Source organism: Schistocerca cancellata, chromosome 10 (assembly GCF_023864275.1).
Source record: "Schistocerca cancellata isolate TAMUIC-IGC-003103 chromosome 10, iqSchCanc2.1, whole genome shotgun sequence".
NCBI classification, from domain to species: Eukaryota; Metazoa; Arthropoda; class Insecta; order Orthoptera; family Acrididae; genus Schistocerca; species Schistocerca cancellata.
Genome location: NC_064635.1, coordinates 218,748,603 through 218,881,993, shown reverse-complemented (window position 1 = coordinate 218,881,993; position 133,391 = coordinate 218,748,603). Strand labels below are relative to the sequence as shown.

The 133,391-nt window shown below is 40.2% G+C and overlaps 1 protein-coding gene across 1 annotated transcript; it reads right to left on the bottom strand.

Moving 5' to 3' along the window:
- Positions 1–19,498: 19,498 nt before the first annotated feature.
- Positions 19,499–122,578, bottom strand: LOC126106827 (tryptase-like). The gene is made up of 4 exons (XM_049913223.1): positions 122,558–122,578; positions 64,756–64,854; positions 41,235–41,371; positions 19,499–19,934 (listed from the first exon to the last, which is right to left on the bottom strand). Exons 3-4 carry the CDS (start codon positions 41,301–41,303, stop codon positions 19,767–19,769), a joined length of 237 nt encoding a protein of 78 aa, XP_049769180.1. The 5' UTR covers positions 41,304–41,371; positions 64,756–64,854; positions 122,558–122,578; the 3' UTR covers positions 19,499–19,766.
- Positions 122,579–133,391: the final 10,813 nt, after the last annotated feature.

Sequence of the window (133,391 nt, the reverse complement as noted above, 5' to 3'; positions counted from 1 at the left end):
CTGTTTTTTAACATTTTAGATGTGCATCATGGTTTCACTGTCGTTTATACTGATGGCTCCAAACAGGAGACTTTCCTTGGCTGTTCTGTGGTGTTCCCTGATTGTGTTACCCGGATTCGCCTCCCTGCTGAATATACCGTTTTCGCAGCGGAGCTCCACGCGATCCTGAAGGCACTGGAGCAGATGCATCGTGTTCGGGGCGATCGATTTCTTCTCTGCTGCGATTCTCTTAGTGCCTTACAGTCACTGCAGAACCTGTACCCGACTGAAGAGATGGTCCAGCTGATACATGACCAACTGTACTTGCTCCAACGGCGGGGTAAAGAGGTATCCTTCTGCTGGGTGCCTGGTCATGTCGGCATATGGGGCAATGAACAGGCTGATCGGGCTGCCAAGGAGGCCTGCAGAGAGCAGGATGTGGTCCAGTGTCCTATCCCTTGCAGTCAGTCATCGCTGCACTCCACAGGAAGTGCATGGAGTTGTGGGAGGACGAATGGCTGGCGGTGACGGCCAATAAACTGCGGTCGGTAAAGTCGACCACTCGGCCGTGGCGTTCCTCCTGCCGGCTGCTCAGGCGGGAAGAGGTGGCGCTCACACGTCTTCGGATCGGGCACTGTCCTCTGACACATAGCTATTTATTACGGCGGGAGGATCCTCCGTTTTGTGATGCTTGTGGTGTGCACATCTCTGTCCGGCACATTTTAACAGACTGCATTTTATACCGTGATGCAAGGGCAGAAGCACAAGTTGATGGGGATCTGCCCTATGTTTTAGCTAACGATGAGGGGTGTGTGTCTAGGGTTTTTAAGTTTTGTGATGTGTCTGGACTCTGGCCTAAACTTTTAGGCTGGAGGTGTTAGTGTATTGCAGAGTGGCTGACTCCTCCCTTTTTTCCTTGCGGTCAGCCAGCCACTTCCATCTGCTACATTGTTTTAGCACCCTCTACCTTTTTCTTCCTGTGTTGTCCATGTTTTACTGTTGACGCCCTGCTTCATCCCACGCTTCGGTGTGGGTGAGCACATGTTTTTCAATGATTGTTCCCCGTGTTTTCTGTTCCGTTATATGTAAATGTTCTGAGTTTTTTTCTTGACACCCGTCACACTATGATACTGAACGGGCGCTGAAGACCTTGCTGTCGTGCGCCCACACAACCCTTCTACTACTACTACTAAGCTCGTGGTCGTGCGGTAGCGTTCTCGCTTCCCACGCCCGGGTTCCCGGGTTCGATTCCCGGCGGGGTCAGGGATTTTCTCTGCCTCGTGATGGCTGGGTGTTGTGTGATGTCCTTAGGTTAGTTAGGTTTACGTAGTTCTAAGTTCTAGGGGACTGATGACCATAGATGTTAAGTCCCATAGTGCTCAGAGCCATTTGAGCCATTTGATGATTAGAAAAGCAATAGAAACTGCCAAGAGACCCGCCAACGTAAACAGTGAAGACGTGTATCGACCTCTGACGTCTTGGCTGGCAGCAATAATAGCGTTACGGTAGGACAGCTCACGTGAAGCGAAGCAACACACACAAGCGCGGGGGAGACCGCAGCGGCAGCAGTTGCATAGAATACTGGCGCGCCTCAGCCGGCGCTAGAAGGCAGGAAAACGACGACACGTCACAACTGCCGCCTGGCTTTCCATTCGCCGATTTACACCAGTCACAAGCGGTAGTGCAAACACCAATCAAAACGTCAGGTTTCCACCAATGAAAAGAAATCAGTACACCGTATATATATGGTAACGCAGAGGACGGAATTAATGAAAACAGCAATAAAGAACTTCTAACATCCCGACGTCTGCAGGTATATAAGAAACAAAATTTTCTCATTCAGCAGTAAACAAAAACACACTGAAGAAGGTCACTTGCAATAGTGACCGAAACGTCGGTAGTTTTACATATTGACAATGCAGTCACAAACCCAGAAAGATTTTATTGACAGTAAAGCAATGTTTCTCTCTGAAACACTCGCAGTCTCTCGCACTTTTTCGGCCGCAACACACCATCAACAACTGTGCGTTCAGCAAGCTAGTTTACTGACAGAAAGACGTCGCGAGCAAAGAGGTTGATAGCAATGATGTAGGTTCAGCTAGAATAAAACGTCAGAGAGGTTGTGTGGTAAGACATACCAGTCCAAAAACAAACGTGTTCAAATGAAAAGGTAAGAAACGTCGTAATAACGAAACCGGTTGAAATTTGCTCACCTGGTTTGGGATAATATAGTGAGACATCTAGGGATGTGAATGTAGTGCCGTCACCTCCCCTCTAAAAATTTCAAAGCTGTGCCCTCAGCAGGCAAGGTGACGCTAACCCTCCGATGCCCAATCCTCATCGAATTCCTCGAGTCCGGAAAAACCATTAACAGTGGCGTGTACTGTGAGACATTCGGTTGCCTACGCAAGTCCATCGAGAGCCAACGGCCTGGGCTGTTCACGGCGGGAATGACTCTGCTCCAAGATAACGCGCGTCCGCAGGTCTCCAAAGTGCGATGGCCAGGTTGAAGTGACGCTAGCTAGAGCAGCCTGAGACTTCCAAGCCTTTGGTACGTGAAAACAAACATCTCAGAGCGAAGTGCCTCAACCCGGACGACGTTCTGAAGTGCACAGTGCAGGACTGGCTCCTACTACAGCCACAGGAATACTGGGAACACCAAATCCTTCGGCTCTTGTAACAGTGAGCAAGTACCGCTTATTAATTAATAACTTTAGGAACAATAATTACGACGGATGTTTGCTGTCGCCGCACAAGAGGGGCAACAATAGTGAGTTCGCTCTGGAGCGTGTGTTTCGGCTAATTTAAGGACACCAAGCACATTCCAGACAGTCAGGCCAATGATTTTTCAGCCGGCCGGTGTGGCCGTGCGGTTAAAGGGGCTTCAGTCTGGAACCGCGTGGCCGCTATGGTGGCAGGTTCGAATCCTGCCTCGGGCATGGATGTGTGTGATGTCCTTAGGTTAGTTAGGTTTAATTAGTTCTAAGTTCTAGGCGACTGATAACCTCAGAAGTTGAGTCGCATAGTGCTCAAAGCCATTTGATTTGAACCAATGATTTTTCGTATACACAAAAAAATCTGTAACATAAAATGTTCGATTATTAGATGGTATTTTCTTCTAGCCTTGAAGTTCTTCACTTCCTCACTCTTTTCTGTTTTCCGTCTTACTAAAGAAACAGGGATTACACATAGCTTACAGAACAAGAAACACATTCCAGTCACATTTACAGACAACAGTCAAACCAGATAAATACCAAGGAGCACGTATATACACCAACTACAGTGCCAAGAATGTAAATCAGTATATCTAGGGATGACAAGCAGAAACTTCAAATTAGTTATAAAGAACATATAAGAAGCTGGAAATATGAAAATAGTGATACTACCTTCGCTGAACACCTGATAAAACATGCACATGAACTATCCAACATGGAATCTGACACGACAGTTATCAGAGTGAATAATCAAAACAAAAAGCTCCTTACATTGCAAGAAAACTTTCATATACAAAGAGCCATTGCAGTGGAAAAGAAGGTACTCAACGACTAAATCCATCTAAGCAATAACTCTGTGATCATGCTAGCCACAAAAAAAATAACAAACCGAACCCCCCCTTCCCCCCCCCCCCCCCCCCGCCCACACACGCACACACATATTTATTTAAATGTATTGAAAAAAAGAAACTCTCCCTCTCAGGAAAGAATTACGCAATTACACACAGGAAATACACACACACATACACACAACAAATGAAAAATATCAAACCATACTACAAACAAAAGACAGACAAAAACACAACAGTTGGCAACACTACACACGAAATACAGACGTGTCGATCACGAAATGGGAAGTGCAAGTGATATATGCGATGTGAGAAATGTGAAAGAACGTCAGAAATCGACCAGTTGGAGTATGGAAACTAACGAATACATCTCTAGGACCACACACAAGAGTTAACAGCGCTAGAAATCGTAAATAATATGGAACGATAAGTTCACATGACGAACTGTGCTACTAAAGTTGATTTTAGCCTAAAAAACAAGAGAAAGGCACGACAAAATGTAACATAGCATATTATATGTACCACATAATATGTCTATCGTATGTATAAAAGGAATCATGTATGACAGGCTACTGATCATGCTTCCCAAATAAATGAAGCGAAACGCGTATGGCAATAAACAGTGCCTTCAATTAGTTGCACAGGCGGTACCTACCTCCACGTCTTTACCTCCTCTTTTTTGAAGACGGCGTTACGGCTTGCGCCGCTGAAATTTCTTTCTTCTCCGAAGTATTACAGGTACTGGTGGCACAGGTAGATAGATCACCTAAGAAGATAAAGACCTAAGAAGCGACTTCGGCTTATCACTATATGAATTAATGTATTTCACATTATTAGCGAACTAAGGAGAGATTTTCGTCCTCTCTCTACCACGGACGCGAAAAAGACAGACAGTACAAGATCTATGAAATATTCGACAAGAGATTTTATAAAACGTAAGGAAATTAATGGTCTCCATTTTTTCCCGCTGTGTCCACAGGCTTGATTGCTATGGGCATACCGCATTTTAATCTTTGCCGTAAACTACTAAGGTGAATTAAAGAATAAAAAGTAACAGAGAAAAGTAAAACTTACACTCGTCTACGTAAACCAGCATAGGCCGCAATACAAAGTTGTGCTCAGACCTCTGGTGATAACTTTCAATAAAGATTTCAGTTGTACCGACAGTGTTGTCTCGTACCTTTTCTGTTGAACACCCCTCATACATTAAGCGCGATTTATCAGAGGAACCATTCAGAATAGGCCACTTGACGATATGAAGCTTTTAGTTTCAAATGTACATTCCTGTCACATCCCTGAATACTGACCATACCATACGGGACGCGCTGTATGGTCCGTGTGTGTGATGTCCTTAGGTTAGTTAGGTTTAAGTAGTTCTAAGTTCTAGGCGACTGATGACCTCAGAAGTTAAGTCGCATAGTGCTGAGAGCCATTTGAACCATTTTGAACCACACAATGAAATAACAGCTGAAACGCCCTGTCACTACCCTATTACACTCACAAGGGAATGGTCCATCCTATCATGTTGAAGCCTACTCCACACAAAGAACGAATACACCAATAGAAGCTACTAAGACGTGCTGGCAGTTTTTTTTCTTTTATGTTTAAAATTATCGATATCATGTGCCACTGGCACTATGCGGCTAGAAGCGTGCATCTCTACCGACTGCATTACAGGGTTGGCGTATGGCATTGACTGGCTGCACATGGCGTAAACATACGACATGTCGCAATCCGATCGTAATTTGTCGCCACAGCAGTGGCCACATGACCCGCACTGGCGCCAGGGCATTCCGGCCAGGGCACGTACTGCTGCTGTCTTGCCACTGGGGACAGTCTGGGGAGCTGTCGCATCATCTGTGTGTTCCTGTTTCGTTCATTAATACTTCAGTAAGAAGCGCAGCAGAGGTCCTGGGATGGTGGTTCGGCCAATGGCCTGGCTACAGTGGTAACACCAGTTCGCGTCAGGTCACCGAAAATAAGGGCTGTCGGGCTTGGCCCGCAGTTGGACGGGTAATCATCCGATCTGCCGAGCGGGGTGCACTTAGCCCTCGTGAGGCCAATGGAGGAGCTACTTGACGGAGAAGTAATGGCTTCGGTATCGTAAACTAGCTGTGGCCGGGAGACCGCTGTGCTGACAACGTGCCCCTCCATATCTGCACCCGATGAAGCCTGTGGGTTGAAGATGACATGGCGGTCGGTCGGTAAAGTTGGGCCTTTATTGCCTGCTCGGGTGGAGCTTAGTTTTGGGATGGTGATTCATTGCGTCATGACCTCGACCTGCCCTTAACTGCTACCCAATGTAATGTGGGACATATAACAGTAATGTCCCCACCACTCTGTACACGAATAGAACAGGAAACACAATCGCTAATACTGGTGCAGTGTACCCTCTACCATGTAGAATACTAGCTGTTCGCTATCTTTTTAGCACCTATTTTGTAAGAAATGCTTTGAGGCGCAGTAACTAAATACACAAGTAAAAGATATAAACGCACACACACACACACACACACACACATACACACCACACATATGTATGCGTGTGAGCCAGGAAAGACTTAATTAGGAAAACATACTGTACAAGAAGAAAATTTTTATATCTTCTTATAAAGTAAACATTTTCATTATGTTAAATTAGATGTCAGAACAAGATGGAAACTCAAAATCGAATTGGCAGTGTGAAAAAGAACTAAATTGGATTTCTGACTATGTCACTGGCGAGAAAATGAATGTCTGGATTAATTTTAGACTCAAGTTATTATCTTCATTCAATCCATCCACAGAACATAATTTTTTTAAAGAAAGTAATGTTGAAAAGGTTCGTTCACATAAACAGTTTTTTGAAAAGCTCGTCAAGTGTCTCAGTGAACAGTAATTCAACAATATTACCACGGGGATGAGCGAAGTGTCGCAGTGACCATCGCCCTCGCCTCGCAGTCCAGAGGTCCAGGTTGAGTTCCCGGGCCGGCTATCAGTTTTCTGCAGTCGCCTGCCGGCCGGCGTGGCCGAGCGGTTCTAGGCGCTACAGTATGGAGCCGCGCTACTGCTACGGTCGCAGGTTCGAATCCTGCCTCGGGCATGGATGTGTGTGATGTCCTTAGGTTTAAGTAGTTCTAAGTTCTAGGGGACTGATGACCACAGATGTTAAGTCCCATAGTGCTCAGAACCACTTGAACCATTTTTTGCAGTCGTCACCTAGGTCACTCCGGGGATACGCCAGGACGGTTCTGTGAAAGAGTCACGACCTCTCACTTTCCCTCCAGTGGTAATGAATCCGATCAAAGCCCGATCATAATCTAAGCCGCGGATGGGGCGTGAAGCACCAACTGTCACTCCTTCCTTCTTGCGTCTGGATATTAAACGGGCAAAACTCAAGAGAGTCGTTCTTGTGATCAACTGTGTCCGAGAAACTACCAACACGAGAAATTACGATCGGATTGTGACATGTTGTGTGTTTATGCTGTGTGCAGTCAGCCAGCGCTGCGCGCCGACCCTGTAACGCAGTCAGTAGGGATGTACACTTCCAGCCGCCTGGTGACACACGGTGTCGGTAAGATGTTGGCCTTTGCGCCGTACGAGGGGGTGTGTCGACCTCCCCCCCCTCCTCCCCCCCTGCCCTCTGCGTACTCACAACCACTACTAAGGTGTCGCTCGCTCCCAGCAGAGTTAATGCCACACGGCTGAGTACCACAGACATATTTAATGTCCCCTTAGAGTCGCGTGGTGTACAACAATGGAGGGTCAGACAGTTGTAAGTTTTCTCGAAATGACAGTCAATTTCAGTCGCCAACAGACCTCAAATTAAAAGGAAGTTTGTTGGTCAGATTCGATGGAAAGGATAACGAAAGTAAACTATTATGAAGGAATGGAACATATTCTCAATGACACTGGCTAGAGTGTGGATGGGACTGGACGCCCCGCCCCCCCTCCCCCTTCTATCTTGGTTGTGGTCACTGTAGCGTAGTCCCAGACTGGGTGAGATTCTAAGGTGATAATTTGGATGTGAGTTGGCGAAGGCAACGAGTGTCAATGTCAGGTAAAGTTTACGATAGCAGACTCGCCTGTAGCGTAGCCTAAGGTTAATGTTTTCGTTAGTGCCAAATTAATGCACTATATCATATTTAACGCATCGTTTGTGGTAAAAACTAAAACTGCAATGTAAATTGAGAAAACCTGTATTTGATTGTGGACAAGTGTCCAGCAAGTATTTTGATGGGTATTATTTGCAAATATCTTACGTAACTACGAAATATAGAAGGTTGTTATCTTTTAGCACGACACCATCGACTTTTAGTTTTGTAGGAAAGTATCTTCATAATATGTATTGGTGAATCTGATGAACGAGAACGACACCTATTAGGAACGGGTAATGTCCCAGCACATCGTGTACTGCTGCTGATGGAGTATGTGTACAACTATATTTTAAATACGGATAGAGTAGCATGGAGAGCTGCATCAAACCAGTCTCAGGACTGAAGACCACAACAAGAACAACATTATGTAAGTGAATGTATTATATGTGTGGAATATGTGTGAGAAAGCTGCGGACAAAAAGGTGATGTTACAATCTGTTACCTACATATGGTAAAAGATATCGCCTTAGTCCAGAATGAGATTTTCACTCTGCAGCGGAGTGTGCACTGATATGAAACTTTCTTAATAGGAAAGAATATGTGAAATGTCTGGAGTAGAATCTACTATTATAGATAAATATTTGGCCTGTTTCATTTCACTTACGATAATTCTTATTATTCGTTCAGAAAGAAGCCCCATTATTTAATCACAAATTGCTCTATATCTGTTTAACAAACATCGACTCACAGACAGTAACACACTGTTTTATGTTTATCCCGAAACTATAGGGAAGAAAGGTTCAAATGAAGCAGTTTCTTTCCTGCATCATTATGTTACTTCGTTTCTGGATCCTGAGATTAAAAATTTGTAAATCTTTCGTGACTCATGTGGTGGTCAAAAAACAACATCCTTTTCAGGGTCGTCCATTATCTTGTCCATCATGCAAAGCGATTTGAATCAATTCGTGTAATGTTCCCGGAAGAGGACATTCATAACTGGAAAGTGACAAAGAGATGGACCTCATCAGCCGTAAAACAAAAGCTGAGCTCCCAAAGGACTGGACAGACATAAACATTTGAACTTTCGTGGAAGTACTGATTTTTTCCTTTCTTATTCAGCTGTTGTGTGTGTTATATGGAATTCAGTATCAGTTATTGTTACAGCATTCATCCCTCAGATACTGGACGAGCTTGAACAATAAACTAAAGTTCAACAACATATAATCAATGTATGTTGTATTCTAATATGGTGCTACTTTCGGTGTATTGAGTAAGACGTCTGGCAGTTACAAATCCTTTTTCATGTTTGCAGGTGAAGGTATCTGTACATCGATGTGTCACCACATGAGGACATCTTAAACAGCAAATACTCAATCCAGGGTCAGTAGGTTGGGCTGGTGTGATGGAACCAACACATAAACAGACTCCTCAAAAATTTTGAAAGATGAAGCTGATTCACGGCTCACTGCTGTACGCTTGCAGGACGATGGGGAATAATATGTCTATACATTTACATGTTTTATTTGTGTGTGTATTTGCTTGTGACTCCAGTAGTGATTATGATGACGATGATGATGATGATGATGATGATGATGATGCACCAAACTCACAACTGACCTGCACCTCTGATATGCATGTCTAGGTAAGGATGTGCCTGATGATCTCAAGGTAATGATATCAGGATGGCATAATACATACATTGATGTTGCTTTAGGTAAGATCAAAACAATTCAGTATTTAGACATATATTATAAATATGTATTTGTATGGAGTGTAGCCATGTATGGAAGTGAAACATGGACGGTAAATAGTTTGGACAAGAAGAGAATAGAAGCTTTCGAAATGTGGTGCTACAGAAGAATGCTGAAGATTAGATGGGTAGATCACATAACTAATGAGGAAGTATTGAATAGGATTGGGGAGAAGAGAAGTTTGTGGCACAACTTGACCAGAAGAAGGGATCGGATGGTAGGACATGTTCTGAGGCATCAAGGCATCACCAATTTAGTATTGGAGGGCAGCGTGGAGGGTAAAAATCGTAGAGGGAGACCAAGACATGAATACACTAAGCAGATTCAGAAGGATGTAGGTTGCAGTAAGTACTGGGAGATGAAGAAGCTTGCACAGGATAGAGTAGCATGGAGAGCTGCATCAAACCAGTCTCAGGACTGAAGACCACCACAACATATAAATATCCAGTATTAAAAATATCCAGTAGTGACGTATCTCGTTATTTTTTTCTACAGAGAAGCATTTAAACCATCGACAGGAGGACGTAGGATGCAATCACCACGATGTGCTCTGACATCACTGTTAACACCTGCCTGACCGCCACTACCCGGTCTGGTCCAGCTTGTCCCCCACAGCCTGCAGAGTCCACTGCACCGTCGCCACAACATCTGTCATCATGACAGCACTTGGAGCCTATCCGCTGGCGTCCTGGTCCATTCCTTGCCGTACAGACTTCAACCCACACTGCCGATAGTTGTGGTAATATTCCGGCTAGCTGCAAACCTCTGTCACACTCTACTAATAATGCAGGAACACACCAGGTTAGTAGCTTGCCATCTTTTAATTACTCAGTCATCACAGTTGCATTTGAATACTAGATATCATTTGCCCATATAGATAGTTGTACTGCTGGGTACAGAGATACTATACATATTCTAAACTCTCGTCTTTCATTCAAGAAAGTGAGTTTTCCAAAATGGCTGGCAATCTAAAATGTCCCACCATTAAGTGTGGCACACTGTCATGCTGTGAACTGATGCACACAACAAAACAACTTTTCCAATATGCAGGAAAGAGGGTCCATTAAGGCACTAAGCTGAGTACTTCACATTGACGTCCAGTCTCTTGTTTTTGATCCATTAAATGAAGCGTCCAGCTATATGCAGCTTCCGTAAGACATTGCTAAAAAGAAGCACCTTACTAATGTCGAAAATCTTGATGAGATTTGTTTTGCATGGTCAATTCTGGTAAGTGAGAGAAATTATTGAGTTATTCATGTACATAATAATGTTTGTGTGTGTTGTATAACTTTGATGGGACTGGTTTCTCCATTTAAGTTCAGGATATACCGAAAGTTGAGAGACAGAATACCAGTGTAATAATTCATGTCACAAAGTAATTTCTTGGACCTCTTCATTCATCTAATTTTGGGAGCTTGCATAAGGTCGGATGTGAATTTGCTTTTGTCCTCAGAGGGAGAAAATCGACATTACACTGTAGGTTGCCCTTCAAAGAAACTGGGACATGTTGATATGTCCATAGAGGAAAACAAATTCTCCAAATTTATGAACACTCACTATCAAAAGGGGTTTCCCTTCGTTATGTATGCTAACTTTGAGTGACTCCTTGCTCCTGTCACGTCCAGCTTCTGGTGCCTTGTGATAGTAAACAAGTTCTTTGTGGGGATGGGATAGATATTCTCCTGTACTCCGACTATTTATCAATGTTAATGTATTTGTTCCTAAATAGTGTGTGTGTGTGTGTGTGTATGTGTGTGTGTGCGTGTGTGTGAGGGAGAGTGAGAGAGAGAGAGAGAGAGTGAGAGAGAGAGAGAAAGAGAGAGAGAGAGAGAGAGAGAGAGGGGGGGGGAGTTTACTGCTTAAAATGTGTGCTGTAATGAAATGTACACTAGTGTGTCTGAGTTTATAGAACAACATGTGTGTGCCATAATGCAATGCATCTGTACATTTCTACATTAGTCTTTCATCTGCTGCCAGCTGCCAGAGTCTTTAGTTTTTAGTGTAATCTAATTGTTATGTTAATTCAGTCTATTTTGGAGAGGGGGTATATCAAACAATATTTCAAATTTCTCCATTGCATCAAATGACACTGGGATTGTAAATGTTTTCGACTCTGTGTCAAATGACATTGCAATAACTGAATTATAATTATTTCTGTTATGCCAATGTCTGCTTTCATCGACAACATACTGCAGGAGGACTATCTTTCTACACAAAAAGCATTCATTATTATTACTGAAGCAAAGTAATTGTGTATATGAATCTCTGTTTTATTATTAATGAAGCAAGCAAAGAAAATACTGCATAAAATGAACTGAATAAATAATTATTATTTACAAGGGCCCAAATCACAATTTTGTCAATGTGATGTAGTATATGAAGTGTGTGACAGTCTTTCATTGTTTTTAGAAAAAAAGGGTAGTGTTATTTAGAAGCTGCCGTTTACAGATGAGTGTAACAGTATTCATAGACTGATCTCTTGGGGTTTTAGATATTGATACCCACTTGTAGATTTCTGGGAACAGGCAATGCATGCCCACTACTGTTTCGTAAGCATAGAAGCTATGTCTAAGTTTATTTCACTTGTGCTTGAAGGAGAACATAGGCTATTTATCTGGATGTAGTTGTGTGCTGAATAAAAATATATCCCCATATATGCTGATGTTAGCTGAAAACAAAGTAAAATTAGTACAAACTCATTAATAACACAGTGAATTTGTTGTAAATTCGTTTATTTGTCATTCAACTTAAAAGCATTTCCAGATTTACTGAAGCAAACGTAACACTATTTTGTCCATTTCCACACTTTTTCTTGAACTGCTGGACAGCTGGGCAATATCATCCATCCACATAGCCTTTTTGGAGCATATGGATAGACGTGTTAATGAGTTTGTAGGTTTGAAACAATGTCACCACATACTAATAAGTTATGTCATGATCATGACAATGAATTCCAAGGAAAAAGTGTGTTACCCTTACTCCTGTCTTATGTGTTATGACATACTTCACATTTCACATCCCTCAGAGGTTTCAGTGATGCTATATTTGCTGAGAACGTCATTATTACTCATCCACAATTTTTGTAAAAGCAGTGAAGGCAATATCCTTAACTACAAACTGCCTGCATTCATTGAAAAAGACTTGAGCATCTACAATGATGTGCCATCGTTAACTGCTTTGAATGCTGCACAGCATATGTTTACCTATACTGCTTGCACAATTCTTGTGAGTGGTGAATAGTTAGTCACCCAGTCATGCAGAAGTTTCTGCTGGGGAACAAATTTAACTGTATTGTTCTGTTTTGAACAATGTATAACGATAAATGGTGCCAGCTCCTTAACTGTCCCCAGAGTGAACAGATATCCTTCTCCTTTAATGTCCTCATAGTAGGAAGGGCGAAACCTTACATACATATCACATGTTAGATTGTAGATATAAATTGTGACAGGGATAATATACTGAATCCAGGTTGACTTTAGCATTAGTTAAATTACAGCTGTCAAATATGTTTGAATCGTTTACTGTGTTGCCATTTCTATTGGTTTGAAATGCTAGTATAATGAATCTTGATATTCCTAATTGAATTAACATTTTAATAGCCTATGTGTGCTTGGATTCTATCGGCAAAATAGGGTAGTCAAAGTGCTCCCATCAACGGAAAGTTAATGGCAAATGAATACCAGGATTCAAAACCTTTAAAAATTCAAATGTTCCTGATCTATTACACTGATATGGGACATCTTCCATCTTATTTTACCTACGATAATCTCATCCAAATTACTACATCCTAATTGAATATACGAGTTATAATCCATTGCATTTTTTACCAAGACAAATTCCATCTTCAAACTCATAATTACATGCTTCATGCCCTTGAAGTATCTCATCAACTTGTTTGAGACGTATACATGCATTTAACTGACCACTATTTTGCTGCTCTACCCTTCAGTTCATCTTTGAAACTTCCTGCATTTTCACAACCATTCAAATCTAACCTTTTAAGAGTTAATGCTTAAGCATTAAAGTTACAATCACATTACGTGTGTGGCCAATATTGACCCTCTTCTGTTCATATCTTATTCCCTGAAACACGAATGTTAAACCATCACATGTAACATTCTATCAAACTGTAGCATTATCACCACTTTTCCGAAATTCCCCACTGAAATATAGGGAACTATTACTATTTTATCTGGCACATAAAAATTATCAGAATTATGCTAAACCTGAATGCTTGAGAAACCTAGTATTGGTCCTATTGAGCAATTGTGGATGAAGTGTATTGCCTTTTCCATTTTCCTTATTTCTGAGCTAAGCGAATTCGGCTGTTTGCTTGTAGCACAGGCCCTTTTTCAGACCATTTAAAAATCTGATTTTAGTATCAATATCAAATGTGCCAGGTTTTATTTCCCTAGCTTCACCATCCTTAAGATGTAGCTTATGGTTTGCCTTTGTGATATTGGGAAAACTGTTCTATGTCTCCAATCCAATCAGTATGATACTGCAGTGCCCTCTGCTTAAATCAATTGGTGGAAAAAAATTTGCACATTATACTGAAAGAATGTACAGTATCCCACCCGCCGGAGGTTCGAGTCCTCCCTCGGGCATGGGTGTGTTTGTTGTTCTTAGCATAAGTTAGTTTGAGTAGTGTGTAAGTCTAGGAACTTTTGAATTTTTGTACGATATCACATTTAAATCTCAGCTAATGAATGGATGGGTAATGCTGACCATTATAGATCATGCTGCTTTACAAATTTCAGGCGAGCTTGATACACAGGAGAGCATACAATTGTGTATCACTATTTTGGTAGCTTCGAAAAATATAGAACACAAGGTTGCTGGTAAGGTAGCAGCGTAATTCTTCTGGCGGATGCAGGTCATCTTGTCATCAAACAAATCAAAATAGTAGACACTATTCATGGGTTTTCTAACATATCCCACCCTGTGAGTTCTAGGTCCCCCTGCTACATCTAAAGTCACAATCCTCAATCCATTAGTTTTTCATATAGTCTTAGACAATGTGTCCCGTATAAACACTTTACGAAAACTTGGAACATCGAATATTTGGGCAGATTTAAGCAGATTAGTATATGAAAGTGGTCAGCTGGGTAATGTAGCCAGGAGCTTTTGTTATTACAAACAGCCAAAACCCTTTTCTAAGTTGTTTTAAATACAATTCTTTCCCAACAGCGGAAGATCCCATCATCCAATTATGCTCTTTCACCTCATCAAGCTGTGCCTGGATACTTTTAGCATTTTTCAGTGCTCAGGCGATGACTGCCACATCTCTAACTAATGAGCCAGTTGCTGAAAGACATGCCAGTGTTAGAAAAGGAATAATTTCAGATATGGCCTTATGTATCGGTAGAACCTTAGGCATTTTAATTCATTCTTCTCTTTCTTCCTCTTCTTCTTCTTCTCCTTCCTCCTTTGCACTTCAATGCGCTTTTTGTTGCTTACACCACTGAATAGAAACAATTTTTTGAAATTTACTTCCAAACCCTATTTATGCTTGGTGCTCATCGTTTAGTAAGCTACAAATGCTGTAATGCGTAAATATGTCTCTTCTCGCATGTATTGTCTTTGCTTTATCAGCCAATATTTGATCCGCTGCCTGAAATTCTGCCAAACACTGATTTGTAGGACCTGCAGTGTCATACTTCTTCCACGCCTCATCCGACAGGTTAATTCTCTCATTACCATTTGCTAACTGTTTTTGAAGTATCGTTCCAGGTCCATAGTATTTATATGTTGGGATATGTAATTCGATCGGTAGTTTATCTGTAATACTGTAAAAAAGGGCAGCTATTTTTGTATTATCACGTAATAGAGGAGAGAGTGTGGCAGATATGATACTCGAGCTGGGATGGAACTCATTAAAGCAAAGACGTTTCTCGTCGCGGCGAGACCTGGTTACGAAATTTCAGTCGCCAACTATCTCTTCCGAATGCGAAAATATTTTGTTGAGCCCAACCTACATAGGTAGGATGATCATCAAAATAAAATAAGAGAAATCAGAGCTCGAACACAAAGGTTTAGGTGTTCGTTTTTCCCGCACGCTGTTCGGGAGTGGAATGGTAGAGAGATAGTATGGTTGTGGTTCGATGAATCCTCTGACAAGCACTAAAATGTGAATTGCAGAGTAGTCATGTAGATGTAGATGTAGATGTACCGCCACCTCTGATGCACTTCCTACCACTAATGTTACGCTACAGCACGGTTTGATGTTTGCATCCCCTATTGGACAGGGTGTTTCTGTAAGAGAGTACAAAAACGTAACTGAACATAGAGAATGCTCCACTGAACAATTTTAGATAGGGAACCTGCAGTAGGATAAGTCAGGTTAAGGCGATATGGAAGTAAAGTTGTCTACCGCTTTGACTAGCATTACTGGTTGCCAGCTTATTTGTAACTCACATGTGTACAAGTTTACACATACTGTGCTGTTTCTTTGCATGGTTCTTTATTTCCTGGAAGAAAACTAAGAGAACGAGCCTGATCACTAACAAGTATTTCCTGGTCCCTTGATTGGAAGGGGAGGTCCTTTTCTTTGGCCTACGAGTTGATTATTTCCTATTTCTAAAATCACGTGTGTATGAGACATCAGTGAATACAGAGATGGAATTAGTTGTCAGAATTGTAGCTGCCTGTGATGTGATTCGAAACACACCAAGGATATATCTCAATGTTCGCCAGAATCTGGTTCGCCGATGTTATGCTTGCATTGAGGTTGATGGCCGTCAGTTTCAGCACGTTTTAAGAGATGCAGTGCAAATGGTTCGTTCATTGTGTCAGTGATGGTATTTGCAGTTGACTGTAACTAATGTAAATAAAATAGTACACAGCACCAATATTGTATTCCTATTATCTCCTTTAGTTGGCTTCTCTGACCCAAGGTTCCCTACCTCAAATTGATCAGTGGAGCATCCACTATATCCTGTTAAGTTTTTGCTCGCTCTTGCGGAAACACACTACATAGCATATCACAGGCATCTACTCAACTATCGTCTATTGATGGGAAACCAACCTATTTAACTAAAGACCTACTCCTGGATGTGTTATGAAACTCTCTACAAGAAACACATATGGTTCAGAGCTTTTCTCCACTTCTTCTGTGCCAAAAAGCCAGCACTTTCTTCGCCGTTGCCATCTTTTAAGACATACATTCTTGCGTTTGTTTTCTGTAGTTTGAAAATAGTAAATATCTCTGTTGGCCAGATCGATATATGTCATTTCTTTTACTCTGAAGTGCACACCAAATTATCTACATTAAATGTCTGACACTACGGAACTGCCATTTTATTAGGATTGTGTACAGTATTTACGATGTCTAGCCATTTGTATGATATTCAGAGATTAAACTGCTTGAAAATTTGGTTTTTTATCATCCTATTCAAACATTCCAAGGTATCAGATTTCAAGTGGGAGGACGCAGTGTATTAGTGTATTCTGAACCGCTATATTACCACTTTCAAATGCCAATAGTAAATTTCACTTCCATGGCCAGTTTGAAGGTTTTCAGGCAACCGCCTTAGTTGGTCAAAAAATGTGCAACGTGCATCCTCCTTTATGTTTTCACAGGTAATACCCAGGAAAAATTGGAATATATATGAATAACCATTAAGATGTACTTGAATCCTCTTTCACTCTTAAATGCTGCCACAAGTCATCAAGCCCATGTACGGTAACTTGCCTATAAGAGAACATTTTGTGTGCTGGTTTATGTAGTTCTCGAACTACTCTCTACATAACTGTTCAATGATTTGTCTTTCCCTAAATTATGAAATGACTGATATGATTTCATTCATAAGAGCTTTATTCTCAGCGGTGGCTAATGCTGTGAGCAGTCATACCTGCCCTATTATTTCAATGGGAGCGTCATAATATATGTACTCCCGAGACTGATGTTCTTCTTTTTGTGCTGAATGTCAGTACCTTTACCACGTAACACATGTTTCATAATGTTTGGGTGTTTCCTACTGTTATGACTTTTTGTTCGTCTATATGTTTGTCATATATAGTATTTCACTACAAATTTTTAGGTATTTGGGTACATGGTTGCCAGGTTTTGAAGGTTTTAAGAATATTAGATACATTAGAGCAAGCGTTCTTTCAAATTCCTTACCCTCAACACGTAGAGCATGCTTGGCTAAACTTATAGGCTGTGGACCATACGTATATGGTTCTTCCCTACTAACCAAATATGTAGACTGCCCCCAAGACAGCTAAAGCAATCAGCAATAATATGTTATATTTCTTCTTCTTCTTTACCCTCATCTGACTTACGAAGTGTGTGTGAAAGTAATTATAGATACAGCTGGATTAAACTTTTCTCTAAGAGACTGAACTCATTCTGAGAGTCTCACCTTAGAAATCGTAGTTTCTGTCGAACCCCTTTCTGTACATCAATGACTTTACCTTTCGTCAACATTCTGTTGCATACTCAATTGATTTCGATGTAATACGCAACTTGTATGGTGTCTGTAGACTCATTTTCCCCATATTTCTAAAATTCGTTCATTGTCATCAATCTTTATATTTAATATAACGATTAACTTCAGTAGGGTTCTAACGTCTACTTGTCCCCTTAATATCTTCACGTTAGTTTTTTTTCATATCTTGTAATGTTTATTCGGTTAACATGGTCCTTCCAGTTTGCACATTAATTATCTTCAACATGTTCTTGTTGTGAGCTAATTAACCATCACAGACTTAATCTCAACAATTTTAGTCGATCTTCTGCTGATGCTTTTTTTCCAGTTTCCTCGCTATGATACGATACATTGATTAAATCTGTGCATCTACACATGGACAAATGTTCTGTGTATTCATACCCCTCCTCTCAGACTGAACATGTGACATATGTGTGAATATAATCACAATGTACTGTATACTGATATACTCAACTCCTCCATTCTATATGTAGGAAAACTACTGAAAGTTTCGGTTTTATTGTCTGTCATTCATTTACCTGTTTCATTTGTTATCTTTATAAATTAATTGTACATCACAGAATTTCCTACATGTACTTGATAAATTTGTTTTGAATTCATATTGTCTTGTTTGAACGCAGCAATAAGGTTTACATTATCCCTTACCAACTGCTTAGGAACCATAGAATATAAAAGATGTCAGCTCCCATACTTTAGTATTTGAACCAGGTTTTCCACTGCAACATCATCAAATATAAGCACTGTGTTTGCTTTCACTCTTTCTGGCTGTAGGATATTGCCTCATTTGCTGAATGTTGTGTATGTTACACCATCTATACAAGGCAAATCTACTGTAATAGCTGGTGTTTAGGCTACAATAGCGTTATCGAAAATATGTACACATGTTCGAAGTAGATAATATCTGGATGTGTTAGCAATTAATGATAACATTCATCTTACCACAGTTAGGTGGATCTACAATTATCACTCATATATTATCAGGGAGTAGTGTTCCATTCATCCTCTTCTTCCAGTCTTCGGTGGCACTGCAGGACGAGTCAGTTACTGTGAGGTCCTGAGTAGCTGTGAAACAAGACTTTAACCCTAAGTATAACATTATATAAAGTAAGTGTCACTGTCGGTCGCTAAACGCTCAGTCTTCAATGTCTCTCCTCTGCTGACAGACCTAAGTGTCCTGATGTAAGCTAAATAACCTATATAGTCCTCTGAGTCCTAACTTACATTTTGTGAATGCAGGATTTATACTGGTTATCAATGCAGTGTTCTGTGGCAAAATAACACTAAAACAGGAAATTTAAGAAACAAAATGTAATTCACTGAATTTTTAGGACATGTCCAAACTGTTTAGTATTGTTGTTCGAAGATAACTGAAGTCTTTGAAAAATCAATGTCCAGTGCCAAAAAACTGGGAAAACAGTTCCCTTGGAATTTTTAATACAGGTCATTGCCGAATGTAGACCCAGTGATACATCGAAAAATATACCACTAGGGTGTTGTCATACAACAAATAATAATTATTCGATAGATTTGAGTGCATTAACATATTAAAACACTCTCTAAACACGTTGTAGATATAAATTAGTAAAAAGAAACGTACTTATATATTTATTTTATTACTTGAAACCATGTTGACTCACAGATAAACAGTTTTCTTCAATCACATATTGTCACTTGCTGAAACATTCAGAGAGAAAAACAACTGATTTATATAAAGCACATGGTGTATGCTACAATCGAGGACAGCGAGTTTCAGTCTACTCCATGAGATGAAAAAGGGAAAAATGAATGTAGCATTTATGCTACGTTAGCATTCAGTTGGACATTGGTCTGAGAACGTATTTTTTGGCCATTATTAAGTGTTCTGTTCTGACATTTTTCATTGTAATTAAAATACATATGGAATGCGATCTAGTGACGAAACTGTGCCACAGTCAATACCACCGTCTCAGGTGACACTGATTTGAGCAGTTCTTGTGATCCAGTCGAGGAAGTATGTTACCCTGGAGTAGCCACCAGGTACAGGTACTTCACACTTCTCATAGTAAAAACTGGCAATGCCGATCTGCTTGTAGCCATCTTTGGACTTGAGGACAAGTGGTCCGCCATGGTCGCCCTATAATGTAGGCAATTATTAGCTTACAAATATCTAGTAGACTTCTGCTGCTAATATTAAAAATTTAAGAACGATATTACACCTTGAACTATATAAAGGATGCACCAGGGGAATGGAGGCCTCTCCAAAATCTGTTTGCTTACAAGTAAGCTGATGAACGGCACAAACATGCCCGTATTAGGAACAGACTGGATAATTACGTGACAGGCTTATAACTGGTCCCCAACAAACAACTTCCCTTCCTAGGAAAAGCTGTATTGCTGGAATCCAAGTATTCTGATAGGAAAAGTGAACTAGAAGTGTTATGAATGACATACAGCTTCGAATTAGTGATCACCTTCCCTACAAGTATAGCTCAAAACAGTAGCACTCTAATAGATAATGTATTTGTATAGCAACAGGATGTAAAACTAACACATACTTTACCTTTTATAAATGGATTTTCGGACCATGATGCACAACTAATTAACTTACAAAACATAGTAGGGTGTACAGTTCAGAAAAAATTAAGTAAAAGTGTAAGATTGGTCAACATGCTACCTATTGAACACTTCAGAGAAAGCTTAAGAAAGATTAATTGGGGAGATGAACATATTGAGCGAAATGCTAATGATAAATACAACGTACTTCTTGATAAATTTATATACCTTTTTGGCCACTGTTGCCCCCAAAAATTACTAAATGTAATACCAAACAGGTTTCAAAGAAAACTTGGATTACTGCCGGTATTAAAGTGCCTTCAGGAAGAAAAACAAAATTGTATGAGAGCAAGAGTTAGTAAAGGCCCAGAAGTAATTTTACACTATAAAAATTACTGTAACATACTGCGAAAAGTTATCAGAAAATAAAAAATTGTGTATCCTAGAGATGAAATCAGCAACTGGGGCAAAAAAATCAAATCAGTGTGGATTGTTGTTAGAAGAGAGACAGGAAAAGCAACCACAGGGGTAGGTAGTATTACTATTAAAGAGAATGAGACCATCTTACCGAACAGTACACGAGTAGCTAATGTATTTAACAACCATTTCTTAAGTGCAGGTATAAAAATGGGTGAGAATAGTTCAAAAGAAAAAGCCAAGAGGTACATGGAAGATTCAGTTTTGGGAAATCCTTGTCAGATCAATTTTCATCTAACAATCTCTTTAGAAATAAGGAAAATCATTAAATCTTTGAATAGTAAATGTTCTGTTGAAGTAGATGACATCTCTAACGAGATATTAAAACAATGTGGAGCAGTTGCAGCTGATGTTCTGAGTCATATCTGTAATGCATCACTAACTCAAAGTATTTTCCGACTGGTTAAAACATGCCACTGTCAAGCATTTTTACAAAAAGCAGACACCATAGATGTCAATAATTACCGACCAGTATCCTTACTTTCATCATTTTCAAAAATCGTCGAAAAAGTAATGTACTCAAGAGTGGTTAGCCATCTCAACTGTAATGGGACACTTAGTAAATCACAGTCTGGATTTCAAAAATGCTGTTCTACCAAAAAAGCAATATACAGGTTCACTGCGAACATAATAGACCCTTTAAATAGTGAAATGTCACCAGTAGGAATTTTCCGTGACTTATACAAAATATTTGAGTATTGGAACAATGACATTATGTTACAGAAATGACAATTCTATGGAATAGACAGAACAGCATATGAATGGTCTAATCCACATCTACAGAAAAGGAAGCAAAAGGTTTCGTTATATGGTTTAAGTGATTTAAGGAAGTTTCCTACTTCATCGAACTGGGGTGAAACGACATTAGGTATTCCACAGGGCTTGATTATGCGTCTTTTTCTTTTCTTGATATATGCGAATGACCTTCCATCTTATCTGAACAAGAAGCTAAACTGACACTGTTTGCTGATGATACAGGCATCATTATTAATCCAGTGAAAGAAACTCCATTAGAAAATGATAGAAATAATGTCTTTAGAATGTTATTGATTGGTTACCTGCGAATGAGCTTGTTCTGAACTTTGAAAAAAAAAACAAAAAAAACACAGTACTTCAATAAATATAACACAGGAACAGAAGTCAGTAGCCAGTGTAGGACATACTAAGTTTTTGGGTGTGCATATAGCTGAGAATCTTAATAGGAAAATTCATATTTTGGATCTCCTAAAGTGACTAGATTTGGCAACTTTTGCAATCAGAATAATTGCTGATTTTGAGGATACCAGCAAGCTAACATACTTTGCATACTTTCACTTCCTGATGTCATACGAAATTATATTTTGAGGTAACTCAACACTTAGGCAAAAAGTATTCACTTCTGTAAAGGAAGTGGTTAGAATAATGTGTAGGAGTCATAGTCGCACATCTTGTAGGCATCTGTTTAAAAGGTTAGGAATTCTTACGACAGCCTCACATTACATTTACTCAACAATGAAATCTGTCCTCAAAAACATGGACCAGTTTAAAAACAACAGTGACATTCATGATTATAATACCAGAAGAAATAAAGAGTTACGCTATCCTCTACTTAACCTATCTTTGCCACAGAAAGTGGTAAGATATGCTCCTGTAAAACTTTTCGATAAATTACCGGATGAAATAAAATACCTGACAGACAACAATAATAGTTTCAAAAATAAATTGAGATCATATCTCCTTGACAACTCCTTCTATACTATAGATGAATACTTCAATAGTAGTAAATAAATTATTATATTCGATTATTCCCTTTTAAGAGAGAGATTGAACTTGAGTAGTCATGATTTCTTCTTCTTTCTTTGTTCTTTCCCAATTCTCTTCATACATTCAGTGTGTTCTCTCATACATTCTTCCGACCATCTTTTTCCCATTCTGTTCTCCATGTGTACTTGTTTAAGTGTGTGTTTCTTCATGATGTTTCTAAACTGTTCTATATTGTTTATGTTGCCTCTTGTGATTCACAGCTCTTTTATGTCTTCTTTGGTTTCGGTGATCCAGTCTTTCTTGTTTTTGCTCTTGATTACTATCTCAAAGATTTGCCTTGTAAGCCCAGTTTTATTCATCCTGCTGATATGTCCATAAAATTCCATCCTTCTCTTTCTAATGGTGCCTGTTATTGTTTCTATGTCTTTGTAAATCTCTCTAGTTGGCCTCTTCATCCAACTTACTTCCCAAAACACTGGTCCATATATTTTCCTCATAATTTTTCTTTTTCTTCTTTTCAATCTCTGTGATCGTCTAACGACCACGAACCACTGTAGTTTCTGCAGCCATAGTGCTTCTGGTAGGATTACCGTGTTGTAATACCCTAGTTTCGCATTGACAGAAACAGATTTATTATTATAGTTACTCCAAATGAGCTTATATGCTTTTTGTTATCCGGAGATTCTATCTTTATTGGCTATTGAGTTCAGTCCCGATAGTTGGATGATCTCTCCCAGATATCTGAAGTGGGCAACTTGTGCCACTTTCCGGTATTGGGTAGTAATGGGGAGATTATCTACAGCTTTGTTTTGCATGTACTGTGTTTTCTCGTAGGAGATTTGTAGCCCAGCTTTCTGTGAGATTTCGTGTAGTTTTTCCAATGCAAGTTTGGCTTCCTGTCTGTTGTTCGTTAGAACGGCAAGATCGTCCACGAAAGCCAGACATTTCACTCTCATTCTCTGCGCTTTTTTAATCCCAAGCTGAATTCGTTTTATTTTATTTTCCCACGTCCTCACAATGTTTTCCAGAACCATGTTACATAGAAGGGGAGACAGTCCATCTACTTTGTGAACACCAGTACGGATATGAAATGCTTCTGTTTCTCCCATGAATTTAACTTTGGAGGTTGAATCTGTTAATGACTGTTGAAGACCTTGATTTCTTGTGAATCCTGAACTCCTCTAAAGTGTGAAATAATGTTTGTCTATCTATTGAATCGTAAGTCTTTTTAAAATCGGCAAACGTTACCCCAGTATTTCTACATCTTCTCATTTGCAAAATTGTTTTTAAGTTCCATATCTGTTAGATGCAAGATCGACCTTTGTGAAACCCTGCCTGATACTCCTCTATTAATTGGTCCAATATGTTTGTCAAGAAAAATTATGTGAAGCTGCTATTCCAGCATGTTGCAGAAGTCTCTTCAATGACCTCGGCATTATTAAACTTAAGTTGCCGTATGTATACCTAGGATTTTTAGCAGGAACGTATGTATAATAAACAACGGAAATGACAACAGTGACGGACCTATTACGCTGCCATTGATTTCCTCCCGACAACATAAGTATCTTATACGTTTGTCGTTATCTGCTCTGAAGTCCAGTCTCGGGTTTGGGCCGATCCTCAGTAAGCTCGCACTATATTCTTCATTCGAAAATGCCGAAACTGCTTCGAATGCCATAGGAAATCCCGGAAACAAGTGCAGTTCTGCGCTAAAAGCGTCTGAACAAAAATGGACGCAATTATATAGTCAATATGAATTACATTCTATCGATGCTTAATGTCCTGCAAAAGTGTACAATGGAAAATAACCAGTATTGTCCACCAGAGTAAAATTGCACTGGTACGAAAGTCACAATGTCGAGCCTTTAAAAATATAAACTTACCGCCACTATTATAAAAGCAAATTTATATTTCTGCTAGTAAATAAATATCTTTTTAAATTAAAATCTTGTCATTCTCAGGCCATTTTGTTTGTTTCAGATTGAAACTGTCTGTTCACGTTTATCTTTGTCGAAAATTTTGTGGGATTTCTGTACTTTAGCTTATTCCTGTTCTTTTTTCCCACGTAGGGGTTTGTTTTTGTTCCACCCATTGATGCAACATGCGAAGGCTTCTTGCACGCGCCTGTGAGAACTGTTATCTGCCACAATTTATTTTTACTACAGATGTGACGAGCTGAAGATTACTTGTAGCTCTTCGCATTTTCTTCCGAGTTTCTCGCAATGTGTCCGGCGTGTTCCTCGGGGTGTCCGCCAGTTAATACTTTCCCACACATCTGTTGTACTCTCCAGCCAGTCAAACAAGCCTGTGATCATTCGCACTGCCCTTCATGACATGCTTTTGGTGATTCGTGTTGTTCAGACCCTCCATCGAAGAATCTATTGTTTTCTCTGGGGGCTTCCTACCATCAAATTCTCAATGCAGTCAAATGCGGTTGTCAGCCATAGTTGCTGTACACGCTTCTGTCCTGAGCAGAAAGAAACAATTTCTTCGTTTTAATCTAGTTTACTGAACATATAAATCTATATACTTATTTTTGTTGCACTTTTTACATTGGTAATGGTTGGTGCTACAACTGCCACATGGTCATTGACACCAGTTTCACTGTGGACATCCTCAGACAGGTCAGGTATATTTGTCCCCATTAGATCCACTATACAGTATTTCCATCATCACTGGAATTCGGAACTATATGTTGTTGGTAGTCGTCAGAGGAAGCATTTAGTAATGTGTCGCACGATGTCTTGTCACACCTACCACTAACAAAACTGTAATTATTCCAACTGGTTGTTGGATGATGAAAGTCTCATCCAACGATCGCATTACGATTGAGGAACTTACATACTAGTGATCTAATGGTTCCCTCTCAAGTTTTCGCTAACATTACGAAGTGAGCTTCGTTATTGATAAAAAAAAAGCCAATTATACATTTATGGCCAAGCCTGTTGTTGAGTCTTGCCCAAACAATCTTGCATACAGCTGCAAATTTCTTCCTCAATGGATCTGAGTTTCTTGTCTACTACACAGAACACACAACAATTTCTATGACCAAATTAATTGTTTTATTATCCTTATATTTAATAAAATTGTTGTCATTAATTATAAAAATTTGTGGAAAGTGTTTAATATTGCAAAGCTCTTTAGTTCGAAAAATCTAATTGTGAATGCAGCGTAGCGACTGGTAACTTGTTCACTTTTCATAGAACAAACCCGAATTATGTAATTAAATTGTGAGAGACAGAGTAGGCAGACAGAGGAAGCATAGACCTCAGGGGAAGTTGGCAAGGCGTGGTGGGCATGCAGGGTGCCAACATCTAGGAGTCAGGCGGTGGTGCGTGACTGGAGCAGATGTGTGTGGGGCTCCCAGTGCACCAAAGTTCTTGCGACCAAAGTTGTGGAGAGGATCAGTATTCAAACTGAACAGATCCGCAGTGGGTGGAATCATGTTGCCATTATAACATGCTTAAGCAAGTCTGTATTTGCACTGTTAATGGTGTCACATGTTGGAGATACAAATGATAAAAAAAAATTGCATTCTGTAATGTCATATGCGAACATATTTTGGGGTAACTCGTCAAACCAAGGAAAAGTTCTTAGAGATCAAAAGTATGTAAATAAGACTCATTTGTAGTGTTAATTCCGGAACATCATGTAGAAAGCTGTTCAACGAACTTGGTATTCTAATCATTGCTTCTTGGTATTTTTACTTCTTAAAGAATTTGCTGCAAAAAATATGTCTCTATATCAGCCAATAGCTCAATATGTAGTATCAATACTAGGAACGAGAACAATCTACATAAGGACCTAATATCACTTACCTTGGTTCAAAATTGATCCAATATTCATGAATATGCATTTTCAATAAATTGCCAGCACCATTAAAACATGGATTCAGCACAGTTTAAGCAGAGTTTGAAAGACGTTTTCTGTAGGCAACTCCTTCTACCCAACAGATGAATGTCTTCACAGGGACTGTGAGACCAGCTTAAGTAAAATTGTTAAATTTCTCTTATGATAGCACTTGGCCCAACTGTAAAGATTAGGTATTTTGTGTACGATAAATTTATTAAAACTTCTTAACTTTGTTACCTTATGACAGTGTACTAATTCTGTAAATATTAGCAGTCCCAGTTTACTGTAATTATTCATATATTTCGACAAAATGATATGATCGTGTGGGTATTGATGGCCAGGTGCCCCATCCTGGGAGGTTTGGACACTGGATGGCAAGTGTTATTTGAGGTGACGCTACATTGGGCGACTTGCGTGTCACTGATGATGAAATGATGATGAGGACAACACAGAAGTCAGTGCACGAGCGGAGAAAGTCTCCAACTCAGCCAGGAATCGAATCCAGGCCCTCTGCATAGTAGGCAAACATGTTGCCACTCAGCTAAGCAGGCGGGCACATGTTTTGACAATCTCCTGACAAATGATAACAGGAGTGAGTTTTATACTCAAATTTTCTATGCTTTTTATGTTATGATTTCTGACATGTTCCACACCCACGAGAATCATCTCATTTTTGGGTCTATAGAACGAAAACTGAATCTAATCTACTCTAACCTAATCGGAATTACTGCCAATGACGCTAACCGCTATGACACGTTGCATGCAGCACTGTTCATGGCATTTCTCCTTCTCCTGGAGAAACAGCGCTGTGCTGTTTCCGAAGTTCTCTTTGGAGCCGACTATAGCACCCTGGATCTATATCTTGTCAGTGAACCTCGGCAAAGCAAAGCTGGGGCTCCTGACTTTCCAGTCATGTCACATCTTCTTCATGTTGACGAAGACTGAAGGTAGTGCGTCTGGCCATCCCGATTTAGGTCTTCCGTGCTTTCTCTAAATCACTCCAGGCAAATGCCGGGATGGTTCCTTTCAAAGGGCACAGCCGACTTCCTTCCCCGTCCTTCCCTAATCTGATGAGACCGATGACCTCGCTGTTTGGTCTCTTCCTCCAAACAACCCAACCAACCCAACTGAAGGTAGTTCCTCAGACAAATCTTCACAGTCGTCAATGGGGTCTTCAGTTTCCTTGAATGAGAAGCTTCCAGAGTTGATCTACTCCTCAGGACTCTAGTAGGTCGCTATATGAAGTTCATGGATGACATCTCTGCTGATTGGTCTTCTTGATGAGTGGATGATGATCCTCGACTATGTATGTGGCATCTGAGAACCGACAAAGGATACGATACAACCCAATGAAGATCTGCTTTAGTACCTTTTCCTAGATTCCAAATTCCCACACTGCTGCAAATGTCCACATCAAGTCTCCCAGGCTCTATCACACAGGATGGCGTTAGGCATTATAGTGCTCTCGATCTTTCCCCTGTCTAAGGTCTGTATGTGAGCCCCGCTATCTTGATTCTTTCGTCCTGATGATGTGTTTCATGCAGTTATACTGAGCATTGTCGAGATGAAACAGGCACTGTGTACCCGTTTTCATTCCTGCCTCACGACTGCGGAACAGAATGAATGTCGTGAAGATCGTTTTAACGAATGTTACAAGGGTCAATTTATATAGTGCTCTTTAATTGATGTCAGTTTACAAGGTCAGCCAAGGTGTCATTAAAGTGTTCCGTGAGGACATTTGTCTGTGCCTGGATAGCAGTCGTCATCCTGTGGCTGATGTCGCAACATGGAATTACTTCACATTCTAACCTCAACAAGAAAACATTTCTGTGACCAGAGATCATCACTCTTGGAGCTTTGTACTTCAAAATGATGTATACTACAAGGACAATTGAAACTCCCGAAGCTTTCACAAGTGGAACTACTTTGGTGACAGCATAAAATGTGAGGTACTCAGCCAAAATCTTTGCCCTTTGATTAGTATATGTCAGCTTAGGGTACCTTCCGTAGCTGTCGAATCCATTTCGCTGCAACGGTGCTGCTGCTGGCAGAATTGGCGCCATATGTCCTGGAAGCAGTTTTGGCGTGTGCTTGCGTTGCTGGCATTCCTTACAGTGGCTCACATAATGTCTAGCAGAGCGATAGAGATCTGCCCAGAGGTAACTGAGACTAAGGCAGTCTAGTGTCATTAAGAATTCTAGGCGATCAGATTTTGGGGGTCATGCAAAAACAGGAGAAAGGCTCACCATACATGAATTGGGATGATCATCAACCATTTCTGCCCCATCAGATTGAAGACCTCTAACGCAATGTTCCATTTATTAATTGTAAACCTCCTTTTGTCGGTACCTCCTCCTTCAGTATGGCTATGGTCTTCTGCAAAACTGAGTCTTCGGTGTGTTGAGGAGCCATGTGATTTAATGCATGACGGTCCACACTCTTAAGTTCTGTCAAAGGATTCCCTGAAAGGCAGTCAGCATATTAGTGGTTGAGTTCGTTTTTTTGTGTACCACTGTGACCATGCGCTCCTGAAGCTTCACTGCATGCTCAGAATATTTTAATGACTCAGCTAACTGAAAGGCACACTTTCTCAGTTGCAGGTAGTTCATCTGGGATGTGGAGAGTATTGTGGAAGAACGTTCCTGAATACTAGAACTGAACCAGCGAAAGGTTCCGTCTCAGCATTCTCATTATACAATGCTTGTACTGGATAAGACGTTAGAGAAACCTTAAGGGCAAGGAAACATGCTTCTGGCATGTCGTTAGAGGAAGATTTTAAGTCACCCTCAAATATCCTGCGCAAATTAGGTGCCTTGGTACACAAAACAGAAGTTCTTTATGAGTCGCGAGTCGTATGAGCACATTTTGAGAGGATTTCCCCATTATGAATATGCCGACGATCGTTACAGCTAATATCTTCACTGGATCATGGAGGACTCCATCGGTATGAACTAAGTGCCCAAAGTTTCCTGTGTGGTCAAGATGCACCTTTTCGGAATCAGAAATCAGTCTGAAGAGATTTCATAACCGTTGTCAGGTGACTTACATTTTATTCAGATGTCTTCCAAAATCAACAGAGTCATCCAGACAGCAATAACGCTTCGTTCATTAATTGTAATTAATTAGGTTACCCGTCGTACGTCGAAGGTCCGGTCACGTTCCTCAACCTCATTTTGCTAGTAGCCTGTTTGCAAGTCATTACTAGAGATACACTTTGCCACTTTTAAGCACTCAAGGATGCTATAAGTATGCCGCAATGTGTAGACATGTTTTTCAAAATTTTGTCGAGTCGATGCAGGAACGCCATATTCTGCACTTCTTCACAATTGGCCCAGGAGCGGACCATGAACTCTCTGAAGTTTGAATGACCATGCAGCATCTTCAACCCGAATTATCCGTCTTTCAGCTGGCGACTTCCTAGACCCATAGAAGCCCAAGATAATTGGTGGACAATGTCCAGTGTTGATACGGTGCTTTACTGTTGACCAGTTAGTCTGCTCTTTCTTCACCTCAGATACGAAAGCATCCAATTATTGTCGCAGAAGGGCTAACACTCACCGCCCTTGATCCGCAGTCGGCCAGATGCAGTCAGCATTTCGCTAATAGCTTCCTCCATTGCAGTTTCTGTAGTGGTAGCAGGGTACAATTTGTCGTTGTTGGTACTGAGCTGCCAATCCTGGACTGGTTGGGCTCTTTCTGTGCACATACCTTCAGGGATGCGTTGTGGCTGCTCGTCGTAAGTAGTGACCAAAAGATCTTGTCAGCCTGTAATGCTTATGGTCGTCGCTAATATGGAGATTTCGTTTATGAGCCTGTGTAGCTTCTTTCAGTCGAAAAAAAAAAACATTCATAGTTAAACCATCATCTAGACTGACGAATTATACTCGTACGTTGATGGTGACTAGATAACAATGTTTCAACGACAAACAACCATCCAGAGAAATGTCCGTTAGGTGTTGTTAGTGGAACAGCTACGTCAGTCTGCGGCTATGTTGTTCCAGTCTAATTGTGATATCTTCGAGAAGTCCCTTACGGGAGTAACGTTATGACTGCATTCCGCTAAAACAACGGATTTGGAGGGCTGTATTGCGTCGTTGACAGTCACTCTCGCAGTACACGGTCCTGTTGGCTAGACCATTTCCCATTTGTGGCTGTGAGCAACAATCGCCTTCGTATCGCAAAACATAGTCTTCTTGAACTGAGGTGCGGAATACATTCGACATTACAGAGATAGGTGCCCCTGAATGGACCAGCAATTGGATAGTTTGACATTGACGATGATATCGATGACATTTCCTGACATCCTGATACCTGTCATCCATGCCATTTGACCTTCAAGTACTGTATAATGGCGGCCGACTAAAATATTGCTGAGAAATTAAAAAAGTAGTCCAGTTGAGCTAGTGTGTTTCCTGTGGAAGTTGGGCAGTTTGTCTAAGTATAAACTGGCGGGAAATGCACAATGCCGAATTGTCATGCTGGTTGACTAGGAATACTGGGACAGGCTCTAGGATGTCACAATCCAGTACTGACCCATTGGGTTACTTGTAACAGCGTAGAATTCTGGTGCAGTCGCACAGATCCAGAATACTGACACTGGCTCTATGACGTCCATCTCAGACCTATAGTGCTACTTATAACAGTGTGGAATTATGGTTAGACTTGAGATGCTGGGACAGGCTGTATGACGTCAGAGACAAAGGACGTTTGTGCAGGTCCAGGCCTGTTTTAAACGTACGTGACATGTTTTTTCCCTCAAGCTACTATTCACTCATAGGTCACTATACATGCTTCTCCTAACACTTAGTTTGGATCTCTCCACTTGCGTCTTACCACCCTGTGGTAACTGACTGGCGCTGGGCTGTAGTATCAACCTAGTGGAGGGTGACACCCACAGCGGGCAGCTACCCTTCCTGCACAGACATGTTGTGTGATTCACCTGTTCGATACATGTAATTCCTGTTATACACTATTGTGACGCATCATTTTACGTGGTACAGGGCATATATCAGATTGGTATATATGGGATTAGCCATCTACCACAGGAGGAGTTGTCGTCTTGGATTTTGAAGTGTTTGTAAGAGGTCTTAAACGTATAAAACGTATTTTGCTTAGTCTAACAAGAAAACGCAAAGGGTGCAGTTTGCAGAAGGACAAAGTGAGAGAGTTTAAACGTTAATCGCTTGGGATTTTGGCTGTCGTGTTGCACATACTGGTCCATAAAGCAGGCATCCAGTGATCGTAGTTGCTTCCAAAGACGTACGGAACCTGTCCAAAATTGTGTCACCTGTACTGGGTGAATGCCATAGAAGTATATTTCGATTAAATTTCATGGCAAAGAGTTTTCGTAGATCCTATAAATAAAAACAAAGACATTAATTAGAGCAATGGAGGTAGCTAGTACTAAAGTTCAGGGATATGTAATGGCTGCTATTCCTAAAGCATTAGGTTTATTGTCATCTGAACCGTATGTGATTTTTAAGGCTATAAATGTGATAAGTCACTCTGGTGTATCAACAACTGAACTTCAAAGTCTCTTTGACATTGAAATTGTATGAACTACTAAAGCACTGATAACTTCAACGTTGAGCGGGCGTAAACTCCTTCTTCCTTCCAACTACTAAAGCTCTCTCTTCAACATCTGAACGTTAAGCCTTTTGACAGAATAAAACATACTACAAGAAAAATATTGTTTATTACTATATGTATTTTGGTTACAACCTCTGTAAGTTGTAAATATATATTTGGTGCTTCGTAAACTGTGGAAAATAAATCACCATCGTTAAAAGAAAACAACATTGTTATTCTTCTTTTTCTACAGCAACCCTATTCATCATTCTGCAATATTTTCCAAATAACGTTTTTTATATGCTTTACATGCAGCATGTATTTCCCTCAATCAAGTTGGGTCAGTAATGAACTTAAAAATGCCATCTGTAAACTCTGCTTGTATGGAATTTCTATTTGTAGGAGTATTACTAGCAGATTTAGGTATAGCAAACATATACACACCTGAATACACATCTAAATCCTCCTCTTCACCGTGAATTCATGGTTCAATAGATACTTGGTAGTAGCATCAAAGAGTGGTTTAACATTCCTTCACCATAGACTATTTCATGACAATCTGCAGTGCATTGTACGGACCACACAGTTTGGATGCTTTAAAGACACACACTGTATCGAGATCTTAATGTGATTGCATCACCCCGAAACATGTCGATGATGGATACACCATTGCCGCCAAAGATACTGATGTCTCAAGTGAATGGAGTGTACTCGATTTTCGTGCCATCCTCAATGTATTCGCCCTTACTGCACAGTTGGTCCCACTCTATTTAATTAAACTGCACCTTTGTAACCTGATAGACATTCTCTGTTTCCACTACAACTTCGAAATCTGTGGCAGGAGCTAAACCAACATTAACACAATTCATTCCATTGACAAACAAATGATAAGCGATGTAGAATAACAGCACTCTGTAATGACTTAGGTATGACGTGTGATGTAGTCGTTGAGTGTAATGGAGTATGCATAAAATTCCTGTCCTGCTCTGATCAATCATGTGCTTCATCAGAGAGCCAGTGATGGGTGTAGTGGAAACTAATAGTCTGTAAACGGTTCTCCATGGTGACTTAATTTCTAATCCATGTTGGAGTCTACATCAGGGAGCTTGTCTTCAAACAAATTTGATTTCTGCTTCTGCTGGTGCTCAGATGTACTTGATTTTCACTGCAACGTGTTCAGAGCTGCAACAAGATGTGTGTCTATTCCTCCTGAAATGTATCAAGTACCACATCATTCATGTGATGGAGCTGTTGAACTGAAGGAGAAATAAAAGAAAACAGTGGAAAACAAATACGTGCACATACATGTATAACGAATAATAAAACAATGGAAATTGTGGGTAGGAAGATCAATAATGTAGGAAAAGACAGATTGCTACTAACTGTAAAGAAGACACATTAAGTTGCAGACAGGCACAATTAGAAGACACTTACATGAAGGTTTTGGCCACAGTCTTCATCGGCAAAAGGGAAATACACACCATCCACATACACAAGCAAGCACACCTCATGCGCCAACTCCAGCATCTCGGGCTGCAGCGTGACTGGCGTTTGGTGTGGTATTCGAGTAGTAGTGTTTGAAAAAAGATTAAGGTGAAAATCTCTCGTGTTAGGGCAAGTGCTCTGTAGTCTGACAGTCTCCCATTATTTCAAACTTGTGTAAGTGAATTTCCTCACCATTTGAACTAATGGTACAATAGTTAGTGTGGAGGGGTAAATCGTAAAAAATGTAATGACAGAAGGGGTGTGGAAGGTTGTTGGAGAATAGCACAAGTTTACTTGGGGTGGAGGAGTGAGCTGCCATGGCACAGAGGGTCCTTTACCTCCCCACTGTTGGTTTAAGTTATGATGTGGTGAGATCCAAAAATAGTGTTAGGATAAGCAGTACACAGTGATCTTGGACTTCTGAAGAGCCAGTATGCTTGAATTCCATACTATTTTAAATAGCTCGATAGGACTGAGCTAGATTGTGATTTATAGAGCCAGTGCCAGTATTTCAAGTCTTGGATTATGCCGTCATACAGCTGCACCAATATGTCCCCAGGCTCCATTTTCGATCACCATCTTGTATTATGACGTCGTAGAGCCTGTCCAACTATTCCTAGTCTTGGATTCCAACGTCACAGAGCCAGTATTCCAGGTCAGCCATCGTGCATCGTCATCTTTGATTATGATGTCATGGATCAAGTGGAAACATCTGATGTGATTATACTTCCCGTAAAACTGTAGAGTAACGATACTTTAGCGAGGTTCTTACGTGGGATATGAATCGTTCACTGCATGGTGTTCTCGTTGTTGATGTATATTTTCCCTGTACTTAGGTGGTTGTTACAAACTGTAATTCAGTAACACCATAAGCGCTTGAGAATTAAACATTGTACTGAATTCTGATCCTGCCTTACTCTACCCTACAACAAACACATCTACACACACGTCGGTAATTACATGTCCTGTAAAGGAAGACTGTAGTATGAACAATTTTAGAGTGCATAAGAAACAGATATCGAAGGAAATCATAGACAGCCTATTCATGTATAATCTAGACAAAAGCGTGCCGGTATAACGCAAAATTCATTTCTTTCGTAACATTTTCATCGGTTTAAAGAGATATTTGCGTGATTTGGCTTGGATGTGTGCTGGGTGAGCGAAGAATGTGCTGTTCTGTGTTCTTGCTTCCCCCGTCGATGATGTTGGTCAATTCTGCAATCGTGGTAAATGCGAGGTAGCGTTATTTGTGTGCAGCTGTGAGTAGCGACGATTTAATATGTAGTCATTCTCAATACCGTCTCGCAAAAAGAACTACTGCACACAAGCCTCTAAAATTGTTCTTATCTCTTCCTAGCTGATATGAGGTGGGTCGCTGTTTAACGTGAGTCTTCAATGGACATTTGCTGTTTTCAGCCTAAAATTATTTCGAAATGTTACTCATTGATTTCACCATCACATTCACGTGAAAATTCTGTGTTGTCAAAATACCTACAGCGAGAATCGTAGAGGTGAGGCCTGAACCGACGCCCCGACCTAGAGACCGCACTGGCAACGTCTGGTGTAGTCGTCTAAGGAGGGGTAAGCACAGGTGCGTCATATCATACGACCGCGATGTATTTGTAGAGGCAAGTAACTCTCTCTCTCTTGCCCTGCTAGCACGACAAAGCCGTTACACGGGCTGTGCTCGTAGACGGCGCGGGATATGTCTGGCCACAGAGACTTCTCCGTTGATGCCACAGCACGGCGCCAGCCAGGGAAGGAGTCAGGCGGCTGGAGACTCTCACACTCCCGGTGTTCGAGAGTACAGTCTGGACTCTACCTTACGGGGTGGCGGCACGGAGCTGTTTACGGCTCTGTTATGTAGGTTATGTTACTGTCGTCCACTCCATGCACAAATTTCTGGTGAATTTTGAAAGCCTAATGCCTCAACCTCTTATTTACTTCGTACTCAAAGTCACTGACCTGTATCGCCCACCTTGTCAGCCAACTGGATAGGAGCTACAAACACAGTAACCGTTTAAAACCAGCATGGTCCGTCACCATATTGATCTTCTTTCCAGAAACAGGTAACAAAGATTGTACTTTACTCCATACAGCAGTCTAAGCATCTCTCTCTCAGTCATAGTATAATTTCTCTCAGCTGTAGTAAGTTGTCTTGATGCACAAGGGATAGGGTGTTTCTCTGCATAAGCCTCCGGGCTCAAACTGCACCCGAGGGCATGATTTGATGGATCACGTAATGATATAAACTCCTTATGGAAATCAGGGAACACCAACACTGGATTCAGCGTTAGTACCTCCATTAATTCGTCGAACGACCTTGACAGTCTTAAGATGACACAAACCTGATATCTTTCTTGAATAAGCGCATAAGCAGCTGTGTCACATCCACAAATCCTCTCATGAACTTTCTACAAAAATGTGTGAGACTCAAGAAGGATTGTAACTCCCTGCTCGTTTCTGGTCTGGAAAATGTAGCAGCACCTGTATCAAATTCGGATCAGTCCTCACACCAGCCTTACTAATTACGTCTTCCAAATAATCTACTTCTTGCAACGGAAAGTGACACTTCTTCCTACAGAATGTTAGGCATGTAGCTCGTCAACATTTCTGCCAGGCTTTCTCTGTGTTCCTGGATACCCACTGCAAAAACAAATGCGTGGTCCAGATTACATGGCACTGACAACGCTTTAATACTTTCAACTCGTATAACAAACACTGTAATGTCGCTTGTGCATTCTTGAAACCAAACCGATAATTTCTCCAAGGAAATACAGATAATTTCCCCAAGGTGCTGAAGATGAAGTCTTCGTTCCATCCTCTGGAGCCACTTCCAACTGATGATACCCACTCTTCAGTGCCACTGATGAGAAGTGCCAACACTGCCAAAGATTATCAATAGTCTCTGTGATGTTTCGAGTTGGGTAGGCACCTGTCGTAGTCTTAATAGTTAAATGGCGACAATCGCAACGGAATCGACATTGCCTCAAACCACCCACAGACTTCTTTGGTACAGTTGCAATTCCCACCTCTCCCAGGGACTACTTTTCTGTTCTAGTATGCAATCAGCCAACTTTTGATTAACAAACTGTTCTAAAATCAGCTGCAGAGTCTGTCCTATTCCAATGGCCTCCGGCACACCAGTGCTTCGTTCCCAGTCTTGCAGCATCCTGCCCCCCCCCCCCCCGCCCCCTCCTCATATTCTACGCGTCCTGCGCAGCAGTCTTCTTCCCCGCCACCAATGTTCTCTTCAACAACGTAACGTCCTCAGCACAAAAATTACCCACATTGATGGATATTACCCTACCTCCGTCCTTCTTCTGTGTGCTTATGATGCTTCACTTTGCTGAACAAGACGCTGCATCTAATATGTCACTATCTCCCAGTGGGTTTCACTACACACAACGCACCAGTTGGTAACTCAGGCTCCACATTCATCCACAGCGACTTCCCGGTCCCAGTCAGCAACCAATCATGTGAATTAATGCCTAATGTCGATGTTCACAGTTCAACTGGGTTATCTTGTACAACAGACGCCCGTTGCGATATATCGAAACACGAGAATTTCCTAGCCATAATGTTTTCCCACTAAGCTCCACCACATGTCATCGAAGGTCAACTATGGCATGACGCTGATACAGAAACTCGTACCCTAGGATCATGCTATAGCCATCGCTTACATCAAAGTATATGTATATATAAACTTTCAGCCAATGGGCGTTTAGGTCGCTGTTGCCAGGCGGATCCGACGTGTCACGTTTGCGGACATTGTGACGGAAGTTTGTCTCGGAACACTGTCTCAGATTGTAAGATCCTACTCCAGAATAGTCGGATCTACTCCCTACTAAGGTTGCACAACATTGCCTCCTATGATATTATCATCAGTGCTCCTTGCTGACGCATAATTGTCAGATGTACATGTAGGCTAGCTAGGGAAACATTCCACGTGGGAAAAATATATCTAAAAACCAAGATGATGTGACTTACCTAACGAAAGCTCTGGCATGTCGATAGACACACAAACAAACACAAATATACACACAAAATTCTAGCTTTCGCAACCCACGGTTGCTTCGTCAGGAAAGAGGGAAGGAGAGGGAAAGACGAAAGGGTGTGGGTTTTAAGGGAGAGGGTAAGGAGTCATTCCAATCCCGGGAGCGGAAAGACTTACCTTAGGGGGAAAAAAAGGACAGCTATACACTCGCACACACACACATATCCATCCGCACATACACAGACACAAGCAGACATTTGAAAATATATATATACCAGGTGATCAAAAAGTCAGTATAAATTTGAAAGCTGAATAAATCACGGAATAATGTAGATGGAGAGGTACAAATTGACAGACATGCTTGGAATGACATGAGGTTTTATTAGAAGCAAAAAAATACAAACGTTCAAAAACTGTCCGACAGATGGCGCTTCATCTGACCAGAATAGCAATAATTAGCATAACAAAGTAAGACAAAGCAAAGATGATGTTCTTTACAGGAAATGCTCAATATGTCCACCATCATTCCTCCACAATAGCTGCAGTCGAGGAATAATGTTGTGAACAGCACTGTAAAGCATGTCCGGAGTTATGGTGAGGCATTGGCGTCGGATGTTGCCTTTCAGCATCCCTAGAGATGTCAGTCGATCACGATACACTTGCGACTTCAGGTAACCCCAAAGCCAATAATCGCACGGACTGAGGTCTGGGGACCGGGGTGGCCAAGCATGACGAAAGTGGCGGCTGAGCACACGATCTTCACCAAACGACGCCCGCAAGAGATCTTTCACCCGTCTAGCAATATGGGGTGTTTTTTTTTTTTTGGTGCTTATAAAACCCCATGTCATTCCAAACATGTGTGTCCATTGTTACGTCTTCTGCGTCTAATGAAAAGTGTCACATGAAAAGGCCGGATTAACTGAAGTAAGGCAACACATTTTTTTCCGAAATGAGGTTGGTTTTATTTAGGATTTCAATACACCGTATTATTCCTGACTCTTTTGGCTGCAAAACCCTGCTGTACAACATAACCTCCTTTCAATGCGATGGGCCTACACCACTCTACTGGGAGGGCGAGTACGCCCGCACGGATCCACTCTAATGGTGGGCGTCAGAGCCAACGCCTGGCGGCACATAAAACCTCTCAGTGGTCGACATACTGCTTCCCGCAGAGTGCATCCTTCAGTGGGCCGAACAGACGGTCTTTTGTTAGGCGGCGACGAACCTAGCAGGCACACACCTTTGAGTACCTCAGCTGGTGGACGAGCGTGTCAGCACTGCCAACAGAGACGTCCAGTTGGGCGGCGAGGTGTTTCGACTGCGATCCATCGATCACCTCGAGTGAGAGTGTCCGCACGTTCAGCACTGCGGGAGACGCAGCTGTGTGCGGCCAGCCGCGATGCAGGGGGGGGGGGGGGGGGGAGGGGGGGGGGGGTCGGACAGGCGTGCGCGGCCTCGCAGCGGTGATGGGAGGCGCCTCGCCCAACAACTCACTGCTCTTCTCTTCACTGCCAGTTCTCCAGAGATATTCTGCAAGCACGCACGAATGTCTCTGGTTTTCTGGCAAAAGAAACTCAATGACAGCTTTATGCGCGGAGAACACTTCCATTATAGACGCCATTTTGAAGGCAACGTATAACCTCGCTACTCATCACAACTTCATGAAACTATAGAGACCGAAGTGGGGATATTCCACGATGTCCCACGACAAATTCCACATTTTCTCAATCGAGACTGGCCGAGAAAAAAAAAACATTGAATTATTTATTGGACGCCACTCGTGCGTCGCAGGGTGCAGCCAGAGTAGCAATATCAGTGACGAAACAGGGAGGCAGAGCTATTGCAGCGTCGACGGCATGGTTCCTTCACATCTGAGCCGCAGGCGTGTTGTGACTCGCGCGATCAGAACTGATGCACTATCAACACAAGTAGGCACCCAGCCAGTTTACACAATGCACCTTTTTCAAATGAAAGGTGTCGCAGTTAGCCAATTGCCAGTCTCGAGAAGCGACCCATGCTGGCCACCAAGTTTACAAGTCTACAAATCAATATCAGTGAACATGTCTCAATCAGCCACCGACTGTTATGTTGTTAGCTGTGGCACTGCTGTTGGTGCCAAGTCCAGTGATGTGTACTTAATACTTTTCAATCAGTGGGCCACGTGAAGGGTCTGTTACCTGCTTGTGCCTCTGGTTTCCGTCCAGTCCACCATCTCCTGTGTGTGCAAACTTCTTGCTGCTTACCTTTGCCCTGGGCAGACTCTGCTGTTGTGAGCTGCCCCTTCTGCATGGGTAATCAGCGTGATCATCCACGCCTCGACTGCTCCGTCTGGGCTGTAATGGCATCAGGTCGGTGGGATCAACGCGATGTTCCTGTCTCGCTGGGTCAGCGCTTTTGCACTGCCACTGCCTTCGCCACTAGGCCACCTGCTGCACCATGTGCTGGCTGTGGAGTCTTCTCTGGCTGGGTCCCATGGGCGTTGGTGTCATGGGGCATCGTCACGACGAATGCCTTCTGAGTAATAAACGAATGACTTTTCACTGTTTCTCTGGCGTACCATCCAGAATCTAACAAGCACCCATTCACCACTCTACTGCAACTTGTGATTTTCTGGCAGCCTGACCACGCTATGCCTGGTTCCGCTGTCCACCGTAGAGGCATTCAACATAGTCGTTAAAATACAAATCTTCCTCTTTCACCGTAATCAACCCCATCTTACAGACTGACCAACAGTTTAAAAAGCACGGTACCTCTTACGTGTTGTCGAACACTTTCTGCGGGTTTGTCGATGGTTGGGGGGGGGGGGGGGGAGAGGAGTATGTAAGTGGTCGCTGGTTGTCAGTCAGGGTCATCACTGGCTGACATAGATGCCACGTTGTTGCCTTCAATACTGCTGTTGAGAAATTCTGCTACCTCAGGCGCTCCACATACGAATATAACAGAGACAATTCAGCATTGCTGCAGACGCTAACAATGAAATGCGCAACATCACAGCACTACGGTGAAGTGTCTGTAACGACTAATATCCAGGAAAGTGGTCCTGAGGTTGTCAGTAATGCAGTGGCAAAATTACTGTGTTCTTTCTTAACTGTACTGTATGATGGAAAAGTAATAATTGTGTGAGAATAAGCCTAGGAACTGTTCACTGCAGTAAATTTACACTTAATCCAAGATTCAGCTATTCTCTGGAAATGAAACGATTATGTTTGTATTTTTCAAGCTGGAAATAAGACGATTATGTTTGTGTTTTTCAAGATGGTGCACCTGCAACTTTTATCCGTTACTGAATCGAAATGGTACAGTCAGGCATAAGCGTTTTAATAATTAATAACGCATATTAGTTTCACAATGTCTCACTATAGGCCTCTCCACCACCACACAAAGTGCTTGCCTGTGCTGTCATCAACAAACCCATCAATCAGATGTTCCGGAAAAGAGATGCAAGAAACGGTTTCATTTCCATCTAGTTTCATTCACATTGATATCTGCTGACAGTAACTAATTAATAACAGAAAATCTTAGGATTTTAGGTGTCGGTCTTAGCTATATTAGAAAATAGTCGATAGCTTATCAAAGTTACATGACTTACAAAGTAACATGACTTAGCTGTGACAAGCAAATTCTGTTAATTCGACCGAATAAATTGTTACAATACTAATTACATACAAATTAGCATTCTAAAAAATCATTTATGAAATGTCACAGAATATTATATTAATAATTGATAAGTTGTAGTGGTCGACCACACTTTTTACTCACACTGCAGATGCCTCTGTTTTCGTTTCCGGCACACAGCGTACTTTCAAGAATGAATCCTGGTTCATACATCTGCTCGCATACTGCATTGGGAATAACCGTCACCTCAGTATACTGAAGAGTCTCAGAATGGTCCTCGACTGTAAACAAAAAAATGCAGTCGTGTCGTATTCGTGTCTACGAATGTAAGCATGCAGTTACTGTGTCCTTCAGTACCAACACAAAATAAATAACTAATATTAGTTCCAAGGTACTCGCAGTGTAAGGATCTCTGAATTGGGAATTCCTAAAAAGCTAAACTCCTCCCGGACAGGCCATGAAGGCCCAACGGGACCGACCGGCCGCCGTGTCATCCTCAATCCACAGGCGTCACTGTATGCGGATATGGAGGGGCATGTGGTCAGCACACCGCTCTCCCCGCCGTATGTCAGTTTCCGAGACCGGAGCCGCTACTTCTCAGCAAAGTAGCTCCTCAGTTTCACCTCACAAGGGCTGAGTGCATCCCGCTTGTCACTAGCGCTCGGCAGACCGGATGGTCGCCCATCCAAGTGCTAGCCGAGCCCGACAGCGCTTAACTTCCGTAATCTGACGGGAAACGGTGTTACCACTGCGGTAAGGCCACAATAATAACTTTTACAATAATTTTTGAACGCTCTTGGAATGTTTACCAAATTCAATTTGCACAACTTGTTTCATTATGGCAGAGACTGAATCAATTTGCGTGCCACACATGTTTGTGAACATCGTTACGTAGTGACTGTTCATTGATGCACGGACGCCACAGCAAAACTACTACTCTTTATTATCACGTATATACTGGAGAGAGCTGGCACCACGACTGCACACACGTCTCCTAATTCCCGTAAATTCTGGGGAGGGGGCAATGACCTCTTCATCACGTTCAGTCACATGCCAGATGTGTTCGATCGGGTTCAGACGCCACGAGTTGGGAACCAGCACATCAATTGCAACTCGCCACTGGGTTCCTCGAACCACTCCATCACAATCCTCGAGTTGTTGCATTGCGCATTATCTTGCTGAAAACCGCCACTGCTGTCGGGGAACATGATCGTTGTGAAGTGTTGTACATGGTCTGCAACCAGTGTACGACGCTCCTTGGCCGTCGTGATGCCTTGCACGAGCTCCACTGGACCCACGAGTGCCAACGTGGAAGTTCCCCAGAGCATAATGGAGCCTGCTTGTCTCCATCCCACAATACAGGTGTGAAAGAGCTGTTCAACAGGGAGACAACGGATTCACGCCCTCCCATCGGCATGACGCAGAAGGTGTCAGGACTCATCAGGCCGAGCAACGCTCTGCTACTGCGTCAACGTCCAGTGCAGATGGTCATATGCCCATTACAGTCGTAGTTGGTAATGCCGTGGTGTTAACATTGACACATGCCTGGCTCGACAGCTGCAGAGGCCCTTCGTTTGGTGCACTGTGTGTTCATACACATTTTTATTCTGACCAGCATTGAAGTCTGATGTTAGTGCCACCGTAGGCCTGTCCTGCATTACCAGTCTGCCCGACCTACGACATCCGACATCTATAACGAGGGGTGGCCGCCCACCCCCACGATGTCTGGATCTGGTTTTACCTTGGTTTCGCCACAGGGTGAAGACACCACAGCATTCCTGGAGCACCTAAAAGTCCTGCAGTTTCCGAGATGCTCGTGCTGAACGTCTGAGCGTCTTCATCAAAGCGCTGCGCTGCAGCCAGTTCTTCGTCTTGGGAAACAAATGGAAGTCGCTTGGTGCAAGATCGGTCCTGTAGAGCGGATGAGGGAAAATTTCCCATTTGAATGAATTAAGGAGTTCTTTAGTGCGGCTTGCAATGTGAGGTTGGACACTGTAGTGCAAAAACAAAATTTTGCACGTCAGCTTTCCTCGGCGTTTGTTTTGAACTGCTCATGTAAGGCTGTGCAAAGTTTGACAGTACCGGGCAGAATTTATGGTTGCTCCGCGTTCGCGAAAATCAATAAGAAACACACCTTGCCTATCACAAAACACTGCCGCCATCAACTTCCTTCCTGACAAGGTCTGCAAACATTTTCTTGGTTTTTGGAGGGACCTTGTATGTCCCCACTCCACGGACTGTAATTTTGTCTCGCAATTAACGTGTTTCACCCACGTCTCGTCACCGGTTACGATACGATCCAGTAATGGATGACAATTTTTGTGGCAGGCCTCCAGAAATGTCAACGTTGCCCCCTTCCGCTGTTCTTTATGGTGCTCTGTAAGAATTTTCGGCACCCACCGTGCACAAAATTTGTGTGAGCCGTGCCGTTTACTGATTGTCATTGCGGTTATGGCATCTCGTTTCTTATTCGATTTACTGGCATCACTAAGTTGCTGGCTTGCCTGGTTGATCCTGTCAAAGGCACGATCAAAATCCACCGATACGAACGCCGCTCGCATGCGACAAGCTTCCGTCAGGGAAATTATGTCACGGTATTCGCCTAGGATAGAATGGATGTTGCTCCGAACCCCTAGACAAGCCTGGTCTGGCGGTATTGTCTTGGATATTACAGTCTTGAGCCTTGCCACCAGCATTCGCACAAAGATCTTATAGTCAGTATTGAGCATTGTGAGCGGTCTAAATTGATGGGCGCTGACACCCGCTGTCGATTTCGGTATTGGTATAAGCAGTCCCGCCATGAACTGCGACGGAACGTCCGTGCCAGGGCTCCATAACTCATCATACATCAGCACCAACTGGGACATCATTAAATCCGCAAATTCGCGATGAAATTCGAGTGTCAACCCATCTGGCGCAGGGTATTTATGCACCACACCCTTCGTGAGTGCCCTCCGTATGTCATCTTCCGTTAGGGGTTCCAATGGCGCCTCTGCATCCGGATCATCCACCTCCGTTTGCATCTGTCGCAAAATTTCTCCTCCTATCCGATTGTCCGTCGGCGTCCCAGTGAAAAGGAGGCGGTAATGCTCCAGAAACCCAGCAGCAATGTCCTGTTGTGACGTCAAGGGCCGACCATCGTCATCATGGAGCACTGTGATCAAGGATATCAAGGATAGGCGATTACGCGCGTGTCCCTTGGACACATGATGCATGCTAATACGTTCTCCATCGACATTTTCCAAGTACCGACCACGGATCGAAAGTCCCTCCAGTCGACGTCTCTAGATCGATAAAATGCACGCCTGAATGCGATGGACTTCTGTTTGTCGCTCGAGCGATGGGGCCCTGGAGGACAGGTCGCAGAGCACCATGTAGTAATAATCAAGTGTATCTCGGAGCCATTTCGCTTTTTCCTTGCCATACGTTATGAGAGCTCTTCGTATCGCCAGTTTTGCACATTGCAGCCACCATGCAGGAACCGCATGGTGCAGCGGCAGACGGCGAGTGCATGTCTGCCATGTTTCTTCGATCCGCTGGCGACATTCGAGATCCACCAATAAGGACGAATTAAGTTTCCATGAACTACGACTCCGCCAGACCCGCTGCCGTGGGAGGGTTAACGTGCATAAATACGCAAGGTGATCCATAAAAGCTGTGGGCCAACTTTCAGCAACCAACACGTGATCCCTTAATCTGTCAGAAACATAAATCCGATCCAGCCTGCTCGCCGAGTGGCTACTAAAATACGTGTAACCCTCTCGCTGCCAATGGATGTTTTCCCACGTGTCCATTAGTGCCATGTCCCTGCAGATCGTGTTCAATGCGTGGCAGGAGCTGAAATTAGGAGTTTGATCCTCTGGTGTGAGAACACAGTTAAAATCCCCCCCTACCAAGATGTGGTCATACCTCCCATGGAATAGGGGGGGGGGGGGGCAATCTCCTCCGAGTAGAATCGTGCACGCGCCTGTCGATTGTCAGATCCGGAGGGTGCATAGATGTTGACGATACAAATGCCGTTCACGGTCATAGGCAAACCCCGAGCCGAAGGGAGGCAATCGAGGTCACACATCGGAATCCCTTCCCGGACTAATATCGCTGTGCCACGTCCTCCATCTGGAGTCGGCGCTAGGTAAGTGTTGTAACCACGCAATTCGGGAAAAGCAGCATTGCAGGTTTCCTACACCAGCAGAATATCAACGTCTGTGGCGTAAATCACGTCCCGGAAAAGTTGCACCTTTGCAAGCGAACGTGTGGTGTTAATGTTCACTGTGCCCACGTTATACGCTTGGTCCGTTGTCGTTGTGATGCTCGTGTCATGTCATTGAGGACTCCAAGGGCCTTAGTCCACTATTTGTGCTCAGAGTGGTCCCCGCCAACGGGCTGCCCTCCGTTGTTTTCGTTCCGTGGTGTGCATCCTGTAAGTGAGTTATCATCATTTGGGGGTGCCAATTCCTGTATGTCTTCGACTGGTTCCGCCCAGTTGCAGTGGTCATCAATGCCAGAAACGTCCTCTGCTGTATTTCGATGTGGCTGCTGGGACATTGGTGTCCCTGACTCCTCCGTCGGCAGCGCTGGGTCAGTCGGTGTCAATGGAGAGGGACCGTCTGAAAGGCAGGGCATCCGGTCACCATCTGAAGGAATCCTGTGAGTGTTCCCTAAAGCCACGTGTTCCGTGTCCGAGAGTTCTTCGGCTAGGATAACTTCCATGTCCCCTAGGCTAGGGGGAGATGTGTCACCCGAACTGTGGCGACGCTTTTTGCGGCGCTTCGGTGATCGCAGTCTGCGTGCCCTGCCCTCTGCTGCCATAGGCGACGCCTCACTGTTTTCGTCGATCGTTCGTCGGCCCGTTGCCGGCGCCACTGTCTCGACCTCTACTTCCACGCCGCGTGCTAATGTGAGTGTTCTGAAAGTTCCGCCCTCATCTGACGTGACGTGGGTCTAGGGGCATTCTCCGAGTCACCTCCATCCTCCCGTAACTCGGTCTGCTCTTGCATCAACACGCCCTTATCAAGCTCCGAACTTGGCAACACCTCCCGGCGGGCCACCGACGCGTACGTCATCGGCAGTTGCGTGGGAACTTCTCGCTGTGACGCTTCTCAATGTGGCAGTTGCACGACGCGGCATTGTATGCACTCCGAGCGGATGTGTCCTTCTCCACCACAGTTATAACATGTGCGTGGCTGGCCATCGTAAATCACAACAGCTCGACATTCTCCATTGTATAAATAAGAAGGGATATGTTTGTTAAGGACGATCCGCACCTGTCGAACGCCGTTTAGCACAGGATAGGCGCTAAAACTTGCCCAGAGTTCAGGCATGACTAAGTACCGTTCCATATGGTCGCAGCGATTCAGTAAAGATCGATTCTGGCACCTCAAACGGCAATTCAAAGATCCGAATGACTCTCACATCCTAGCCGGAAGGAGCTGCTGTTACATCGCTGATATGGCCATAAGAGTGTCGAAATTTAAATCGTGTTTGAGCAGCGGCGAGAGTTCTTTCACACACAGCTCCATTGGTCATCTTGACGTACATTATACTGCTTACAATGGACAGGTGTATTCCAATTGGGTCTGTAGCAGGTAAAAGAACTTCTTCTCTCAAATAACGCTCTATTTCGAAAGCTTTGGGTCTGGCATATTCGTTATCGAACGTAAACTGGAGCGTAGTCTTTCTGAAATTGTGAGCCATGGCGATCGAGTCAGACAACAACACGCGTGAGTACCGGCAGTGTAAACACTCCCTCGTGCACGCGCGCCCGCGGCCGGGACAACACGTCTGTGCTGCGCCACCGCCTGAAGCAGACTGTTCCCATCTGAGCTTACCCAAGCACGACTCACGCCCCGTCCTCACAGCTTTACTTCTGCCAGTACCTCGTCTCCTACCTTCCAAACTTAACAGAAGCTCTTCTGCGAACCTTTCAGAACTAGCACTCCTGAAAGAAAGGATATTGTGGAGACATGGCTTAGCCACAGCCTGCGGAATGTTTCCAGAATGAGATTTTCACTCTGCAGCGGAGTGTGCGCTGATATGAAACTTCGTGTCAGATTAAAACTGTGTGCTGGACCGAGAGTCGAGTTCGAGTCTCGGTCGGCACACAGTTTTAATCTGACAGGAAGTTTTAGAATAGATTATATTTTGGACACCACTGAACCAAAGATGTTGCCTTAGTGGCAGAATCGACTGTAAGTAGGGCACACGGAGAACATTAGTAGTTGCCATTGCACTCTGTCATAGGTAGGATGTAAGTCTTAAAGCTAGTAGCTAGCTGGGAGAATTTAATTGTTGGTCTACTGACGCAGCAAAATACTGTTTTTATAAAATAAAGCGACGAATGGCTATAAGATAATCAAGAATGGAAGTGATACTGATCGTTGACACTGTTGATCACTGTCCTAGGCAATCAGAGAAGATCACTGATTTGATACTGTAACTCCAAGTGAAAGCAACTGGAATAAATTTGTAAGGTAATAAAATTTTGTATATTTAGTTCTAAGTACGCCGCAACGCCATGTGTATGTAGCTGAATTTTACAATACTGACCCTTGAATGTAGCAACCAGGTATTATCCATCAGGTTTAATGTATAGGTTGATTAGGTGTACCCAATTTGTAATATTAGGTGTGTTTTGTAATCTTGTACACAGAAGTTAAATTTTGTAATTTTTTTGCTAAACGATGTCAGACTTTTTTTCATGTAACAATACAATTGTTTTTAATTACGACACTAAGTGAGAATTATAGAACAGTTGAGAATTTCACTGATTTTGAAGTTAATGTAAAATGCTTCATATCAGCTTTTGTGAAGCAGAAACTATTTTGAATACAGTTTTCAAGCTGAAACATTTGGTCTTAGGATTTCCCCTTATCAGTATCTCATCCTCTTCCATGTCACATTTATTTGAACCCAATGACTATTTCTTTAAAGAACTCATTTTTCAGTCAGAGTCAGAGATATAATAATGTGCCAAAATGAGAAAAGTGTTAATGTTTGTAACAGCTTCAATGCATTGCATGGCGCTGAGCCAATATTAAATATTTTCACCAAACATTTGCAAGGTTATTCATTTATCAACCAATCTACCGATATTATTTGTATGAAGGTATTTAACAGCCGGCATTGCACTTCACTGTGCAGAGATTAAATATTTTCTATGCCTACAGTGGAGAGGACAGAATACCAAGGATACATCTGTTGTGACTCGAGACCTAAGGAAAATTATTTCATTGTTTGTTTGCACAGGGAATTTTGTCAGTGTTTTGTACAGGGCCATAGAACTCAGTGCTCATCAGATTGGGTTAATTTCAGAGATATTGATTTCATTATAGGCACTGCATACTGGTATTCCAGATTAAGTTGTTTACTTTTTTTGGATTACAGTAAAACTGATTAAGCACACCATCTGCTCAACAACTCATCACACAGTAAATTTGCATGACACAAACATTATGCATTGCATGTTCATTGGCAACCAAAACCACAAATCCTTTTAAAAGAACGTGACAAGATTAAGAGGTGACAGGAAGGATGTCATATTAATATAAATAAGCATGCTGACAAGTCAAGACACTTCTGAGGAAGTAGAGAACGATTATGATAACATTGAAGTTATGGATAAAGAAAAACGAAGCGACTGCTTAATCGTAATGGGGGATTTGAATTCAGTGGCAGGAGAGGGAGAAGAATGGGGAGTGGTTGGAAGATTTTTATTGGAAAATAGAACGACAGAGATGTTGGCTGGTTGTTTCTGCAGAGAATTTCTTGTGAATGGAAACACATTCTTTGAACATCAGAGAAGATGAAGATATACATTTATATCTAGGCTCAGCTAAGGAAAGGTACATAAATGATTGTATCATAATGGATGACAGGTACAAAAACTGTGTAAAGAAATGTTGGAGTAGACATAGGTTGGACTACAGCTTGGTGGAGGCAGACTTGCAAATAAGGTTCAAAAGAGTAAGAAGGGAAACCAAGAGACAAATTTGAACTAGAAATACAAAAAGAAAAAGACAAATATGCTGAGTGGGAATGCACAGTTTCGTCAAAACGGGATGGAAGGTCCAACGAAGAGAATGTGAACGAGAAATGGATGAGGGTGGCCCAAAAGCTTAAGGTAGCTCCTGGAGAAGTTGGACAACTGAGAGAGTGTGAGAGAATAATGTTAAGAATGGGTAGCAATGACAGTGCTGGACGAGATGGAACAGAGAAGGAAATGGAAGATAATATTAGCTGAAGAAGGGAAAAGAATGGACACAAATCTGAATATGAATTAAGAAGGGAAACAGAACAGCCAAGGAAGACATGAATGAAAGTGAGATGTAAAGAAATGCTGCAACTAGAATAGGAAGGAAAATATGGAACAATGTATGGATTAGTTACTGACATAGTCTCTGAAACAAAGTAAAGCAGGACAAGTATGGATGCAGAAAGAAGTGATGGTAAATGGTATACAAACTGGATGAAGTGCTGTAAAGGTGACAAGGATATGTAGAGTGGCTATATGAGACTGATTGAAAACCAAACGATACTGAATTAGACGTGGAGATGAGAGTTGTAGATGAGGACAATGAATGCTGCATCTAGGAAGGAGAAGTAGAAAGGCCTTTGGGAGACGTGAAGAATCATAAAGAAAGTAGAACTGATGGATTACCGGCAGAGTTAACTTAGCAATGTAGTAAGACATATGAAAAAGGTGAATGGCTAGTTGTCTTTCTCTTGGCGATAATGGTACTGACTGAAATTGTACTGCCAAGAAATGTGGGGATTTTAGAATCATGATCTCTCATGCAGAAAAAGTTCTACTAAGATTGATAAATGGAAGACTTCGTGGGAGACTGGAAAAAATAGTTGCATAGGAACAGCATGAATTTAGAAGAGGGAAAGGTACAACGGACGCTACTGAACTGTTGAGAATTATACATACAAAATTCACTGAAGGTTGAAAAGAAGTTTATACTGTTTTCATTGACTTCAAGAAATCCATTATAGAGTATGGCGGTATAAATTAATGGACATTGTAAGGAAAAATGAAGTCAGCTGGAGGGATTAATGGCTGAGTAACAATTTATATATAACACAGAAAATATGAGTACACATTGAGATGAGGTAACAGAGGAAAGCATAGTTGGAAGGAGAGATTGGCACGGCTGTTGTTTCTCCACCATATTGTTTAACATATATATTTGGAGCATGTTATTCAGAAATTTTTGAAACGAAAAAAGATTACTGCAAGTTGGTGGTAGAAGGATAAATTGTATTCAGTCTGCGGATGATGTGGTGTTATTGGCAGAGATCGACAGAACTATAACTGGAATGTTAAAAGAATTAAATAAGAACCATGAGGAATTCAGAATAAGAATTAATGAGAAAAATACACTCCTGGAAATGGAAAAAAGAACACATTGACACCGGTGTGTCAGACCCACCATACTTGCTCCGGACACTGCGAGAGGGCTGTACAAGCAATGATCACACGCACGGCACAGCGGACACACCAGGAACCGCGGTGTTGGCCGTCGAATGGCGCTAGCTGCGCAGCATTTGTGCACCGCCGCCGTCAGTGCCAGCCAGTTTGCCGTGGCATACGGAGCTCCATCGCAGTCTTTAACACTGGTAGCATGCCGCGACAGCGTGGACGTGAACCGTATGTGCAGTTGACGGACTTTGAGCGAGGGCATATAGTGGGCATGCGGGAGGCCGGGTGGACGTACCGCCGAATTGCTCAACACGTGGGGCGTGAGGTCTCCACAGTACATCGATGTTGTCGCCAGTGGTCGGCGGAAGGTGCACGTGCCCGTCGACCTGGGACCGGACCGCAGCGACGCACGGATGCACGCCTAGACCGTAGGATCCTACGCAGTGCCGTAGGGGACTGCACCGCCACTTCCCAGCAAATTAGGGACACTGTTGCTCCTGGGGTATCGGCGAGGACCATTCGCAACCGTCTCCATGAAGCTGGGCTACGGTCCCGCACACCGTTAGGCCGTCTTCCGCTCACGCCCCAACATCGTGCAGCCCGCCTCCAGTGGTGTCGCGACAGGCGTGAATGGAGGGACGAATGGAGACGTGTCGTCTTCAGCGATGAGAGTCGCTTCTGCCTTGGTGCCAATGATGGTCGTATGCGTGTTTGGCGCCGTGCAGGTGAGCGCCACAATCAGGACTGCATACGACCGAGGCACACAGGGCCAACATCCGGCATCATGGTGTGGGGAGCGATCTCCTACACTGGCCGTACACCACTGGTGATCGTCGAGGGGACACTGAATAGTGCACGGTACATCCAAACCGTCATCGAACCCATCGTTCTACCATTCCTAGACCGGCAAGGGAACTTGCTGTTCCAACAGGACAATGCACGTCCGCATGTATCCCGTGCCACCCAACGTGCTCTAGAAGGTGTAAGTCAACTACCCTGGCCAGCAAGATCTCCGGATCTGTCCCCCATTGAGCATGTTTGGGACTGGATGAAGCGTCGTCTCACGCGGTCTGCACGTCCAGCACGAACGCTGGTCCAACTGAGGCGCCAGGTGGAAATGGCATGGCAAGCCGTTCCACAGGACTACATCCAGCATCTCTACGATCGTCTCCATGGGAGAATAGCAGCCTGCATTGCTGCGAAAGGTGGATATACACTGTACTAGTGCCGACATTGTGCATGCTCTGTTGCCTTGTCTATGTGCCTGTGGTTCTGTCAGTGTGATCATGTGATGTATCTGACCCCAGGAATGTGTCAATAAAGTTTCCCCTTCCTGGGACAATGAATTCACGGTGTTCTTATTTCAATTTCCAGGAGTGTATAAAATGCTTCATGATAATTGCAAGAACCTACTTTCTGTTCATTTTACAGTAATATCCTTAGCAACAACAAAGTTGGGACAGGAAGATACAGAAGACGTTGGTGCTTTCAAATATCTGGGAGAAGGCATAATTACAGAAGACATAAGATGCAGTAAGGATGGGGAAACATGTATAGCAGTTGCCAATTAGACATTTGATAAGAAGAAGAAGCTTTTAGCTGAGGAAGAGACTAGCAAAGTGTGGAGATTGGCCTTATAGGGAGCTGGGACATGGAAAATGAGGAATGAGGATGTAACAAGATTAGAAGCATTTGAAATGTTAATTTGAAGGAAGATGGAAGAGATAAAATGGGTAGAAGGAAGTGAGAAATGAGAATGTGTTGACAAGAGGGGTGGGGGGGGGAGGAGAGAGAAATTTTGAAGTAATCAGAAAGAGAAAACACAAGTGGCTGGGACACTGGAGAACAAGAGATTGTTTGCTGATGGATCCTGTGGAACAAATGGTGGATGGAGGAAGAAGAGGAGCACACACAAGATATCAGAAAGTGCTTAGTATAAGGATAGAAAATAATTATGAGAAAATGAAGAGGGTAGCAAATGACATGACTACAAAGAGACCTGTTCTGTCAGTACGACAGAACACTGATGATGATGAATCTAGATTCTTTGCTATGCAATCTGTCAGACAGAAGCAAGCAGTTACTAAACTCTGGTGGCTTCAGTATAGATTTTCTAAAGCATTCTGGGATGCTGAGTGACTTTTGTGAAGCTCTAAGCAAGAAAATAACTGTTACACAATAACAAATCCTCTCTCTAATCATGATACATACTTAGTTAGTCTAAATAAGAGAGTGCCTTACTGTTATAACTCAGTGGAAATTAGTTACAATAATTAATGACTACAGGACAAATGTTTTTTAGAATAGTTTACAAGAAATTTATCATGGTGAAATTTATGATGGAATAATTGTTAACATAAAATTTAATCCATTCCATGATGAAGTAGATACCTGAATGCAGGTAGATACCTGAATGCCCATGATGAAATTTATGATAAAATAATAGTTAACATAAAATTTAATCTTGTCCCTGATAAAATAAATACCTGAAAACAGCTGTCCAAATAATCTAATCAGAAAGGATATTAAACAGACATATAAAAAAGTATCTTGTGAAAGGAAACAGTAAATGTACTCATCTGCTGGCAAGAACAGTAGTTGCACAAAAAATGACCAAATTACTAAGAAAAGAAATTAAAACGTCAGAGGGATTAAAGTATCTTGTGAAAGGAAAAAGTAAACGTACTCATCTGTTGGCAAGAACAGTAGTTGTGCAAAAAAATACTCAAACTTACTAAGAAAAGAAATTAAAAAGTCAAGGAACATGTACATAACGCCAGAAATCAGTAACCGTGACAACAGACTGAATGCTATATGTAATGTAGTGAAATGAGAGATAGGACAATCAGCCATAGAGAGGGTAACATCACTCTTGAACTGAATGGAAGGTCTTTATTTGATGAGTCACAGGTAACAAATACTTTTAATAATCATGTCTTAAATATAGTTGGAAAAATAGAGAAAAACAGTTTAAGAGTAAAATAACAGCAGTTTGTTCAAAAATAAATCATCATATGAATGTACACCAGCTTCTCCTTCCAAGATTAATGAAATTATATATTGTCTCAAAAATAAAATCTCATCTGATCTTGATGGTGTTTCCAATACAATACTAAAGATTTGTTCAACTATAATAAGTCTTGCCTTATCTGAAATCTGTATGGATCAAAAACTCAACGCATTTTTCCAGAGAGACTGAAATATGTCATTGTTAAACCCTTCTTTAAGAAAGGTGATAGGAAAGATGTCGATAGCTATCAACCTGTTTCGCTGCTCACAGCATCTCCCAAGATTTTTGAGAAGGCGATGTATTTTGTAATAGTGCCTCACCTGAGTAACAATAATATCTCCAGCAAAGTTGATCGACTCAGAACACTATTTACATGTTCATTCAAATTTACCAAATTCCACAAACATTAAATAAGACATTTGACTGTGAATCACAATATTCTCCTAGATAAACTAAAGTTTTATGGGACTGATGGCACAGCCAACAAGTGGATAATCTCAAATCACACCAAACGAACGCAGAAAGTGGTATTTCGTAATTTAAGCAATATTGTCTGGGGACATTATTTTGACAGGTGGGAAATCACATTTGGGGTTCCCCAAGGATCAGTCTTTGGTCCCCTGTTGTCCATCATATATGAAAATATTCTTCCATCTAATATACAAGCAAAATTAATTCCTCTTGCAGTTGACAATAGTATTATAATCAACCAAAACATACAGCAGCAAAAATGATGTTCTTAAATGTAGCATTGACTGGTTTTCTGCGAATGGTCTCAGCTTCAAGGACACAGTATATTCAGTTATTCATATCTAGGGGTAGAATATTAATGTTATGTGTAATATATGATGAGGAAATAGTAAATATAATGGAAAATTCAAAATCCTTTGGTGTCCAATTGATGAGGATCTAAAATGGAAAAAGGACTTTTTTAAACTCTTAAAACACCTTAGTCCAGCCACATTTTCATTTATATTGGCGTTTTCATATTATTCATTCAGTAATTTCATATGGAATAATGTTTTATGTTCACTCATCTTTAATGGAACAAGTGAATATTGCTCAGAAATGTGCTGTAAGCATACTGAGTTGTGCTCACCCCTGATCATTTTGTTGCAAACTTTTTAAGGAGGTGGGCTTTCTGACTACTGCTACACATTGTATTTATACCCTCATGCATTTTTTTGTAAATAATCCAGTGCAGTTCAGAAGGAACAATGATGATATTATTGCAATACCAGAAGGAAACAGGTGGTCAATGCTGTGACTAAAGTTGTTGATAACCTACCCAGTGGTATAAAACGTCTAATACACAGCAAAGTAAAATTAGAAAACGAACTTAAATAATTTCTTATTGCAGCTCGTGCTGTTTCATAGAAGAATTTCAACTGTTTTAACATGCAAAAGGTGATGGTTAGTAATTACAATGTCATATCTGCATATTTAGTAAGAATAATGAAAAACGGAAAAACAATGTAAATGTCCAATATGTAGGCATATTTACAAATGAATTTGCGATGTGAAAGTAAATGGACTCATCCATATTACTATGGGTTATCATGCCAATGATCCATGGAACATGAAAATAACTAATTATTACCTCTTCCAAGTTAAGTAACCATCCAGTAAACCAGAACTTATTGTACTCATATGTCCAAATGACGCAACTGCTCATTGCAAATATTCCTTGTATCCTACCACCACTGCTGAAGATATCGATCTATTTTATTATTAGTGTGCTGCAGAAAATTTATCTCTTTGAACGACTAGATAATTTTCAACAAAAAGTATTAACAACTCGATCTGCTTACCAAAGTAGTATCCATGTTACCTACTCTCTTCAATCATCCTGGTATTCTAGTCTGAAACTGGTGCCCAACAACATTTCTACCTAACACACTATGGCACAACAGCAGTTCAATATCCTATTAAGTAACATCCAGTCGCTCTTAATTTGCATGCTACCCCTAAACTCCATCCATTCATTTAACTTTCATTAAACATTCAGACTACTGCCCAGAACAATTTGCGTGTCACCCAACACTACACACATATTCCTAAACCTATAGCTCAAATGGGAGTTTCAGTGGGCCACCTCTGCTATAACCTCATTTGCCCAACACACTTATTCAAAATTCATGTCAAGCACGTCATCTACATCACTTACCTCAAGAGTATGACAGTAACAGGTGCCACCGACTGTTTCTGTCTAAAATACTCTGCTTCCAAAGCCTTCGCTGTACACATTAACCAGATTGCACTGACATACATTACTGCCACAGCTGTTAACGTGAGTAGATGATTCCTTGGCAGACTTGCCCAGTGATGTCTGGTTGTTATCACCATAAGAGCTGACCATGTTCCCTTGCCCAATACAAATGATCTGAAAGCAGCCCCCTCTGACACTATTCTCACCTCAACCAACCTTCTGAGATGAATGTTCCTAATGCAATTGCAAGTGATCACATTCCTATCGTTTTATCAATAGGTTGCACAACATCCAAAAAACACACCGCATACCATTGACCCTCCATCAATTTCACACAAGTTTACTCCAATACCGACACCAACTATACCCACAATGAAGGCTACAAAATTACTGTGTAAAAAGCATATTCCAGAACTCACATGAGATACCCTTCACTGTCTATGTCCTCAAGACATGTCTCAAGCCACAAGTTGAACACACAAAAACATAGCAATCCCATGTACTAAGCATTCATTTAAACCACCATAGCAAACTGTTACTGCCACATGGGGTAACTGCATTGTGTGAGGTACCTTGCCACAGTTTGTGCGGTTCCCGCCATCAGAGGTTCGAGTCCTCCCTCGGGCGTGGGTGCGCGTGTTATTCTTAGTCTAAGTTTAAGGTAGATTAAGTAGAGTGTAAACTTAGGGACTGATGACCTCAGCAGTTTCATCCTATAGGAACTTACCACAAACTTACAAAAAAATTTCCAGACTGTTACTGCAACTAGAACAGTACTCAACAATAGGTCACTCTGGTGTTCTTTATGTGGTCTCCTTTGTACATGAGCTACTCTTTAATACCCTTCCAGCACCCCAAAGTCAGCCGTTTACCTTCCCTAATATCAAACTTACATGGGCGTTCCACGCTACATTGCTTTGCGGTGTTATGCGCAGATATTTAATAGAAATGACTGTGTTAAGTAGGACACAGCTAAACACTGCGTTCCAAATTTACAGAATTTTTTCCCTACTTATCTGCATTAGCTTACATTTTTTAAAATTTAGAGCAAGCTGCAATACATCACAGAATTAGAAATTCTCTCTAAGTCATCCTCTATCCTCCAACCATTATTCAACAACGACACTTTGCCATAAAGTACAACGTCATCAGCGGAAAGTCGCTGCTGCCCAACCTGTTGGTCATCGTTTATGCATACAAAGTACCTTGGAACAAGTTTTCACATTTGGAGAAACAGTAATTTTCTAGAGTAATTTTTGAAAAGGCCTGCAGAACCTAAAAATAAATTGCAACATATACAAATACATGAACCTTGTAGATATTATACACTTTTATAGCCGTCCATGGACAATTTGTTCATTATTTTCTTATTGTGCACAGAAGGGCAAGACTGTACAGCACCGGTCACTGTACAAAATAAGGTCTCTCCTTTGTTGTCATCATCTTCTTGAGGCCTTATTCCCGCTGCAATGTGTTAATTACAGAGGGTGGTCAGATGCTCTTCCTGCCGCCAGTTTTTCTCCTGTGTTGTAATTCCAATTATTTCTAACCTGTTGTCAATGCAAAATAATGATAAGGGGCTTCTTGTGTACTTGGTGGCGTAATCGTAATTTACCTATGATGTCAGTTATGTTTACTTGCACACAACATACTTGTAGCAACATCTTACTTTTACTCATAATTTTCTGATCTTTTTGGTTGTTGTTGTTGTGGTCTTCAGTCCTGAGACTGGTTTGATGCAGCTCTCCATGCTACTCTATCCTGTGCAAGCTTCTTCATCTCCCAGTACCTACTGCAACCTACATCCTTCTGAATCTGCTTAGTGTATTCATCTCTTGGTCTCCCTCTACGATTCTTACCCTCCACGATGCCCTCCAGTGCTAAATTTATGATCCCTTGATGCCTCAGGACATGTCCTACCAACCGATTCCTTCTTCTAGTCAAGTTGTGCCACAAAGTTCTCTTCTCCCCAATCCTATTCAATACCTCCTCATTAGTTACGTGCTCTACCCACCTAATCTTCAACATTCTTCTGTAGCACCACATTTCGAAACCTTCTATTCTCTTCTTGTTTAAACTATTTATTGCCCATGTTTCACTTCCATGATCTTTTTGGTGGGAAACGTATTAAATGCATTTACGCGCATAGGCATAAATCCCATGTCAGTTGTCAGATTTGCTTAAACATACAATCGCTCCATCGTTAATTGGAAGATGGAAATATACACAGCTCATAATGACATAAGAGACATGGGAAAGGACGTCATACCTGAAATATGATGAGTCTGATTGTATTGATTACAGTACGTATCAGAGCAATTGTTCTAGTGAAAACATCGTAGACTACCTAACAACCAGAGTATAGATTACTAAATGCATGTAAGAAGCTATATTTTAATTAATAATGAAGTAATTAAAAGATTCACACTATATCATTAAGTATCTCAGATACCATAAGAAAGATTTTTAAGAGATATTGTATTCAAAACTAATGTGAATATCCAGAATGAGATTTTCACTCTGCAGCAGAGTGTGCGCTGATATGAAACTTCCTGGCATATTAAAACTGTGTGCCCGACCGAGACTCGAGCTCGGGACCTTTGCCTTTCGCGGGCAAGTGCTCTACCATCTGAGCTACCGAAGCACGACTCACGCCCGGTACTCACAGCTTTACTTCTGCGAGTATCTCGTCTCCTACCTTCCAAACTTTACAGAAGCTTTCCTGCGAACCATGCAGAACTAGCACTCCTGAAAGAAAGGATATAGCGGAGACATGGCTTAGCCACAGCCTGGGGGATGTTTCCAGAATGAGATTTTCACTCTGCAGCGGAGTGTGCGCTGATATGAAACTTCCTGGCAGATTAAAACTCTGTGCTCGACCGAGACTCGAAATCGGGACCTTTGCCTTTCGCGGGCAAGTACTCTACCATCTGAGCTACCGAAGCACGACTCACGCCCGGTACTCACAGCTTTACTTCTGCCAGTATCTCGTCTCCTCTGCATGGTTCGCAGGAGAGCGTCTGTAAAGTTTGGAAGGTAGTCTGGAAATAGCAACAACAGCGTTTCTGAAAATAAGAAATTTGCTAACGCTGAGTGCGAAATTCAGTGTAATGAGGTAATTTCTGAAGACATTAGTCAAGAATGTTTTTCTTTATGGAAGTGAAACGTGGAAGAAAAATAGCTGAGACAAGAATAGAATACAATTGTAAGGTGGAAGTCCATTTTTTACCACCTTCCATGGACAACAGGTAAGGTGACTGTCCTTTTTACCACCTTTCATGGACTTCTCCTCGGGGAGACGATTCGAATAATATGTCACACGCCATACTTTTGGTTTAACAGACTTAATTTGCATGTTACATGATAATGAAAGTATATTTGGCTGCTTGGAATACGATACCAAATAATCCCTTGCTCCATTTGCATGTACATACATTTTGGTAGCAATGCAGACATTCAACCGAGACAAGGTGATGAGCTGTGATGCAACTGTTTCTTTAAAAGCCTTTTTTCAGACACTGTGTCTCAGGATAGGGATGGGTCATAAATATAACGGCCGTGAGGGACGCAGGAAGATCTTGACAGAGCTGCTTAGCTTGTTTTGCCACAGGGAGTCCACAATGTGTTTACTGCCTGAGGTGTCCCAAGGGAAAGGAATCTGCACAGTTCAGAGTAATTGGATAGGCAGCAATTTTGCATGCAGAGAACGGAATGCGTAATTAAAATGGCATGTGGCACTCACGTGAACAGTACATGATCTCTACATCTACGTCTACATCCATACTCCGCAAGCCACCTAAAGGTGAGTGGCGGAGGGTACCCTGAGTACCTCTATCGGTTCTCCCTTCTATTCCAGTCTCGTATTGTTCGTGGAAAGAAGGATTGTCGGTATGCTTCTGTGTGGGCTCTAATCTCTCTGATTTTATCCTCATAGTCTCTTCGCGAGATATACGTAGGAGGGAGCAATATACTGCTTGACTCTTCGGTGAAAGTATGTTCTCGAAACTTTAACAAAAGCCCGTACCGAGCTACTGAGCGTCTCTCCTGCAGAGTCTTCCACTGGAGTTTATCTGTCATTTCCGTAACGCTTTCGCGATTGCTAAATGATCCTGTAACGAAGCGCGCTGCTCTCCGTTGGATCCTCTCTATCTCTTCTATCAACCCTTTCTGGTACGGATCCCACACTGCTGAGCAGTATTCAAGCAGTGGGCGAACAAGCGTACTGTAATCTACTTCCTTTGTTTTCGGATTGCATTTCCTTAGGATTCTTCCAATGAATCTCAGTCTGGCATCTGCTTTACCGACGATCAACTTTATATAATAATTCCATTTTAAATCACTCCTAATGCGTACTCCCAGATAATTTATGGAATTAACTGCTTCCAGTTGCTGACCTGATATTTTGTAGCTAAGTGATAAGGGATCTATCTTCCTATGTATTCGCAGCACATTACACTTTTCTACATTGAGATCGAATTGCCATTCCCTGCACCAAGCGTCAATTCGCTGCAGATCCTCCTGCATTTCAGTACAATTTTCCATTGTTACAACCTCTTGATACACCACAGCATCAACTGCAAAAAGCCTCAGTGAACTTCCGATGTCATCCACCAAGTCATTTATGTATATTGTGAATAGCAACGGTCCTATGACACTACCCTGCGGCACACCTGAAATCACTCTTACTTCGGAAGACTTCTCTCCATTGAGAATGACATACTGCGTTCTGTTACCTAGGAACTCTTCAATCCAATCACACAATTGGTCTGATAGTCCATATGCTCTTACTTTGTTCATTAAACGACTGTGGGGAACTTTATCGAACGGCTTGTGGAAGTCAAGAAACACGGCATCTACCTGTGAACCCGTGTCTATGGCCCTCTGAGTCTCGTGGACGAATAGCGCGAGCTGGGTTTCACACGACCGTCTTTTTCAAAACCCATGCTGATTCCTACAGAGTAGATTTCTAGTCTCCAGAAAAGTCATTATACTCGAACATAATACGTGTTCCAAAATTCTACAACTGATCGACGTTAGAGATATAGGTCTATAGTTCTGCACATCTGTTCGACGTCCTTTCTTGAAAGTGGGGATGACCTGTGCCCTTTTCCTATCCTTTGGAACGCTACGCTCTTCTAGAGACCTACGGTACACTGCTGCAAGAAGGGGGGCAAGTTCCTTCGCTTACTCTGTGTAAAATCGAACTGGTATCCCATCAGGTCCAGCGGCCTTTCCTCTTTTGAGCGATTTTAATTGTTTCTCTATCCCTCTGTCGTCTATTTCGATATCTACCATTTTGTCATCTGTGCGACAATCTAGAGAAGGAACTACAGTGCAGTCTTCCTCTGTGAAACAGCTTTGGAAAAAGACATTTAGTATTTCTCTATCAAATGAATCTCGTAGAACGCTCTCTAATTGGCAGAACAGTCTAAAACTTTCGAGTGGAGGGAGATCGCTCTGTTTTAGTCATTTCTTTATGGAGGTGGAGTTACCAGATATGACAATTGACAGTGTTTGAGTTACCAGATATGACAATTGACAGTGTTTTTTAAAATTGAATCGTATGGCTAGGGCCCTGCATCGGACGGGCCGTTAGCTGGGTTCTGGTCCTTCAATATGGCGCCACTTCGGCGACCTGCAGTCGATGAGGTTGAGTGGATGGCGATGAGGACAGCACATCACCCAGTTCCTAGGCAGAGAAAATTCCCCGACTCAGCTGGGAATCGAACCCGGGCCCAGAGGATTGACAATCCGTCACGCTGACCATTCAGCTACCAGGGGCGGACAGCACAATTGACAGTAATGTTTGTGAGAGTGGCAGAAATAATTCCTGTACATAGCAGTTTGGTCGGCAGACTCCAACTTTGGAGCGTGGCAATGCTGTCCAGAGCCAGCGGAGAGGTAGCTCAATATATGCAATTTGCAGACAGGAAAGTTCTCTCTCTCTCTCTCTCTCTCTCTCTCTCTCTCTCCAGAATGTTGTACCGAGCGAGGTGGCGCAGTGGTTAGCACACTGGACTCGCATTCGGGAGGACGACGGTTCAATCCCGTCTCCGGCCATCCTGATTTAGGTTTTCCGTGATTTCCCTAAATCGTTTCAGGCAAATGCCGGGATGGTTCCTTTGAAAGGGCACGGCCGGTTTCCTTCCCAATCCTTCCCTAACCCGAGTTTGCGCTCCGTCTCTAATGACCTCGTTGTCGACGGGACGTTAAAAACACTAACCACCACCACCACCACCAGAATGTTGTGTTGATACATGGAGTGCTTTATTCTCTGGTCACTTTGATCACAATGGACTCTAAACAGATCAGCATTAAGTAAGCTGAGAGTCTCGAAATTTCTCCAAGTGGAGATAGATGGAAGAGTCATGTCAGTTAGTACGTTCTTCCTGGGCTAGGGCGTCACTGTGCACATCGCCCCACCAACCAGGCGAGTGTACGCGGCCATTGTAGACAGACTGAAGAACTCGGTAAGAATATGTGACTGACCAAAAAAAAAAAAAAAAAAAAAAATGGCTCAACTGGCTCTGAGCAGTATGGGACTTAACATATGAGGATATCAGTCCCCTAACTAACCTAAGGACATCACACACATCCATGCCTCAGGCAGGATTCGAACCTGCGGCCATAGCGGTCGCGCGGTTCCAGACTGAAGCGCCTACAACCGCTCGGCAACAGGGGTATGTGACTGACACTTCAGTCAAGAATATGCAGTTTAATAGGTTGACAGGCAGTACGGAGTACCTATAGTTATCTGGCCTCCCACACGTTCAATGAGACACTGTGTCGCACAGGTAAATTATGAGTTGCAATTGCACAGGATGCACATTACAAATGATGATGTCACAAGGGTGCCTCTACATCCAGTTCAGTGTTTAGTCTGGAGTACTATATTAAGCCCTCCTTCGTGTTGCGTTCAGCCAAGCAAGAAAGTAATGCTGAATGTCAGTCAGGCATGGTTGTCTAGCTATGTTAACTAATGCTCTTTAAGCATAATATATTTCAGAATATATTGCTGCAGAGTTTTCCTCTTTTGTTACTTGTTAATTTTATCTAGAACTACCTGACACTTATATCAAGATTGGCATGTCCTTTTTTAAATTTATTTCTCAGAAAACGTTTTCTATTCTGTATCATTTTCTAAACAACATGATAATAAAAACAACATAATAATACATGAGAATGGATTGTTTTCCCAGAAATAGGCTACCTACTCTCATTACATTAAAGTACTTGACAGAGAAAGTCTTTCAGGAATGCTCAAATTAACGTTCTTCTGATGTCTACCTAATTCCATGATTCATGCTCCCCACCTGGCAGAGCCAGAGCACAAACACTTCTAGACACACTTGTTGCTGTTGTTGGTGTTTTTGAGTGGCTAGTGGTGGGGAGAAGACTGTAAGAATCGCCGGTACAGTACAGAAGATTTTGAAATGTAGTGCTACAGAAAAATTCTGAAGATTACGTGGGTAGATTCAGTTAAAGAGGAGCCATGGAATCGACTAGGGAAGAAAAGGCATTTGTGAAATAACTTGATTAAGAGGAGGGGTCAGTGATAGCAAACGTTCTGATGCAATGGTGAATTGTGAATCTGTTAAAGAAAGAAAGGTTTAGGAAGGGCAAGTGAGTAAAAATTGTAGTGAGATACCGTAACTTGCTTCCTGTAAGCAGTTTCAAACAGGCATGGGTTGCAATAGTTACACAGTGATGGGTAGGCTTACGCAGGATACGATGACTTGGAGGGCTCTATGAAACCTTTATTCGGAACAGAGATCACCACAAAACTGTCTTGTAAACTCAGCTCAGTTACATTTCTGTAAACAGTGATCAAAACCAATAAAAGTGATATTGTTTAATATTTTCCTCTACTTGGCCTAGTTTGCCTTTGAATCTGTTTCTCAGCCAAAAATAATGTTATTCAAACTGACTTTCCAGTCGTGACTGATGTTTGTAGACACTGCTAACACGAAATAAAAACGAATGTGAGTGGTAGTTACTGCCAATCAATCAAAGGAACTAGGTATGTGTGCCTGTAGATACTTGTTTTTCAATATTTCAGACTGATAATGTGTCAGGCATGTTGGGTTGTGATGAAAGGTGAACGTGTCCACGTCTGCTGAGAGGTAGAGAAACATTTCAGAGTTGCTTGTCCTGGTATGCAGTGGGGTACATAGGTTGAAATGTAGTCTACTACATCAGACAGTCACCTGATGTGGAGTTGTACGCAAAGCTTAATTTACAAAACTCCTGTAGAGACAGAGGAACATCTACTGGCACAAATTCTGGCCTCTGCACTAGAATCTGAAGAGACACTGGGTGCGATGGAGAGCGTGTACAAGAACATGCTCCAGAGATAGAATGACTGTAACATCGTTTGTGGTCGCAACATCAGTCTGTAGTTGTAATGGATTAGTACTGTTCTGTACGTACAGATGCTGGATTCCTTTTTGTTCTGGAACGTGATGTTTAAGTGTTAATACAAATAAAAGTGTTTGAATGATAAATGGAGATTATGTATACGTTTCCTTTCAAACTGTTGCCTAATAATCGTAGTGCGCCAGGCCCAATTCAATTCTTCAAGATGAACTGGATGAGTTAAATATCTGAGTTGAAACCTTCGTAGAACGGAAACGGTATGTTTCCATACATGGGTTCCTATTCAAAGTATTATGTACTCACTCCCCTATACAAGTCATAGAAGGCTGTAACGGGAATTTACGAACACCGTGTATACGCAAGTGAAACGAGCAGTATTTCCTTACACTAGTTATGTAATATTCACTAACCTAGCAATTCCATAAAAAGTGTGCTTGAGAGTATTCAACATTGGATAACGCTGCTGATCGAAATGTGAATGTCTTCCTTAATGTGCAGATGGTCATTACTGAATTGCAGCTATATTTCTTTGCGTAAATAATGAGAAATGTCCAACAATGCCATGCCTTCCACGAAATGCCAAGGTATGTGAGAGGTTATGAACCAAGGAAACAAACTTAATTCAGTACTGTATCACAAATTGACTTACAGTCACCCTTTCTTCCCCAGCCGCTGATCAAGGCACGTTTTCCCACGAAGGTTTCATTGACCTCGCTGAGGGAAGGCAACGTCACCAGCGCGATGTAACCTTGAGGACAAAATGTTGAATTATTTATACCGACTGTATTTTATGCTTGCATCCTCCAAATCTCGAAAGCAGTATCATCTAACAAAGGACATAGATTGAAATAACTTACCTTTGCTTTCCTCATGTTAGCTTGAAAAGAAGTCATAACCAACAATACTATGAGGTGGTAATACAGACGGTTACCAGAATAATAGTGGCGGGCGCTTGAAAATGTGTGTGTGTGTGTGTGTGTGTGTGTGTGTGTTGTTCTTAGCATAAGTTAGTTTACGTTAGTTTAAATAGTGTGTAAGTCTAGGGACCGATGACCTCAGCAGTTTGGTCCCTTAGGAATTCACACACCTTTTACAATAGCTATGTACCGTTCCTTGTCAGATCACAGTTTCACCTGACATACGGTTATGTGTTCCTTTTCTTTTCCCTTTCATCGTTCTAGTGGTAAAGGAAGATGAATTAACTCGAAGAGAATGGGCTATTGACACTTACGCAACACGGCGTTCTAGAGAAACACAATTATCTCTTTACTCACACGAAGTTTTGAGCGCTATCGACAAGGAATTTAAAACTGATGCCGTATTTCTAGATATCTAGACGGTTTTTGACACAATACTTCACAAGCGGCTTGTAATGATATCGCGTGCTTGTGAACTATCGTCTCAGTTATGGGACTGCATTCACGATTTCGTCAGAGAGGTTACAGTTCGTAGTAATTGATGGAAAGTCATCGATGAAACCGAAGCGACTGTGTAAGATTGTTTGCAGATGATATTCTCGTTTATCGTCTAGCAAATTCATCAAAATATCAAAACAAATTACAAAACGACTTAAAGAAGATATCTGTTCTTTGGTTGTTGTGGTCTTCAGTCTAGAGACTGGTTTTATGCAGGCGTCCATGCTACTCTACCCTGTGCAAAATTGTTCATCTCCCAGTAACTACTACAACCTATATCCTTCTGAATCAGCTTAGTGTATTCCCTTTACGATTTTTACCCTCCACGCTGCTTTCCAATACTAAATTGGTATTCCCTTGATGCCTCAGAACATGTCCTACCAACCGATCCCTTCTTCTAGTCAAGCTGTGCCACAAACTCCTCTTCTCCCCAGTTCTATTCAGTACCTCATTATTAGTTATGTGACCTATGTATCTAATCTTCAGCATTCTTCTGTAGCAACATATTTCGAAAGCTTCTATTTTCTTCTTGTCTAAACTATTTATCATCTATGTTTCACTTGCATACAAGGCTACACTCCATACAAATACTTTCATAAAAGACTACCTAATGCGTAAATCTATAGTCGATGTTAACAAATTTCTCTTCTCCAGAAACGCTTTCCCTGCCATTGCCAGTCTACATTTTACATCCATTCTACTTCGACCATCATCAGTTTATTTTGCTCCCCAAATAACAAATCTCATCTACTACTTTAAGTGTCTCATTTCCTAATCTAATTCCTTCAGCAGCACCTGATTTAAATCAACTACATTCCATTATCCTCGTTTTGCTTTTGTTGATGTTCATCTTATATTCTCCTTTCAAGACACTGTCCATTCCGTTCAACTGCTCTTCCAAGTCCTTTTGTTGTCTCTGACGGAATTACAATGTTATCGGCGAGCCTCAAAATTTTTATTTCTTCTCCATGGATTTTAATTCCTACTCCGAATTTTTCTTTTGTTTCCTTACTGCTTGCCCAATATACAGATTGAATAACATCAGGGATTGTCTACAACCCTGTCTCACTCCCTTCTCGACCACTGCTTCCCTTTCATACCTCTCGACTCTTATAACTTCCATCTGGTTTCTGTACAAATCGTAAATAGCCTTTCGCTCCCTGTTCAAAAAAATGGTTCAAATGGCTCTGAGCACTATGGGACTTAACATCTGTGGTCATCAGTCCTCTAGAACTTAGAACTACTTAAACCTAACTAACCTAAGGACATCACACACATCCATGCTCGAGGCAGGGTTCGAACCAGCGACCGTAGTAGTCACGCGGTTCCAGACTGAAGCGCCTAGAACCGCACGGCCACACCGGCCGGCGTCGCTCCCTGTATTTTACCCCTGGCACCTTCAGAATTTGAAAGAGTGTATTCCAGTCAACGTTGTCAAAAGCTTTCTCTAAGTCTACAAGTGCTAGAAACGTTGGTTTACCTCTCCTTAATCTATTTTCCATGATAAGTCGTAGGGTTAGTATTGCCTCACGTATTCCAACATTTCTATGGAATCCAAACTGATCTTACCCGAGATCGGCTTCTACCATTTTTTCCATTCGTCTGTAAAGAATTCGTGTTAGATTTTGCATCTGTGACGTATTAAATTGATAGTTCAGTGATTTTCACAACTGTGAAAACCCGCTTTCTTTGGGATTGGAATTATTATATTCTTCTTGAAGTCTCAGGGTATTTCGCCTGTCTCATACATGTTGCTTACCAGATGGTAGAGTTTTGTCAGGGCTCGCTCTCCCAAGGCAATCAGTAGTTCTAATGGAATGTTGTCTACTCTTGGGACCCCATTTCGATTTAAGTCTTTCACTGCTCTATCAAACTCTTCAGTCTGTACCACATCCCACATTTCATCTTCATCTACATTCTCTTGCATTTCCGTAATATTGCCCTCAAGTACATTTCCCTTATATAGACCCTCTATATTCTCTTTCCACCATTCCGCCTTCCCTTCTTTGCTTAGAACTAGTTTTCCAACTGAGCTCTTGACATTCACACAAGTGGTTCCCTTTACTCCAAAGGTCTCTTTAATTTTCCTGTATGCAGTATCCATCTTGCCCCTGGTGATATCTGCTTCTACATCCTTATATTTGTCATCTAGCCTTTCCTGCTTAGCCATTTTGCACTTCCTGTCGATCTCATTTTTGAGACGTTTGTATTCTTTTTTGCCTGTTTTATTTGCTGCACTTTTATATTTTTTCCTTTCATCAATTGAATTCAATATCTCTTCTGTTACCCAAGGATTTCTACTAGCGCTGGTATTTTTACCTACTTGATCCTCTGCTGCCTCCACTATTTCGTCTCTCAAAGCTATTCATTCTTCTTCTACTGCATTTCGTTTCCCCATTCTTCTCAATCGTCCCCTGATGCTCTCTCTCAAAACCTCTGGTTCCTTCAATTCATCCAGGTCACATCTCCTTAAATTCCCACCTTTTTGCAGATTCTTCAGTTTTAATCTAAAGTTCAGAACCAATATATTGTGGTCAGAGTCCACATCTGCCTCTGGACATGTTTTACAATTTAAAACCTGGTTCCTAAAACTCTGTCGTACCATGATATATCTGAATCCTTCCAGTGTCTCCCGGCTTCTTCCACATATACAACCTTCTTCTCAAACCAAGTGTTAGCTGTGATTAAGTTATGCTCTGAGCAAAATTTTACCAGGTGGTTTCCTCTTTTATTCCAGTCCCCCATGACTATTAAATTTTCGTCTCCCTTCACTATCTGAATAATTTCTTTTATCTTATCATAAATTTCTTCAATCTCTTCATCATCTGAAGAGCTAGTTGACATATCAACTTGTACTAGTGAGGTAGGCGTGGGCTTCGTGTCCATATTGGCTACAATAATGTGTTCACTAGGCTGTTTGTAGTAGCCTATCTGTGCTCCTATTTTTTATTCAGTATTAAACCTATTCATGCATTACCCCTGATTGATTTTGTATTGATCTCCCGGTATTCATCTGACCAGAAGTCTTGTTCCTTGTGCCGCTGAACTTCACTAATTCCCACTATATCCAACTTGAATCTATCCATTCCCCTTTTTAGATTTTCTAACCTACCTGCGCGATTACGAGAATCTAATATTCCACGCTCTGATCTGTAGAACACCAGTTTTCTTTCTCCTGATAACGACGTCCTCTTGAGTAGTTCCCACCCGGAGATCCAAAGGTGGACTATTTTACCTCCAGAATATTTTACCCAAGAGGATGCCATCATCATTTAACCATACAGTACAGCTACATGCCCTTGGGAAAAATTACGGCTGTAGTTTCCCCTAACTTTCGGCCATTCACAGTACTAGCACAGCAACGCCATTTTGGTTATTGTTACAAGGCCAGACCAGTCAATCATTCAGACTGTTGCCCCTGCAACTACTGAAAAGGCTGCTGCCCCTCTTGAGGAACCAGAAGCTTGCCTGGCCTCTCAACAGATACCCTCCATTGTGTTTGCGCCTCATATCTGTATCGCCGACCCAAGTCTCTCCACCAATGGCAAGATCCGTGGTTCATGGGGGGAAGATATCTGTGTGGTGGTAAAATTTGCAATTGACGCTCAATAATAAAAAGTTTGTGGTCATCCACACGGGTGCTAAAAGGAACCCATTAGACGTCGGTTACACGATAAATCAAACAAATCTTAAGGCTGTAAATTCAACTAAATACCTAGGAACTACAATTATGAACAACTTAATTTGGAAAGAAGAAATAGAAAATGGTGTGAGGAAGGCTGCGTTTTATAGGTAGAGCACTTACTCGTAGTAGATGCAACAGATGTAGTAAAGAGACTGCCTACACTACGGCTGTCCGTCCTCTTTTTCTGTGTGTTGTGGGAGTCTTACCAAATAGGATTAATGCAGTACATCGAGAAAGTTCAGATAAGGGCAATACGTTTTGTACTATCTAGAAATAGTGGAAAGAGTGTCACGGAGATGATATAGGATTTGGGGCGGACATCATTAAAATAAAGGCGTTTTTTGTGGCAGCAGGGCATTTTCACGAGATTTCGATCACCAAGTTTCTCCTCAAAATACGAAAATATTATGTTGGCGCCGACCTACATTGGGAGATACGATTATTATAATAAAATAAAGAAAATCAGAGCTCTCACTGAAAGATGTATGTGTTCGTTTTTTCTGCGCGCTGTTCGAGAGTGGAATAATAGATCATTATTGTGAAGGTAGTTCGACGAACCTTGTGCCAAGCGTTACGTGTAATTTGCAGAGCAGCGATATAGATGTAGATGTAAGCCAGCTCATGAAATAAGATTCTAAAGCATTTTTTTTTCTTTCGTATATGGATGATGTGAGCCCAGACGAGTTCTATGAGCGCTAAGAGGAAACCGAGGGCAGGAAACAGAAAGAAGCAGCTGATACAGAGACGGTATATTCTGTTGGGGGACTTTTTGAATGAGTCACATAGAGTAATAAAACGCTGTGCTCATACGTCAAAGTAACAACGTGTTTTTTTAGATATGAAGTCAATGAACTCCCGAGAGTCTGCTACGAATATTGTTGTCAGAGAGGAAATTGAATTTAAAAGTAATTTAACTGTTTGGTTGTCTGAAAACCCATAAACGTTCGAAATTGACCATAAAGAAAACAGAATTTGCGAAAAGATAAGAAGCAAGTCATCTTGGTGAGCTAGTTAGAATGTTATTGCCTAAAAAGAGGAAACTCGTAGGTTAAGTTGATATGTTATTGGAAACAAAACAAGAACATTATTCCTATTAATTACAAACAAAGGTTGTATAACGTAATTTTAGTTATTTAATTACTTTAAAATTATTCCAGCTCAATATTTTAATGCCGATTTAATGTGAATCTTGAGCTGTATCATTGCCACAGTGGTAAGTAAGCTGAAACTTCTTTTTCATTTCCGATAGCAGTATTTACTGCTCATTGCACGTGTCTGATAAATAAATGTCTAGTTCAATAGCCACGTAAGGTAGCCACATGTGAGTTGCTAACAAATACACAATGTAAGCAGTGGAACCGAGGGTAGAACAGAGTACTGGGGCGGAATCAGTGTCGACGTTTTTAGGTGTCAAGGAGATGCAGCCACTTAGCAGCAATAAGTTGAACTATATCACTTTGGTATTCTTCAGCTAAGGCAGCCATGTATTTTCGTGTTGAGCACTGATATGTGAAGTTTCCATTGTGTGATATTATGCTCCTGCCTTAGAATTCCTGATTATTTTTACTGAGGCACTGCGTATTTACTGAGGCAATGAACAATCCTGTCGATGTTGTTATTTCCGTCAAGTCGGTGTATTTGAAGGCTTCAAAAATTTGTTCCTCCCCAGTCTACTCTGGTTAGCATGCATTACAAAAAGATGGCCGGAAAGTTTAGGACGTATTTATGGACGAATAGGGGCTACTTCAAAACAATAAAGGCTAGGTTATTCAGTCTAACAATGAAAGACTTGAGTAGTTTAGCTACTCAGTTCGCTGTAAGAAATACCATTGTCCACAGATTAAATATGAAATCTCAGGCGAAGATTGAGTTAGCGGATTCGTTAAGAGACATCCTCTTTTATCTGTTCACAAACGCAAAGCAACATCTGATGCAAGAGCCAAGGGCATTAATAAAGTAGTAGTAGATACTTATTTTCATTTGTAACAAGTTTACTTGAGAAGCACGAAATAAAGGCTTCTCAAATATTTAATTGCGAAGAAACAGGCTCTCGGTGACCTCCAAATACCAATGAAAAATCATAGCTTGACAGGGGAAACTTCAGGTCAGATCGTTACTATCCGCAGAAAGGGTTGTACCTGCAACCTGACTTATTTACAGGTGGCCAAGACGAGCTTAGATGCCACCGACGCTCATTTTTCCTAAAAAGAAGAAACAGAAAGAATCCGAGCTACGATTGCCACAGGAAGTTGGACTGAGGTACGCACCACTGGATGAATTACAGCACAGACATTTTTTGTGAAATTTTCTATGGCATCAGAAACTTTTTATATTCGATGGTCACTCAACGCACACCAAGAACCTTGAAGTTACAGACTACGAGAGGGAGAATGGCATATCGTTGCTATGTCATACTATAAACAAGCTTAAGAAAGGACACAGGTGATGAATACTGTAATTAAAACTTAATAATCTCTTGAAACGAAATTAATGTAGAGCACTCCTTGTCCTTACCACCCCATTCTGCCCAATGTCCAGGGGAGAATGGGGCAACTGACACACTTTCCCTTTCTGGAATATAAAAGTTTTATTCTTTTGTTTGCCAATGATATTAATATATTTTCCCTTCTAAAATAGCACTAATTTCTCTTACAGCTAATACAAAGAGAACGGTGTTGACGGAGGACTGCAGGAGGCTGGTTATTGGATAGTACTGCCAAGTTGTATGGACACTGTGTTTTGTGTGGACAGCAGTAGGTCTACAGGAAAATTATATAATTTAACACAAGTTTTAATAAATGGTCAATACTAAAGTCCAGGACTTATGTAGGATTATTCCCATGAAAGAGTCCACATATTCAGATCTGCTGCAAAAGTACATTTTTAGTGCTAGATAACTTCAGTTTATGTATCATAATAACAGAAAGAGATTATTTTAAAATTTTATTTACATGAAAGTATGTAGGCAATTTGAATACTGAAACTTCCTGGCAGATTAAAACTGTGTGCCCGACCGAGACTCGAACTCGGGACCTTTGCCTTTCGCGGGCAAGTGCAGTTTTAATCTGCCAGGAAGTTTCATATCAGCGCACACTCCGCTGCAGAGTGAATATCTCATTCTGGAATTTGAATACTGCCCATGGTGTTCCACTTTATGCTGAACTGAGCAAATGTTTGAGGTTCAGGTGACAGAGGGTACAGATTGTTGTAATTTCATATGGTGATGCAGGACAGTAGTAAACGGGAAATGGAGTTGAAAAAGGACAAGACAAATCAATATCAAGATTTTGCATGGCTGTAGCGCATGTGTAGGTACAAGGGACACATCCACAAATTTTGTATCCACACTGAACTGTCATCACAATGCACAAATTACAGTAATTACAGAAACCATAGACTGCATGGAAACTACCAAATGTAACACAACGATGAACTGACTTTACAGTATATATAAGTAACCCTCGAAATGTTTAGTGTTTTTTGACTAAAAGGGAAGAAGAACAAAAGGAAAAGAGGGGTAAAGAAACATAAGAGGCGAGGTGGGAGAGAGAAGAAGAAAGGCCACACGAGGGACAAGAAAGAGGAAGGGAGAGACAACAAGAGAGGTGAGAAATTTTTAAACATTTTGAAAAAATATTTGATGAATTCAGAAAAGATATGAATAACGGTCTTACTCAATAATTAATGACAATAGATATTAAAGTGGTAACAGTGAATGCTTCAGAGGCCAAACGAATTGTCAAATAACTGGAGAAACAGAATGAAATGAAACATTTATGAAACCAATAGAAATATTTAATAAGGGAAATCAAAGTATTAAATGAGATCGCAGTACTAGTTGGATAAAGGTATTGCTGATGTGCAAACCTAGGAAATTAAAAACTGAAATAGAGTGAATTGTCTGTGAGCAATGTGAGTGCCACAAATGGTGAAGTGAGCTATGAAATGAGAAAGTGAGAAAGCAGTAAGGCAGAATAGTTAAAAGTAAATGATACTCCACAACTCTACAGTAGTTGTGGAGACGACGTTATAGTACTGGGAAAACTTAAAGCACTTACAGCTAGCATCATTGTCAGTCAGATGAGGTGCGTTGACAGTCCTAATTCAGAAGGCGTGAATTCGAATGAGAGTCACGACTGATGGGAGGAGTTGGTTGGTTGGTTGGTTTGGGGAAGGAGACCAGACAGCGTGGTCATCGGTCTCATCGGATTAGGGAAGGATGGGGAAGGAAGTCGGCCGTGCCCTTTCAGAGGAACCATCCCGGCATTGGCCTGGAGTGATTTAGGGAAATCACGGAAAACCTAAATCAGGATGGCCGGACGCGGGATTGAACCGTCGTCCTCCCGAATGCGAGTCCGAAGGGAGGAGTTCCGCTTTTAAATAGGCAAAGGTATCACTCATAAAATTCCTGCCTTTAATCCTCAAGGTAAAACTTATCCATTTTTGTTTCTGAGAGGATTCGAAGATACTTAACCTACTTCACAGTTTTGTGGAAGCAAACAAGTTTTGTAATTCCAGAGGTTTTGGAATTCCAGAGGTCCCGAGTTCGAGTCTCGGTCGGGCACACAGTTTTAATCTGCCAGGAAGTTTCATATCAGCGCACACTCCGCTGCAGAGTGAAAATCTCATTCTGGAAACATCCCCCAGGCTGTAGCTAAGCCATGTCTCCGCAATATCCTTTCTTTCAGGAGTGCTAGTTCTGCAATGTTTGCAGGAGAGCTTCTGTAAAGTTTGGAAGGTAGGAGACGAGGTACTGGCAGAAGTAAAGCTGTGAGTACCGGGCGTGAGTCGTGCTTCGATAGCTCAGATGGTAGAGCACTTGCCCGCGAAAGGCAAAGGTCCCGAGTTCGAGTCTCAGTCGGGCACACAGTTTTAATCTGCCAGGAAGTTTCAAGTTTTGTAATTAACCACATAGAAGGTAGTGGACTGCAATGACGATTTTTTAACTCTGGAGAGGTATCTTACATACTAACAGTTTGAGGAAAATAATGGTATTAGGCACATAGAAAAGCTAAAGGTGACACTTGTTGGAAAATAGAGTTATATAACGAATCATGGGAAAGATACAAGAATTTTGTACAGTGACCTACAAACCAAAGCAAATATCTGGATGAAAGGACTGCTTAGTCACTTTTCATTAAAATGTTAATTATTATCTTCCTAAGGGCAGCTAAGGGAAACTAATAGGTATGACATAAGAAAATAGTCGAGTATTGCTGCTGTTGTAAGACCAGATTGATATCGTGAATTGTTCAGACGAATGTTATGCAAATATGTGAAATATAAATAAATGTAGAGTCAGGAATCAGATGGTACACATGAGGTGAATTATTGTCAGACAACACATAGTCATCATCATCATAATTTTCATTTGAAGCATTGGGCCTTTTTCTGTTTTGCCTGTTCTGATACGCATTACTTTCTCAGTCTTCCTTGTTCTCTTCCCCCAACTGGCTTAAATCTTCTTATCTGGAGAGCTAGTCTTTCTTCACTCATTCTTTCGAGATATTCGTTCCAGTTTCTTCTATTTATTGTATTTTATTGAATATGTTAAATATATTTTGTTCTTCCCTAATTGCCGAATTTCGAAATTTGTTGGTTCTTGTACATCCATTTATTGGTCACAGAAACCTCATACCTGTTGCTTGTATGCGACTTCCTTGACATTTACTGGCAATCCACGATTCACATCCGTAAACAAGCTTTAGAACTTCCACTTTCTTACAAAATTCGTTTTTTTTCCTGTTTTATTTTTTTAGACTTCTGTTTCTGGTTCCACGTACATTGCCAAACTTTGCTAATTTCTTCTCTATGTGTTTGTCATTCTCATATGTGATGTCACAAACTAAATAGTAAAATATTTGATCTGTTATATCGTTGATCACAATTTATGTCTACACAGAATATTTTCTTTTGAAAGCCACTGATTTGGTCTTCTATTCTGAAATTGTCAAATGGTACTCTTCACAAACCTTATCTAAATATGTATTCTTCTTTGTAGGTCGTCTTCATTATCCGACTGCAGTGTGGCATCATCTGTATATAAAAGATAATTCAAATAGGAATTACTGTTAATCTTAATTCCCCTATCTTTTTCTATTTCCGAATTGCGTCATATAAATAAATGCACAAAGTGTGAGTGAAATGCTGCACCATTGTCTCACTCTTTTATTTATAGCTAGAGGCTTTGTCAGAGCACCATTTATATTTAAAATTACAGTTGTGGTGTGTGTACAGACGTTTTAAAATGTTTATTATGTGTTGACATCCTCCATTCCTCATATTGCTCCTCTCTATCAACATTATCGAATGCTTTAATAAAATCAATGATCGCTAAATGAGTTTCCATATTATACTCCCTATTTTCGATTATTTGTTTTATTATGAATACTGCATTTGTTGTTGATCTGTCCCTCCGAAATCCCTTTTGTTCTTTTCCTAATAAACACTCAGCTATAACCTTTAAGTTTCTCACTGCTCTTGCATAAAACCTGTATGTGTTGTCAAGGAAGCTGATTCCTCTATAATTCTTGCAGCTACTGCAGTCTCCTTTTTTTAAATAGTGATATCGAATTTGCTTGTGATCATGTATCTAGAGTAGCTCTCTTTTTCCAGCACATAATCAATGGCTGTAATAATCCCTTTTGTGGTAGGGTGCCTCCATATTTTACCAGTTCAGCGTTATAGCTTCCATACCAGTAGCTTTCCTGTTTTTTGTGGAGTTGAGAGCTTCTCTTAATTCATGCCTACATAATTCTTCTACACACCCTATTTCAGTTCCATCCATTATATTTTCTGTGGAGCATGTACCTTCGTACCACAAGTTCTTGTGGATGTTATTTATCTGAGAAACTTCTGTTTCTGTTCGATTTAGCATTTTCATTGTTCCATAAACTATCAACGTCTTTTGTCAATATTGACTTCTGTTATGATTATGAACCAGTCCCAAGATTCTTGACAAGCTCGTTTCACTGTTCGGTCTGTTGCATTTTTCTCATTTGTAAATCTGATGTTTCACTTGTCTTGATTTAATAAAGGTACTTAAGATAAGCATTCTGTTTTCTCCTTTCAGCTTTATCGAATCCTGCTGTCCAGATTTTTAATGCTTTCGTCATTGTCACCTATTTCTTTTTCCTAAGGCTTCGTCAGCAGCTTTCTTCACTGCATTTTCTATATTTTTCCATTTCATCTCTGTTTGTTTCGATGCTTCATTCTTCTCTAGTTCATGATTAAGTGTCTTCTGGAACATATATTGTATGCTTTGTTTATTTTATAGATACACTTGTAGATTTCTTCCTTCATATTTTCCTCTGTCAACCTTCTATTCTTTCTCCATTTCGTATACAAATGTATTTGAAATACCATCCAGAAATCATCAGAACCTATGTCACGTCCCCTGTACATTCTTGCGCCTCTTTGCTTTCTAATTTTCCATTGTTGTTAATGTAGTCAATAAGAGACTTTAATATTTGAGCTGATCATGTATATTTAAGGATTTCTTGAGGAAGGATATTTAGTTTGTTAAAAGAGACAAAATCGCTAAGTAATGCAGCAGTGTTGTTTATGACATTTTCCCCCATCGTTCCCAGAATCTTTGGGTTACGTTTATTGGCTAAACTTGCATTTAAATCTCATGTGAATAGTGTTTGATGTTTATTGTTATACTCATTCAAAACCAATTTGTTTATCACAATAATCTGTAGATTCTTCTTTTTCTCTTCATCAGGTGCATAAACTGCGATGATAGTGAAGTTTTGTTTCTCTTCTTTGGCAGTTAAACCCATAATTCTGTTATTTATATAGCTGTACCCTGTAATTCTCTTTTCCAGTCTCTTATGCATGTAAATAGAAACTCCTTTGCTTGATCTCTCCTGTTCTTGTGTTCTGTTATAAAAAATTAAATATTCTCCTCCGTTCTTGTCAGATTGTAGCATTCCCTTGTTTCTACTATGCAAGCTATGTTTAGCTTGACCTTTTTAAAAATTTTGCCAACTATTTTTGTTTGTTGGCTAAATCTCTGACATTCCATGACGGTACCTTAATATTATTAGCACCCACTAATTATTAACTTTTCTCTTTGCAGGTTCATCATCACTATATCTGGCCTTGATTTGAGACTGTTCTGGTTACAGTTCAGAGGTGATGGGCATCAAAGACCAGATCCTGTAAATAAGAAAGACAAAAGTCGAATTGGGTGCAAGCGATGCAGATTTTTTTAGGTACCTGTTTTTTTTCTAAAAACTGCCACACAAGCTGTTTATCAATCCAATGTGCATATCTGACTTGTTAGTCAAGTGAAATTATGAACATTGCATTAAAACTGCAAGCAATAATAACTACAGCCACTGATGCATATTCCAGTTAATGATATGTATCTCTTCCTCTTAGTGCATTTAAGGTGTCTTGCAATTATAGCACTCTTGGGGTTTTGAGCTGGCTGTTAAAGATTAACTTAGAGGAATGACAGTAGTCATAAAGACGTTTTCTGCTGAAAGCTAGTCTTGGGCAGATAAAGTGCTGTGGAGGATGGTCTGCCACAAATGTTTATCGACACTTCGTTTCCAAGGTCGCAGCAATTGCAAGGTCCCTTACGCAGTTGTTGAGGAAGGGGGTGCAGTTCCATTGGATACCGGAATCCAAAGCAGTATCTGAGAAAGTAATGTATTTTCAACATCTAGTCTGGTTATGGCTTTTTCAAATTTCCAAAAACGGTTCATCCTTTTATATGACACAAGCAATTTCTCGTTAGGTGTCACACTGAGTCAAGGAATTGGCGATTAGTAGTATCCCATAGCTTGTGCATCAAGGCAAGTGAATGGGGCAGAGGGAAATTACTCAACGACATAGAAGGAAAGGCCTGCATTAATTTTCAGAAGCACTTATTTCCAGTGTTACCTGTCTGGTCGATGTTTTAAGGTTATAACAAACGATGCTGCACTCAAATGTATATTACTGCTAAAAGACATGAGAAGTGGATTAATGAGATGGGCTTTGTGTCTGAGTGAATACAATTTTGAAGTAACACATCGGTCAGGGAAGTTATTCGCAATCTCCGATGGGCTCAGCCACAACATATGCACTGGCATAGACGAGGATGAATGGAAGGCAGTGCAAAATGCTCACTCGGACTGTCAGCGTTTTTCCAAGGAATCACAGTTCTGGCATGTTGTATAGGACAACAAACATGGGCCATGTTTGTCAATACCAGGGAGGCAATGGAATGATGTATCGAGGCAGACCTATCATTCAATTTTGGCAGGACATTTGGGTAACAAGACGACTGAGCAGAGGCTACAACAAAATTATTGGTGGATGATGAGCAGACAGGGGGGAGACCATAACATGAGGAACTGTGTCCCATGTCAGCAAAGGACGGAATTCGGCTATCAAGTTGCAAAGGCTGCCTGAAGTGGATAAAGCATTTCAAATGATCGGGCTGGGTAATTTGGGACCCTAGCACTAAAACCAACATGGAACCGGTATGTATCCACGATAACACATCATATTTTGCTCTTCATTTCTATTATAGCCTTACTGGGGCAAATTGCCATAACAGTAGGTCAGGTAATAGTGACTCAATAGATCCAGTTTTGCGACTCCTGAGACCATTATAACTGACGAAGGATCGAATTTTATGTCTGAGTTGATGTAGCAGTTGTTCAAGTTGTTGCCTATTAAGAAAGCGTCAACAATTGCTCTGCATCCACAGGCAAACGTTCAAACTATGAGCTCATAGAACAACTGCAAAAATGTTATGTTAATATAATAACACAATAGCACAATAGCACAATACTTTTAGGATACGCTACTGGATTACATCACAGTGACTTATAATTCAACAAACCATAAATGAAGAATTGTTCCCAGAAAGGTGATTTTCGGTCGCAAAATGCCATCACCCTTTGAATCCTGTAAACCCTCACTGGAAGGTAACATTTAGTTAGTAATGGACTTTGCCAGAAGGTTGAAAACTATTTGGAGGCAAGTGGCAAGATACGACTCAATATCGTAAAACAGTTTTACCTAAGTATCATGTGAGTCAGTGGGTGATGATGACCAATCCTTGCCAAAGTAAAAAACAAAAAACTTTGAGTCGCTATATAAGTCGAACACGGCCATTTAGAGGTAATATTGGACAGCCGCCTCCTTTGTCCTCAGGCTCTTCGAAATAAGGGAGGGATGAGTCGAAGAAGAAAAGCGAAAAAGAAAAACCTGAGGCAAAGGGAACAAGATATTCTGCACTTAGACCTCCAGAAACCATAACAAAGCTAACAGTGGGATTTCATTTTCCTGCAGGGCATGTGGTCCTATCCACAGAACACCTCACTTTCTTAAATAGTACCACGAACTCAACTCTGTTCGCCTCTGTACACCAGATGATTGCCTGCAGCATGGCCGATTCACCATGGAAAGCCTTTTGGAACGTCTGATGAATTAGTGGCGTGAACAGCATCAATGACATATAGTCCCTGCGTCTTCGATGACAGCTGCCAGTGTATTTTATGTTGTCATAGGAATTGTGCGCAGGAGAAAACTTGCCCAAATCCCAACACTGCTGACCTTCAACCTAACGGTCTGGACAAGTGGAAATGGCTCCAACAAAACGTCAATGAAAACAATGAGCACAGCCAGTAAGGAAGAGCCAAGTATTAGACCTCATGCAGCCACAGTGTACCCAGAACCATGATGTACAAAGTGTAAATACACTGAAGATTCTTGGAGAGAACTAGGGAAGAACATTGTAGCATAACACAAGGACTGAAAAAAGTGAATAACCTAGCAATTTAAATAAATTTAGTGGATATAGTGCTTTGAGTTAATATTAGAATTTGAGGACGAGTTCTTCTATGAACAGAAGGAGAGGAGAGGCGAAGTGATTAAATTGGTTAAAAGCACTGAAAAGGTCTGAAGAAGTACTGTGACTTCTGTTAACAACTGAGGAGGACGAGGGCATGTCATAACTAGGTTGCTGAACAGCCAATTCAGACAACGGGATGGCAAAAGGAGGACAACAGGTGGTTTGTGTGACATCGACAGCATGCTCCACACCGAGGTGACGACATGTGGTACAATAACTGTGCATTAATTACATCAGTCGGGGGCATAGGCCAGTGATAGAGCATTTCATCGTCCTGCTGACCAGTGGGCAGACAGCATTAAGGTGTGTCTATCTGCTTTATTGACCTATTTTGTCAGGACTTAAGTGAAGCTGGATACAGCTGGTGGAAGTTTGAGGTGGGTAAAGGAGATGGACAGAGAAAGTGGAGGCTGGAAGGCCTGGATAGTGACAGTGGGGCAGGAGTTGATATATCAAGAGAAGGGAGAGGGCAGGATTGGATGGACAGAGAGAGAAGAAAATGTGAGTGGGACATAGTGGGTTGAGGATGAGATAGACACAGAGTCTGAAAGAAGGGATGATCCAAGAGTGCAGAGGAAAATATGTGTTGAACACTTTTAGAGCGAAGGTGGAGAGGAGTAGCTAAAACATAAATCAGAGTGTATACCTTGCATAAAGCAGAATGTGTATCTGGGATCTCTGCACCACCCCATGGAAGAATTTCAATTATGTTTAGCCCAGAGACTGCAGGGCTCACGAATATCAGCACTGTTGTGTATATATACTGCTAACTCCAATTGGAGTGGACATATGGGTAAAAACATGTTTCTACAGCCACTGACATATAGGTGTATAAGTTGCCATAGATGGCAGGCAGCTTTTGTGGGAATAGTATCAGCCTGCCTTACGACCTTAGTTTGAAGTGCAGCGTACGAATCAGGGGTAAGAAACAGTTTTCCTGTCCCAACGTGTAGGCTGACCAGCACGACAGGTGTGCTGTGTGGGAATAGTATCACCCTGTTTTATTAACTCCTGGGGCTCCATGTGCAGATGGACATGGCTGAGCAGAGAGGTGAAGGAAGAGAGGGACTGTGAGTGAGGATAAATATGAAGTGTAGAGAGAAAATAGGGAATAGGTGAAGAACAGAGAAGAGGTGGAGTGGATGGTTGAAGAGAAGGAGGAGGAGATATCTGCAATGTAAGCATGGAATGCATACCAGAGCAAAGATGGCAGAAAAGTCTACTATTGACATAAAATGCAGACTGAGTGTATGTGTGTTTGTGTGTATATCCAGGATCTTCTCCCTAACCCCTGGATCAATTCAGCCAAATTTGGCACACAAATGGCAAATGCAGCCCACACATCAAAGGCAAAAACACTTGCCACAGCCTTGTTGTGATATTTGTATATGTCTGCTTTATTGATCTATTTTGTAGGGATGATGCGCAGGGATGATGGACACAGCGGGGTGAGGCTGAGATGGACTGAAGAGGGGGTGGACAGATAGAGAGGATGAATTACCTGTCGATGGATGCATTTGTTATTGTTGTTGTGATCTTCAGTCCTGAGACTGATTTGATGCAGCTCTCCATGCTACTCTATCCTATGCACGCTTCTTCATATCACAGTACCTACTGCAACATACATCCTTCTGAATCTGCTTAGTGTATTCATCTCTTGGTCTCCCTCTACCATTTTTACCCTCCACACTGCCCTCCAATACTAAATTGGTGATCCCTCGATCTCTCAGAACATGTTATACCAACCGATCCCTTCTTCTAGTCAAGTTGTGCCACAAGCTCCTCTTCTCCCCAACTCTATTCAATACCTCCTCATTAGTTATGTTATCTACCCATCTAATCTTCAGCATTCTTCTGTAGCATCACATTTCGAAAGCTTCTACTCTCTTCTTGTCCAAACTATTTATGTTTCACTTCCATACATGGCTACACTCCATAGAAATACACTCCTGGAAATGGAAAAAAGAACACATTGACACCGGTGTGTCAGACCCACCATACTTGCTCCGGACACTGCGAGAGGGCTGTACAAGCAATGATCACACGCACGGCACAGCGGACACACCAGGAACCGCGGTGTTGGCCGTCGAATGGCGCTAGCTGCGCAGCATTTGTGCACCGCCGCCGTCAGTGTCAGCCAGTTTGCCGTGGCATACGGAGCTCCATCGCGGTCTTTAACACTGGTAGCATGCCGCGACAGCGTGGACGTGAACCGTATGTGCAGTTGACGGACTTTGAGCGAGGGCGTATAGTGGGCATGCGGGAGGCCGGGTGGACGTACCACCGAATTGCTCAACACGTGGGGCGTGAGGTCTCCACAGTACATCGATGTTGTCGCCAGTGGTCGGCGGAAGGTGCACGTGCCCGTCGACCTGGGACCGGACCGCAGCGACGCACGGATGCACGCCAAGACTGTAGGATCCTACGCAGTGCCGTAGGGGACCGCACCGCCACTTCCCAGCAAATTAGGGACACTGTTGCTCCTGGGGTATCAGCGAGGACCATTCGCAACCGTCTCCATGAAGCTGGGCTACGGTCCCGCCCACCGTTAGGCCGTCTTCCGCTCACGCCCCAACATCGTGCAGCCCGCCTCCAGTGGTGTCGCGACAGGCGTGAATGGAGGGACGAATGGAGACGTGTCGTCTTCAGCGATGAGAGTCGCTTCTGCCTTGGTGCCAATGATGGTCGTATGCGTGTTTGGCGCCGTGCAGGTGAGCGCCACAATCAGGACTGCATACGACCGAGGCACACAGGGCCAACACCCGGCATCATGGTGTGGGGAGCGATCTCCTACACTGGCCGTACACCAATGGTGATCGTCGAGGGGACACTGAATAGTGCACGGTACATCCAAACCGTCATCGAACCCATCGTTCTACCATTCCTAGACCTGCAAGGGAACTTGCTGTTCCAACAGGACAATGCACGTCCACATGTACCCTGTGCCACCCAACGTGCTCTAGAAGATGTAAGTCAACTACCCTGGCCAGCAAGATCTCCGGATCTGTCCCCCATTGAGCATGTTTGGGACTGGATGAAGCGTCATCTCACGCGGTCTGCACGTCCAGCACGAACGCTGGTCCAACTGAGGCGCCAGGTGGAAATGGCATGGCAAGCCGTTCCACAGGACTACATCCAGCATCTCTACGATCGTCTCCATGGGAGAATAGCAGTCTGCATTGCTGCGAAAGGTGGATATACACTGTACTAGTGCCGACATTGTGCATGCTCTGTTGCCTGTGTCTATGTGCCTGTGGTTCTGTCAGTGTGATCATGTGATGTATCTGACCCCAGGAATGTGTCAATAAAGTTTCCCCTTCCTGGGACAATGAATTCACGGTGTTCTAATTTCAATTTCCAGGAGTGTACTTTCGGAAACGACTTCCTGACATTTAAATCTATGCTCGATGTTAACAAATATTTCTTCTTCAGAAACGCTTTCCTTGCCATTGCCAGTCTACATTTTATATCCTCTCTACTTCGACCATCTTCAGTTATTTTTTTCCCCAAATAGCAAAACATTACTACTTTAAGTGTCTCATTTCCTAATTAAATTCCCTCAGCATCACCCGACTTAATTCGCCTACATTCCATTATCCTCGTTTTGCTTTTGTTGCTGTTCATCTTATACCCTCCTTTCAAGACACTGTCCTTTCCGTTCAACTGCTCTTCCAAGTCCTTTGCTATCTCTGACAGAATTACAATGTCATCGGCGAACCTAAAGTTTTTATTTATTCTCCCTGGATTTTAATACCTACTCCAAACTTTTCTTTTGTTTCCTTTACTGCTTGCTCAATATACAGATTGAATAACATTGGGGATAGGCTACAACCCTGTCTCACTCCCTTCCCAACCACTGCTTCCCTTCCACACCCCTTGACTCTTATAACTGCCATCTGCTTTCTGGACAAATTGTAAATATCCTTTCGCTCCCTGTATTTTGCCCCTGCCACCTTCTGAATTTGAAAGAGATTATTTCAATCAACATTGTCAAAGCTTTCTCTAAGTCTACAAATGCTAGAAACGTAGGTTTGCCTTTCCTTAATCTTTCTGCTAAGATAAGTTTTAGGGTCAGTATTGCTTCACGTGTTCCAACATTTGTACGGAATCCAAACTGATCTTCCCCGAGGCCAGCTTCTATCAGTTTTTCCATTCGTCTGTAAAGAATTCGCGTTAGTATTTTGCAGCTGTGACGTATTAAACTGATAGTTCGGTAATTTTCACATCTGTCAACACCTACTTTCTTTGGGATTGGAATTATTATATTCTTCTTGAAGTCTGAGGGTATTTCGTCTGTCTCATACATCTTGCTCACCAAATGGTAGAGTTTTGCCAGGACAGACTCTCCTAAGGATGTCAGTAGTTCTCATGGAATGTTTTCTACCCCGGGGGCCTCGTTTCGACTCAGGTCTTTTAGTGCTCTGTCAAACTCTTCACGCAGTATCATATCTCCCATTTCATCTTGATTTCCATCCTCTTCCATTTCCATAATATTGTTCTCATCGCCCTTGTATAGACACTCTATATACTCCATCCACCTACCTGCTTTCCCTTCTTTGCTTAGAACTGGGTTTCCATCAAAGCTCTTGATATTCTCGGAAGTGGTTCTCCTTTCTCCAAACGTCTCTTTAATTTTCCTGTAGGCAGTATCTACCTTACCCCTAGTGAGATAAGCCTCTACATCATTACATTTGTCCTTTGTATTCCTTTTTGCCTGCTTTATTTACTGCATTTTTATATTTTCTCCTTTCATCAATTAAATTCAATATTTCTTCTGTTACCCAAGGGTTTCTACTAGCCCTCGTCTTTTTTTTGCCCCTCTGCTGCCTTCACTATTTCATTCCTCAAAGCTACCCATTCTTCTTCTACTGTATTTCTTTCCCCCATTCCTGTCAATTGTTCCCTTATGCTATCCCTGAAACCCTGTACAACCTCTGGCTCTTTCAGTTTATCCAGGTCCCATCTCCTTAAATTCCCAACTTTTTTGCAGTTTCTTCAGTTTTAATCTACAGTTCATAACCAATAGATTGTGGTCAGAGTCCACATCTGCCCCTGGAAATGTCTTACAATTTAAAACCTGGTTCCTAAATCTCTGTCTTACCATTATATAATCTATCTAATATCTTCTAGTATCTCCAGGGCTCTTCCATGTATACAACCTTCTTTCATGATCGTAGAACCTGAATAATTTTTTTTCTCGTCATATATTTCATCAATTTCTTCGTCATCTGCAGAGCTAGTGGGCACATAAACTTGTATTACTGTAGGAGGCGTGGGCTTTGTGTCTATCTTGGCCACAATAATGCGTTCACTATGCTGTTTGTAGTAGCTTTCCCACACTCCTGTGTTTTTATTCATTATTAAACCTACTCCTGCATTACCCCTATCTGATTTTGTATTTATAACCCTGTATTCACCTGATCAAAAGTCTTGTTCCTCCTACCACTGAACTTCACTGATTCCCACTATATCTAACTTTAACCTATCCATTTCCCATTTTAAATTTTCTAACCTACCTGCCGATTAAGGGATCTGACTTTCCATGCTCCAATCCATAGAACGCCAATGTTCTTTCTCATGATAACAACATCCTCTTGAATAGTCCCCGCCCGGAGATCCAAATGGGGGACTATTTTACCTCTGGAATATTTTACCCAAGAGGACGCCATCATCATTAAAGCTGCATGCCCTAGGGAAAAATTATGGCTGTAGTTTCCCCTTGCTTTCAGCCATTCACAGTACCAGAATAGCAAGGCCATTTTGGTTAGGGTTACAAGGCCAGAGCAGTCAATCAACTCCATTTATATAGAACAAAAATATATGAAAATGCTATAGCACTCTAATTTTTCAGGGAATCAAATCTTTGAGTCATGGAATTCCATCAAAAATTTAGTTCTGTAATTTCCTTGATAGTGTGTCGTTATAGATTAGAATTTCTTTTTCATGAAATGTGTATTGGCCTGCAAAATCATAAATGAGATTAAAAATACACAGTAAAAATGCTAGTGATAGGAAGAAAGTTAAGACTGTAAATACTTTATCTATACAACTATTTATACCACAGCAACAAGAAAGTGGATTCATTTACTAAGGAATAATTTTAATTAATCTAATGAAAAAGTTATTCATAAATAGGGATCTTCAAGAAGTGTAAAACTGCGAAGAAGAGAAGTCGATTGACAATTTTTATTCACACATTTACATAAAGAATAAGCATTCATATATCTGTAAGGAATGTGATATTTTTTACCACAAAAATAGGTGTATTAACAATCTTTGTGTGTGTGGAAAATATATTTTATCTGACTATTATAAGAAACACTTAAAACATTTTCGCAAGAGGAGCATTCGCAAATATTGTTATCCAGGAAAAATGACAATTGTGATAATTCAACAAAAAATGTCTACGCTGTGGAGAAATCAAAAAGTGTAGTTGGTTTTACTTTTACCGTTTATCTAGGAACAAACTATTAACTAAATGATAGTTTTACCAACTAAAAGATAAGCTAAAAATAGTGTGTAAATGTGAAAAAGAGAGAAATAGAAGTGACTGCAAATGACATTTACAGTCAGTCAAACATATAAAACCAACTGAAGGTAAAATTCAATCTCATCTTTTACAATCTTAATGCTTATTATGACTGACGTTCTTAGAGAGTTTACAGTCTCTCAGCACTGTGATTATTGCGGAAGGAATAATTTACAAGTTAACAGCAGATTTAGAAGATTTAATTAATTTAATCGTTTCAAATAATTTACCTCCACCTACAAGATCTATAGATAATTTGAAAGTAAGTGAACTCAAAGCTAGGGATAAAAATCTTAGCATTAAAGGGTACAGTAAGTTTAGAGAAATCCAATTTAGTTAATGCTGTTAGGTTACAGGGGTTTAAATTCCAAAAAAACTAGATCAAGGCCAAAAGGAGTACCTAATACAAATTATTTTTACAGATTTGAAGACAATGTTACTGAAACAACTTGACCACCAAGACAAGAAAGAATAGTGAGACTAGCCCAAAGTTATCTATTCAATAGCATACTATTCGAGCAAGAAAATAAGTCTGAGAAATCTAAAAAGGACTTATTTGAGATAAAAGAAATAAGATCGAGATTTATTGAAAAATTTCAAGCTTTGTGTGCTAACTATAAAATTGTCTTTAATGATACTAATATCGCTAAACTCGATACCATTACTGAGCAAACAGATTATATAACGAAAGCACTCAATTCGTGGTGGAAGTAGCAAACAAGAGAACTAATTTTAGAGATGGAGATAACTGAACATAAAATCCAAAAATATTTTATCCAATTTCTATAGGATTTAAGACATCAGATAATACTAGCTAATCTGTTCAAATTTTGAGCAACAAAATTAGAGATATAGTAACATCTGGTGAGACCATTCATGTAGCATATACTGCATTTTATATTCAAATGATAGCAATTCCTAGAGGTCAATGTGGTCGTGGTAAGAAAATAATAAATTTAGCTGAAGGCAAAGAATCTAAAAGATGTATCACAAGAAATGTATCACAAGAATTAAAAATAATGATAATTTGTGTTGTGCTATAATAGTAATTTATGGAACATTCCATTCAAATTCCATACAAATAATATTTTGGGAAGAGAACTATGAATGACATTAAGAAAATTAAAGAAAAAGATAAATACAAATTACAAAAAGAGCTAACTGACATATTATGTAATCAGCTGGATGAATAAAATGAAGAAGGGTATACTTTAGATGACTTTAAAAATGCTGGGTAGCAAATAAATGTTGTATGTGCTGAGAATTTAAATTCAGTTATCTATAGTGCTCATGGAAAAGAAATAAAAATATATCTGTATAAAGATCACAACCATTTTGAAATAATTAAGAGAATGACAGCTTTTTTAGGATCATCATATTTCTGTGATAAACAAGTGGAGACATAGAAGAAAGTATTCAACCAATATGGCATGACACCATTACTCCTATACGAAAGCTCATTCCAATGAAGATAAAAATAAATATCGTCACGTCACCGCCAGCAAGAAAGACCCACCAAATCACACAAAGAAAAATTGATATAGAAAAATTAACAAACGAGAAAGAACAATTAACAGAAATAGAAACTTTCATAGAGGAAGGAGACCTTGAAAAAGCAACAGACCAAATAGAAGACGTCCTAAAAAATTCAGTGATACAGACAATCCCCAAAACAAGGACGGCCAAAAGATGGTTCGATGCTGAATGCTACAGCAAAAGGAACACTGTTCTAAGAATCCTCCACAGACTAAGAAACCAGCATGATGAGGAAACATACGAACTGTACGCAGAAGGGAGGAGAATCTACAAAAAACTAATAGAAGAAAAGAAAAAAGAATACATAGAAAGTGAGGCAAAAAGAGAAGCGGATGAAGCAGAGAAAGACCCATACATAGCAACAAGACCAAGAAAAATGGCTCATACACCAAATATAGACCTGAAGGAATGGGAAGACCACTTCAGTAAGATACTGAACAAACGAGGACTCAAAACACCCCCAAAGAAAGAGAAACAACATCAAACTAAGGAAAAAGACAATACATGGGAACCCCTAAATGAAGATGATGTGAAAGAAGTAATAAAAGCACTGAAGAACAAAAAAAACAGCAGGACCTGATAATATATATAATGAACATATAAAACATGCAAAAGAGGCCCTCCAACACATATGGACCAAACTGTTTAACAAATGCCTGGAACTTGGAAGAATTCCGACACAATGAAGACACTTGACAATAAAACTTCTCTACAAAGGTAGAGGAGACCCAATGGACCCAAACAAGTACAGAGGCATAGCCCTGGAAAATACTCAATTCAAGATGTTTTCAAAGATAAGAACACAAAAAATCCAAGCCTCTGTGGACAGTCATCTCCCAGAACGACAAATGGGTTTCAGATCTGGAAGATCAACACTTACGGCAGTCAGGCTTCTTCTAAACAACATCGATGATGCGAGACAAAAGAAACAGATGTTCTACACAGTGTTCATAGACTTTACCAAAGCCTTTGACCCATTGGGAAGAGAGCTCATAGTCCGAAAACTGGAAAACACAATGGGAGAAGATAGCGTATGTGCAAGAATAATCAATCCTCGAATACTACTTAATTACAATATCAGAGAACCTGTCTTTTTCGAACCCCATTCTGCAATCGAACGGAGTCTTACAGGGTGACCCAATGAGCCCTTTGTTGTACATTCTTGCCACTGAAGAAGTACTCCGAATTGGAGAAAATGAAGAAGATGTGTATGTATATGCATACGCTGACGACATAGCCGTAGGTTCAACAGATATACAGAAGCTGCAGAGAATCATTTAGAAAATAGACAGATGGTGCAGGGAACACAAACTACACATAAACATAACAAAGACAGAAATGGTAATTTTCAGAAAAGGAGGCAAAACACCGAAGAACGCGGAAATCACTATCAGAGGACAAAAAATAGAATTCTCATCAGACTTTAAATACCTAGGAGTGACATTGCAAGCAACAGCCAAATGCTTCACAAAACATACAGCTTTGAACGTGCAGCCCAAGCAATAATAGCAATACAGGACATCAAAAACACCCACCTACTCAGTCTAGAAACAGCCATGAAATTATTCAACACAAAAATCTTGCCAATTCTGGCCTATGGGATGGAGGTTATATGGGACCACCTGACAGAAAAAAATCTAGAAACACTAGAAAAGGTAAAATCGACCTATGTAAAAAGAGCACTAGGTCTCTCAAAGACAACAAGATCTAGACTAGGGTACCTGCTAGCGAGAGAGACATTCCTAATTGAAGACATCAGCCTTCGATATATGATGCCACACACCAGGGCTTCCAGAAAGCTACTGAAGATCATGGAGGACAAACGAGAAAAAATACGGCCGGTGTTTTACGGCACTGAAGCAATGACGAGCCGCTCATGGACAGCACCAAACTTCGAACAGCGACATGTTGTAACTAGACTTTCTATTCACGGCTTTCATCATCTAATCTGCAAGAACAAAACTTATCACGACCCAATCGCAAGATGTGTATGTGAACTGTGTAACGAAGCCTGTGAACGATATCACATAGAACTGTGCAGTAAAAGAGTGAAATCGATAAATGAATATGCAAAAATGTAAAACGTAAATTTAAAATGTTAAGCAAAGTAACTGTATATGGCTATTTGGCTGCAATTTTATTAAATTAAAATATTTCTGTGATAATTGTATTAAACCACATAACAACAAATATAAACATACCTGCAAAATAGGAAAAATCTGTATACTGCACAATGGTCCAGAATACGAAACTGTGGAAAACAAGACATACTTAAAAATGCAACAGATACTGTTATAAAACCACCAAGAGGTTTGTGATAGAGCTTATAAATGTGAAGGCTGAAAAAAGATTTGTTTGAGATAGAAAGAGCATAAATGTGGCTTTGAACTTTGCAGAAATAGTAATCACATAATGGAAACTGGAAATCATAAATGTTACATGCAAAACAAACAGCAAAAGGGAGGTATTTGTGAAAGAAAATTTGGTGAGGATTTTATAGTCCAAGGTTGCCCAAATTGTAATAAAGATGGTTGTTATATTAATGGAGAGTTCAAAGATTTTTATGTTTACCAGTGCTTCATATGCTGCAAAATATTTCCTGGTACACAGTTTAAATACTGTGAAGATGGATTCCCAAAGAGAGTGAATGGTACCTATACAGAAAGATACATTAAGTTTGACTATGAAGCTCAACAAGAAACTGGTATACACATTCCGAATCACATAATAGTTCACAATTTTAAAGGAGATGTTTATAAATTTTAGAGAAATGAAGAATTCTGTAGGTGGGTGATATCTGATAAAAACAGGAATTATACATATATAGTTCATTATGCTAAGGGTTAAAGAAAATAGTGTGGTGAAGAAAGAAATTAATGAGTACTGTAATTCTGATGTAAATATTTTGAGAAGAGGCTGTTTAGAACTAAGAAAAAAGTTCCTAGAAATAGCTAATATTGATCCATTCTGATGTTTGACAATCGCTGGCTAAGGCTATGTACAGATCTAAATATTTACCTGGAAATACAATTGCTATATTAGATAAAGAACAGAAAGGGAATTATAGTAAAGAATCCAGAGCTTGGTTAAACAGTTTAAACAATAATGATGTTTCACATGCTCTTAATGGTGGAGAAGTAAAAATAGACAGTGCAAAAGTAAATGACTTTGACAGAGAAACTAATACTGTTATCAGTATCATGGTTGTAAAAAATATCTTAAAAGTGAGACATTTATCAATAATAAAAAAGAAACAATGAATGACCTTTATCAAAAACTTTAACAGAAGTGCTGAAATAGGAAGTGAAAGATATAATTTAGTAGAGATGTGGGAATGTGATTGGCTTAACTCATCAGAGTATAAAAAGCTTGAGAAAAAAAGTTACCTGAAATTGTTGAACCACTGAAGCCAAGAGGTGCTTTTTATTGTGGTCAAACGATGGTAAGAAAATTAAGAGATATAACAAATGGTATTAGTACAAAAATAAAATATATTGACATATGTAATCTTTGTCGTACTGTGCAATTTTATTACTTTCATTCCGAACAAAACCTGGCAAAAATGTATAGACCAAGATATTATTCTAAAAGTTGGTGTGGCTTAATAAACTGTAAAGTAGTGCCACCTAAAGGATTGTATCATCCTGTTTTACTAGTAAGAATGAATGAATGAACAACTGTTGTTTCCTTTGTGTGTAAAACATGCTTAAGAAAAAATAGATAATGCCAGCACAGTGATGATGAAAAAGGGTTTATTGGAACTTGGACAGCTGATGATGTGAAGAAGTTTGTAGATATGAAATTTTAAATGGCTATGAAATTTGGGATTTTAGAAGTAAAAGCAATAAGCTGTTTGTAAAATGTATGCAAGGATTTCTGAAAATAAAATTAGAGACTAGTCAATGTGATTTTGAAACTGATGAAGAGTATATCAAAACAGTTAAAGCTAAATTAGTATTGACTTACATCCTGATAGCATAAAGAAAAAATCCAGGAAAACGAGCTGTTGCTAAGATATGTCTCCATTCATTATGGGAGAAATTTGTACAAAAGGAAAGTATGAGGCAAACAGAATATGGAACAAATTTACAGCGTTTTTATCAGATACTATTGAATGATCGATTAGGTAATATAGATACAAATTTTCTTACTGACAATATGGTTCAGATGAAGTCCAGTTTCAACGATTGTTATATGAAAAATAACATAGGTACAAATATCTCTATATCTGCATTCACTAAATCAAATGCAAGTCTTAGATTGTATGATATGTTATATAAACTATGATAACCTGTAATATATTTTGATATAGATAGTGTGGTATATATTGATAATGGTGAAAATACTGTGGACATGTGTTGTATGTTAGGTGATTGGACAAATGAATTGGGATATAACTGGATTACAAACTGGGCTACAACTTGCCCAAAACATTACTGGGATGAGAAAATGATAAAAAATCAGAGCTGTAAGTAAAGGTATTCATGTTAAGTTATAAGAATATTCAGCAGCCAAATGGCAAATCTATGATTAGATTAATCGAGAATGAAGTAAAACAAAAGATACATTTAGAATACAGTCATTTCACTAGAGATGTTGATACTAAAAACCTACTCAAAAACAGGCTAAGAAAGAATTCTCATTTTAACATGATAAAAGAGTATTTCTAGAAAATTATAGTACAACCCGTCATGGATATTAAAAATCATTTATTATTTTTGGTTTTAATAAAATAAAAAAATGGTTTAAAATGTTCTTTGCAAATATTGCAGTGTAATTGTTTGTATCAATTGTTTTCTATGAAAAATATACCAATTTAAAATGCATCTACACGTTAGTCACATTTGTATAATGAAAAACAGTGCAATATTATTATTTTTTATTCTGTAGAAATGGAGACTCTACTGAAGAAGCTAAATAATGCAAGCAATTTTAATTTTCTTTAAAAGGATTAGTGAGCTGGAAGTAAATGAATTGTATTACATTACAGGATATAAATATTTAAAAACTAGATATGGGGAGAAATTTGTGTGGATGTTGATCATAAATTTAAAATTATTTTGTCAGACTGGTTTAATAAAATAATAAGTAACTGGGAGTTTCAATTTTGTGAAGATGGTAGTATTATACTACAGTATAAAGGAATGCAGAGAACTGAAACTAAGGATAACAAATTTCATAATCTAGAGTTCATTGCTTGAGTAAATTTTTATATTTATTTTTATTCTTTTAATTTTAATTTTTATTTTTTGGTCGATTAGATTGGCTTAGTAAATTATCTTCTAGTCTGCTCAACTTGCCCACTTACTTTTGTTTCTCGAGGAAAATCCATCAGTATGTCTTACAAACATTCTATAAGTTAGTTTAAATTTTGTATTAATTAATTTGAATATAATAATTTTAGAAAAAATGGTAGGGATATGTTTTTTTAATTTGCATTGAAATATCTATTATAAAATCCTGGGACACTCGCAATATTATCTCCTTTTATTTCCATACACAATTTTACATCACTTTGAACAGTAATTTCACATGCTTTAATGTGTATATTTGGCTTTTTTGAATGAATAAATGTTTACAAATTTTTCTAATGGTACTGACCTACAGAAATTCCTATCGTTTTCCCATTGCAATACAGTTTATTATTTTTCTGTGCAATATTTGGAGTTAAAAAGTTGAGTAAAAACCAACCAGTGCAACATTACTAAAGCTGTCTCATATAGGTACAGTCAATCTTTTTTTGAGAATATTTGACTTATCACTAAACTGTAATAATCTTCTCATTTACTGTAAAAAATTTATTAAATAAATGACAGATTGGGAACCAAAACTAAGAATACCTGAAAAAAATTAATAATAAATTTGCCATTTTTACCAATTCAGTTTGGTGTGGAATCTGACCAAGTGTTTGTGTAACAACAACATTAATGATTGATAAATATATTCTAGCATTTGGGTGGTTGAAACTGAGTAAAGTTAATCATTTGTACATTCTTTCTAAAAGTTTGGATCAACCAAAATGCTTGGAATTTATGAAAAAAATATAAGAAAACAGAAGATAAGCATAATGAGAAAATTGCTACTTTTATTGTAAATAATGATGAAACTTATCCATTAGATCAATGTCTAGACAATTCAGTAGGATTAGTTGATGATTTCCTTCTTGTAAATCAAGATATAGTTTGAGAATATTTCACTAGAGATAGGCAAAGAGGAATAGATTGTTTTTATTTAGCTCATATTTATTCAAAAATACCAAAATAATTAGTAAGAGATAATATTCATTTTTGAAATATTTTCAGATGACATGACACAAATTTAAATCATATTTATCATGAGTTCGACAGTGTTTTTAAAGTCTGATGATTTTAAAAAAAGGTCTGCCAAATGTTTGAATGATCAATTTGGATTTTTTGCGATAGAGATGACTAGAAAACTGAATAAAGGTAAGACCAGAAATGATATACTAAAATTTATAGTTAATGTTTTTACATCCCTAATACATTTTTGCAAACTGGAGCACAGAAGTGGTTAAAAATGCTAGAGGAAGCAGAAGAGTAAAAGAACAATGAAAAGAAGAGTTTAAAAATAGAAAAAAACAACCAAGAACTCAATGTGAAAAATTTAAGAAAGAATATCAACCATTTATTGATGTTATTGAGCAAGTTAAATAACGAATTGAGGAATTAGGTGATAATTTGTTAAAAGCAATCGAAGAAAATAGGGAAGATGAAAAACAAATGGCTCCTTATCGTCAACATTATTTAGAGGACTATAATCATATTCTTCCAAATAAACAATATTATAGTGGTAAAAGAAATATAGATTAAGTGAACCAGAAATACATTTATTAACGAAATTTGAAGAAGAGAGAAAAAGTGTATCTGCAAAATAAGGAAAAGCCGTTAAAAAAATAAATATAAGTGAAAGAAGGTTAGAATAGTTTACTCACAGTAAAGAGAAAGTTTTTGGGTTAAGCATCATTGGTACATATAAATTATTTTGTAAGTTACCAGTAAAAATTGATGGAAATAATTTAACAATTTGTATTAGAACATCTGAAGGTACAGATGGATTTATGCTATGAACCAAAAAACAGGTACGTATGGAAGGCATGAATACACAATTTACAGGTTTTGATTTATCATACTATGCAGATATATTATACCATTTGGGAGGATTATATGTTGATAATAATCCAAATAAAATAAAAGCAAATACAGGCAAAAAATTGTTGATGCCTATTTCCCAAACATTAGAATAGAAAATATTGTTGATACAGATTCAAGTACAGATGAAAGAATAGGTGCAGTTTTCATTTAAAAATATTCAGAAAGACCAATCGAATATGTCTGGATGAATGACACTGCCAATTAACTGATAGATTATCAACAATTTGTGGAGAAGAATTAGCTGGAAATAAAAATTATCACAGTGGAAAAGTGGGAATAAGGCAAATGTTGACAACTAAATTTAGTAATTTCATTGTCAAAAATCCAAAAGGAATTCAGATTTTGGAAAAGTGACAATCATGGTAAAGGTTTAGTAAATCGGCTTTAAAATAATTTACCAGTGCCAGAAATGCATCAACCAAGATATTCGTATTTTGGACGTTTTACTTAACTAGAAGAAAGATTTGCATGTGGTGATCCAGATGAGAAATGTAAAAAAAAACACAATATTGCATATAGAGATAATATAGATTTAGCTAAAAGATACAAAGCAGATAAAGAACTTCAATTGGCTGCAAAAGAAAGAATGTACGCAATTGAAGCTTCATGAGAAAAATTAGTGGCAACTGAAGTTAGCAGAATAATTTATGGCTCAGAGCACTATGGGACTTAACATCTGAGGTCATCAGTCAGAATAATTTATGGAAAGATGATATTACATATGGGATTAATCTTGGCTGACAAATGTTTAGGAGTGTAAAAAATATTAATCATTAAAATCTTTAATCTATATAAATGAATAACTTCACAATTGATTATACTTTGCTACCTAGAGGTAAAATTGAAGCAAAAGGAAATAATATTAAAGCCAATAATGATTAAGTACATAGTATAGATCAATTTTTGATTGGTGCTTAAAAAAGAAAGATATATAAGAAAAATGATGGAACTTTACTGATAACATTAATGATATCCTTTGAGAATAAGTAATTGAGCGTTTTATAAAAAAGAAAGACACAAATAATGAAGGTGCATTTTTAACATTACTATTGGGAGCTTTACCATACTTACCTGCTGTTGGTTCACAAGTGGTGGACCTGCAGCAAATGTAAAAGCAGTCATAATAAAGAAAAAAGCTGATAAAGAAATAGAATAAAAAAGATATAATCTAGCAAGGGAAAATAAAGGCAAAAGAGAAAGAATTTCAGACAAATACTCAGTGAATTTGATAATCCTTTATCTTATTTTTACATAGAAGAATTAGTTATACAACTAAAAATTAAATATATTCGTGAGGTTTTTATGTTTCTTTAATTACCTGATAAACCAAAAAGTTTAGAATGTGAATAGTACATTTTTATACTTCTCATCAGATTGTAATTTGTGGCCATTTATGTCTAATAGTTATAAAACTGTATAAAGAGCCAGCTGAAGCAGGCTTTGGTCTGGGCCAAGACAATTATAAAATTGTCAATTTTGGAAAGAACCACAACAATGATTTAGAAAAGACATATGATTTTCAATTGTTAGAACCAAAACTTAATAAATTAATTTGAAAATTTGAAGATTTTGAATAAAAAATATTCAATCATCAGTACATTCAAATATAACTGCTGTAATTAATCAATTTCAGAAACAATTAAATGCCATTTTGAAGTAACTAGAGGTTATATTGATTTTAAAGGTGTAAGAATGAATGAATGAATGATTGAATGAATGAAAGTAGCCAGTGCTGTACCATTGAGGTTATGTTGGTTTTAAATGTGTAAGAATGAGTGAATGAATGAATGAATGAATAGCAATAGCCTGTGTTGTCCCATTGATGGCAAAGGCCTCCTACCAAGTAGGAGTGGCTAGTGTTAAAGACTCACATGGGGATCTTCTCTGCATTTTCATGTGGCATTAGAATAGCGAATATAAATGACCCAATAGTTGTAAAAGATGTAATGTACAAACGATAATTACAGAATGAATTACCGAATGTTGCTACAAAACATGAATACACTAGTATTCTATCACAATTCACTAAATATGTCAATATAGAAAAATTAAAAAATCTTTTACAAAACCTGAATTTAGCAAGATTCTCACTGATTTAAAGCAAAGAAATGGTATTTATGATAGTATGTTGGACTATCGTAATAAAGAAATAAATAATATGAAAACAAGTGTTTCGAGAAACGAAAATTAATAATATTTGTGACATAAAAGTTGGTAAAGATCTAGAAGTACCAAATTACATCTATTTTTTGGAGAATAAAAATTTACTCAAACACATATTCCTCAAAAAGTCACAACTAAAGATGGTAGACAGATTATTGAAGGTCTTTCTACTGAATCTAAAAGAAAAAAAAGCAAATTCGTTAAAAAATTTTGTAGGTGAAGGGACGAGTAAATGTTTCTCCTCTAATTATCATGAAGAAATTATTAATGAATTAAAGAAACCAATGAGAAAAAATTTAAAAGAGGTAGTGTAAACTCTCTGGGTATAGACGATTTATGGCAAGATGATTTAAGAAAGGCGATTAAATTAGAATCAATAAATCTAAAGGACTTTTTAAAGAAGCATATACAACTGAATTGAAATTTTTGAAATTGAAAATGTAATTCATTCTGATCCAATCACATCCAAACCGAAAGATATCAAAGGACATTTTTATGAACAAGTATTACAGATTAGAAAATATCATGATGCATATCTTGTTGAAAAAGTTTTGAGAAGGAAAGGAGATAAAGTACATGTAAAATGGATGGGCTTTCATAATGCACATAATAGTTGGATAGACGAAAGTGATCTTATTTTATAAAAGTTAAACCAATTTAATAATAAGGTTTTTGTGTGTATGTTTGCGTAACTGATGGCTACACTTTAATTCTATGTTGATTTTAATAGTTTGTAAGAATTAGATCAAGGTCTAGCAAGATAAATATTTTTATTAATAAAATGTTTGTATGTAAAAGCTACACCAAGAATGAAAAAACTTGTACTTTCATTCTTCCTAGATGTAAGTTACCCAAATGAAGGTACCTATAGATTCATAAATCAATTAACTGATGAAAGTGTGAATTATTTGTATAGTATCAATGCAGACAAAATCTGTAATGTTTGTGAATATTTGAAAAAACAGGTCAATCAAGATTCATTATATCACTAATCAATGCTTCTTGCATATGGTCATCTATAATAGTAATATAATTATGTCAATAAACAATCCTCAAAATTTATTGAGTTAGGATTGTATTCAAGTCTCAATATTTCTTCACAGTTTGTGTATCTATCTACAAGTTCATGCAACTGTTTTTGCCAATTACTTCATTATGTTCTAATGGCATAATAGGTATAATCGTATTCATTATAAAATAATTTTAAAAGAATAAACATCTGTCTCAAATTAATATCCTGAGTTGGTGTAACTAGACTTCGTTGTATTTCTCTAATTATTTCATCTTCCTCCCTAATTTGTTCTCTTAAGTTTTGAATGTTTTCTGTTTTCCTCAGGACACTCATAGACGTTTCTTTATCAATTTGTAAATCTTCAATTTGTTCTTGTTAGTTTTTTGTTGTTTACATTCACTATGTTTTGTAATTGATGGTAAAACTTCATCAGAAACCGAATCTCTAAGTTCTTCAGGAGGTGCCATATTCGATTTCAAAGGTAGCCTATTTAAGTTAATAAAATTGGTGTCTGAATGGAAGTGTTAATTTTTAATATCTTTCTCTCTACCATTACCATCTAAAGCTTTTCTAAGAATATTCCAATATATCACATTTGCCTTTAGCTTTCAAACACGGATAACTCTCTTTATCAATTATCGCAAAAACTTCTTTATTGTTATGTACAATACTGTTTTTATTCTGAATGAAACCAAATAAATTCATCATAGGAGATCCAGATTTAAATATGACTGGAATTGTCGTCATTCATAGCAAATAATTTTTATTAGCTTCTTTATTTAATCACTAAAAATTATGATTTTTCACATTCTTAATTCAGTGGTCAATATTTCTGGCCTCTGATGTTCTCTTTAATCAGAGAAGTTGAATTTTTGTAATAGTCGATGAATAGATGGGTTTAAAACTGGCTAAGAAATTTCATTATATCATTTCTTCTCTTGACTAACTATCCAGAGTATTGAAATAACTTCGATGGCAAATAATTCTCAAAGGTTCTTTCATTCAATGATATAAGTATACTGAATCTGGAACATTATAAATTCCTAAAAATTCTTCACAATTTAGATATCTGTTTCTGATAATATCTATTTGAACTTGTGCATTTTAAGTTGTGCCCAATTAACTTAATATTTGTAATTAAAATCAATAATCTTAAAATAACATATTGATGTAGAATGTGAGGTAAAATTGTATTTATTTCTTCATTTCTTTCGTTTAATATTCCAACTGCACCATGACCTACTTCTCTGAAACCTTCTATACTTTCATTTCTGATTTTATTTCAATATTCCAGGTGAATTATTCTCTCTTTCATTTTATATTCACAATGTTTCCTAATTGATGGTATAACTTCTTCATAAACTCAGTCTTGGAAATTTTCAGCAAGAAGTATTTTGGATCCCATGGCTACCGAATATAGATCTGGGTCATTGATAAATTTTGTTGAATTTATTATATATTTAGGCAGCATAGTTTCACCACTAACGAAATTTTCATATTTACCTTTCTTTAACATGGAATTTTATAGCATATCGAGGACGAGCATATCCCAAAAAGATCAGCATTCACATAAAATCATGTTTTTTTTCATCAATAGTCAAAAACACTTGCTTACCATTTTATGCAAGCTTGTTATTAGCAAGATCTTTTATTTACTCCATTTATATAAAATAAAAATAAAACTTCCTGTCAGATTAAAACTGTGTGCCCAACCGAGATTCGAACTCGGGACCTTTGCCTTTTGCGGGCAAGTGCTCTACCATCTGAGCTACTGAAGCACGACTCATGCCTGGCACTCACAGCTTCACTTCTGCCAGTATCTCGTCTCCTACCTTCCAAACTTTACAGAAGCTCTCTCATTCTAGAATAAAAATATATTAGCGAAATTAATATTCTATATTGCGCACATTCAAAATTTCGTCACAAATATTTTTTCTCGTCTCATTTATTTGATCAACAATATCATTGGAAGCGTCATATAATTTCTCCACAGAATAAGATATACTGTTGATGTGAATATTGTACATTTCTTTACTTTTATCTACTCTGTGCACAATAAAATAAATATTAAGTGTGTGTTCTACTAATTTATAACAACTACATTTACATTTTCTAACACAAATTATTTTATCTTGTTGAGGTGTTCGACTATTACTGTATAATCATCCTGAATGACGATTTTTGGACGATACAGCACAAACTTCGAAATAATTTTTCTTGGCATATTGCTTAGAAGTGGCACGGTAAATAATTCTTCAACAATACTACATGGGAAACAATATTTCTCAGTTGTAGACATTCTTGGTCTTTTTCTTGTATTTCTATTGCTTGTTGTTCAATAATTTTATGAGATTTATCTCTTTCAACATACTTAAGATAATCCATTAACATAATTTCTAAAGGACTAACATATTCTTAGTTCCTTACATTGTTTTGTACTGAATGTCATTACGGAATTTTTAAAATTTTCAACACCTCATCAAATCCATCGTTTAAGCAAGATTATTTGGTCTTAATGTTTTGACTTCATCTGGAATGTATTCGTATTCTAAAGGTAAAGTACAGTTGTAATTTATTTACTATTTTTCGTATTCATTAAGAAATTTATGTTAATCTCTTTTATACCATGTTTATTTTCCAGGTAGGAAATATTTTCCATCTGGAGTTCCATATAGAAAAGTTAAAATATCATTTGTAGTTACTACATTTTCTCTTCTGACAATGGAATCCGAATTTATCTCAACCATGTACCTAAATTAAATTGATAATTATTCTTCTGAATAAATTCAAATATATTCATTGCATTGCAAAGAGCATTAGACATACTTGAGACTGCTTCAGCTGCAGCTGGAGATGGCTCCATTTATATAGAATAATTATATATTAGATAAAAATATTTACAGTACAGTATGCACAATTTCTTTTTCATGAAATGTATATTGTATAGGAAACTCATAAATGAAATATAAGATACACAGTAGAAATGCTAGAGAAGGTAAAATAAAATTAAGAGTGTAAAATTTTTATCTATACAATTATCTAGGCCACAGAAACATGTTTATTTAAGAAATGAAAAGTAGTCTGAACAATTGGAAGTCAAGAAGTGTAAAATTTGTGAAGTGGAGAAGAGAGTTGATATTTTTCACTCATGTAAATATATAAAGGATAAATATTCACATATGTGTAGATAATTATTAGAAACTATAAACAAATAAATGTATTAAAGTGGTCTGTGTGTGTGGAAAACTATTACTTCTGATTAATATAAGAAACATATAAAATAAAATTCGTATGAGGAGCATTTTAAGATATTGTTATCTATAAAGTTTCACATGAGGAGCATTTTAAGATATTGTTATCTATAAAAAATGATGATTGTGATAATTCATGTTATGGCCAAAAATAATAGGTACCAGTAACTTTGTACAAGGTTCACTTAGCAGTTTACCAAAAACATTTGATTTGAAAGAATTGAAGAAAAGATATCTTCCACTTTTATTCAACACACAAGAAAAATAAAAATTGCTTAGGATCAGTTCCAGATACTCGATATTATTGTGCTGACACTATGACACTAAAAGATAGAGAAGCATCTCTCAAATGGCTTAGCTACAGAGATAAAGAAAATTATGTGAAGAAAGGAATTAATGAGTACTGTAAATCTGATGTTGATATCCACTACTGGCCATTAAAATTGCTACACCATGAAGGTGACGTGCTACAGATGTGTAATTTCACCAACATGAAGAAGATGCTGTGATATGAAAAGGATTAGCTTTTCAGAGCATTCACACAAGGTTGACGCTGGAGGCGACACCTACAACGTGCTGACATGAGGAAACTTTCTAACCGATTTCTCATACACAAACAGCAGTTGACCGGCATTGAAACATTGTTGTGATGCCTCGTGTAAGGAAGAGAAATACGTACCATCACGTTTCCGACTTTGACAAAGGTCGGATTATAGCCTATCACGATTGCAGTTTATCGTATCGTGACACTGCTGCTCGCGTTGGTCGAGATCGAATGACTGTTAGCAGAATATGGAATCGGTGGGTTCAGGAGGGTAATACATAACGCCTTGCCAGATCCCAACGGCCTTGTATCACTAGCAGTCGAGATGACAGGCATCTTATCTGCATGGATGTAACAGATCGTGCAGCCACGTCTCAATCCTTGAGTCAACAGATGGGGACGTTTGCAAGAAGACAACCATCTGCACGAACAGTTCAACAATGTTTGCAGCAGCATGGACTATCAGCTCGGAGACCATGGCTACGGTTACCCTTGACGCTGCATCACAGACAGGAGTGCTCAACGAGAAACCTGGGTGCATGAATGGCAAAACGTCATTTTTTCGGATGAATCCAGATTCGGTTTACAGCATCATGATGGTTGCATCCGTGTTTGGCAACATCGCAGTGAACGCACATTGGAAACGTGTATTCGTCATTGTCATACTGTGTGATACCACCCGGTGTGATGGTGTGGGGTACAATTGGTTACACGTCTCAGTCACCTCTTGTTCGCATTGACGGCACTTGACGTTACATTTCAGGTGTGTTACAATCCGTGGCTCTATACTTTATTCGATTCCTGCGAAACCCTACATTTCAGCAGGATAATGCACGATCGCATGTTCCAGGTCCGTATGGGCCTTTCTGGATACAGAAACGGTTAGACTGCTGCCCTGGCTAGCACATTCTCCAGATGTCTCACCAATTGAAAACGTCTCGTCAATGGTGGCCGAGCAACTGGTTCGTCACAATACGCCAGTCACTACTCTTGATGAACTGTGGTATTGTGCTGAAGCTGCATGGGAAGTTGTACTTGTACATGCCATCCAAGCTCTGTTTGACTCAGTGGCCAGGCATATCAAGACCGTTATTGCGGCCACAGGTGGTTGTTCTAGGTACTGATTTCTCAGGATCTATGCACCCACATTGTGTGAAAATGTAATCAAATGTCAGTTCTAGTATAATATATTTGTCCAGTGAATACCTGTTTATCATCTGCATTTCTTCTTGGTGTAGCAATTTTAATTGCCAGTAGTGTATTAAGAAGAGGTAGATACAGCTAATATTAATTCCTTCTTCTACTTAACATTTGAAGGTGTTTTTTTATGGCTATTTACAGATTTAAATATTTAACTAAAAATACTAACGCTGTATAGGATAAAGAACAGAACGAAAATTATACTAAATAATCTGTAGGCTGGTTATACAGTTTAAACAATAGTTATATCCATCATGCTCTTAATAGTGGAGACGTAAAAATAGCTAAGACAAAAATAGATGGATTTGAGGAAGAAAGTATCACTGTTTATCAATAATGTGGTTGCTTTCAGCATAGTTGTAAAAAATGTTTTAAAAATGAGACAATTAAAAGTAAAAGAAGGAACAATGGAGTCAATTATGAAAAGAGTTTAACAAGAAGTGCAGAAATACGAAATGCAGGATATAATTTAGTGGAGATGTGGGAATATGATTGGTTTAACGGAGTAGAGTATAAAAAGCTTACAAAATTAAAAGAGTTACCAGAAGTTGTCAAACCATTGAATCAAAGAGATGCTTCTAATAGTGGTCACACAAATGCAATAAAATTAAGACCTAAAGGAAATAATGTTAGCTCAAAAATAAAATATGTTGACGTATGTAGTCCTTATCCTACTGTGAAATTTTATAATTTTTATCCTGTATAACATCTGAGAAAAATATATGAACAAAGGCATTAGTCCAAAAATTGATACGGTTTGATTACATGTAAAGTATGCCATCGAAATTATTGTATTATCCTGTTTCACCAGTAAGAATAAATGAAAAGCTGTCGTTTCGTGTGTATGAAATGTACTCAAGGAAAAAAAAGTGCAATCACAATTGTGATCAAAGAAATTGTATAGGAACTTGCACAACTGATGAAGTAAAGATATCTGTAGAAAAAGGATGTCTATGAAGTATGTGATTTTAGACATCAGAGCAACATGTTGTTTAAAAATTATGTCAAAGATTTTACGATAATAAAATCAGAAACCAGTCCACATGAATTCGAACCTCATGAAGAGTATATCAAAACTGTTACAGAGAAATTAGGTCCTGATAGAATAATGGAAAATCCAGGTAAACGAGTTGTTGCTAAGATATGTCTTAATTCATTATGGGGGAAATTTGGGCAAAGGAAAAATATGAGTCAAACTGAATATGTAACAAATTTACAGCAATTTTACGAGGTACTCTTGGATGGATTAGATAATAGAGATTAGATAATAGAGATATAAATTTTATTACTTTCAATATGGTTCGAATGAAATTCAGTTTCAAGGATTATTCTGTGGAAAATAATACAGCTGCAGAAATTTTTATAGCTGCATTCACTACATTAAATACACAGCTTAGACAGTATGATATCTTACATAAACTAGAAGCATCTGATATATGTTTTCCTACAGATAATGTAGTATATATTGATAATGTGATAATGCTGTGGAAATAGGTTGTATGTTAGGCGAATGGACTGATGAATTAGGATATAACTGGATTACAAATTTGGCTTCAACTGGCCCGAAAAGTTATTATTATGAGAAAAACGATGAAAAAACGGAGATGAAGGTAAAGGGATTCACATTAAACTTTAAGAATATTCAAAACATGAATGGAAAATCTATGATCAGATTAATTGAAAGTGAAGTGAAGGAAAAGATACAATTAGAATACAGTCTGATCATTAGAGATGTTTGTACTAAAAATCTAGTCAATCTAGTCAATGAAAAGGGTAAGAAAGGATTCTCATTTCAGTATAATAAAGAGTTGTCCGAGAAAATTATGATACAGTACTATATGGAAATTAAAAACTGTTTATTATTTAATAAATATTAATTAAATTAAAATAATTTTTCTATTATATGAGTCGTTCCCTTTAAATTTTTATATTTATTTTTAATGATTTTTTTATATTCATTTTTGTGAGTGGGTTGCGTTTGCTCATTGAACTATCTGCTAGTGCACTCAAGTGACCCATTTACTAATACTGAGCACACTAGAGAAAAGCATTGTAATATTTACGAGAAACTATTGTTCAGTGGTTTGCTCACCTCTTCAGCTTCAAATATAATTTTATTGATGTAATTTTTATATTGATTTTTGAAAGTGGGGTGGATTTGATCATTAAATAATACCCTAGTGCACTGAATGTACCTACATACTCCTTTTGTACCCGAGTTTCAGGTTTTCGGCACCAACCTGTCATACAGTTTCTTCAACAGCAGGCGCATAGTGACAGCTTCATGCAGCAAGGATCATGGTATCTGCTCAAAGTGACTGATGAGCTCCGTAATCGTCAAGCGACGGTTCTCCAGGATACGCTGCCACACCAGCTCAACCAGGCGATTACTGACGAGGGACGGTCGCCCTCTGTGCTCTTCATCGTGAACACTTTGACGACTTTTCATAAAGAAAAGCCTACACCAACGACACACCGTCTGCTCATGCTGTTCTGCCAATGGACCTGATTAAGCTGACGATGAATTTCGATGGGAGCTAAGTTTTGTGTGTTAAGGAACGAGGAACGGTATCGCTGACCGAACCTCGAGGGCGGTGGGGAGAAAACAAGACGCGACATTTCGGGGCACTGCTGCCATGGTACTGGCAACAGCAGTTGCCTGTCCAGCCAGCATTTGACTGTCACGTCATAGATCTGTGGCGAATGCACAATTTTCCCGGATAAACACGTCTACTGTGAAGGAAACATCATGAGAAAACTTACTTTCTGGATGCGCCTCGTAGATAGTGTTGCAACGTAAACGGTACGTTGCTAACACATTTTTAGAATATTGTGGCATCATAGCTGAAGTGTAGTACATAATTTCATCCTTACAATGTTTTCCTTATACTTAACGTCAATTACATCACAGAAATTTTGGGCAACAGTTGTTAACAATTACAATTTTCTAGCAATACTTTATCTTCATTCTTTCCATCTCCACCTGACTTGTACTTAAGATTTCACAATCATGATGAGACATGTTTCGAAAATAATTCTGATATAAACATAACACATTGCACTTTTGCACAGACTGAATACCCTTTAGACATTTTGATATAGCTGCAACATATTGAATGCACTTTAGGCGTTTAGATACTGCTGCAACATAAACATTTCATTTTCTGACATATTTAAAAATATTGTGACATCAGAGATGAGGTAAAATAATTAATTTTAAATCCATCTAGTTCCAAAGAAAACTGATGCAAACATTCCACTTTTTCTCTACCGACGAGTAGAATATTTTTGTGTCATAGATGGGCAGAATAATTAGTTTAAGACTCTGTTGTGTCTTAAAAGATGTGTGGTCCATAGATACGACTACTCTTTACAGACTAGTTGTTAACAGTAAGAACACGTCATGGTACAGAGACCGAACTACTGTCGCTTTTTAACACTGGACCATCTGTTCGTAACAGTAAGTAACTGCCATGTGAAACAAGAGTTGGTTTCATTAATTAAGACTTTCAGGTTGAATTGCCGTGGTCCATATATAAAACTTCTTCTTCTTCCTGACCTTTCGTTGCCTACTGCGGGCAACATCTTCTGAGGTCAGTCGGCTGCGCTCTGTTTTCAAGTTCTTATCAGTGGCACTTCCTCTGTCGCTCCCTCTCTTGGAGAAGTGTCTTATCTTTGAGTCATACTGTGTGTAAGCTCTTTGGTGAGGTAACAGCATGTAGCTTAGAGCTACGCAACAGCATTGGAGTGTTTTGCTGTGCATAAGGAAGTGTCTTAAATATGTTGTTTAGTGTTGTAGCCACCTCTGGGGCACTCTGGGATGCTATCTGGGTAATCTCTCTTTCACATGACAGCGAAAAAGAAATCTATTGGGTCACGGTCAGTGAGTCATCCCAAGTCATCCAGCAACTGATTCCACAGCAAAACATGGACATCAGCAACAGGGGGGAGGCACAACAATGTGGGGGGTATTCCCCCTCTGCTACTTTACATACATTGTATTCAACATGTGAATTTATTTTTATAGATTTCTTCGATATATATATATATATATATATATATATATATATATATATATATATATATATATATATATATAGTCTACCAATTTATGTTCCATATAACTAGAGTGTGCTTACAGAGAGGCGCCTTGCGGCGCGGGGCTCAGACGTGAGGCATGCTGTCTGTGTGTGATCTTCGATGCTGCTGCACGCGCAGCTGCACGACGACTGATGCCGTCTTTACTGATAACAACACTGATATAGCTGCCCGTCATGGTCTCTAGAACGCCACATTCGGTCTGGCAACTTGAATTTAGTGCTCGTGGTGGCTCGTTAAAACTAGAGCCACCGCGTCCCCACCACTCGCCTCACGGCAGACAGAGAGCGTGCACCAGCATCGAAGATCACACAGAGAGAATGCCTTTCTATAGGAGGAGATTTAGGCGTTCGCGCCTTCCTATTTATAAGGTCATAGATGATGTTGAAATTACTATAACATCAGGTCTTGGAGGTCAAGTGATTCTTCAGGGCCCGTCTACGTTTTGTGGAGGTGTTTTGCAATTTAGTGTTACCAAAACTAAAGCTCCACAGCATGGTAATGGCTGGATAATTATTGCCATTGTACGGTACGATGGTAGTACCGTTAGAGGTGTTTCTGGATTGGAGGCTTTCAATAACAGAGATGTTATTGCTTTTCGAACATTTCAAGTTGGCGAGGTGTTCAATAGGGACATCGGAACGTCTTATTTTACTAGCAACATGGCTTTTACTTTGAGGACTCGGAATCATCGGAAAATAAATGAACAAGAGGGTGTCTGCATTTGGGTCAAAGGATCCGGAACTTGTTATGAAATAAAACTTGTTGGTGATATTGTTTATTATTATAAGCATTAAATAAAGTATGTGTCCTTGAACCTTTTTCCTTTAAAAAAGAAAAAAAAAACTACACACTGATCTTGCAAAAAGCCTAGAAGCGATTCTTCTTGGTGTTGTAGTTGTAGCACTCAGGGGCACTCTGGGATGCTCTCTGTGTGAGTCGGCGGCTCACCTCAGAAGATGTTGCCCGCAGTAGGCAACGAAACGTCAGGAAGGAGAAGAAGTTTTATATATGGACCACGGCAATTCAGCTCGGAAGTCTAATTAATGAAGACGCCGGCTGTGAAAGCTTACATGTTATGAAGAGTTGGTTTCATTTCGCAATTTCAATGTATGAAAAATATTATTTGCGGTAAAACTGATGTTTGACGACCACATTTTCCCAAGTCATTATTTGTATGCTACAGGCAAACATTGGTTTCTAATGATTTACAGAGAATGTGTTACAATATTCCATGGCGAATGATATATGATGTATAGCTTCCAATAAAAGTTGCCAACATGACAGGTGGGCCAATCCATATACTAATTTTTTGAAGCCAGTAATGTAAACATATTTGACAAAATTTTCGATATTTTAGGCAATTTAAATACTTTCACATATTTTTGTATTATAGTTAGAATACTTCTGAGAACAGGCTAGATTGAGTTACATTGTAATAGTAATTTTAGACATGTATGATGCAGTTTTTCATAAATAACTTCAGTTGTTTCAATACTTTCGACCACAGGCCAGATGGGATACTACAGTGTAGTTTGCTCTTTTCATTTTAATGGTGACTGAAATTGTAGGTTATGATAGAAGGAGATTTGAGAGAGGTGGTATAATATGCAGTGTTTCCTCAAACAATTTAATGTATAATGTGATTTCTGTGCATTATTTTAAACTACGCTTTTATTGGATGGAAAAAGAAAAGGGAGGGGTATAAAGTACACAATTGGTCTGTACACAAATTATGTCAGTTGACACAATTTAAAACTGGAAACACTGAATATCTTTGATTTTCAAGTGAAGGTTACGCAATTTTTACTGTGTATCTGGCACCATATTTGCAACATAATTTTAATACTGCATTCTGATTTGTTGGAAAAAGAGGAGGAGGCGTACAAAGCACACAGTTCATCTATTCCCACCATCTTGTATTTTTAATATTGTAATATGGTTAGAGATGTTGGGGGAAACACTGTTAATTCCTAATGAAAACAATTGGTCTGTTACTTCCATCCTGAACTTTTGTTTCATTTTTCAGTACTGCACTAGGCTTGACTGGAGATAAGGGGGAGTGACTTTTAATTTCCCCTTAACGCAGTTGGGTTATTTCCACTATCTTGCAATTTTAATATTGTGCTATGGCTGAGCAGAGATACGGAGTACTGCATGCACTATGAGTGGTTGCCGCAAGGGGGAGGATTTTTGACACTGCATTACAATTGGGTAGAGATAAGAGGTCCTGCATTGTGATTGATTGGAGATATGGGGTGGACGACACGGTTTCATTTCATACTAACACAATTGCACAATTTCAGCAACCTTGTATTTTTAGTTTTTGTGTTTCATGTTTAATACTGTGTTACATCTAGGTTTATACTCTGCAGTCCACTGTGAGGCGCATGGCAGAGGGTATGTCTCATTGTTCCAGTTATTAGGGTTTCTTAATGGTTCACATATGGATTGCAGGAAGAATGATTGTTTCATTGCCTCTGTGTGTACAGTAATTATTCTAATATTGTCCTCACAATGGCTATGTGAGCAGTATGTAGGAGGTTGTAGTATATTCCTAGAGGAATCATTTGCAGCTGGGCCTTGAATCTTTATTAATAGACTTATTCAGGATAGTCTACGTCTGTCTTCAGTATCTCTGTGACACTCTCCCACGGATTAAACAAACCTGTGACCATTTGTGCTGCCCTTCTCTGTATACTTTCAATATCCCTTGTTAGTCCTATATGGTACAGGTCCTACATTCTTGAGCTATATTTTAGAACCAGTCGCACAAGTGATTAGTAAGCAGTTTACTTTGTACATTGTTTGCACTTCCTCAGTATTCTACCAATAAACTAAAGTCTACCACTTGCTTTATCCACGATAGAACCTGTGTGATCACGCCATTTCATATCCCTACAAAGTGTTACATCCAGGTATTTACATGAGTTGCCCTACTCCAACAGAGACTGACTAATATTATAGTCGTTGCCTACTCCATTTTTTCACTATGTGAAGTGAAAATTTTACATTTCTGAACATTTAAAGCACGTTGACAGTCTGTGTACCATTTTGAAACCTTATTAGGATCTCACTGAATATTTACACAGATTCTTTTAAATAGTATTTCATTATACATTGAATCACCTAGGAAACTGATATAAGCATTCGTATTCGAATACAGAGATATGCAAACAAGCAGAATACGGCGCTGCTGCCGGCAACGTCTGTATGAGACAAGAAGTGTCTGGTACAGTTGTCAGACTGGCTACTGCTGCTACAATGCAGGTTATCGAGATTTAATTCAATTTGAAACTGGAGTTATAGTCAGCACACGAGCGATGGGACACAGCGTCTTCCAGATAGCGCTGAAGTGGGCGTTTTCCCATACGACCATTTCACATGTGTTCTGTGAAAATCTGGAATCCGGTAAAACATCAAATCTCCGACATCGCTGCGGTCAGAAAAAAGTCATGCAAGAAAGGAAGCAACGACGTCTGAAGAGAATCGTTGAAGGTGGCAGACGTGCAGCCCTTCGACAACAAGTGTCAGTGTGCGAACCATTCAACGAAACATCATCAATAAGACCCTCTCATGTACCCTGCATGACTCCATGACACAAAGCTTTATGCCTTGCCTGGGTCCGTCATTACAAACACTGGACTGTTGATGACTGGGAACATGTTGCCTGCTCGGACGAGTCTCGTTTCAAATTGTATCGAGGAGATGGACGTGTACAGGTATGGAGACAACCTCATGAACCCATGGACCGTGCATGTCAGCTGGGGACTGTTCAAACTGATGGAGGCTCTGTAATGGTGTGGGGCATGTGCAGTTTGAGTGATACGTCTAAATACAACTCTGACACTCTGACAGGTGACACGTACGTAAGCATCGAGTCTGATCACCTGCATCTATTCAGGGCCATTGTGCATTCTGACGGACTTGGCCAATTCCAACAGGACAATGCGACACCACATACGTCCAGAATTGCTACAACGTGGCTCCAGGAACACTCTTCTGAGCTGAAGCACTTCGGCTGGTCACCACACTCCCCAGACATGAACGTCATTGAACATATCTGATACGACTTGCTATGTGATGTTGAGAAGAGATATCCGGTGCCTCATAATCTCACAGATTTATGGACAGCCCTGCAGGATTAATGATGTTAGCTCCCTCGAACACTACTTCAGACAGTAGTCGACTCATTGCCACGTCATGTTGTGGCCCTTCTGCATGATCGCGGGGTCCCTACACGATACTAGGCTGATTTATTAGTTCCTTTGGCTCTTCAGTGTAGATAACTGCATCATCTTCAAGAAGCCTGATTTTACTATTGATATTGTCTCCGAGGTCATTAGTGTAAACATGATCCGTAAGGATCCCAACAGACTCCCCCTGGCACACCTGAAGTTGCTTCTACATCTGACAGTTAGTCTCCATCCAAGGTAACAAGTTGCGTCCTTCCTACCACAAAGTCTCAACGCAGTCATAAATTTCACTTGATGTCGCATATGGTCTTTCTTTTGACAATAAGCGTAGGTGTGGTACTGAGTCAAATGCATCCCGGAAATCAAGAAATACACTATCTACCTGACTGCCTTCATCCAAAGCTTTTAGTATGTCATGCGAGGGAAGTTCGAGTTGGCTTTCACATAATCGATGTTTCCGAAGTCCATGCTGGTTGGCAATGAGGTGGTCATTCTGTTCAAGATATCTCCTTTAACTTCAGAATATGTTCTAGGATTCTACAACGAATCGATCGATGTCAGTGATACTGGACGGTAGTTTTGTGGATCACTTCTACTACCCTCCTTGTAGTCAAGTGCGACCTGTGCCTCTTTTCATGAATGGGGCATGTCTTTTGTTCAACGGATCTGTGATAGGTTATAGTCAGATGAGGGGCCAACTTAGGCGCAAATTCAGTGTGGAATCTGACAGGGAGTTCATCCAGCCCTGGAGCTTTGTTCAGTTTTAACCTTTTCAGCAGTTTCTCAACACCACTGACACTAATACTTCTTTTATTGATCTTTTCAGTGGTACGAGGATTAAACTGGGGCAATTATCCTGAGTTTTCCCTTGTAGAAGAACACTTTAAAACGAAGTTAAACATTTCAGCTTTTGCTTTGCTACCTTCAATTTCAGTTCCTTCTCATTCACTAGGGACTTCAAAAATGGTTCTGAGCACTATGGGACTTAACATCTGAGGTCATCAGTCCCCTAGAACTTAGAACTACTTAAACCTAACTAGCCTAAGGACATCACACACATCCATGCCCGAGGCAGGATTCGAACCTGCGACCGTAGCGGTCGCGCAGTTCCAGACTAAAGTGCCTACAACCGCTCTGTCACACCGGCCGGCCACTACGGACTTGACACTAGCTTTGGTGTCATGGACAGCCTTTACATATGACCAGAATTTCCTTGCGTTCTGTGAAATATCACTTGATGATATTCTGCCACGGTAGTCACCATAGGCATCACACAGTGGTCTATTGAAAGCCAAACACATTTCACTGAGCATCTTTCAATCTATAACTTTACGTTTTGTTTTACACCTATTATGCAGTAATTTCTGTTCTTTAAGAATTTGCTTTACAGTGACTGTATACCAGTGAGGGTTGTTCCCAATATGAACTGTTCTACTGTCACATGTATATCAAGATCATATTCAACTATTCATTTCAACTTTAGCCAGAGCTGAAAGTGTGAAGTTCCTTATAGAGATATGACACTACTGACTTTTTTATCTAGTTTACTGAACGTTTATATCTTTCTACATGTTTTAATTGTCCTTCTACTTTAGTAATTATTGTTTCCACAACTGTGTCATGATACCAGTTTCGATGCATACATCCTCAAAGAGGTCATGTCTATTTTTTGCCATTAGATCCAATATATTTCCATAATGAGTTTTAGGCAGATTTCAGAGAAGGCATTTAGTAATGTTTGACAGAATGTCTTATGACGCCCACAGCTAACAGAACTGTAATTTTCCAAATTGATTGTTGCATGATTAAAGTATGTGCCATGGATGACAGTGTGATTGGGGAACTTATATACAAGTGAACTAAGGTTTTCTCTATAGTTTTCGGTTACATCAGGAGACGAATCTGGTGGACGATAGAAGGATCCAATTATCACTTTATGTCCACACTTGGTACTAATACATAAATTTGCCCCAAAAACCTCACTGCTATAAATTTCAGGTTTCAATCAGCTTTCTGTACCTAGTATTATGAGAGCTTTACTGCTTTTCATGAGCGCTTGAAAATCTGGAACTTTGTTGTTAGCAGATGCATCGGCAGTTCACCATTAGGATTTTAATACTCTAACCTGTAAGTGCCATTGCTTCCGATCTTACACTAATAGTTATGGGTTTCCTACAGCTATCGTTATCTGGATTGGATGGGGAATCGCCTAATCTATAAAGCCATGTCTACAGTTCATACAGTCAGCTATCTGAGTAGCAGAATCTGATGTGTAGTGCACAACAGACCCGTTTAGGGGGTCCCTACAGTTCTGAAACCTATGGAGCAAGTCCAGGAAGTCTCAGCCTAGCTTTTCACAGAACTGTAGAAGCCTCTGCTTCAGTCCTTCCACTCTACTCACTACCAAAGTGCCACAATCAGTACTGGAGACAATGCTGCAAATTGTGAGCTTCGTTGAAAGTCCATACACAAGGTTGGTCTTCTCAACCTGGTCTGTCATTCGCTGGAATGACCCAAGAGTGGCCTCAGAGCCCAGACGACAGGCATAATTTATTCCAATACCCCTTCAGTCTGCAGTTGGTTGCGCCCTGTTCCCTCAGTGGCTGCTGGAATTGTGTCTTCAACATGCTGAATGAGGCCAAAAGGCATACACACTGAGTGCACCTAGCGTCCTTTCTCGTCCCTTGCTGCCATCATTAGCTGTATTTTCGTGCTGCCGACGATTAATTGACCCTGCCCTCATGCGTTTGCCTCTTCCTGAGACTGGACAAAACAGGTTTCCCTAAAATAGTTGAAGTGAGTCGCACTGGCTACGATTCGTTGGAAATTAGGAAGGGGACTTCCCACTCATAAAGGTGATGTCAATGTTGATGTCAGTAGTTCAAGATCATAAATGATATCATGCGTGATTTATAAATAAGGCCAACGACCGATTTCCAGGGCAAGTAGGGTGTCTGTGGAGATTCTACCTGTGTCAGAATGCCTATAGTTACACTATCCTGGCTGGTTGGATGGTGTAATGGGGCACAGGCACCAAATTGCTTAGCTATCGGTCCGCCTGCAGCTGGAATGTTGCACAAGTTGTCGATGTCACAGCTGGGTGCTAGATAGGCAAACAACGCGAAGTCGACGAATGTGGTTCACAGTCGTTTATAGGGTAGCTCAAGGCAATGTACAATTTAACTCTGTCATTCAAGCACTTGGATTACGTCATGCCACCTTGTCTCGTGTGTGCTGTGAGAACTTACGTATGAGGGCAGTAACTCAATGATGACAATGCTTGCCCTCAACTATTGCAGACTGTAACAGCGAAAGATGCGACACAGTACAGCAAATCACTCGTGAAAAGAGCTACAAGTAGTGAACAACTTTGAAATTCAGAGCTACAAGCAGTGAACAAGTTTGCAATTCATATCACTTACTTGCTGCGGTGTAGAATGTATCTTCCCAATCCTTCGATGCAGTTCACAAGAATCTTCTCATAGATTAGGAGAGGGGAGTGAGGGTATAGAATAATATTAGTGGATCTCAAAGGCACAGTGACAGGTCACCTGGACTGGTGCTGCACTCCAGTGGCATCAAAACCATGGAAACGATATCAGGTGCTTTCTTCTGTCTGTTAACTGGACACTATATAGGTTGGAAGGGGAGGTATTATTGTTTGGTAGTTTTTACTTTGGATGAAGTACCGATATTTATTTGATTTATTTGGTTTCACATCATCTGTCATCAGTGAAATATTATAAAACCTTTTGCATCCTCATGGGAGTTCACTGCTTGTGGAATGGTATGAGATATCTGCCGACATACACCCAATCAAGAATGTTTAGGGTTAGAAGAAACTTGCAGTGCAATATCACAGATCAGATGATCTCAGGTGAGCCCACATCAAACAGTGGTACAGGTTTCAACAGCAACTCCTTGCTTACCTTGTCGACAGGCCTAGCATGTTACAATGGACAACGCAGAGCAACACATTATTGAATGTAGCCCAGCAGCGACTATGATTTCACGGATAGAAATAAAACTTGCATACCTGTCGATTCTTCCATGATTTATAGCCCTCAGATATGCACCCATGTCAGGCGTTACATTTATTCTGATGTCATCCAGTCCTCAGTCATTGTTGAACAATCAGATAATTTCCACAAAACAGCATAGAAATAACCTGAGTAAACAAAGAACTGAAAAAACCTAACTATGTATTATATTACACCGTGCAGTCACATTAACGTGAACACCTGTCGGGATACTGCTGCTCATGAACACACATTGTGAGCTGTGTGCCACGCTGCATTGCCCTGCTGGTAGGTGCCAGAGGTCGAGGAAAAAGGAACTGCATGTAGTGGTGGACGTGGCTCCCAAGGATAGAAGCATACTTGTGCTGATCCGTTGTGGCTTCCAGAATGACGAGATCACCCACGTAATGCCGCAAAAACTCTTCTGAGACCGCAACACTCTGTTCTCTGGCGCAGACCCTTCTGCCGATTTTTTCAGGGCGTTTATTTTCAGACGTTTCACGCTGCACAGCCCAACTGCCTGATGGAATATAAGGCGAGCTTCATCTGGAAAGGCCGCCTGTCCCCACTCACTGGACGTCCAGCCTCTGTCACCAATGAAGAGCAGGCAGCATGGCTGCATGAGCCAGTCGTCTGCTGCAGAGACCCATATATATAGCAACATTCGCTGAACGGTTATTGAGGAGATACTGTTGCTAGCCCCTTGGTTTATCTGGGTGCCCAGTTGCTCAACACATGCACATCTACACTCCTGGAAATTGAAATAAGAACACCGTGAATTCATTGTCCCAGGAAGGGGAAACTTTATTGACACATTCCTGGGGTCAGATACATCACATGATCACACTGACAGAACCACAGGCACATAGACACAGGCAACAGAGCATGCACAATGTCGGCACTAGTACAGTGTATATCCACCTTTCGCAGCAATGCAGGCTGCTATTCTCCCATGGAGACGATCGTAGAGATGCTGGATGTAGTCCTGTGGAACGGCTTGCCATGCCATTTCCACCTGGCGCCTCAGTTGGACCAGCGTTCGTGCTGGACGTGCAGACCGCGTGAGACGACGCTTCATCCAGTCCCAAACATGCTCAATGGGGGACAGATCCGGAGATCTTGCTGGCCAGGGTAGTTGACTTACACCTTCTAGAGCACGTTGGGTGGCACGGGATACATGCGGACGTGCATTGTCCTGTTGGAACAGCAAGTTCCCTTGCCGGTCTAGGAATGGTAGAACGATGGGTTCGATGACGGTTTGGATGTACCGTGCACTATTCAGTGTCCCCTCGACGATCACCAGTGGTGTACGGCCAGTGTAGGAGATCGCTCCCCACATCATGATGCCGGGTGTTGGCCCTGTGTGCCTCGGTCGTATGCAGTCCTGATTGTGGCGCTCACCTGCACGGCGCCAAACACGCATACGACCATCATTGGCACCAAGGCAGAAGCGACTCTCATCGCTGAAGACGACACGTCTCCATTCGTCCCTCCATTCACGCCTGTCGCGACACCACTGGAGGCAGGCTGCACGATGTTGGGGCGTGAGCGGAAGACGGCCTAACGGTGTGCGGGACCGTAGCCCAGCTTCATGGAGACGGTTGCGAATGGTCCTCGCCGATACCCCAGGAGCAACAGCGTCCCTAATTTGCTGGGAAGTGGCGGTGCGGTCCCCTACGGCACTGCGTAGGATCCTACGGTCTTGGCGTGCATCCGTGCGTCGCTGCGGTCCGGTCCCAGGTCGACGGGCACGTGCACCTTCCGCCGACCACTGGCGACAACATCGATGTACTGTGGAGACCTCACGCCCCACGTGTTGAGCAATTCGGCGGTACGTCCACCCGGCCTCCCGCATGCCCACTATACGCCCTCGCTCAAAGTCCGTCAACTGCACATACGGTTCACGTCCACGCTGTCGCGGCATGCTACCAGTGTTTGCGATGGAGCTCCGTATGCCACGGCAAACTGGCTGCCACTGACGGCGGCGGTGAACAAATGCTGCGCAGCTAGCGCCATTCGACGGCCAACACCGCGGTTCCTGGTGTGTCCGCTGTGCCGTGCGTGTGATCATTGCTTGTACAGCCCTCTCGCAGTGTCCGGAGCAAGTATGGTGGGTCTGACACACCGGTGTCAATGTGTTCTTTTTTCCATTTCCAGGAGTGTATTTGCCGCAGTCATCGTTCATACACTACTGGCCATTAAAATTGCTACACCACGAAGATGACGTGCTACAGGCGCGAAATTTAACCGACAGGAAGAAGATGCTGTCATATGCAAATGATTAGCTTTTCAGAGCATTCACACAACGTTGGCGCCCGTAGCGACACCTACAACGTGCTGACATGAGGAAAGTTACCAACCGATTTCTCATACACAAACAACAGCTGACCGGCGTTGCCTGGTGAAATGTTGTTGTGATGCCTCGTGTAAGGAGGAGAAATGCGTACCATCACGTTTCCGACATTGATAAAGGTCGGATTGTAGCCTATCGCGATTACGGTTTATCGTATCGCAACATTTCTGCTCGCGTTGGTCGAGATCCAATCATTGTTAGCAGAATATGGAAGTGGTGCGTTCAAGTGGGTAATACGGAACGCCGTGCTGGATCCCAACGGCCTCGTATTACTAGCAGTCGAGATGACAGCCATCTTATCCGCATGGCTGTAACGGATCGTGCAGCCAAGTCTCGATCCCTGAGTCAACAGATTAGGACGTTTGCAAGACTACAGCCATCTGCACGAACAGTTCGACGACGTTTGCAGCAGCATGGATTATCAGCTCGGAGACCCTGGCTGCGATTACCCTTAACGCTGCATCGCAGACAGGAGCGCCTGCGACGGTGTACTTGACGACGAACCTGGGTGCACGAATAGCAAAACGTCATTTTTTCGGATGAATCCAGATTCGGTTTACAGCATCATGACGGTCGCATCCGTGTTTGGCGACATCGCGGTGAACGCACATTGGAAGCGTGTATTCGTCATCGCCATACTGGCGTATCACCCATCGTGATGGTATGGGGTGGCACTGGTTACACGTCTCGGTCACCTCTTGTTCACATTGACGGCACTTTGAACAGTGGACGTTACATTTCAGATGTGTTACGACCCGTGGCTCTACCCTTCATTCGATCCCTGCGAAACCCTACATTTCAGCAGGATAATGCACGGCCGCAGTTTGCAGGTCCTGTACGGGCCTTTCTGGATACAGAAGATGTTCGACTGCTGCCCTGGCCAGCACATTCTCCAGATCTCTCACCAACTGTAAACGTCTGGTCAATGGTGGCCGAGCAACTGGCTCGTCACAATACGCCAGTCACTACTCTTGATGAACTGTGGTATCGTGTTGAAGCTGCATGGGCAGCTGTACCTGTACACGCTATCCAAGCTCTGTTTGACTCAATGCCCAGGCGTATCAAGGCCGTTATTACGGCCAGAGGTGGTTGTTTTGGGTACTGATTTCTCAGGATCTGTGCACCCAAATTGCGTGAAAATGTAATCACATGTGAGTTGTATTATAATATATTTCTGCAATGAATACCCGTTTATCATCTGCATTTCTTCTTGGTGTAGCAATTTTAATGGCTAGTAGTGTATATGGTCTATGGTGCAGAGGAGATGCCTTACGATCAGTTTTGGATAGCGCCATTATGCCATGCATGTTGTACTTCAACAATAGTTGCATGTGAACAAACTTGGCCATTTCGGAAATGCTTCCAATCGTATCCCAAAAATGAATGATGAAGCCGTTTTGGATGTCAAATAAATCGGTCTTTATTCATTATGACACCCCTGCAATTTGTGCGCTGTCAATCCCCCCCCCACTCAAAACTCTTTATATACCCTCCACTGCTAATGTTGCCACCTGTCATCTGTGAGTGGTTATTGCACTTTGATGTTGAACAAAGGTGATGGCCACATTAATGTGACTGAACTGTGTAAAAAGAAACTATAAGTTTCAGACTGCACACGCTGCTTCGCCAGGCTGCAGCACATGACTTTCGCTAAATCACTACTGTCTCTCTCGTTCTCTCTCTGGGAAGTGACAGCGCTACTGTACCTTTACACTACTTACTGCTGAGAGGAGCTTTCTCGGGCAGGAATATTACGGCCACGTTGTGGCTCAAATAGCCCTCCGTGTTGTAGTCCAGGTGGGCCACGGCCCAGTGCGCAACCACGATCCAAGCTGTGCTCTCGTTCTTATCCCGATGAACGCTTCCCAGTTTAATGGTAAACTTCTTACGTCTGCAAGAATAAATGTATTTTCAATTACAAAGCAGACAGGTGATGCCAATAATTTTTGCGTATAGCTAATGGTAATCAACGCCACGAACATTACAAGGCAGAAGGGAACACAGCTACTCTCTCTAAAGCTGTAACAGGTGCCTTTTCGTATATCTAAAGACACTCACAAACACAATCTTATCTATCTGACTACAAATAATATATTGCTATGTCTCAGTTAGGATTTTAAATGATTACAAAGTAGATACTGGCTATTTACACATTGTATTTGAAAGAAGATGACAAAGATTTCTGGGCAAAGTGAAGGAAGAAACAGGTTGGAGGAGACTGTAAAATGAAGAAATGTACGACATGATGAACCGGTGTGATGTAGCACAAAAACTAAACGTTGAGCTACTACAATGGGCTGAGGGTATTGTGAGGGTGACCGACGGTGCTATTTCAAAAGTAATACTGGTAGCAAGGTCAGATCGAAAGAGCCCCTTGCAAAGATTATGATCAACGCGGGAGGATATGCTACAGACAGACCTGCAGCAGACAGGATTCAGAGGAAACTGGATGGGAGCAGCGCACGACAGGGTCTTCCGACGGGCGAGGGTGGGGGGCCAGTTTGTAAAACCGGTGCATGATCTAAGGTCCCTTATGGCTCGTTGAAGAAGTAATGCGTACCAGAGGGTTATAATTAAGATGCAGCTACTCGTGGAGGTGTAGTGTGGTCTGTGATTATCGTGTGGCAGCGAGACTTGGTACATAAGCTAATGCGTAAATGCGGAACCGATTTACGCTGGAAAAAATTGTTTTAATTTTAATAGCTGTATGTGAGTCAATGGTAATAAGAGGTAATATGTTTATAATGAGGTAAATGACAATCATAAAAATTCAGTGCACTGGGAAGAAATTTTGGTTACTTCATTTTCACCTGTTTTTTCTTGCTAACTTCATCTAAACCTTTTTCAGTTGTACTTTGGTTTCGTTTAAACAAAAGCACTCTAGGTGAGGGAACAAAACAGGTCATTTGTAACATTATTTAATCACTATGCTGAATTTACTTTTTAGTATCTGTTTAATATTTGTATTTTTCTTATTTTCTTTGTTCATATAAAATGGTATTTTAAGGTTTGTTTCTCTTTGTGACCGACAGGTGGCTAATCACTGTCTAATAGGAGTTTTCTTGTACCTAATTATCTCACTGCATTCAATAATTCTTTTTAGTTAGTCCAATCATGGTGGTTTCCTGATTTCATATGTGTTTCTGGTTGATTTGTTCCCTGTCCTTATATGTGTTTGTAGATGAGTAGTAATGGTCTGTGTTCTGTGTGTAGTTGCGTAAGATAGTGAAATATGTGAAATGTATGTACACAAATAATATTTATTTTTCCTTCTCTTTTATGGTTAATGAATGATGTGTAATGTATATATTTGCTTTTCTTACTTATTTTGTAACATTTGAAACATTTTATCTTCACAATTTCTAGAAATATTATTTTTGCTCATTTGCACTGTTATGATTACATTGCACGAGCAGTTTTACTATAGTACCTTATGGATTATTACTACGTTAACCTTTTGTGTTAATAGTAAGCTTAATGAAAAAACCGGTTACAAGTTCTTAGGAACATATGTTAACATGTATGTCAGTTCTTATATTCCAGCCATTTTTCTTGTATAAGGCTTGGATTGTAACATATATTCTGTTTGGCAAAATAAACACTTTTTGGCAAAAAAAGGTAACACCAAATCTCGCAGAAACAAGTAAATCGAATTTTGCATGAACACTGTATCTTGCAAAAAATAACACCGAATTTAGATAAAAATAACACCGAATTCGGAAGAAATAAATATCGAAAAGGAAAAAACCTAACATGAAAACTGAAAAACCGCCATAATGGTAAAAAAACATAGAGTTTGGCAAAAAAATGAATTTGGAAAGAAAAACACTGTAATTGGCAGAAAATTAAGACAGACAAGGAATAAAATAACATCAAGATTGGCCAAAAATAACTGCGAAATGGGCAAAAAACTAATGTGACAACGAAGTAGCACCGAAACTGACAAAAAGCAACACCGAGCTCGATCAGAAATAACACCAAATATGGCACTAAAATAAAACTATTTTTTCATGACTCTATGGATAGGTAGTCGTCAACTTTAAGTATCATCGATTTTAACTCTGAACATACGTCATTGGAGTTGTAATGTCGGATCGTCCTTCGTGTTCGAGGCTAAACTGTGTACGGAAAACAGTACTGTCAGCTCGCTTGATGAAGTGGAAGTCCTGCACTAATTCGCACTTCCGTTTGTCGTGACAATCCCATGTAATAGTTAAGTACCAAAGTATCGGAATCATAGCTGCGAATACTGGAAACAACAGTTTATTGAAGTGTAACGTAGGACGCGGTTCTCCCAAACGAGCATACATTTGAAGCACCCGAAATGAGACGTTACATCACTGAGCGGCGTCCCTTGTTGCGCACGCTCGACAAGCGCTGTCCTAGCCCAGCTGCCGCTGCCGCTGCCGCCCCCACTCACCCGACGGTGCAGAAGGCGCCGGTGAGGACTGCGGTCCTGGTGATGAGCGACCCGCCGCACAAGTACTGGCCGTCGGCGAGGACGGCGGCCTGGTGCGGGAAGCGGCCGAGCGCGGCGCCGCTGCCGTTCACGACGCGCCCCCCTTCCCCCGCGTGCGGCGACTGTGCGCCTGGAACAGGAGGTCACAGTTCTGCTCAACTCTCCTGGCGTATATTGACTTGAGATCCACGGCCAACGCAGAACCTACGTCTAATTGACAAGTGAACACGGAAGGCTCTTTCTTCTCTAAATATAACAAATTCACAAACAGAGAGTACATTAGTACAACATAGAGTTGTTTGAAATTATTTCTACCTTTTTATACCTTTCAGTGTGCTTATATTTACTCTGTCAGTTCACATAGCGCTATCCCTGTTTTCGCTTTCTGCTTCCTTTTAAGGGGCTCCGGAAAGGCTCAAAATCACGAAAAGTTCAATTTTTACTTTTTTGCGTTTTCTGAATCTGCAGACTATTACCTTTTAATAGATATATAATTTATTCAATTCCGAAGACTACAACTATTTTTAAATTTTTTTTTGAAATGTGTTCTACATGGGCGTGACCCACTGTGGCACTGTTAAACTGCTGTCAAATGGTGTTATTATTAACGTCCGTGTTCATCAGGTACATTTTAGTGATGTGAGATAAAGTATGTGTTGTGGCTAACCTGTGATGGTTCAATATATATCGCTGGTGTGATTGTCGATTGTTTCATGTTTATTTACTCTGTCGTTATCTCGAAAATATTCGTAATTAATTCTGTTTCTTGAGTCTCTGTTTTGTTGAAGTATAATAATGAGTAAAAGTAAAGTTGCTGTTGCGACTTTCAATGATGGCAACATTGTAAGGTGCAAGGTATTTAGAAATATGGGAATGAAGATAGGTTCTAACATGGTATGAACGATGCTTGCTTTAGACAAGGAACGCCTTCGGGCTGCAGACAGGGCTGTAAAGAGTCTAGAAATACGAGCAAGAGTAAACAGAAGGAGGAACAAGAGGAAGCTGGAGGAGGAGTTTGCAGAGGATGAAGATAATCCATCCTATGGACCTGAATGCACTAAAAAGTTAATCCAATCTTTGTCGCTCGATTCCCAAAACTTTTATTTTCTCATGCTAATTACATGTTTTCTAAGGATCTTCCAAACATATTTGTTTCAAACTTTCAGTAAATGTTACACAGTACCTTCTGCATAATTTAACACAGCCTTTTTCCAAAAAACTGTATATTCTTGAATATATAAATAAAAAATTGCAAAAAAATGTTGTGAATTTTCATTACAATTGAAAAAAAATCATCTTTAATAACTGAACTAAAATTTTGTAAAATCCCTGTGTTAAGTTGTAGCCCATATTCCAACAAATAATCTGTAAGAAGTTCAACTTCCTACCTCAAATACTTTGTGAGGAAAGATGTAATTTATAAGCGTTATTTTAACATTGCAAGTATAGGGCGTTCTGGAGTCCCTTAAGCAATTATGTCCATTATTATTATTATTATTATTTATTTTATGGCCTTCATTGGACCACTCTAGTCAAAAATACAAAGTTGTAAACAAGTTGTTACACAGGGATACAATTTGGCTCAACAATAACTTAATATGATACTTAGGTAATACAATTGAGTGGCAAAACTGTCCATGTCCTCCATAACCGGTATTGAGAAAAAGTGGAAAAACTGTTTTCACTGGGTAAATACACACTGCCCTACACTGTACGTAGTATACATAAGTATGGATTAGTACACTTGCATATTTCCACATTTCAACAAAAACCTGATCTTCTCCACATGCCTTACAATTTTTTTCAGCTTTAAGAATTTTTTCTACTTCTTGGAAAGTTGGAGGGTCTAGTTTGTCAGGTTTGGTTTTTATTGGGATATTTATGTTGATTTGTAAGGGTTCTTTGGGTTCTTCGCAATTCAGAAGTTTGTTTAATGCTTTTGCCATGATTTCTGCATTTTGCTTGTTACTGTGTGTCATTCTTCCACCTTCATCTTTCAGTATTAGTGTAGGGACCTCATATTGTTGTAGTTGTTTCCCAAAGATTTTATAGTAGTTCCTGTCTAACATTACTAACATTTGTCAAAAGACTACAATATTGTCTAATTAGCAGTCACATAACGGACCTAAAACGTAACAGCCTCGATAAAATGATCCCAACAAGCCCAGTATGAGAGCATTACTTAACTCATTTTGTGGCTCAGCTTGTTCTTCTTCTTTTCTTTTTTTTTCTCCTTTAGTTAGGACGCAGCTGACGCATCTGTGTCAGACGCCGCCTGTGGCAGTGACTCAGCGTGACAGCAGAACGCTACGAATATTTATACTCCATATGAATCTAAGTGAACTACTTGAGTTATTCTCCGACTTTGTTGAGACTTTACACATTGCTTTTTGTTATTGCTAAAATTATAGTGGCCAAATTTCATTTCATTTTTTATCATAGTTTCGAAGACAGAAAATTTTACCTAAATATCACAAAAAACCATTCTGGTATTTCAAAATTGATCTAGTTACGGCAACAGATTAACCTTCAATATCGTATGGATACAATGAAAAGTTCAGTAGCCAAAAGCCAGTCAACATAACATTTGTAATTTTTATTTGACGTGATATTCAAACATTTTAAAATTGATATTCACTTAAATTTTTTATGTGAGTGAGTGGGAGTGACTGAGAGAATGAATGAGAGACGTGTGAAATTGGGAATGTTTTATTTTGTGAAGATCTATGTGAAATGCAAATCTTAGGAGCATTCCTGGGAAGAACCACAAGTCATGTGACACACCTTTGAGTGAGCAGCGTTTTATAAAAGGCAGCCAGAAGAGAAGTTAAGAACGTAGTAATTTTGTTACTTAATTTTGGATTTATTGTACTTTATTTGGTTTATAGTTAAAAAACAATGTAATAAATTGATGGTTTTGCTTACGTAAATTTACCTTCTGAATTCTGGTTGGATAAGACAGGATCTCGCCATGGGAATCATTTAGGAGAAATTTCTGATCGGTAGTTCAGACCAACAGTCAATCAGAATTGAGAACTTCCCGTGTCGAGAGAGTGGTGCTATATGTACGAAGACACTGCCTGGGAGAACCGATTCCGGACCACTGTGCTGAACACATTGTAAGATTGATACTTTAATTTGCTATGATGAAAGCGGTACTGATGGACAATAAAAGCGGGTTAAAAGCTGTGAGCTGCCTGGGGAAGTTAACCTTGCATTACTGCGCAACTGTTTCACCAGGTATCCAGTCTAGCTTACCAAATTCCCAACCAGACTAACATTAATTATAATCTTTTAATAGTCATACGACAACCGGTGATATATATATAAAAGTGAATTTAAATAAAAAGAAATAAATCAGTTTATATTTGGAAATTTATTTTAACATTGATCATTGAAATTTCAGCATATTAAACGTGAGTTATAACTGAGCTGGTGCCTTATTTAGGACTGTGAAAATGTGAGTTTGCAATCTTACGGAACACATCAAATATGGATGCAAGATCGGGAGACTGCATACAACACTGCATTCATAAAACAACACACAAAGAACGTTGAAACGTATGCAAGAGAAAGTTAACCACTACCAACAGATTCAAATTTTCACCCAAAGAAGATACGTTCGTAGCACAATCCTGTCCGTCATGTAATTACCACACACTGGTATACTAAATTCATATTAACTCTGTGAAATCTTCGCGAAAAGAATAGCTGAGGGCTACTTTGATGATTACACCACTTGCTTCACGTGGTCGACTTGGTGTACACAAAGAGTGTAACTCCACAATAATTTTGATAATTAAAATAAATTAGATCGAAAAGCAATTTACAAAAGAAAAACCTCGAACTGGTTACTAACGTCTTACTGTTAACCTGACGGGTCAAACAGTTATATAAGCACGTGGTACTGGTCTCGCAAAGTACACCCCACGTGGTTGAACATAAAGAAAAGTTGCTATATTGGAAAATATTGTCAAGACGAGACGTTATAATCACACAAGCATTCGCATTTAAGATTGATCTTAGTTAGAGTTACTGATCAACACGTGGTTCCACTTTACTCACAAAGTAGTGACAAAGCAACTACCGGAAAATAATCTGAACTTCACACGAGAATTACACTGCGCTGCAATTTAAGATAACATTAGATATTTTAGAGCTAAACCTGAAATAAAGGTGATTAAATTTTCAGTTAGGCTGAACTTAAGAAATCCATTGTCCTACGGACTTAGCAGACACGCGCTTAGCCGGAGATCTTACCACTTCAGACGCTCGCCACGGACCGACTGACCTGCGCTCCTACCGAGCGTGCTACCGACTCAGCAACAAACAGCAGCTGATTGACTGCCACAAGATACCAGCAAACTTGCAGATGGCAATACGCAGAATCGTGGGCAACAGATAAGATCAGCAAACAGAAATTACACATGCAGTACAAGTTTGGCTATATTCTAAGACTGGTGCAAGGAATACAACAAGAGGCAGAAGTAAAGGGAAACCAACTGTCCCTACCAGTACACCAGTTGAACAACAGTTAGATGCAGCAGCAGAAGACGGAAGATCACAGCAGTGGGCATAAAACCATACATAAAACGAAATAAAGATTTCAGTCAAACGTCAAATATTGGGAGAGAACAGCAGCAACTCTGAAGATGCTGATGACGTCCAGTACATTTATTCCTGTGACACTGGCAGGTACACAAGTAGTGATTAAAATGTCGAAACAGTGGAGAAGGGGACTTCATTGTAGTGAGAAGGAGAAGTGCCGCGAGTGTCCACCATTATGTTGCTCAAGACATTATAATGAACAATGATGTCTGCGAAGTAAAATTTTTAACAGAGTTGTTTTTACTACAAAATTTAAAGCTGAAGTAGAAGATGGTTCTCCTGTTGTTTCAAATGAAATAACTGCCAAACTACCCACTCCAAAAAATGGCACTAGAGCTGGCAATGAAAACATGATTTGGTTCTGGGCTGATGTCACTGGATTCACAGTGCAACAGTTTTGTTATCTGCATGATTTTTTTTATTAATATAACCATATTTTAATATAACCACATTTTACTGATAAAACCATGAAGGTGTATTTAGTATTATTACTAATGTTGTTCCATGAATTTGTATATTTATGGTCGTGTAGTTCATTCATTTAGCGAGAAGTCTGCTTAACACTGACATATGATGCAGTTATTAACGCAGCCACTGAGGTTAAATGGGGCAAAAGTGGTGTCGGTCTGCGTGGAATGAAAGCGCCTATAGTCTTCGTATATGTTTTCCTCCGTATTCGTGAATAACAATTGAAAAGAAAACTTTTCTTTAAGTAAAATGTCAAGGAAAGAAAAAATAAATAAGCCTAGTTAACCCGAACTTCCCCTAGTCCTTACAAACCTGGGAACTTTGTGGGCATATGCTGTGCAGAGGTATCCAAGCTTGATGCAGGATCCGCCCTCACAGCTTAGGTTCCACCTCGTGTCCGACATTAAGGAACCTCATGTGACGTCTCCTTGAAACTTGCCACTCTAGTGCCCGAGGAGAAAGAGTATTATGGAGACGTCGCTTAACCACAGCCTGACGGGTAGTTTCCAGAATCAAATTTGATACTGGGAAGGTGAGTGCGCTGATCTGAAACTTCCTACCAGATCAAAACGACTCAATCGGTAGAGTAAACGCCCACGAAAGGCAAGTGTTCCAATTCTGAATCGCAGTTTGGCACACAGCTTTACTTTTACCTCTCTTGAAACACAGCTGGAACAGGCAGAAAGTCGCTCATGTTGACATAAATCAGTGTGTGTGTACCGCGGCTCGTGCAGTATCCATGGGTTGGATACAAAGTACTGACAGCACTGCTGTAACGTGCAGGATGTGCATCACATGAGGTGCGAACTCTCTGCGGCTGATAGTAGGAGGTCAGTTGGAGTCGTGCAGTGAGTGTCTACAGCTGTGTTTGAGTCAGTTGCTGTGTGTACTGTCTGAAAGTGCGGGAGGCCGGTGCGAGCGCCCTAACCGTATGTTTAAGGAACACGAACAGTGTGCTCGTGGCATGTGGTTGGAGTGCACAATAATGTTTCCTTCTGGTAATGCATCGAGTCATAGCCAGTCCAAGAGCTCCTGAATATGTGGGCGAGGTAGATACTTGAACATCCATCCTACTCATCCAATATGAGACCGTGCGATTATGACCTGCTCGCCAAAATGAAGGAATCTCCTAGTGGTACTCTCAACAACACATTAAAAGACATCATCTGTGTCATACATGGTTCTTACAAGACGTCGGCGGAGAAGGATGCAATGACTGGGTATGGCGCCTTCCATCTCTGTAGGAGAAGGCAATCGAGATATGGGGGCCATTATACAGAGGGCATGTAACATTGTGAACATCTGTGAATATAATCTGCTATGAGTTACAACCATGCTGCCAGTAAATGAGAACAACAACTGTCGTCGAAATTTCGAATTTGAGTCTGTGGGCAGTGACAAATGAAGTATTGATTTTAAATATTGATGGCATTGTATGATTATTTGCAAGCTTGCATGCTACATCACAAATCATTCTGTTGAAATTTAATGGAGCTTTCAAAGAACTTCATTAGCTAACAGTTCCACTAAAGCCCAGACATAGATTTGTAAACAATTTTACGTTAAAGACTAAGCCAATTATCTTGATACAGTAATTTACCAAAAGCCTTATGATTTGTAGAAGTTTATTTTATTTTATTGAACCGTGATTCAATTTCAAACAATATTCTTAAGAATTTATTTTATTTACTTTACACTTCTTCTTGTAAAGATGACATCAAAAATAGATGGCTCCATACATGACGCCAAGCATCTCCTACTATGAAGTTGAACAGTTTTTCTCCGATCTATTAAGTTATCTCAGTGCAAATGCCACAGGATGCTCCTCACCATTAACCTCTGCATCCAGCCGCACCCTAAAGCACAATTAGATACATCACAAGATAATATAAACATCTTCTTGAAATCTAGGAAAATTTAAACTGTACTCAACATTAATAATATCATCTCCTCAAACGCACTCTAGCATCCCTCCGTCAGTTTTGCACGTTACCCAATGGTTGTGTGAGTGGTCACAACATTTCAGTGAACCCTATCACAAATTTCCTACAGTAGTTCGAGAGTCTCAAGAATTATTGCAGTGCTTTGCCTGTCTCCAGCACTAGAAACTGCCGCATTACCTGCACCAGTCTTGATCTACAGTTGCTGATTACATGTCCAAGTTATTCTACATCCTCAAAAGCAAAATGTCAATTATTCGTAGTCAGTGTCAGATGTGAAGCACGCAACCTCTTAAATACCTCTCTCAGTCATTGTCTATGCTCCTCGATGTGTCTTGAGAACGTAACAAGGGCAAGGCTTCAAATCCCTCAGTACTTCGTCCAACAAACGTTGAAATGTCACAGGAGCATTCTTCAGCCCGAACAGCATCCTGCGATGTTGATACTCCAGACTAATGAGAGAGCTGTCTTTGGCCAGAATTCTAGAACCACCTGCAACTAAAGCTGTGACAGAGAAATTCTGACGCTGCCACGGGTTATGGACAGCCTCAGTGGTGATGGGTATAGGGTATGCATCTTCTTCTCTCTTACTTTATAGTAAGAGAGAATAATCACAGCAAAATGTGTACTTCTTATAACCATCCATAGACTTCTTTGGCAAAATCACAATTCCTGCCACCAATTAACTATTACTGTCTTCTAATGTCACATTAGCCAACCACTGGTTAATAAACCTGTGAAATCGGCTGTAAACGTACGGGAAATCTATGCAGTTTGCAGTATATCGCTGCTTCATTTCTTGTCGGAATTCAAAACTCTATAATAGGTATCACTGGCAACACATCCTGAGAAAGAAGCAAATCCTCGTGTTCCAACAATAACTTCTCTGTTGGCATTGTGTTTATTCTGTTTAGATTCTTCCCCTTTCAATGTAATGCAGACTTTCCAGCAGCTTCTTGTGACTGCCCATGGCTTTCATCTTCTGTGTACTAATCCTCCTCTTGAACCTTGAAAAGCACTATTAGCTTCCCTTTTGTCAACTTCACCTCTTTGGCACTAAAATTATCGACAGTGATGTGCACTACCTTCCCGCTGTCCTTCTGCTGCAAGCATAGAATACTCGTTTTAACGAAGCAACTCGCGGAATGCTACACAGCATTCTCTTCCAGTGGCTCTATTACTCACAATACATCAACTGGTAAGTCTGGCTGCACACTCACTCACATCTGGCGCACAATCATACAAATCATGCCTTAGTGCATTTTTATGCAGTTGAATTGAATTGTCTACTTGGACAGATGCACATTGCGACATATCTACACTATCAATGGCTTCTCCTAGGAGAAATGTCTTCCTACTAAGTCGACGGTTCAATCCCGTCTCCGGCCATCCTGATTTAGGTTTTCCGTGATTTCCCTAAATCGCTTCAGGCAAATGCCGGGATGGTTCCTTTCAAAGGGCACGGCCGATTTCCTTCCCCATCCTTTCCTCACCCGAGCTTGCGCTCCGTCTCTAATGACCTCGTTGTCGACGGGACGTTAAACACTAATATCCTCCTCCTCCTCTTCCTACTAAGTCCCACCACACATCTCCAAAAGTGAACTTTGGCACGTTGATGAGAAAATTCCAACACCAGGATTATACTATAACCCTCGCTTATAGGCACACACAATGGCACTCAAGTATCGACTGAATCTGCCCTGCGTTTGTCTCTGACCTGTTGCTGGGATACCAGAGGACGCCTCCACTTGAAATCTAGCTCCACTGACCCCAGTGGCCTTATACCGTTATTTCCCACTTTACGAAAACTGTAGCATGGTGACTTCCACCACCCCTGACAAACTTGGTTTATACTGGCTACTCGCCCATGCACCCCTATGTCCAACAAAAACTAATACTTACTGTCCCTTACAAAACATACTATTGCAATTCCTCCCCTGCGTATGTACCTGTTACATCAAATTTTAGTGTGAACACCATTGACAGACTTCAGGTACCACTCTCGTTTAACGGTTTGTTCCTTCCTCCCTGTCCATCCCCATTACCGGTACACATCCCCTTTACTCCAACGAGGCAGGTGGCACAGCTTCTGCACATAACCTCTACACCCGCATCCATACCACCCCACATTAGCATAGAATACGCCACGCCTATCATGCACACCTATTGAGACACCTATCTCTTCAGATTGTGTTGCCAATGTAGTTGCTCAAGGCAGATCGCATAGGAAATCACCGAGCGTCCATTGTTCGGTTCCTGCACAGAAACATCATTTGCTTCATCACTCTGACCCAGCTCACATTTATACGTCCACTTTTCTATCAGCAAAATCCTCTATGGTTTTCCCTTGCCTCTTTGTAATATCACGCAGCTGTTCCTGAAAGAACCTTGCACTATTCTGCTTTCTGAACTTCTGCAGGAAGCTCTGTTTTATATGTTCAAACGTCTCTCCCTTTCTCAGTGCTTCCGTGTATGTACAAAAGTTTTTGCCTCTCCTGCTACACCTAATTTTGCTACCAGCGACAACTGCCTATCTGCCCAACCACCGAGTCTGTGCGACGTTGTCAGGCTCTCCACGAACATCATCACCTCCGCAAAAGGGGCTGACTAGGCTAATGGCGGCTGGATCTGTTAGATGGTTCAGTGTCTGGAACAACTCTATTTTCTCATCCAAAGCTGCAAGCTTGTTCTGTTTTATCTGCTCTCCACTTTGTTATTTCATTAACCAATGCTTTAGCTGTCTTCTGGACAGTAACATCCTGTATCTCATTTCAACACATTTACCGCTTATTCACACACAATGCAAATACCCAGCCATTGCTTAACTGAAGAACGAATAGTAAATTACACTTTTGTACTGATCGTCAACTATCCAGAATCCTTACACTGCATCACAACATGACCAAAATGATGTCACATGAAACAAGTTACAGATTCAGCGCACAAGTAGTTTACTCTGTGAACCTCTAACAGGCCTCGATTCTGTCCCTTCCTGTTGCTCCAAAACTCAGACACATCAGCCGCTGGCCGAACCAAAGTAATCCTGACGCTATGGTGACATTCAGTTGTAGATCCCATATCGCAAATAATCAACAGTTTCTCCACTCTCCGCACTCTGTTGACACTGTAGGTTGAGGTCCACTCGGCATGCCGCGTGGACGACGCAATTTTTGCTGCCTACTGAAGATGGCGCCACAAGTTCTGAAGCAACTTATAATTGACTTTGGCAGCGGCAGGAAGGTCATGGTTGCATTGGTTTACTTTCAGGAATCCAACTGGGTTTTAAGACAAAGTCTTTTATATTTTTTATCGTTAATATTGCGGCAGCTGTTTGTCGTACCACACACAAGTAACTATGTATTCTGACATGGTTGCCACATTTTCTTGTATTTTAATTTTTTATTGTTATTTATATTAGTTAATTTTTATTAAATATAATTCTTCCACTGTTCCACTGGACATACGAATGTATGCAGTACATCTGATGTGTTGCATGGCCTATTACAAATGTGTGTTACGGTTTTATGAATAATAGCGTACACATATGTTCTTGTATCATGCGTTATTTGAGTAAAACAGGAAAAACTATTAAAAACAGCATTACATAGGCAGAAGCATATGTGCCCTAATGTTACATAGTTTTAATGATATACAGTATATCTCTTTGAGCCAATTACATAGTTACCATGATACCTGTCAATTGTTAACGTATGTTCTATACTTTTTATAATTTTTTATAATAGTACATTTCTTCTACTCATTGTACAGGGGCCTGAAGA

Coding starts and splice junctions, on each gene's coding strand:
- LOC126106827 (XM_049913223.1), bottom strand. CDS start 41,303: ATGTATGAACCAGGATTCATTCTTGAAAGTACGCTGTGTGCCGGAAAC. Junction 19,935..41,234: donor AAAACAGAGGCATCTGCAGT/GTGAGTAAAAAG, acceptor CCTACATTATAG/GGCGACCATGGCGGACCACT.